The 144179-nt window shown below is 43.3% G+C and overlaps 3 protein-coding genes across 13 annotated transcripts in view; 1 reads left to right on the forward strand and 2 right to left on the reverse strand.

Moving 5' to 3' along the window:
- Positions 1-46663: 46663 nt before the first annotated feature.
- LOC121271224 (trichohyalin-like) lies at positions 46664-63217 on the reverse strand. Of its 10 annotated transcripts, XM_041177037.1 has the most exons (8): positions 63021-63215; positions 62109-62209; positions 61920-61998; positions 60081-60203; positions 56372-56435; positions 54903-54965; positions 54007-54069; positions 46664-48696 (listed from the first exon to the last, which is right to left on the reverse strand). In XM_041177037.1, the coding sequence occupies exons 5-8, from the start codon at positions 56409-56411 to the stop codon at positions 47963-47965; spliced, it is 900 nt and encodes a 299-aa protein (XP_041032971.1). In that variant the 5' UTR covers positions 56412-56435; positions 60081-60203; positions 61920-61998; positions 62109-62209; positions 63021-63215; the 3' UTR covers positions 46664-47962. The 10 variants fall into 10 exon arrangements, with proteins under 10 accessions (XP_041032971.1, XP_041032974.1, XP_041032973.1 ...); XM_041177040.1 differs by lacking the exon at positions 60081-60203; XM_041177039.1 differs by lacking the exons at positions 61920-61998; positions 62109-62209.
- Positions 63218-63586: 369 nt separating this feature from the next.
- LOC121271286 (protein Hook homolog 3-like) lies at positions 63587-117342 on the forward strand. Of its 2 annotated transcripts, XM_041177161.1 has the most exons (23): positions 63587-63780; positions 66868-66953; positions 69315-69384; positions 76387-76437; positions 78629-78761; positions 81608-81675; positions 85900-85962; positions 86568-86645; positions 92900-93063; positions 95327-95467; positions 96578-96779; positions 97292-97402; positions 98383-98470; positions 99654-99720; positions 102353-102493; positions 105614-105701; positions 106784-106789; positions 109146-109180; positions 110440-110522; positions 111412-111515; positions 111879-111983; positions 114187-114258; positions 115858-117342. In XM_041177161.1, the coding sequence occupies exons 1-23, from the start codon at positions 63736-63738 to the stop codon at positions 115996-115998; spliced, it is 2142 nt and encodes a 713-aa protein (XP_041033095.1). In that variant the 5' UTR covers positions 63587-63735; the 3' UTR covers positions 115999-117342. The 2 variants fall into 2 exon arrangements, with proteins under 2 accessions (XP_041033095.1, XP_041033096.1); XM_041177162.1 differs by lacking the exon at positions 106784-106789.
- Positions 117343-125338: 7996 nt separating this feature from the next.
- The window catches only part of best2 (bestrophin 2), a 22245-nt gene continuing 3404 nt past the window's right edge, over positions 125339-144179 (reverse strand). Inside the window, exons 4-10 of the mRNA XM_041176929.1 lie at positions 142420-142653; positions 140274-140428; positions 135678-135755; positions 132083-132235; positions 129293-129373; positions 128412-128566; positions 125339-126323 (exon numbers count right to left, since the gene is read on the reverse strand). Coding sequence (XP_041032863.1) covers positions 125339-126323; positions 128412-128566; positions 129293-129373; positions 132083-132235; positions 135678-135755; positions 140274-140428; positions 142420-142653 — 1841 coding nt within the window. The remainder of the gene's footprint in view (positions 126324-128411; positions 128567-129292; positions 129374-132082; positions 132236-135677; positions 135756-140273; positions 140429-142419; positions 142654-144179) is intronic.

The following is a 144179-nucleotide window of genomic DNA, read 5'->3' on the forward strand; positions in this document are numbered from 1 at the left end:
TCATAGCTCTCTATATTTTTTTGTTTTTCTTGTATTTATCCAATAAGCCTCTGAAAGTGACTATTCAAATAGTGCATTCCACATCATTACAACTCACTGCATTCAAAAAAAAATCCATCCCCACCTCAGCTCTGTTTCTTTTGCCAATTGCCTTCAATCATCTGCTCCGGAATACAGACTTTTCTGCCAGTAGAAATAGTTTCTCCTTATTTACTTGGGATGAAAGATCAGGGACCCAAATGGTTAATTCTGTTTTCTATTCCCACAGATGCTGCCCAACATGCTGAGTGTTTCCAGCAGTTTTATTGTCACCTATTTTTCAACTCTTCATAACACTACATCTCTCTGGAACTCCTTCCACCAGCTCTCACCTTGGTCTGGAAAGGCAAAATGACATTTGCCCTCACACTGAAGCAGCTTTCGTCCAGCCCTGTACTACCTAAGGCCAAGGAGGCGAAACAGATGTTGGCGTCTTTGTAGTTAGCTCTCAGGCGACACTTGAAGTTAAAACAAGTTGGGTCAGTGCCAGCTTCCAGTGGGAAACTGTAGCAAGGATGCATGTGCTGTTAAGTGTTTGTAAACAGAGGAGGATGCAGCATCTGAATGACATAACCAGCAGCCCTCAGTTCAGAATGCTGGATTGGCATTAGTTACAGGCAAACACAGGTTGGCAAAGAGTAATTCGTTCCAAGTGCCAAGTTAAGCCACCCACCAATAAAATTAGCTAATATTGTAAGTTTGGCTAATTTACCACAGTCATAACTTAACCTATGTCGCAGGCATCTGTACGTCTAGGGAGACAATGGACTGCGCCCAGGTTGTATGTCACTTCTGCATTGAACATCACCTGTCGTGGCTGTAGAGGCCTATTCATGAGTGGCAGTACCTTCCGCAGCTGGCACAGATGAATAGGGTTGGCCCGAGGTCAACTAATGCTTTTTCCTTCTGCCAGGGACAGTTTTTCTGGTTATTTTTTTTCCCCTCTGCTTTTTCCAAGCCCTTCCTGACTGCTTGTCTCCAAGCGCTCTGGTCAGCAGCGAGGACTCCCCATGCATCAACTCCAATCCTAGTCAACTTGAAGTCTCACTTGCATACATCCTTATATCGCGGGCGTGGGCAACCTGTTGGTCTCCTGCCAATAGCAAGCTCGCCATAGAGCATGTCTTTGGGAATTCGGCCATCATCTGTTTGGCTCACATGGCCCAGAAAAACATCACAACTACTGGAACAGACTCGACTTCAAGGAAAACTAAAAAGCCAAATGGTGGCACTTCTCTCATCTTTAGAGTCAGTTCTTCGTTATTGATCTTGTCATGAATGCTTTAAGCAAAGAAAATGGTTCATCTTCAAGGACTAAGAACATTCTGGAAGAATTTGTGTTTTTTGGAAGGACACTGTCCCTTAAGAACATAAGAACTAGGAGCAGCAGTAGGCAATTCAGCCCCTCGAGCCTGCCCCACCATTTATTACGATCATGACTGATCTCATTTTGGCCTCAACTCCAATTTCCCGCCCTCTCCCCATAACCTTTCAACCCATTACTAATTAAAAATCTGTCTATCTCCTCCTTAAATTTATTCAGCGTCTCGGCATCCACTGCACTCTGAGGTAGTGAATTCCACAGATTCACGACCCTTTGAGAAAAGTAACTCCTCCACATCTCTGATTTAAATCTACCACCCCTTAGCCTAAAACTATGGCCTCTCGTTCTAGAATGCCCCACATCTACTTTGTCTATCCCCTTTAGCATCTTATATACCTCAATTGATCTCCTCTCATCCTTCTAAACTCTAGCGAGTATAGGCCTAAACTGCTCAATCTCTCCTCATAAGACAAGCCCCACATCTCTGGAATCAATCTAGTGAACCTCCTCTGAACCACCTCCAATTCAACTACATCCTTCCTCAAGTAAGAGGACCAAAACTGCGCACAGTACTCCAGGTGCGGTCTCACCAATGCCTTGCACAGTTGCAACAACACTTCACTACTTTTATACTCTATTCCTTTAGCAATAAATGCCAAAATTCCATTTGCCTTCTTTATTACCTGGCGTACTAGCTTTCAGCGATTCATGCACGAGGACACCCAGATCCTTCCGCACTGAAGCATTCTGAAGTTTCTCTCCCATTTAAATAATAAGTCGCCTATTTATTTCTTCCGACCAAAATAGATAACCGCACACACTTATCCATGTTAAACTCCATCTGCCACATTTTGGCCCATTCACCTAATGCAAGGGTTAATGCAAGGACTCTGGTTGCTGCTGTTCCTGGAAAAGGCAGTAATTTACAAGAAAAGGTAATTAAGCAGTCTTAAAGAAGCTGGAAACCTCTTGACCCCGGTGGATTGTTCACAAAAGAGTCACTGGTGGTTTGTGCCTTTCAAAGAAAAGAAACACGATTGGAAAATTGTGTTTAAAAGCAGATTTTGGCTTTCCTTTGGAGGAGAAAAAAGTCAACTCCAGACCCAGTCCCAAAGCAGAGGGTGAATGGAAGTTGCTCCGAAATCATTCCACATTCTGAAACTGACTGACTGCAAGTTTTCCTCGAGTCCACCTGAAAAGTAGTGCAAGAGTCGCCGATTGTTTCGCAGGCCAGTGCTGAGGGACCAACTATCTAACCCAGACACCATTTCAAGGACCCCATCACCTATCCCTTTCCCTTGAACCATTGACTTTTAACCTTTTGGCCGAAATCCTCTTTCAATTTTTTTGGATGTGTGTGTGTGTGTGTGTGTGTGTTAGGGTATTTAGAAAGAATATTTATTATACTTTCATATTTCATACTGTACATTAATAAGCGTTGCGGTTCTACTTGACAAGTCTAGGTTTATAATAAGCTAATAATTTTGTTGTTTATTGAAGAAACCTGGGCACTGAGTGGTCATCCTGAGATTCATATGTAAAGCACATATTTAGCCACATTGCTAGCTGGAAGAATCATTTAACCATGGGCAGGATTTTTCATATGGTGGGCAGGCTCGGTGGGGGCGGGCACAGAGCCAAATCGCTGCCCGCGATTGGCTCCGCGCCACCATTTTATGTGGGCAGGCCAGTTAAGGCCCGCTTAGCATAATACGCGGCCGGTAGCGCTAGCGCTACCTGTGCAGGTGGGTGGTAGGAGGGACAGTTGGGGCCAGCATGCGTGAAAGAGTGCTTCAATCTCCCTGAGGCATGGAGCTGCCTCGGGGAGATTGAACTGATAATAAAATTATTAAATAAAAGGTGTAAAAATTTATTTAAACATTTCACATGGCTTGGGACATTAGGTTGGACGGGCAGCATTTAGAATAAATTTAATTAGATTCTTAATGGCCTTAGTAGACCGTTTACATATCGGCGGGCGCGCAGCCAACTCCGATACGCGCCCGCCGAATGAAACATCGCTACTGAGCACAATGATGTCGAGACGCACGCCCAACGTCATCACGCGTCGGTTTACGTGTTGGCGTGTCGGGTCCTGCCCCAGAGGCTGACTGGAAAATTCTGCGCTATCTGTTATGACCTGTGGGATAGTGGAATTAGAAACAGACAGTGCACCCCTCCCATCTCGGTCATAACAATCTTCACTGAATTAACATCCTGACATCTCCAAACCTCCTTTCCCAGGGTGTCAAGTGTGGATCTCCTCACTTCCCTCAGACCTTCCCACCTTACAATCTGAGGCCCACTGCCTATCATGTCATTGAATCATAGAAAAAGCGAGCACAGGAGGAGGCCATTCGGCCCATCGTGGTTCTTTAACAGAGCTATCCAACTAGTCCCACACTCCTACTCTTTCTCCAAGGCCGTGCAAACTTTTCCTCTTCAACTATTTATCCAATTCCCCTTTTGAAAGTTACTACTGAATCTGCTTCCACAGCCCATTCAGGCAATGCATTCCAGGTCATGACAACTTGCTCTGTGAAAAAATCTTTCCCCATGATGCTTCTGGTTCTTTTGCCAATCACCTTAACATTTTTGAATTCTCACATCCGGCCTCTACCTTAAAGAAACTTGGTGGAAAACTAGCGTTAAGGGCCTTGGAGTTTGACAATATTAAAAAGAAAATGAAAACAAAAACAGAATTACCTGGAAAAACTCAGCAGGTCTGGCAGCATCGGCGGAGAAGAAAAAAAAAAGAAAATGGTTGCCCCAGAAGATGCTGAGCAAAGGCAGGATACATCCTCACTAAAAGACATTGGAAACTGGAGTACGAGTCAATGCAAGACATTCCTTGCATTGAATTTCATAGTAGTTATAGCACTGAGGCAGACCACTCCACTGAACGCGTCTATGACAGGGTTTATCTCCACTCAAGCCACCTCCCACCCCTCTGCATCTCACCCTATCAACATATCCTTCTATTCCTTAAATAATTGCAAAGAGCCAAATGGCCTGTTTCTGTACTATAAAATTCCATGTAATTCCAAGCAAATGTTAAAAACATAAAATTATAAATTTTAATTTCCTTGCTTTTCCTTTGTCTTTTTATTTCTCTTTTCAGGCCTGATTTGACATTGAATTCATCTACTCTAATTTACACTCCTTCTCAATCCTTCCTCCATTTATTTTGCAATTCTTAAACCTCATTGGTTAAGGAAATACACTGATCGTCCAATTGTTCCTCAAAGTCCCAGATGCCCTTGCTGAGCTATCATCAGCTTGCATTTCCAACGTTTTCTTAAAGAATAAATGCACACGAATTTGAACTAACGCAGCACTCCATCAGATTCCCTGCCCTGGCCATGGCTCAGTTAATAGTACTTTTGCCTCTGAGTCAGAAAATTGTGGGTCCAGGTCCTACTCCAGCACTTGGGCACAAAACTCCAGGCTGACATTTCAATGCAGTACTGAAGAGTGCTGCTCGGAGGTGCTGTCTTTCACATGAGAGGTTAAACCAAAGCCCCATCTGCTCTCTCTCAGGCGAGCATAAAAGATCTCTTGAAACTACTACTTATCCCTGGTGTGCGGGCCAATACCATTCCCACAATTGATGTCACTGAAGATTATCTGGTCACTGCTGTTTATGGGACGTAGCTGCATCTTCTACATTACGGCACTGACTACACTTCAACAGTACTTTGTTGGCTGTAAAGTGCTTTGGGATGTCCTGAGGCTTTGAAAGGTACTATATAAATGCAAATCCTTCTTTTCTCCTTTTAAATGTGGCCCTTAGTGTTTGCATGCACACACACAGGGAAATAGGGTTGCCAACTGTGATTAAATGTATTCCTGGAGGCTTCATCACATGACTTGCCCTCACACTCCAGCCAATAGTTGGTCAACACATCCATCCTTGTGATGCACAGCCTCCTAATGCCAATTAGAAAGCAAAAAGACTCATTACCCAATTGGATGATGCTTGGCTGTCAGCTAAACAGCCCATTTTCTTCCCCATTTTCAATATCTGGTAAAGAGAAGTGTTCAAATAGAATTTTTTTAAAAATCATTTTTAATGTCCCTATGATTTTTCCCAGGGTTACAAACAGCAGTGTCCCGGAGATTCATTTTTAATACCTGGAGATGTCAGACCAATTCTAGAGGGTTGGCAACACTATGGACAAATCTGGTGGCTATCATCACCACTGGTGTGTTTGTGAGGGTCCTGTTTCCTCCTTCTCGTAAATGGTTCCGGGCTTCGGTGCCACTTAACCAAATTATTGGCAAAACGTATTTAGTGCTGCACCCCTGAGGGTCTAATTAACAAGTACAGATTGCTTCGATGTTTGTGGTGAGCTTTAAGGCTCACCTAATGGTGCGTGGTACACTGAATGCAAAGTCATTAGGGATGGGGCCCATTCCCCTCCATGAGCCAGACAGATCAAACCACAAACACATTCCGTTGTCTGGGTTTAGTGAAGAAAAACAAGATAAAGCACAATAGTACACTTCAGAGATAAGGTTCATTTTCTGTGCCTCGAGTTATATAAACACTTAGTAATGTGGGTGAGGCCCAGACACCAGCTGGGTTGGATCAGGATTAGACACAGTTCAAGGCGAGTTGACAACAATCTGCCTCTCCAGATTGTGAACCGGCAGGTGCACAATCCACAATGGTTTTTATTAAGTTTGTATTCATTCTGAGGTAACCAAGTAGGCCTATTTCTCTCTGTTTCATGACAACAAGTTTATACATCGAAGAGCAGGGATTTCCCCTTGTCTCCTGTGCAATGTCTCTCTCCTTCAACCAAAAACAACTTGTATTTATATTATTTGTTTTGAATGTGGTTAAAAGTCCCAAGGCATTCCACAGGAGCGTTATCAAAAAAAAATTTTGACAATGAGCCACATGAGGAGATACATTAGGGCAGATGATCAAAAGTGTGGTCAAAGACCGAGGTTTTAAAGAGTGACATAAAGGAGGAAAGAGAGGTGAAGTTGAGGAAGAAAATTCCAAAGCTAAGGGCCTCAGGCAGCTGAAGGTACAGCAGCCAATGGTGGAGCGATAAAATTAGAGAGGTGCAAGAGGCCAGAATGGGAGGGGCACAGAGACTTCTGAAGGTTGTAGGCCAGGAACACTTGAAAACTGAATGGACTAGAAATTGGTTATGGCCAAGAATAACCAATCCGCCCCAAATGGGAGGCCTGAAGCTCCCCCTAAATTAGGCCATGTTTCCATCATTCTGGTGCTTGTCATTTGTCAAGTTCCCTGAGGAAACTCACCCATTTCAACAGGAATAACTTCAGGCCGCTTGCTTCACCAGCAGCAGCACTTGGGCAAGTCTCAAAGAGGAGTGTAGGGAGCACTCTGTAAAAGACTGGAGCAGGAAAAGCCTCTTGAGCCTGCTCACCATTCAACAAGATCATGGCTAACCTTCTTCAGTTCCACTTCCCCACCCCAATCCCTGTATCCTTTGATTCCCTTAGTGACTAAAAGCCTATCAATCTCAATCTTGAGTATACTGACTAACCATCCACAATAGAGAATTCCAAAGATTCACAACTCCGTGAGCGAAGAAAATTTTCCTCATCAGAATTTTAAATGGTCCACCCCTTATCCTGGGATGGTGAATCCTATCTCCAGGCACCACAGCCAGAGGAAAATAGCGTTGCAATGTCTAATCCGTTAAGCCCTCTATGAATTCTATACATTAGAATGAGTTCACCTTTCACTCTGCTGAACCCCAGAGAATATAGATCCGTTCTATTCAATCTCTCCTCATATGACAGTCCTCTCAGCCCAGGAATCACTCTTGTGAATTTTATTGCACCTCTTTAAGGCAAGTTGTCCTTCATTTGCTAAGGAGACCAAAACTGCCCACAGTTCCCCAGGTGGCATAGTGGCATTGTCACCAGACTAGTATTCCAGAGAATCAGGTAATGTTCTGGAGACTTGTGCTCAAATCCCACCATAGCTAATAATACCAAAAATCAATCTGGAACTAAAAGTCAGATGCTGTAAGAACCTGTCTGGTTCACTAATGTTCTTTACAGAAGACAATGTGGTTGACTCCTAAGTTTTAAAAAAATTCATTTATGGGATGTGGGCATTGCTGGCAAGGCCAGCATTTATTGCTCTAATTGCGCATCCCTTGAGAAGGTGGTAATGAGCTGCCTTCTTGAACCACTGCAGTCCATGTGGTGTAGGTACACACACACACAGTGCTGTTAGGAAAGGAATTCCAGGATTTTGACCCAGTGACAGTGAAGGAACAGTGATATATTCCCAAGTCAGGATGGTGAGCGGCATGAAGAGGAACTTCCAGGTGGTGGTGTTGTCATCTATCTGCTGCCCTTGTCCTTATAGTAGCTGTGGGTTTGGAAGGTGCAGCCTAAGGAGCCTTGGTGAGTTTCTGCAGTGCATCTTGTACATGGTACACACTGCTGCCACGGCTCGTCAGTGGTGGAGGGAGTGAATGTTTGTGGAAGGGGTGCCAATCAAGCAGGCTGCTTTGTCCTGGATGGTATCAAGCTTCTTAAGTGTTGTTGGAGCTGCACTCATTCAGGCAAGTGGAGAATATTCCATCACACTCCTGACTTGTGCCTTGTAGATGATGGACAGCCTTTGAGGAGTCAGGAGGTGAGTTACTCGCTGCAGGATTCCTAGCCTCTGACCTGCTCTTGTAGCCACAGTATTTATGTGGCTAGTCCAGTTAAGTTGCCTCTGAACAAGGGCAATAAATACTGTCCTAGCCATCAATGCCCACATCCCATTAACTAATTTTTAAAAAAATGTCCAGATGAAAACAGCTTCCTCATCAGTTCCTGTTCCCTCAACTCAGATGGCCAGCATTCTTGGGGAGGACAAAGACATTCTAAAGCTCTCCTTGAAGCATGAAAACATTGACATTAGTGACTGGGAGGAGCTTGTCAAAGGCTACAACTTGTCCATAATGCTTTGAGTCACAATGCCTTAAAGATGAGGCAAGAGCGGCAGAAGAGAAGGAAAGAAAAGGATGTAAATCCTGCACTCTGGATCTCACTATCTCATTGGATGTCCTGCTGCATGTGCCCAAAGATCTGAGAGTCAAGAATCGGCCTGTTCAGCCACATGAATACCCATGGCAGAAGCTCATGACCCTCGAATCGAGGGACAGCGACGATGACCAACAGGGGTGTGAATGCAGGAACCAATGTATCCTAGATACGCATGCTCTTCCTGAACATTTAAAAACATCGCACTTACTTGTTTTGGTGATGGCTGCTGCTTAGGCCTCAGTAAGCTCTCAAGATATCTGCAAGGGACAGACTTGAAGCCTTCTCTACTGAACACTGGTCAATTTAACAGAGAGGGCTACATCAGTCATTAAGGGGCCTAATGCTCATATTAGGCAGTCTAAAAATGCCCAACCCAAAAAGGATTGAGGCACATTTGGGCACGGGGGCAATTCCCCCATAAACTGGTATTTCCTGCGCCCATTTTCGATCTAAAATAAGAGGAATGACGACCTATATCTCCCCCAATAACTAGTTATTCATTCAACTACTGTTTGGGATAGAAGGGTCTTGGTCAGTGCAAGTGGATTGATCCTTCAGCCTACTTAATAGCAGCATGCTTCAAAATAATTCATAGTCCCAATGTGGTACGAATCAAAAGGTCCCAAGTGCAGTCCTGGCTTGTGCTGATCTAGCCAATCTCCGCTAGGAGCAGTTGGCCATTTTGGTTCAATGACTCTGGGTGGAGTGCTTATCAGCCAGAGCTCCTATTCCCGATTACTATCAAGTGTCACTTGTCAAGTGCCGGAAAGAGCTTGCTGCATGGCAAGCGAGAACAGGCTCCATTGATATGTCCTCTATAGTCACATAACATGCTAGGCCCCATTGTATTGATGACTGGCGATGTGAGAGATGACTTAATGTCCATCCCCGCAGCCATACACCAGCAGCGGTTACCAGCTTTAAGAAAAGGCGAGAGAACTGGTTGAGAAAATAAAAAGAGTACAATATTCATAGGGACTGATTTCAATGCTAATGTCACAAACCCACCTCATAATAGAATCAAGATAAAAAGCAAAATACTGCGGATGCTGGAAATCTAGAACAAAAACAAAACTACCTGGAAAAACTCAGCGGGTCTGACAGCATCTGCGGAGAGGGATACAGTTGACGTTTCGAGTCTGTATGACCCTTCATCAGAACTAAGACATAGAGAAATGAGATGAAATATAAGCTGGTAGAGGGGGGGTGGGACAGATAGAGCTCGATAGGGGGCCAGTGATAGGTGGAGGCCAAGAAGAGACTGCCAAAGATGTCATAGACAAAAGGACAAAGGGGTGTTGACGGTGGTGATATTATCTAAAGGATGTGCTAATGGGGACATTAAGGGAAGCAAGCTATGGCCCTAGTACGGGTGGGGTGGGGTGGGGCGGGGTTGGGGGGGGTGGTGCGAAGGGATCTAAATGGGCTAAAAGGTGGAGATGAAACAATAGATCGAAATAAATTTTAAAATAGGAGGGAAAAGAAAAAAATATAGTTTTAAAAATTTATAAATTATTGGAAAAAGGGGGATCGGAAAGGGGGTGGGGATGGAGGAGAGAGTTCATGATCTGAAATTGTTGAACTCAATATTAAGTCCAGAAGACTGTAAAGTCATAATAGAATCATCTCTGCCACATGTAAACCTTCCTATTCCTAGAAATGTAACGGCCCCTATCAATACAGATAGTATTAGCGCAATATTGACAGCTTACAGATTATCCCCTATTCCTAGAAAAATAAGAATAGCATTGGTGTAATATTGATGGATTGCATGTTTTTACTGTTATGGTACACCTGGCTATTAGGAATCTACACAGTAGTTAAGTGACCTACTCCTGTTCCTATTAAACTGGCTTTGGGTTCTCTCTGGTATCAGCATGTGGAGCCCTTTGGCTGACTGTCAACACTTCATCACTTGTAAAGGGGCCTGGTTAACTCAGATGGCTCGATGGCCAGTGTGCGTTTAGAATAACGCCAACAGCAGGGATTCAATTCCTGTTTGCTGGGGTAGACTTGGGACCTGCTTCCTTACCTACCCAATGCTTGATCTGGAGTGATGCCCCTCAAGCTATATAACCAATTGGCTCCAATGGAGAGAGATATCTATGGTCCCTTGTGGCTAATGACCCACCCAGCTAAAGGACTCAGGCAAATAGACAAATTTCAGTCAGAGGGAAAAGGATCCTAACTCCAGCCACTTATTTCATTTTAAGCAGCAGATGGTGCAGGCAGTGATGAGATACATAGCAACTGATGACCTATTAGCATATTGTGCAATTGTGTCAACACATACCATGTGCAATATCCAATAGGTCACCAGGAACAAGAGTTAAGTTAGAACGGCTGCCTTTTGCCAAGCTCACATTTCACAGGAAGCAGAATAGGGGTGAGGGCAAGAAGGCAGGGGTCGTGATTCAAGCTTAAACTGTTGCTGATAAGAACTCACCGAAAGGCTTTAACAAATCTTTGTACAGTTCACAAAAAATGGAGAAATGAGTGGGGACACAATAGGCTTTTATTTCATGTGAAATTCTAACTCCTGAAATGGATTTTCTGGATGGCAAAGTACAGGTTTTTTTTTTAAATCTAAATTTTTCCAATGTGGTGTTTTAATCAGCCATTAAAATGCGTTAAACGCACAGGTTAACTCTGGTTTTATTTATTCATTCACAAGGCGTGGGTGCAGCTGGAAAGCCCGGCATTTATCATCCATCCGTAATTGCCTTTGAGAAGGTGTTGACAACGGAGTGGTTTGGTAAGCCTTGTCAGAGGGCAGTTAAGAGCCAACCAGGTTGCTGTGGGTCTGAAGTCACACATAGACCCAACTGTGTAAGAGTGACAGATTTCCTCTCCTAAAGATCAATAGGGGACATAATGCCTGGCTAAAAACAGCACTCAGGCCATTGTACTAGAAATTGGTCAGGCATTTGCATCTAAACATATTTTAAAATTAATTCATGGGATGTGGGCTTCGCTGGCTGGGTCAGCATTTATTGTCCATCTCTAGTTGCCCTTGAGAAGGTGGTGGTGAGCTGCCTTCTTGAACCGCTGCAGTTCATGTGGTGCAGGTCCACCCAGAGAGCTGTTAGGGAGGAAGTTCCAGGATTTTGACCCAGCGACAGTGAAGGAACGTCAATATGGTGAATGGCTGGAGGGGGAACTTCCAGGTGGTGGTGTTCCCATCTATCTGTTGCCCTTATCCTTCTAGATGGTAGTATCGTGGGTTTGGAAGGTGTAGTCTGAGGAGCCTTGGTGAATTCCTGTGGTGCATCTTGTAGATGGTACACACACTGCTGCTACTGAGAGTCAGTGGTGGAGGAAGTGAATGTTTGTGGATGTTGTGCCAATCAAGCGGGCTGCTTTGTCATGGATGGTGTCCAGCTTCTTGAGTGTTGTGGGAGCTGCATTCATCCAGGCAAATGGGGAGTATTCCATCACACTCCTGACTTGTGCCTTGCAAGATGGTGGACAGGTTTTGGGGAGTCATCGCACTAGCCTCTGACCTGCTCTTGTAGCCACAGTATTTATATGGCATAACATAAGAACATAATATAAGAGCATAAGAAACTGGAACCAGCACTAGGCCATTTAGTCCCTCGAGTCTGCTCCATCATTTATAAGCAAGGGGCTTTATAAGCCTTGATAAGCAGGGGGTGAAAGGCTAATCGGGGGTAGGTGGGCACGTGGAGTTGATCAGCCACGATCTTCTTGAATGGTGGAGCTCAAGGGGCTGAGTGGCCTACTCCTGCTCCTCATTCGTATGTATTTTCATATTTAATATAATCATGGTTGATGTTCTGCCTCAAGTCTACTTTCCTACTTGCTCACCATATCCCTTGATTCCCTGAGAGACTAAAAATCTCAGCCTTAAATGCGTTCAATGATGGAGAATCCACAGGCCACTAGATAGAGAATTCCAAAGATTCACAACCATCTGAGTGAAATAATTTCTCATCTCAGTCCTAAGCAATGGGCCCTCATCCAAAGACTTGGTTCCCTGGTTCTAGATTCCCCAGCCAGGAGAAACACCTGTCTGTTTTCACCTTCTCAAGCTCCTTAAGAATCTTGCACATTTCAGTGAGATCACTTTGCATTCTTCAAAATTCCAGAGAGTAATTCAATAGACTCAGCCCCTCCTCATAGGACAATCCTTTCAGCCCAGGAAGGAATCCAGTGAACCTTCACTGTGCCATCTCCAAGGCAAGTATATCCTTCCTTGGATATAGAGACCAGGAGAGCGTACAGTATTCGGGTCTCACCAAAGCACTGTACAGTTGTAGCAAAACTTCAACTTTTATGCACCAAACCCCTTACAATAAAGGCCTTGTACTAGAAAACTTTGCGGATGAAAAGATCTACCGCATAACGATGAGTTTACCTTCTGGAAACGTAGCTGTTGAGTGAGGAGATGTGTGTTCTTGGCTGTGAATCCCCTTGCAGTTGTGATGTCGACTGACACTTGGCTGCCCAGGCGTGGGCATGATAAGTGGCTGCTCAGTGAGGCACTCAAGAACCAGACAAGGTGGCAACTCCAGACTGAGGAGATCATAGCACTTTCTCATAGGAGAGGGAGCCAAATGAAGAGGGAGTGAGTCACCCTGGGTGAGTCACCCTCACAAAACTGCAGGAAATGGCCACATAGTAGTATTGGAACAACCTCTGAATGGGACATCCTGGGGAAGGGAAAATGTAGCAAGGAAAGCTAATGTGAGAGGGACAGGGAATTAGAAAAATTAAAGAAACAAATTAAACAAGTTTGGTGCAGTCAATAACCGCTGGGTCAAAATCCTGGAACTCCCTCCCTAACAGCACTGTGGGTGTACCTACACCACATGGACTGCAGTGATTCAAGAAGACAGCTCACCACCACCTTCTAAAGGGCAATTCAGGATGGGCAACAAACGCTGGCCCAGCCAGAAACACCCACATCCCAAAAACGAATAAAGAATAATGTTTTTTACAAAATGGGTGTGAACGGCATGACACACAACTCCACCAACACAACATACAAACCCCGTACATTCTGCCCAGCTTACAGCAGGCAAACCCTGCACAGAGACCAACTCACTGCAGGCAAACCCTGCACAGAGACCAACTCACTGCAGGCAAACCCTGCACAGAGACCAACTCACTGCAGGCAAACCCTGCACAGAGACCAACTCACTGCAGGCAAACCCTGCACAGAGACCAACTCACTGCAGGCAAACCCTGCACAGAGACCAACTCACTGCAGGCAACCACTGTACACTCACCAACTCATTGCAGGCAACCCCTGTACACTCACCAACTCACAGCAGGCAACCCCTGTACACTCACCAACTCACAGCAGGCAACCCCTGTACACTCACCAACTCACAGCAGGCAACCCCTGTACACTAAGCCAACACAACACGCAAACCCAAATTACAGTAAGTGAGCCCTGTACACAGCCCAACATAGCAAGTAAACTCTGTACGCTCACCCAATTTACAGTTAAAAACCTTTTATGTGTACACAGCTCAATCCTCATTCAGCAAACTTTTAAAAAAAAAACTCCTTTCACAACTCTGTCCAAAGTTATCCTTCACAAGACTGAAATATTACAAAATCCTTACAATAGTAGAGAATGGAGCCAAATTTTCACTATCAAGTCAGTAGCTCGAGTCAGGAAAATTCTTGACTCGGCAGACCTGCCTCAGTTTAAAGAGCCCATTAAATCCGATTTTTGATCTGGGGAGGTGGGGGTGGCATAGAGTTGTGCCCGCTGACACCAGAAGCAAATTGTGTGTGGCCACGGGAGGTGTGCGAATGCTGAGGCGAGCTGGTTAGAAGACCCACCTTGGTTCTCTGGGAGATCCCAGTTGTTTTAGAAGCTGTTAGGCTGCCTAGCTCACTCAACCTCTCATCCCGCCACCCACTCCCCCCCCACCCCCCCATGCCACCTCCATAGCTACCCACCTAGTATCCACCATGGGCAGAACTCAGGAGCCATGTGGAGATGAAGAAAAGTTAACTTCTAACATTCTAATACAGCTCTCATGCCCATACACTTGATAGTGAAAAGAACTCTCATTCATGAATCCCATTCAAGGTTTTTAAATCTTCTCAAGTAATAAATCCATTGTAAAAACAAATACACTTCCATTCAGTAGCTACATCAGAGACAGAAAATCCTTTAATAGCCTCTTTAAACTGTTAATCAAACCATGAACTCAGAACCCCTAAGATAATTGTAGCTTTTGAAACTCAGCCAAGCAGTTATAATTTTTTACAATTTTACTCATTCATGGGACGCGGGCATTGCTGGCTAGGCCAGCATTTATTGCCCAGCCTTAATTGCCTTTGAGGACATGGCGGTGAGCTGCCTTCCTGAACCGTTGCAGTCCATGTGGTGTCCATAATAGCACAGTACTTCAGAAATGTCAACAAAGAACTCTATTGAAACTGTGGAACTGGTGGTCATTTTTTTCAAACTACACCAGATGCCCTGACAATCAAAGCATTCCAGCAGACAGTGTTTTTAACACTCACTTTCAGCTTAAGCCTGTGTTTTTTTTTTAATTTTAAAGAGCAGGGGATTTAAAAAACTTCAGATCATGGCATTTAAATAGACCTTACCCTTCCTTCAAGAGAGTTTATGGCTACTCCATAAATTTATGAATCCCACATTGCAGGTAAAGGCCCTTGCAACAGCCAAAATGTCGTTTGTTTTAACTCACTACTAATTTCAAATGGTTCGGCTGAGTTTGGGTTGCCCACCTGTGTCCTGTCCCCTTTCCCCTGCTGGCAAAAATTGGATCTGCCAGAAATGGAGACAGGACTTCTGCATCCGGGTCCTACCCGCCATTTTTAAACATCTGTAGAGAGTTACCGCCTCTGTAAAAATCTAGCCCTAGATCTCAGTGGTGACTCAGTGATAATGCTCTTGGCCTCCAAGTCAGAAGGCCTTGGCTTCAAACCGCACTACACAAATTTGAGCACATACCTTCGGCTGACACTTGCTGCATTGTCAGAGGTACTGTCTTCAGGTGGATGTAAAAGATCCCAAGGCAATATTTTGAAGCAGGAGCTAGGGGGTTTCCCTCATGTCCTTGCCAACATTTAGCCCTGAACCAACACCGCCAAGAGATTTTAAACTTACTGTTATACAAGGGAGCTTTGCTGTGTGAAAATTGGTTCCCACGTTTTCCTATTTCCATTTCCTTATAGTAGTGACTGTATTTGAAAAACTAATTGTATGTGAAATGCCTTGTGACAACCCAAAGCCATGAAAGGTGCTATATAAATGCAAGTGATATTCACTACATGATGCATACATTTGTTAGCTTCTCTGCAGGAGGAGAGGGGTAATTTCTGATACTGCCTCAAGCATAGAGTAGTTCAGGAAATAAGTACTATCTACCTCCCTCTCCCCCTAATCAACAGGACACTCTGCAATCATGGTGCTCAATGTTAGGTTAACTGCCAGCAGCTTCTGAAGGTCCAGTTGTGGCTGCAATCTGACATAAGGCTGACAGTCCAGCAACCTGGTTTAAGCATGAGAACTCTGCATCTAACACTAGTCCAAGGCGCTTAGCTTGGGGGAATTAATTTATTTTAAGGAATAGGGAAAAAGTAATTCAGCCCAAGAAGGATATCCCTTTTTGAGAGACCGTAACCCTCCATTTCCCTCACTTAGATCCCTTGTACTTCCGATTTTAATACCCTATCCGACTTATTTCACACCAAACCACCCCTCGCTGCATGCATCCATGTGACCTTTCTGACCGGTAATGTGTCCATCGCATTACCTGCCGGGATCAGCTCCGCTAATTCTGGTCGCAATCTTGGAAATTCGAGAAAGGGACACCTCAGGACCGAATTTGCAAAAGCAAAAAAAAAAACAACACAGCGACTTACTTAAATTTCCCTCATATCTTAAATTCCTGACACTCAGGCTAGGCCTTATGCCTTGTGTTAAAACAGATTGTTAGCTACTGTGCAGGACTGGCTGGCCATTTTTCATAGTCACGGGCTTAAAAAAATAGTTCAGTGCTGACATTGTTCTGGTGTTTTGAGGAGTGCAGAAGATATAGAACTCGGTTGGTTGAACCTTGAACACTTAGGTCAAAAGCTCTGTCTGTCAGCAGGTTCGGTCAATTTTACCTTTGGCTTCAACTTAGTCGATTTGCACCCTATTTCCAGGATTGGTATAGGCTGACTCCCCTGTGCAGGGAGGGAGTGCTGCATTGTTTGCAGGTGCAGACTGTGGGCAACATTTAGATTGGCACTACTTGAGGAAAAAGGAGAGTTAGTTCTTCCAGTGTGTTGGTTAACGTTGCCTACTATATAAAAATAAACAGATTTCTCTGGTTACTTGGCTCACTGTTGGCAGCTTGCTGTGTACAAAATGGATAGCAGGGCTGCCCACGTAACAGTTAATGCAGTTCAAAATGGAGTGCATGGGACATTTCAGAGACAGTTGGTAAGGCAAACTGCGGTCATTTTGCAATGGTTTGCACATAGGGTAGAGTGTCAATAGATGGAGGGGTGGCAGAATTGAGAGGCATTGGCATTGTGATATTGTCACTGGACTGGTAATCCAGAGACCCAGGCTAATCCTCCAGGGACCGGGGCTCAAATCCCGACATGGCAGATGGTGACCTTCAAATTTGAATTCAATAAAAATCTGGAATTAAAAGTCCATGAAACCATTGTCGTAAAAACCCATCTGGTTCACTAATGCCCTTTAGGGAAGGAAATCTGCCGTCCTTACCTGGTCTGGCTGACATGCAACTTCAGACCCACAGCAATGTGGTTGACTCTTATATACCCTCTGAACAAGGACAATTAGGTAGGGATGGGCAATAAATGCTGGCCTATCCAGCAACACCTACATCCCATGAACAATTTTTAAAAAATTGGCCCCAGTCATGTTTAGCCTGATTTCTGATCCACGCTCTCATCGAATGAGGCTCCATACTGAGAGCAGGGCTTCAGAAAAGTACCACGCATGAAATATGAATCTTTTCCACTTTTGAACATTACTCATTTAAGTAGTAGGAATTTAAGTAGTAGGAATGAGAGAGAGGCTAGATAGTTTACTGCTGGTCATGCCTGTGTCTGCATACATACAGGAGTAACCAGACTGGTAACTGAACTGAAATCAACCAGACTTGCCAAGTATATGACTTTTGTGAGCCGCTTCCAAATATTGTAGTTACCTCTGCAGAGTGGATGCACAAATCCTGCGTATAATGTTCTGATGTTAAAGTCAATGCAAGCTGTTAATAGAGCACCAGGATTCATTTCTCTCTCTCATTTTTCCAATTAAACACAAGGGTTCCTAGAGATACAGGAGCAAAAAACTCCCAATTTCCTCTCCTGAAGATAAGAACATAAGAAATAGGAGGAGTAGACCTTACAACCCAAATATATATTCAACAATGGAGTATAGAGTGCCTCTGGGTATAGAGAATTCTAAAGATTCACAACCGTCTGAGAGAAGAAGTTTCTCCTCATCTCAGTCCTAAATGATCGGCCTCTTATCCTGAGTGTGTGCCCCCATTTTTAGATTCCCCAGTCAGGAGAAACAATCTGTGTCTACCCTGTCAAGTCCCTTCAGAATCTTGTACGTTTCAATGAGATCACCTCTCATTCTTCTAAATTCCAGAGAATATAGGCCCAATTTGCTCAGCCTCTCATAATAGGGCAATCCTCTCATCCCGGGGACCAATTTAGTGAACCTTTGCTGTACCACCTCCAATACAATGCTTTCTTAAATATGGCGCCCAAAACTGCACACCGCATTCCAGATGTGGTCTCACCAAAACCCTGTACAATTGCAGCAAGGCTTCCTTATTCTTGTATTCCAATTCCCTTGCAATAAAAGGCCAATGTGCTCTTTGCCTTCCTAATTGCTTGCTGCATCTGCATAATAACTTGTTGTGTTCCTTGTACGAGTATTCCCAAGTCTCTCTGAACATCATCATTTACATGATTCACGCCTTTTAAAAAGTATTCTTAGTACCAAAGCAAAAAACCTCACATTTCCCTTACACTTGATGGCGAGAGTGGGGTGGGAACAGAGAGGGCTAATGCTGGAGTACAGTTCTCCTCCAAGCTCACTCAAGTGGCTGCTTGCTATTTTTGAATTTGATGGTGAGGGTAGTGGCCTGTTTAACCTCGGGTTCCATCACAGTGAGCACAAGTCATGCCCTCACTGACATCCACATGGAAGCACCTACCAGAAGGACTCCCCCCTGCATCCCACCACCGCCCCCCACCCCCCAAAACAATCCCATTCGTGGTGAAGAGCTGCAGCCTCTGGCTGATTTCCTCCCTCTCGCCCTGGGGTCCCACAGCTTAGTGCCCTGATCGAGTGCGAGGCTGCAGACTGAAGTGGGGCGTTACCTCACAAAAGTTGGGGGGAGGTTTGGGGGAGTGTTCCCTTATAAATAGCAAATGAGAAATTTGAATCAGTGTCACTTAAAGAGCTGCGAATGGGTTGATCTATTACAGCTCAGCCCTCACTCAGGCCGGACTGCTCACTGTTCGAACCAGCTCGTCCCAATTTATAGTTTGCTAGTTTTAGCTATGAGCTAAATAACCTCAACTTGGACAGAGTCTGATCCAAACCCACTCTGTTCAGCTTCACTCAGTGCTACTGGTGGGAGCGAGCCAAGGGTTGGTACAATTCCAACTTACTTCGCTTTTTCCTCTTGGGTTTTTTTTCATAAATGTAAAATACAACATTAGGTCATTTCAGACCTTTTCCTGGCCCAAATTTAGGCATGGTCCAATCCAGCGCGGCAAATTAACACCAGCTGGGATTTCTGAAATTGATGATCTCACTTGGGGAGTGGAAGCCAGCCCAAAAGAAAATGTAGCAAAAGATTTATAAAGGGATAATCACAGCTGCGGAGGAACCACAAATATGTTAGCAATTAGCTGCTTTGGCAGTAAAAAGTTACTCAAATCTTGTCTGAACCAGAGATCGCATTGTAGATACACATATTATCTGCCCCTTGCACTGTCTATAAGAGGCTGTGCCATCCATCTGCAGCTTAACCATGCCACCTACAGGCAAACTTATTTTCCTGACTCCCCCCCACCCCCCCAGTTGAATACACCAGGGTTTTCAAAACTGAGAATAAGATTTGCATGATCACCAGACCCTTTACACCCAGTGAAGCACTTCTGAAGTGTAGTCACTATTGTAATGTAGGAAATGCGGCAGCCAATTTGTGCACAGCAAGCTCCCACAAACAGCAATGCGATAATGAGGTCATCTGCTTTTAAATTGATGTAGATTGAGGGGTAAATATTGGCCACGACACTGGGGATAATTCCCCTGCTCTTCTTCAAAACAGTGCCTATGGGGTTTTTTACATCCACCCAAGAGGGCACACAGGGCTTTGGTTTAAGGCCTCAGACAGCAGCTATGACAGGGCAGCACTCCCTAAATAATGCACTAGAGTGTCAACCTAGATTTTTTTGCTCAACTCCCTGCAGTGGGATTTGAACACACAACCAACTGAACCACAGCTGACATTACTAAGTTCATTGAGTTATGGCCCCAAAAGTCACATTTGGATCCATGTTCCACAGTTTGGATCCTTCACAATGCTTCCACTTTTTTTTAAACTCAGGCTGACTTGGCCATAATTATTCTGAGTGCTTTTACCACAAATCCTAATTCAGGCACTAAGCAACACCAGAGGATCGTACAAAACTCTCAGTACAGGAGGCTATTTGGTCCATCTTGCCTATGTTGGCTCTTTAGAAGAGTGGGCTATGTTTAGTCCCACTTCCCTGATTTTTGTCCTGAACTCTGCAAAGTTTCTTATCCTCCAGTACCAGCCCAACTCCCTTTTAAAATTATTTATGAAATCAGCTTCCACACCTTTTCACACAGAACATTCCAGATCCCGACTACTTGGTGAAAAAAAAAATTCTCTTCATCTCCGCCCTGGATCTTTTTTCCAATGATTTTTAAATCCATGGCCTCTGCTGATAGATCGATTTGCCAGGGGGACTAGCTGTACTCTTTCTACTTTTATCTAAATCCCTCAATATTGGCAACTTCTATTGCTTTACTTGTTAACCTTCTCTCCTCCAAAGAGGACAGCACCAACTTCTCCAAATCTTTAGATTTCGGTCTAAAATTGATGGGGAGCAATTGTTTAAATTTCATACCGAGAAGCTCCATGGTGCTGTCTGCAAAATCAAAATAGGAAAACTTGGGATGATCCCGATTGCAGCCTCTGATAAGTCGGACATTTGGCCACTTCATCATATCACGAGATAGAAGATGATTTGAATGTTTTTACAGCAGAGAATTTAGAGACCAGCTGTAAAGGCATATGATGAATATTATGCAAGAGGGGGAGTTGGAGATTACACAAGGGAAGCAAAAATAAGGAGGGAATAATGTGGTGGACAGGGACTAGGTGGTGCTGTGGGTTAGCATGCCACAGTTTCATTTCTATGATTTGTTTTCCTCTTAATGAACTGCAAGAAAATTCACAACGTGCCTTATGTCTGAAAGGCTCTTAATTAAAATAAATTTAGGTTAGTCTCAATCCAGACTGGGACAGGCACACATAGAACTGCCTCTAGTTCAGCAATAATCGCCACGGAGTTCAACCAAGATCATGCATTTATATAGCCCCTTTAACATAGGCAGATTGCCAAGGATGCTTCAAAGAGCCATAGCCAACAAAAATAACTTGCACTTATATAGCACCTTTAATGTAGTAAAACATCCCAAGGCACTTTGCAGGGGCGTTATTGGACAAAATTTGATACTGAGCCACATAAGGAGATATTAGGACAGGTGACCAAAACCTTGATCAAAGAAATAGATTTAAAGCAGAGTCTTAAAGGAGCAGAGAGAGGCAGCAAGGCTTAGAAAGGGAATTCCAGAGCTGAAGGCCCAGACTGCTGAATGCACAGCCACCAACGTTGGAGCGATTAAACATGGCAATGTACAAGTCACTAGAATTGCAGGAATGCAGAGACCTTGGAGTTTTGTACGGCAGGAGGAGATTAGAGAGGGAAGAAGCTTTATCAGAAATAAACGGGTGGCAAACAAAATAAAAAGTTAGGGTGGCTGATCAAAGAATTGGGTTTTAAAGAAAGTCTTGAGGAGAAGAGGAAGACGGAGGGGCTTAGACATGGAATTCCAGAGTGATCCTTAAATATTCCACCTGGTTGTGATTTCCACATTCTCACCATCCTCTGGTAAAGATGTTTTTCTTGAATTCCTTAGTGGTAACAATCTTTATATTTATGTCTCTTAGTTTTGGGCTTCTCATAAGTAGGGAAAATTCCTCTCTCCATCCATCTAATCCAGCACCTTCATCATTTTATAGGATTCTGTATAGGTCATCATCAGACTCTTCAATCATTACACTGGCCAATTTTCTCCCTTCTTAAAGAAAAAGTGTTGTCTCTGGTTTGTTTAGAATTCTTCAGCTGTCGAAAACCCTCATATCTGGGCAGATACCTCAATTGCAGGTGGCCATCCACATGAGCCAAGAGATTGACCTCCCACCACCATCCCAAAAATATGATCTAAATCTTGGTGTGCGGGGGTCAATTTCAAAGTTTGCAGATGATACAAAACTTGGAAGCATTGTAAACTGTGAGGAGGACAGTATAGAACTTCAAAATGACATAGACAAGTTGGTGGGGTGGACAGATAGGTGGTGGATGACGTTCAATGCAGGGAAGTGTGAGATGATGAATTTTGGTAGGAAGAACATGGAGAGACAATATAAAATAAGGGGTACAATTCTTCAGGGGGTGCAGGGGCAGAGGGACCTGGGTGTATATGTACATAGATCATTGAAGGTGGCAGGACAGGTGGAGAGAGCAGTTAATAAAGCATACAGTATCCTGGGCTTTATTAATAGGGGATTAGAGTACAAGAGCAGGAAGATTATGCTGAGCTTATATAAGACATTCATTAGACCTCAGCTGGAGCATTGTGTACAGTTCTGGGCGCCACACTATAGGAAGGATGTGAACACATTGGAGAGAGTGCAGAAGAGGTTTACAAGAATGGTTCCAGGGATGAGAAACTTCAGTTATGAAGATAGATTGAAGAGACTGGGACTGTTCTCCTTGGAGAGAAGGTGGCCAAGAGAGATTTGATAGAGGTGTGCAAAATCATGAGGGGCTGGACAGAGTAGATAGGGAGAAACTGTTCCCAGTCGTAAAAGGATTGAGAACGAGAGGGTACAGATTTAAAAGTGATTGCAAAAGCAAATGTGATGTGAGAAAAAACTTTTTTAACTCAGCGAGTGGTTCGAGTCCAGAATGCACTGCCTGGAAGTGTGGTAGAGGCAGGTTCAATCTAGGCGTTCACAGTGGCATTAGATGATTATTTGTAAAGAAGCAATGTGCAAAAGGTAGGAGAATGTCACTAAGTCAAAATGCTCATTCGTAGAGCTGGTGCAGACATGATGGGCTGAATGGCCTCCTTCTGCACGATAACATTGTGAGATTCTGTGACACTGGATCTCCACCAGGGGACCCTGACTAGGTCAGAGGTGCTGAGACCAAACACTAGCGAACCTGTCTCACCACAAAGTTGCCATCCCAATTGGGATTCACAAACGCATTACAGTCCAGCAATCAAAGCTGAGGACCTTTCAAGTCTGAAGACCGCTGAGCCACAAAGGTTCTTCGTTAAAGTTGATGTTAATTAATAATTGCAATCAAAAGTTGCTGAGAGCACGAGACTACTTTTTAAAACTTTAGCAATGCGGCTGCATTAGTATTCTCAGCTTTACCACACATCGAAGATAAACAAGCACAATTCAGCATTACAACGAACTGGGTCAAAGCATGTAAAACCTATTTATATCGCCATCACTGTGGTGAGAAAGGGGTTTTCAGCTCCGCCAAACAGGAATTTTGTTGTGCCGTTTTTAAATTCCAAGAAAAGTTGAGGCAGCTTCAGTAGAATTTGATAAAAATCTGAGTATTGTTCGTTGGAAAAGCAGGGGGACAGGATGCTTGTGGAAGGGATAGGAAGTGAGAGGCTACCAGAAAAAGCAACTGTTTCAGCCCAACACAAGCACAGTCATCTATGTCCCCGAGATATCTAATCTCTCACATGGAGATTGCTCAGCAATCTAATCAGAAAAGCAAAAAAAAAAAATAGGGCTTTACTGCTGCCACATCTCTCATAGAACTGTATTCACTAAACCAGGCAGTTCCAGCAGCAAGCTCTCTTCAAGTGATGGGATCAGGCACTCTCTTGGACATTGGTTGATCTCGCTCATCATTGTTGTGCATGGTGACCTACAGGAAATGCTGGTTTGTAAGCAGAGAAGCATGAAAATGCCTTATGTATTATTCTGCTGCTCAGGTGGTGCAGTGTGCAAGTAGACTGCTCCTTTAAGGCCACGAGGTCAATTCCTCCGATCTAGCACATATCAACCAGAGACAGTCCTCTGGAGACGTTTCTCTGTAGATTGCCAACTACCTGTAAATTCTTGGTTCCTCCCTCACCTAATTTTGACATGTTTCAAAGTACACAATTTTTTTTTAAGGCTCAAGTTGAAGAAGTTAGGGTTGGCAAATTTTTGTCGCACATTGTCAGCCTCAGGCACCAACAGATCAGACAGAACAGACCAGCTGCTTAATACGGCCCCCTTTACAATACGCTTCAGCACAAGCCACAGCAGAATAGGCCCACCTTCCCATGCCAGCCATTTTTGTGGCCTTTCCAAGCTATGTGGTCAACTTAATGCCAAATCTGGGGCAATTTTGTACCTATGGGTCTCAGCCCACGGGGGTAAAAACTTCAGGAGCATCTGGTGGCACCTTCATGCCTCTGTGTTGCTCGAGTGGGCAGATAAGCTAGAGACCCGATTCCGTGCATGTCAATGTAGCTGCGCCTGAACTGTCTCAGCTGCGGAGGAATGGTTACTTTATACAAGGTTTCCCTAATGCATGGCCGCTTCCTCCTCCCCACCATATGTGCTTGTGCACTACCATCAGACCGGGCTGCCTTGCCCCCACCACCCCCCACCCCCCACTCCCAACTCGCCTCAACCACAGTGCAGCCCTTGCCCCGGCACTGCACTGTCAGCCAGCTGGGGAAAAGCGACTTGCCTGTGCCCTCGCCTGAATGCGCGGTGCCTCAACCTCGAAGTCCAACAGGTGACCCTCGCAAGCGGTGCGCAACGATAGAGTGCACTCACCTCCGAGTTCCCCGCAAAGTTCAGCTCACCCAGGTTCGCACCTTTTAAATACTGTAGTGAAACCCGTCAGCGTGCAATCACACCGACGCGCCCAGGTGATCCAGCGTGGAGGGGGAGGATTCTGGCGAGCAGGGCTTATAATGGTACTCAGATGTATTAAAACGACGTGCCTGATGTCCGGTGGTGGGAAACACAGCCCACCGTTGATGGGCGGGGCGGACAATCGTAAACTGGCTTCACGGTGGCATGAAACGGATTTTTGGCCTTCCCACCACACTGTCTGCTCATGTCCACTCGACATCAGAAAATTCCAGCTGATGTTTTGAGTTTTGCAACCACAGGCCGGTTGGGTATGGTCTTGTACATTGCCTGTTGCAAACGTCTAAAATAAATATTCCTTTTTGACATTTGAAGATATAAAGGTGGATCAGGTAGGTGGCAGGGATTTGATCTTGGAGATCTCAGGGTATCATTCTGGTTTCCAAGGGTCAAATCTCAAATCAGTGTGGTCAAACTCTTTGTAGTTTGGGTGGGGCAGGAGTAGGCAGAGCAGCTCATTGTGCCTCCAGTGGTTCATGGATGGGATGTTCTATTTGTTCATGGGATGTGGGCATCACGGGCAAGGCCACAGCATTTGTGCCCACCCCTAATTGCCCTCCAGGTACACCCACAGCACTGCTGGGGAGCAAGTTCCGGGATTTTGACCCAGTGACAGTGAAGGAGCAGTGATACAGTTCCAAGTCAAGATGGTGCGTGACTTGGAGGGGCACTTGCAGTGAGGTGGGGGTGCAGGTGAGCTGGGGGGCGGGGGGGGGGGGGGGTGGGCACTGCAAATCAGTCTGATGGTAGTGCCTGCTGCCCTGTCTTTCTCGGTGGTAGAGGTCACGGGTTTGAAACTGCAGATACTGTTCACTGGTAGTGGAGGAAGTGATTTTTTTTATTACTTACTTTAGTTTCTCCCATGCAAAAAATCCAGATTAATCATATTGACTCTTACTCCAATTCACTCTTTCAAAAGGACTGAACTCATTAAACTTTCCTTAGTTCTCCTATAATCTATAGACTTATATAATCCAATTATGGAATCAACTAACCACCATTTTCTTCCACCTCATTTCAGCCTTGTTTGTATTGCAGTATTTGGTATACATTATGGAATGAGGAGATATTAGTTCCAGTTAAATAGTGGAAAGAGAAAAGTGTTTGTCATCACAAACTCCATCCCCTACTCCAGCCCCCTTCCTGTGTCTGAGGCTGAACTAGACTGTTCACAACCTCTGCATTCTACTTCACAATGAACATAGCTTTTGACTCCATATCCTCACAAAACCACCTACTTCCACCTCTACAACATTGCCCATATCGACCCCTGCCTCATCTCACTTTCTGCTGAAACCCTCATCTGTACCCTTTGTTACCTCTAGGCTTGTCTATTCCAACACTATGCTGATTGCACTCTTATCTTCAACCTCTGTAGACACAGCAAAAACCCTTCTTCCCAAGTCCTAACTTGCACCAATTCCTGTTCACCCATCACTTCTGTTGTTTGCTGACTTGGATCGACACACCCCCCCGCCAAGTCTGGCAAAATGCCTCAATCTTAAAATTCCCACCATTGTTTCAACTCCATCCCAGGGCCAAACAACTAGGCAGATGCCTAAAGTGGCAAAATTTAGGGGGCAACAAAAAAACTGAATAAACTATTCACAAAACTACATAAGTAAACACACACGTTTCAGCTGTGGAAATGAAAGGTTTGGATCTACTGACGTACATCCACGTATACCGACATACATATATATTTCCATGTGTTTACATTGCAGTCTTTCCCAAAATTTCATATTAAATTCCTCATTGTTTATATTCCTCATTGCACAGGACTATTCCAAAACCACAAACCAGTAAATAATGTCGAAGAACATAATTTGCTCTAGCCCACTCTATTGCAATAATTATTGATTGTGGAAATTGTGCATAAAATCATCTAGTAACTGTGGCAGGAACACAAGATATGACATTGTTCTCCACATTACACATTATAATGTGCATTTCTTCTAATGCATATCCTGCGAAAAGTGTAGCACAGTGAGAATTTACAATAGTATTCTCCCTTTCTAATGTAAATCTAATTATAAATGCAGGTCTTTATTCATACTAAGGCACTATATTCAGTTTCAAAAGTTAATTGGGGTGGGTGGGTGGGGGGGGGGGTGCGGGGGGATGCGAGGCTGAAGGCTCGCCAAGGGTGCCTAATACTCCTGCACCGGCCCCTATGTCTCCTTATTCCTAGTGTTACAACGGTCCGAGACCTCTGCATTCCTTCAGTTCAGACCTCTTGACCATCCTTAATTTCCTTCACCAACTACCATTAGCAGCCATGCTTCCATCTGCCTAGCCCGCAAACTTGGATTTCCTTCTTAAACCTCTCAGCCTCTTCAGCTCTCTCTCTCCTCTTTTAAGGCGTTCCTTAAACCTACCTCACAAGAGTGTGATTAAACAAGATTTGACACCGGGCCATACAAGTAGGTTTCAGGATAGAGCTACAAAGGATTGTTTAAAATGGTAGGTTTTAAGGAGCGTCATAAAGGAGGAGTAGAGTTGCCAACCCTCCAGTATTGGCCAAGAATCTCCAGGAACTGAAGGTCAATCTCCAGGACATTGCTGTGTGCAACCCTGGCAAAATATCATAGGGACATTAAAAAAGGATTTTTTAAAATTCATTTTCTTCGAGCATTTCTCTTTACCAAATATAAAATTATTGAAAATGGGGGAAAAAAAAGGCTGTTTGGCTGACAGTCAAGCAACATCCAACTGGGTAATGTGTCTTTTTGCTTTCCAATTGGCACAGGAAGGCAGTTCGTCACCAGGATGGACCTGTTGGCTGACTAATGGCTGGAGCCTTGGCGGAGGGGGTAAGTCATGTGATGAAACCTGCGGGAATACATTCAAGCACAGTTGGCAACCCTAGGACAGAGACAGGGAAGTTTGGCAAGGGCATTCCAGAACCTAAGAGCCCAAAGCAGCTAAAGGCATGGCCATTAATGGTGTGGCAAAGAAAATGAGTGCACAGGGTCAGAATCGGAGGAGCACGGAGATCTGAGGATAGTAGGGCTGGGAAGAGATTACGGAGGGCAGAGGCCATGGAAGGATTTGAAAACAAGGCTGAGAACTTTCAACGTCGAGGCATTGTCAGGCTTGCTGCTTACATGCTTCATTGTAAACTTATCATATTTCGATTGAAAATTAATGAAAAATATATTGCAAGAACGTGTTCAAGAAACAATTACTTTGAACGACAATCGGAGGACGGCTGTTCCGTAAAAAACTATTGAAAACAGTGCCATCCTGTGGCTAAAGCTTAAGCAGGTCATGCAGCTTACATCTGCAGGTAAAGCAAGCAAAAATGTACTTCACATAAGCTTTCAGGGACACATTCATAAAACAGACAAACAAGAGAGCCAATTAAAAATGAAGTTTGAACTTATTTTGTTTTAAGGCTGAGTAATGCAGGTGCACCCAGTGTCTAGCAGGGTTAAATACAGAGTACACAGTTCCCTCTATTCTTCTTCAACCAAGTACCTCAGGCGCAACCTCAAAAGGAAGACAGTGACATATTGGGTGGAAATTCTTTGGACTGTAGCACAAATTGAGTGGTATTGAAATTGTCACCTATTACGTGGCCTACTCAATAGGTAGTTTCATTGACTGCAAAAGAGCTGAGTTTCAAATGGGCTGTGTACAGGTCTCAGTTTAATCCCACCGAAATTTCTACCCCATACGTTTTCTACACCAGCCATCCTGTAGCCTCCCTCAGTCAGATTGCCAAATTAGCACCTTCTGTCTGCTGTATGTTCCTCCATCTTAAGGGTGGATTGTTGACATCACATGCCAAGTTAAAGCTACAGGTTAACGGGTACCAATTGCAAAAGTACTTGGGGACAGGTGAATGGGGAACAGTCCAAACGCCAAATCATTATCTAATGACCATTGGTGCAGACTGTGCTTGTGAAGATACCAGTGAGAGTGACCTTGGGTCCAACTACGAAGCTCCCAATGAACTGCTCATCAACATGGCTCATGCTTAGCAAAGGTAGCAGAGGCCAGCCAATTCCACTCCACCCATATCCCAGCTAGAGTCAGTCATTGAAAGAGAAAGAAAATCTGACAGTGGGATGGATGAACAAATTAGAGGGGGAAAATCTGTATTGTGGCTCTTGCATAATCTAACTGGTGGCAGCACAGGGAAGACTAGCTCATCTGAAATGAGGAGTGGGTTTTTAACATTCCAAAAAAAAAGTCTGGGGTGCTGAGTCAGATCAAATGAGAGAAAGGGTGAGAGCAAGAGGAAACTTACTTTTAACTGCAGTTTTCTATGATGGACCAAAGCATTTTACTACCAATGAAGTACTTTTATGAAGTGTAGCACCTTTGTAACATAAGAAACAAGGCAGATTGTAACATGTAGCAAACTGCACATAGCAAGATTGCATAAACAGCGATGAATCAAATGAATAAAAGCAAAATACTGAGGATGCTGGAAGTCTGAAATAAAAATAGAAAATGCTAGAAATACTCAGCAGGTCTGGAAGCATCTGTCAAGAGAGAAACAGAGTTAATGTTTTCAGTCAAATATGACTCCTCGGAAATGAAGTTCTGAAGCAGAACGAAACAAATAATCTGTTTTGGGGGTTGGTTAAGGGACAAAACACTGGTTAGGACAACAGGAGAATTTCCCTGCTCTTCTTCGAATACTGCCATGGGGTCTTTTACGCTACCCGAGGGGGAATCAGTTTAACATCTGACCTGAAAGTTCCTCAGGACTGCATTGGAGTTCTGTTGAAGGGTCATGAGGACTCGAAACGTCAACTCTTTTCTTCTCTGCCGATGCTGCCAGACCCACTGAGTTTTTCCAGGTAATTCTGTTTTTGTTTTGGATTTCCAGCATCCGCAGTTTTTTTGTTTTTATCTCTGCATTGGAGTGTCAGACTAGGTTATACACTCAGGTCCCTGGAGGGGGTTTGAACCCACAATCTGTTGATTCATTTGCGAGAGAATGAGAATGGCTCACTTTCTGATACTTTATCCAAACGGCCATTCTTCACCTGTCAGCCTAGCTGGCATCAGCCAGAGATTAGATGTGCACTTAGAGAACAAGCCATTGTCTAATGACCATGGACGGGAAGCTTTGTCAGCACTGGGCTTGGCTATGATGCACCTCACAGTTCAATAGCTGGGGACCTATTGTTATATTCCCCCCAAAAAATAATTTGTTTTTTCCTTTCCTCTCTGGCTAATAATATTGCCACTTTCAGTCTTAACAAGGATCATATTAGCTTACATTAGATGGGTTTGTATGGTAGATTGTTTTCAACAACCAGTATGTGTGCGCCTTTACTATTCACCACCTTAGACATTCAGTCCCTCTATCATCGACACATAGTAGCAGCATATACCATTTACAAGATGAACTGCAGTAACTTACCAAAGCTCCTTTGACAGCACCTTCCAAACCCACGACTTCTACCACCTAGAAGGACAAGGGCAGCAGATGTATGGGAACACCACCACCTTCAAGTTCCCTTCCAAGCTACACACCATCCTGACTTGAAACTCTATTGCCATTCCTTCACCGTCACTGGGTCAAAATTCTGGAACTCCCTTATCGGCCCTGTAGGTGTACCTACACCTGCAGCGGCTCAAGGAGGTAGCTCACCATCACCTTCAAGGGCAATTACAGATGGCCAGTAAATGCTGGCCTAGCCAGCAACATCCACATCATGTGAATGAATTAATAAATTTTTAAAAGCCATATAATATGTCCCAAGGCACATAGATGAGTTATGAAACAAAACTTGACATCAAGCCACAGATTTTAAGTAGCTTCTTAAATTTCTACTTCCTTCTGCTCTTTTAAGAGGCAACTTCCAAAGCTTAGGGCCCAGGCAGCTGAAGGTACACCACCAATGGTGAAGCAATGCAACTGCCCCAAATTGTAGGAGGGCAGAGATTTCAGTGGGTTGTAGGGCTGGAGGAGGTTGAGATAGGGAGGGGGTAAGGCCATGGAGGGATTTGAAAACAAGAACGAGAATTTTAAAACTGAAGTGTTTCTTAACCGAAAGTCAGCGAACACAGGGGTGATGGATGAGCAGGACTTGGTGGGAAACGAAGAGCAGAGTTTTGAATAACCTCCAGCTTACTGAGGACAGAAAATGGAGATCAGCAAGGAATGCATCAGAACAGTTAAGTCCAGAAGTATCAAAAGCTTGGTTGAGGGTTTCAGCAGCAGACTAACTGAGGCAGGATCATTAAGGTTATGTTACGGATGTGCAAACATGTAGTCATAGCGATGGAGGAGGTATGGTCAGAAGCTCATCTCAGAGTCAAATTGCACCAGGATTGCAAACAGTCTGACAGTTGATAGGGAAAGGGATGGAGTGTCTGTCTGGGGAATAGAAGTTGTGGCAGGAATCAAAGACAATGGCTTCTGTCTGCCCAATATTTAGTTGAAGTATATTTCCACTCATCCAGTACTGCAAAGATTTCGAGACAGTCTAGGGGTTGAGAGAGGTGAAGAGGTAGAAATGGGTATCGTCGATACTTTAATTTCCTTTCCTCCCACACCCATAACCACCTACTTAAAGTTAGATGCTTCCTTAGATATGCAGAGAACCCCAGACATTAACATCTGCCAATAAAAGGAACACCCTCTTTTATCATTGAGCAACAGGTGATGTGGAAAGACAAGCTACACAAAAGGATACAAGTAATGCATACAAGAATGCATTCATTGGATGGTGAGCCCAACCAGAATTACAGATGTGAAAGGTCATTCAACCCATTTTAGTTCATTTAATCAGAAAATCCTGCATTTCTCTCCCATCCCACTCCTGTACCTAATTCTTGCTTATAGGATTCTAGCATCATTGCCTCCATTATCCAATTGCAGCTGTTGATCACACTTTATGTGAAGATCTTCTTGATAAGCCTTAAACTTACCTTTTAGTAGCTTGAGTTTGTCCATCCCTTGTCCTGCTTTAGTTCAATTTAGTCTCATAATTGGGATTTACTTTTTCATAACTGCCTGGTTTGTGGGAAACCTCTCGACTGCATACTTTCCAGCCTGAAAAGCCGAGGTTTCGCCAGTCTCGCCTCAGAACTCAACAGGGATCCAAATTGTTTCACGTTACTTCGCGTACATACAAGCTGGCTGTGGTCAACTTCCATTTCAAATTTAAAATGCTCAATGGGATTTGATTTGTTCTATTGTGTAGCTTGTTACAGACATCCAGAACAATGATCCAAATCTCCAACAGTTATCAGTGAATCTGTCAGCAAATTATACCCCTACAATCATGCTTGGAAGCAGCAGAGCTGAAATGGCATAAAGTATTAAAATTACAAGTACTTACACAGCATAAGAACAGGCAAAGCAGTCCAACTGGACCAACTGGTCCATGCTAGTGTATTTGCTCCACAGAAGCCTTCTCACATCCCTTCTTCTCTAATTCCCATTATCCTATCTTCTACGTGCATTCCAGTGCTGTTACTAGGGTTTAACTAAAACATAATGAAGGTGCGTGAAATTTTTCACCCACTGCGCACTGAGCTGAGACACAGCAATAACATTATTGCCTAGTGTCACAGCACGGGGATGAACATTCGGCCAATCGAGTTTGCATTGGTGTTTTTTTTTTCCCCCCCAAATCATCCCATTGCCCAATATCATAATGGCCCTCAATTTCAAACTTTAACACCAAGGCCTTTAAAATTGCAAAGTATGACCCTTTGCACATGTCCATGGTAGTTTTACTGAGAATTGGAAATGCTTAGCGAGGAGGCAGCATAGTAAGATAAAGCATGAGACAAGCACGGGAATGAAAATTACAAAGGCGCCAATATCCCTATCATTTAATCTCTCGAGTTTATGTCAGAAACAGTAAATCTTCCATTCACTCTTGCAAGTCATGGGTGCTGCCAGTAACCCAGAGATGAAAGTTGGTCAACAGAGCAGTTTGGATGAGTCAAATTCAAAGAAATTATGAGGGAAATCAAGCTCATTTCACTCAGGTCAAGAACAATTAAGAAAAACAAAAACAACTTTCATCTATAAAGCCCCTTTTTGAAAGAAATAAGAATCTCAAAGAAAATCAACACATGGCCATCAAGCCAAAGGAGAAGATTTTAGGTGGAATGGCCAAAAAAGCTCAGTCAAATTGGTGAGTTTTTAAGGGGGTCATCAAAGGAGGGAGAGGGAGATGGTGAGGTGGAAAGGGCTTCCAGGTCAATGAGCTCTGTCAGATACAAAATAAAAAATTCATTTCAGTCTTCCTAATGTTTAGCTACAGGAAACTGTGACTCCCCCAAGGCTGGAGATCATGACAAGCAGGGCAATAACACAAAGGTAGTCGTCAAGATGTGGTGAAGCGGTTGAGGAGACTATTAGTGGACACGTGGAAGCTTATAACATACCTGGGAAGTGTGATGGAAGATGGGACATGACAGCACCGGGCAATGCACATCAGAACCCTGCGGAAGTCCTGACACGCAGACCAACGTGGGCATTGTTGCTGACCGGAAGATCTAGGCCAACATGTTGTTATCCCGTGAAACACGTTGGGACATTTTATTACATTAAAGGCACTATAGATGTGCAAGCTGGTGTTTGACATGTTACAGGCGTTTGAGTAGGAAGGTCATGGGCCAGACCTGACCTGAGAACGTTTGGTGTAGACATTGGGTGCAGAGAATGAAACAAAAATGTAGCATTTCCTGATACTGAGGTCCCTTATCTTCCTAACCACATAGTTCACACCATGGGCTCTTGAAAGTTCTTCAGAACTGTGATTGTTATCTAAGAAGAAAAAAAATGCACTGACTTTGTCAAAGTGGTTTTATATTAACATAAAAGCAGTGAGAAAATTCATTATTTTCACAACATTTCTACTTGGCAACAAGTTATTATCTCTCACTAAGCACCCTGTTGCCTAGAAAATCAGTAACCCCCCCCCCACACCCCCACCACCACCCCAAGCTGAAACACATTTCATCAGTGTGAACTGCAGGTAGAACATAGAAGTAAGACCTGGCACTAGCTTAACTAAAATAGTTTGTTGACATCAGGAAGGAGAGATAAGATGTCTGAGAAATAGAAAGCAAAAGGTTTGGAAAAAAAAGATATCCACTTCATCCTGTTGCAATATCAACAGTATTGCAACATTACCTGATGTTCATGTATTCAGCAGCCTAGAGATAGATATTGCACATGAACTAAGCATGCACATGAACAAAGCATGATCAAGTCATGCTGAGCCTGCCAAACAAGGACAATTTAATAGAGCTATATAGAGAGTTTGTTTTCAAAGGTTCGATCAAAATGAATACTGCCTTATTACATGTCCTATATAATTAATAAATCTTCAAGTGCTTAACATTAATGTTTTAAGAAACAACGATGAGAGATACTATATCTAAATTATAAACAATTGAATCCTCCAACACAAACAAAAATGCTGTGGGATGCTGAAAATCCGAAATAAAAAACAGGAAATATTCAGCAGGTCAGGCTGTGTCCATGGAGAGAGAAACAGAGTTAACGTTTCAGGAAAAGGTCACGGATCTGAAACGTTATCTCCATTTCTCTCTCCACAAATGCTGCCAGGCGTGTTGAATGTTTCCAGTATTTTCTGTTTTTAATTTGAGCTCCTCTCTTGCTCTACACTGAAAGCTTGTTTGGTTAAAAGGGCAAGTTAGAGGCAGCTGCATTCACAATATTCAATTCCATAAAGAACTGGTTTGACATTGATGAATCTAGCTCCGGACCCTTACTGCAAGGTGAGTGTGGGTAAATTTGAAGTAAACCCCAGAAGTCAATAACTGTAAGACATCCAGCTTCGGATTTCTAAATTTAAACAGTTTTGTTTAAATTCAAAGGTAATTTTACTAATTTTTTTTTAAAAAGATGATACTCATTCTTTTCATTTTTCTTAAATATCATCCTGATTGAGGTAATCACTGGGCCTAGTTTAGATTACCTGTCATCATAAGTGTACGAGCGAGCTCCTAGGAAGGCATTCCGATTGGCCTGGCTGAAACCGGGTACCAATTCCAATGTGAATGCAAGCATTACTCCGGTTTATTCCAGATAAACAATCAATTCTATGATGTGAATGCATGTGTATGTGTAAGCAATGAGGTTGAGTCTTAGATGCCCTCCAAAATGGCCTAGCAAGCCATTCAGTTGTATCCAACCACAACAGAAAGTTGGATAAGGAATGAAACCAGATGGACTGGCATCGACCTAGATAGCGGAGACGACAATGGCAAACTCAGCCCTTTCAACGCTGCAAAGTCCTCCTTACTAACATCTGGGGGGGTTTGTGCCAAAATTGGGAGAACTGTCTCACAGGCTAGTCATGCAACAACCTGACAGGGTCATAATCACAGAATCATACCTTCTCCTTTGACAGCATCTTCCAAACCCACGACTGCTACCATTTCGAAGGATAAGGGCAGCAGGCACATGGAAACACCACCACCTGGAAGTTCCCCTTCAAGCCACACACCATCCTGGCTTGGAATGATATCGGCCTTTGCTTCACTGTCGCTGGGTCAAAATCCTGGAACTCCCCTCCCCCCCCCCCCACAACAGCGCTGTGGGTGTACCTGCACCACATGGACTCAGGCTGTTCAAGAAGGCAGCTCACCACCACCTTCTCAAGGGCAATTAGGGATGGGCAATAAATGCTGGCCTAGCCAGTGGTATTGACATCCCATGAATGATTTTTTTTAAAAATCATTCTGCTCTAAAAAAAAATTAAATTTTTTTTTGGATAATTTCCACCTCAGGTAAAACACTTGGTTTAAGCACAAAATATTTGGCTTTACTGCTGGCATGTATTAATATATAAATGATCCTTCCCCCTGCAACCAACATGAAAGAAAATAAATCAGATTATGCCTCATGAAGCATTTTAACTTGATTCAGTTCATAAATGAAACCATTAAACAGGCCAGTGCACATATTACAGCAAAGAGGCCATTCCCGTATAAACCAGCAAAAAAATTGGCAGAATTTAAACTGTTGGCATCACTGAAGGCAACAAAATACATTAAATGGCCACAGTGCTTTCAAGTTGGCCCATTCTTGGCAATTTTCTGTTGAGGGGGTCCAGGGGGATCCAATTTAACCCTTTTAATGTCTGAACAGTGCAGCTTCCGTTATTTCCAAATCAAAACTGGCTGAGTTCCACTGCTTTGCAGATTTTTATTACAATGTAGCACAAATTTGGGCCCCACTATAAGCCCCTCGCCGCCTTTGCCCACTCCATTTAAATGCAGGGACAGAGGCTATTGTGATATCCAGTCAGTGCCCACAGTTGCCAACCAAACCACCTGCATTAAGAAATCTGGATTTGGGAGACTTTTGGGATCCAGGCTCAGGATTCTGCTGAATGGTGACAAGTAACAATATTTTGTCAGCGAAGGCATGTCCAATTTATAACTTTAAACATGAACTTCACTCAATCCGGAACTTTTATTAGAAAATGGACACTGACAAGACGGTTAAGATGGCTGCCAGCATCAGGAGACTTTTGCAATTTCTGCACAAAGGTTTAATTCATGTCTGAAAATGCCTCTGGAAAGTTCCCAAATGCAAATGAGTTTCTCGGTCACAAAGGGACCATCCTTACCAGCTCAATGGAAAGAATCTAACAAACAATGGCTGCCATAAGTTGCAGAGCTGTGAAAATAGAATATCAAATGAGGTCTTCCAGTAAGCTAATTGTGGCTGGTATGTTGATAGATTATCAATCACCCTGGTTCCAACCCATTATGTGGACAATGGAGGGCACTGAAACTTGCCATCAGGTGACCGAAACTGGCTACAGATAACAAATCTATTATTGCAAGAACCAGAGAACATCACCTGCAAAGGACATCAGCAGCAGCCAAAGATTCATGTAGTTTTAAAAACTTGGAGACCATTGCAAATTAAAAGTCTCTCTAGCCTGTTGTTTTTTCAAAGCCCACCAGAACAGACACTTGACCTCCTGATAACAAAACTACCAGTGGCTCACTTTGTGACCTTCTGAATCCATCTCCTCAACACAATCCTGATACATGACTCCAGCTATTGAACCCATCTAAAACTACCCTTTTGGAGTGAAAACGCCACCCTCAATGAGACCATAATGAAAGCTCTTCCTACCAGCCAAACACATGAACAATGAACTATTCTTTTGTTTACAACTTGCAAAAGCGCACTATGCTCTGGAACATGTGCTCATGTGAGTGATGTAGGTTCAAGACTTTAGGGGTGAATGTGCAAATAATCCTCTTTATTTAAACCCAAAGCTTTCTGCTGTTATTTAAATTGACCGCACACACTCAAGGGGCTAAGAAATACACGTCTTCCTTTACAAAAACACACTGATTATGGACAGTAAGGGAAAAAGTACAAACATTTCAGTTCACTCCCAATCCTGACCATTACGCTTGGTACTAGGACTTAGGAGCAGAGTAAGCCATTTGGCTCTTCAAGTCTGCTCCGCCATTTGATAAGATCATGGCTGATTTCACTGTGGTGTCAACTCTACTTTCCTGCCTGCCCCTCATAGCCCTAGACTCCCTTGTCTGTCAAAAATAAATCTAACTCAGCATTGAATAAACTCAAGAGATTTCATCAAGATCAAATGCAATTGCATTTTAACTGAAATGAAGCACAATGTCTATGAACGCCATGTAACATTTAGTTTATTCATAAAACATTAGGAAATCACTTTCAATTTGTCTTGATTTTACAGCCAGTATTTGAAACACAAGCATACATTTAAAAAAAAATTCCCTCTTTTCTCAAGTCAATGCCCAAGAATTACTGATTGGTTATGTGACCTGCTCCCAAATTCTTCCAATTATGCTCCCAACCCAGGCATCCAGAAGGTTGAGTGAATCAGGGCCATCTACTCTTCCATCACCTCTTTCAGGGATATTTCAGAATACACACATCCCAACAAGAAAGAAAAATTCCAAGGGGAGAACCCGCCATCCATGGTTTTATAAAAAAAGGTTAAAGATAGCATCAAACTTAAAGAAAAGCATACAATTGCGCAAAGATGAGTGGCAAGTCAGAAGGTTGGACAGAATATAAAAAACAGCAAAGAGCGACCAAAAGATTGAAAAAGGAAAATTTGAGTAGGAGAGAAAGCTTTCTAGAAATATAGGCAGCTGGTAAGAGTTTCTAAAGTTATTTTAGAAAGAAAAAAGTTAACAAAGTGAACATTGCTCCTATCAAAAACAAGTCTGGGGAATTAATAAGGGAAGATGATTAGAAGATGACAGATGAATTGAATGCGTATTTTGCGTCAGTCTTGACGATAGAGAATACAAGTAACATCCCAGAAATAGCTGCAAATCAGGAAACGGAACGGGGGGGGGGGGGGGGGGGGGGGGTGGTGGTGGTGTGGGGAGGAAGGACCTCAGGGAAGTGGAACCGATCAAATTGTTGAAGCTGCAGGTTGACAAGTCCCCAGGTCCTGATGGACGTTATCCTAGGTTCTTAAAAGAAGGGCTAGTGAGATGGTTGATGCGTTTGTGTTAATTTTCCAAAGTTCCCTAGATTCAGGAAGGCTCCATTAGATTGGAAAATAGCGATTGTAACTTCTTTATTGAGAAAAGGATGGAGACAGAAAACAGGAAATTACAGGCCAGTTAGCTGACATCCGTCGTAGGGAACACATTAGAAGCCATTATTAAAGATGTTAGAGCAGGGCAACTGGGGACTCAGTTCGAATCCCACCACGGCAGATGGTGAAATTTAAATTCAATAAAAATCTGGAATTAAAAGTCTGTTGACAACCACAAAACCATTGCCAACTGTTGTAAAAACCCATCTGGTTCACTAATGTCCTTTAGGGAAGGAAATCTGCCTTCCTTACTGGTCTGGCCTACATGTGACTCCAGACCCACAGCAATGTGGTTGACTCTTAAATGCCCTCTGAACAAGAGCAATTAGGAATGAACAATAAATGCTGGCCTAGCCAGTGATGCCCACATCCCATGAACAATTTTTTTTTTTTTAAAAATTCAAGTTAATCAAGCAGAATCAACATAGCTTTGTGAAAGGGGAATTATGTTCAAGCAATTTATTGGAGTTCTTCAAAGTGGTAACATGTGCTGTGGCATTTTATAAGGCACCACATCAAAGGTTATTGCAGAAAATCAAAGCTCATGGTGTAGGGGTAACATATTGGCATGGATAAAAGATTGGCTAGCTAACAGGAAGCAAAGAGTAGCCATAAATAGGTTTTTTTTCCTGGTTGGCAAGATATAATTAGTGATGTGCTACAGGGATCTGTGCTGGGGCCTCAACTTTTTACAATTTACATAAATGACTTGGATGAAGGGACTGAAGGTATGGTTGCTAAATTTGCTGATGACACAAAGATAAGAAAGAAAGTAAGTTGTGAGGAGGACATAAAGAGACTACAAAAGGATATAAATAGGTTAAGTGAGTGGGAAAAGATCTGGCAAATGTAGTATAATGCGGGAAATGTCCATTTTGACAGGAAGAATAAAAAAAGCATATTATCCAAATGGTGAGAGATTGCAAAGCACTGAGATGCAGAGGGATCAGGGTGTCTGAGTGCATAAATTGCAGGTATTTAGTATGCAGGTACTGCAAGTAATTAGTAAAGCTAAGAGAATGCCATTGTTTATTGTGAGGGGAATTGAATGCAAAAGTAGGGAAGTTATGCTTCATTTAGACAAGGCATTGGTGAGACCACATATGGAGTGCTGTGTAAAGTATTGTTCTCCTTATTTAAAGGAGGATGTAAATGCTTTGGAAGCAGTTCAGAGAAGGCTTACCAGACTAATGCCTGGAATGGGAGGGTTGTCTTATGAAGAAAGGTCTTTAAATATATTTAAGGCAGAGGTAGATAGATTCTTGATAAGCAAAGGGGTATTATTGGGGGTAAGCAGGAATGTGAAGTCGAGGTTATAATCAAATCAGCCATGATCGTATTGAATGGCAGAGCAGGCTCAAGGGGCCAAGTGGCCTACTCTTGCACCTAGTGTGTATGTTCATATGTACTGTGAACCTCCTGTGAGGGGAACAGCTACAATTCCATCATGGGCCCTTTCAACCTCAGTACATTCCGACACCCAAATTACACAAATATTTAAAATGACAATAAATGGCACTGCAGAACACAAAGTGGTCAGATTCCTTGTTTTAAGTGCTATATGTTTCATACCCCATGTTACAAGCTGTAACTGTGTACAATTTTGAGCAGTATAACCTGTTAGGTACAGAGAAACAAAGAGTAATGTTGGTGCCAAATGGCCAATTCATTCGCACCAGAATGTTTAACAGTTAAACATCATTTCATATTAATACAGTCAAAAATAAGAGAATGAAACAACTGTCTTCATTTATGCATTAAGTATTTTAATATCTGAGTTAAATAGAACTTTACCATATCCAGAGTTAATCTACATTTGTAATATGTTTGTTTTACCACACTGCTGGTATTTGCAGCCCTGTTTTCAGTAGGGAAACAGCAAGACCCTGGAAAGGAGGCGATTTCTGCATGCTCATCTGAAGCCAGAACCAGCCCAGTGCCGTACAAACACGGAAGGCCTAGCTGTTGAATGCCTTCTTGTTGCAGCAGGGTTAGAGATTCACTCCACTTGTACGCGGCGACAAAGTATTTCTGCCCTCCCCCTGGTACAGGCTTTCCTCTTCAAGAAACCCTCAGCAACCAAAGCCAATGCCACACATTACAACCAACCAGACACACCTCAGTTCAGACTAGCACAGGCCTTGAAATTGGTTGTACAGCACAATGATGTCAAATCCATCTATGAAATTTCCATAGCAATGAGACCAGAGACACTACAGCAGAACTGCTTCCCATGGAATGCCTGTCCCAGTAAGTTCCACAGTGGGACTGGGAGAGGACGAGAAACTAAAATCTACTTTACCCTACAAACTGAGCCGAAACAGCGTACAACAGCAGTTTATGGGGCCTATGTAAAAAGAATCCCTACAAACTACTGCAATTCAACACTGAAACTACAGCAAAGTCTCCCAATCAAAGCAAGATTATTTCTCCAGCAAAGTAGTGAGTGGATGATAGTTACAGATAAATTAGATGAATAAAATCACTTACAGAAGCCTCTAGGTCTGACTGATGGGAGAATTATCCATTCTGCCTGGAATCGAAGTGTCACCACATGCAACCTTGGTGTCTTACTAGGAGTGTAAATGATGGCCAAAAAAAAAAAGCTCTTCAACCATCAAGTGCACTTCAAAACAAAGCACCTTAGTTTAGGCCAGTGTCAGGGAGAATTAATTGTTCTCTGGGAGTTGTGAACTGTCACCAGATTCATCTGTTCTGCTTCTAGCCGGGTGATAGCATCAACTAGAAAAAGGAAAAGAGGGAAAAGCAGAACTGAGAGTCTGACATAACGACAATCCACACAAACCAGAGCAGCAACCCAAAAGCGTCTCAGAAATGGCTTTTTGTCATGGGTTGGAAGGAAGTTGAAGGAAAGTGAAATAAAGGATTTTTTTTTTTACAAATTCTCACAAAGCTCCCTTCAGCAGAAGCTAATTTCCGTAAAGTATGATTTGCCATCCCCAAACCTTTTTCTGTTGCTGATTAATGCTGACTTTTTCCACTAGCAGAAATCTGGAGGCAAAGGACAGATCAGCGGTGTGGATAGTAAACATGTTCTCAAAGCATATCACAAATCATAAAATCAAGATTCATTTGGGATTTTTTTTTGGGTTCAGGTCAAACTTGAGTTTCCATTTCCATGGGAGGGTGTAAAATAAAGTATGTTTCAATTTACAGGCTCTTGCAGCTTTTTGAATGAGTCTGTAGAAGCTGAGTCAAGTAGAGATGAAAATAAAACCAGGTCCACCCGAAAAATAAAATTTTAGAAGACTATTGACAGCTGAAGGTTCATTGTTTGGGAGGGAGGAAAGGGGAAGAGGCAGGAAGGTACACTTTCAATACAGCTGCTTGAGCTAGTTGGTAAATAAGCATCCTAGTGAGATCCAATGGCTTCATGCCAACATTTTTTCCATAAATAAAAGTATAAGCTTACAAAAGCTAGCACAAGGACATTCAGCAAAGCTCAATATCAAGTCACTATTTCAATGAAATAAAATATGAAAACAGCAAGAGGAGCTAGAAGGCAGCAATATTTGAGAATCAGACAGACAATCCAAGTAAAATAAAGGGCCCCTTTTAAAAAAATTCATTCATGGAATGTGGCCATCGCTGGCTATGCCAGCATTTTTTGCCCATCCCCAATTATCCATGAGGCAGTGGTGGTGAGCCACCTTCTTGAACTGCTGCAGTCCATGTGATGTAGGTACACCCACAGTGCTGTTAGGGAGTTCCAGGATTTTGACCCAGCGACAGTGAAGGAATAGCGATATACTTCCAAGTCAGGATGGTGTGAGACTTGGAGGGGAACTTCCAGGTGATGCTGTTCTCATGTGTCTGCTGCCTTGTCCTTCTAGATGGTAGAGGTTGTAGTTTTGGAAGGTGCTAAGGAGAACTGGCGAGTTCCTACAGTGCATCTTGTAGACAGTACACATTGCTACCACTGTGTTAGTGGTGGAGGGAATGACTTTTTGTGGATGGGGTGCCAATCTAGCAGGCTGCTTTGTCCTGGAAGGTGTCAAGCTTCCAGAGTGTTATTGGAGCTGCACTCAACCAGGCAAGTGGAGAGTATTCCATTACACTCCTGGCTTGTAGACAGTGGACAGGCTTTGGGGAGTCAGAAGGCGAGTTACTTGCCACAGCATTCCTTACCTCTGACCTGCTCTTGTGGCCACAGTATTTATATGGCTGGTCCAGTTCAGTTTCTGGGTCCACTTGTCCCTGCCTTACCCACTGTGGGCAGGGGCCCAACAAGTTAACAGTCACTAATAAACTTCACTATCAGCAGCAAATAATGCAGGTAATGAATGGAACAATGAGATCGTTTTTTCTGTTGCACGATGGTAAGGACTGTGGAGTGGTGCATGGCATTACTGTATATCTGCTGGCATTTATTTCAAATGGAGCCCAGATTTAAAAACTGCTTTATGATAAATTGAAATGAGGAGCCAACAATGCAATGCCCTACTTGGCCCCACACGAAGACAAAGATTTATGGCACATAAGGAGGGCATTTGGCCTATCATGTTCATACTGATCGAGAAAGAGCTTTCAGGTCTACTCCCACCTTTTAACTCTTTGTCCCTACAAGTTTCCTTGAAGAAACTTTAATCATCTCTTGTAAATGTTGGAAAACATATAGAAACAGCTCAAAAGTAGTTCTTTATTTTTCCAGTCCACTAGGCCTCTTGGAGTTACCAACAAACAAGCAAGAAGTTTTAGTCTTGCCCATAAGCAAAACCGCCTGCCCTGCTTCCATCATCATAAAGATTTTTGTTTCGTGAAGGGTTAAATAAGGTAGCTGTTAAATATTTTCTGAATTAGATTCTCAGTGATTGCAACAACAGTCTTTGGCAAGAACTGCCAAAAGGTTGTGTTCAAAGAATGTAATCTTGAATAATAGGCTTGGACAATTCCATCTCATTCTCTGCAGTACCGATCTTTCCATCTTTAATGCCCATCAGTCTACGTTACAAGCTCAAGTTTTGGTACGAGGCTTTAACCCACAGCCTCAGTGCTATAAAATTCAGTGCTATAAAGTAATTTGTTGCCATTCTCCATGCCTCCTGCTGCTTTTTAAACTCTCTCAGACATTAATCTCTGTCCAGTTGGTTGAACAATCCTTAGTTATCAACTTGTTAATACAGAACCCAATTCCCCTGAGATAATCTTCTTTGAATAACATTCAAAATATTCAGGAAGGATTTGAAGAGGCTATTGGAACTGAAGGACCTGCTCACTTTTCTGTTAACAGTTGGTGGCGTTGTGAGTGCTATAACCTGCATAAAGTTTAACCTAGCAGTTTGTATGAGATTCTGGCAATTTGACTGGGCACAAACTGCAGCTGAAGCCTAACCAATAATTTATTAAAGTTTAACATAATTTCTTTGTTTTTGTACTCTATAAAAGCCCAGGATCTTGTATGCTTTAACAGTTATCAATTCAATTTATTTTTTCGATGCCTTTTTGACCAAAACGAGTGACACCGGGTTCTCCCAGTGCCATCAATAGAAAAACAGCTCCAACTCTGTTCAGGAAATACGACTAATCAAATAATTTAGACACAGGTCTAGTTTGAACAAAACAAAAGGAAGTCATTCTAAAATCAGGATATTGTCAGTGTGTAACAGATGGCTTTATTTCCTGTGGTGCCCATCGTTGCAGAAGGCCCCAGTGTACCCTGTGCTCCCTCTTGGGTAAGGATATGAAAGTAGACCATAGATATTCCAATCACAGAGGAAGTTAGTGGGTAGAGTCACCCAGCAGTGATGTCTGTGAGAAAGTATATGTTTACACAGGCATTAACAGGACAGGGTCAGACTGTTAACAGTCCCACTGATCAGATAGCCTGCCAACACTTTCCTCCAGGTTCATGCATGAGCAATGGCAACCTGGGCTGTTGTCATCCATCACCTTTAGGAGAAGACGGGTAAAAATAAGAGTCAAACCTGTTAACAGCTTGTTGAACCTGTGCAAACTATATAGGTAAGGGTTGACCGATACAAGGCAGATTGTTATTTATGCTTAACCTTCAGAAAATACTCTTGGATTAAACATCAACACTGTAATGCTTGTGCACCATTACATAACATGGCTCAAACAATGCTGTTGAACAAGTATTCATGCTTCTAATATTACACTAATTTATAATATTCTACACTGCAGGACTCTCTCGTGACATTGCTCAGCAAGTTGGAGAAAAGTTCTTAGGGCCTTGGAGAAGGTGCAGAGGAGATTTGCTTGAATGGTACCAATTATCTGGAGAGGCTTGGAACAGAGATGGCAAAGGCAAGATTTACTAGAGGTGTTCAAAAATTAAAGGGTTTTGATAGGAGTAAATATGGAGAAATGTTTTCCATTGGTACAGGGGTCTATAATCAGTGCACAGATTTAAGGTAATTGACAAAAAGTACAAGAGGGCAGATGAGAAGACATTTAGACAGTGAGTTACGATTTGAATGCAATGCCTGAAGATGTGGTGGAAGAACATTCAATAGTAAGTTTCAAAAATAAAATTGAAAATGGAAACATTTGAAGGCCTAAAGAGCGAGAGCATGTGGGAATGAAACTCACTGGATAGCTCTGGAAAAAGAAGAATGTGCAAGGGTATAGGGAGAAGGCAGGCTAATGGCACCAAGGTGCACTGCTCATTCAGAGAGCCAGTGCAGACATAACAGGTTGAATGGCATCCTTCTGTACTGTAACAATTTTGTAACACCCAAATAAATCAGAATAAAACTTCAGTCAACTCAAATGTATATATGAGTGCAAACAGAAGGCTTTCTCACACCAGATTTTGTTACATGGTACAATACATGACTTCAGGATCAAGTCAATAATAGGCTTCCGAATATACAGCTTTTCAAACAAAACTCGAGCTATTATGCTCGAGTTTAGCGAGTTAGTGATAGCTGCACAGACCAGGGATCTTTCCTCATCTTACAAATTGTCACTATTTCACCTGTCATTTGATTCCATTGCCTCAATGATGCCATTTATATACATAAAAAAAACTCAGCTGTGCTCAATCCTAATGCAAAACAAAGTACACACACAGCCATTTTACAGAAATAACTGGCCCAATCTCAATGAACGAGCTGATGCACAGAATGATTGAGCTTAATACAAGCCTAGAATGGATGGTTCCTTAAAACACATTGAATTTCAGAGTCAGTGTTGAAACAACAACACCACCACCACTCTCCACCGCCATCAAGGAAAGCTATCCACAAAGGTTTAGTGATCTCTGTGGCAGGGATTTCCCCTTTCCCAAAGACAGTCTGAATCTGGGACCAAGTCACTGGCTCTCCAAGTGTACAGCAATAGTGAAGTCATTGACAGGATAAGCAGCCAATCACACCGATGTATTCTCACAGACAGCAAATCAGGAAGGAAAATGCACCGAATTTTTTCACTCAAAATTAAAATTTTTTTAGAGTGAAATAAATGATTTTGGCATATACATGGGATTAAGATAGAGACTGAAGTATCAAACTTTAAAAAAAATTAAAATGTGAATCATTGAAAGGAGAAACCCAACATTCACAAATACAAAATCAGGCTGTTTGATAATGATTAGGTTAGTATACCACTAAAAGTCCCAGTTACACCTCAAATTAAATTCAACAAGGTGCAACTTTTTCAAGTGTTTTTACAGAGATGAATAGTGTAAAAGGGTGAGTTATTGTCAATTCAGTGATTACTACTTGTTTGCATTCCAGGGCGAGTTCAACAGCAGATCCTAAGAATAAGTGTAGAATCACTGACAGCAACTTCTGGATTTCCACATCTAACTGCACATGTGCAAATTCCAGAAGTTGCTGTCAATTTCAGAGGCACAATGATGACGAACGCTGACAATTTCACTATCGTAAAATCCAAGCCATTATTTAGAATTTTTCCTCTTCCAGTTTTTTTTTTTAAATAGAGACATTATATATAATATATACTGGCACTTATAGTCCTTCGAGATACAGAACACCACCTAACCCATCTTTCCTATTCCCCTTTAATAGGAATAATGCCAGTTTGGGCTCTCAAATACTCCCTTCCTTGCACATTGTTCTTTCAAATGAGACGTTATGCCGAAACCCTGCGAGTCTATTAGGGTGGATCCCAAAGCAACAAAACACTAGAGTTCTCCTGCTATCCTAGCCGATATTTCTCCTTCAGCCAACCACACCAAAACAGTTTACCTAGTTTGTTTATTTATGTGTGGTTTAAGGGACCTTGGTGTCTGCAAATTGGCTCCCACATACACCTACATAATTACAGTGATTACACTTCAAAAGTCATCCATTAATTGTAAAGTGCCTCTGGGGCAACCTCAAGACATGATAAGACATTATATAAATCAAAGTTCTTTCTTTTAGTATGTTAATTCAAATGTAATTTTTCAACAGAATTTATAGAATGTGCAAGCATTTTATTACAAACAGCATTGCAACGTGGATCCACGATGAACTTCAAAACACCATGATTAGTGATTTTCATCAAAATTAGAATTAAAACTCTACTTTCATTTGCTTACCAAAGAACAAGAACAAATACAGCACAGGATTCCACCTCAAAGATGCCCGCTGAAATCAGTGTCCCCCCACCAATCTTCACACAAGAAATTCAAAATTCACATTTGGGGAGAAGGTTCAGCATTCATCACCAGAGTTTGGGGGCAAATGGCAATCGTGAACTGATTAAAAGACATTGTAGATACAGTGATATTTTCAGTAAAAACGTTTCTCCACAATGACGCACCACAATAACACGTACGCCACAAACTTTGCGTCAAAAGAAACTGATCTTTTTTTTAAAACAACAGCTAGCAACAAGCATATCAGAGCTTTCACTGCTGACCATCCCAAGGACACAGCTAGCTTTAATCACAACCTTCACATCCCTCCCATACCCTTGAAAGGAGTCACTGGCGACTGTAAGAAAAGGGCTGGCCATTTATTCAATGTCGTCACTGATTTTTGGAGCAGTGCTTCTGATCCTTAATCAGTTTATTTCGTTTCCTTCACTTACAAATTGCATGTCTGTTAACGGCACCGTCTAAAGAGGAACCCCCAAAACGCTTGGTTATAGGACTTAGAAGCAGGAGCAAACCACTCTGCCCTTTGAATCTGCTCCGCCTTTGATAAGATTATGGCCATTTGACTGTGGTCTCAACTCCACTTCCCTGTCAGACGCTCATAACCCTGGACTCCCTTGTCTATCAAAAATCTTATTAACTCAGCCTCGAATAAACTCAAGATATTTCTTTAAGAATGAATGCAATTGCATTTTAACAGAAATGAACCACAACGTCTATGAAGGACACGATCATCTGTAACACACAATATGAAACATTTTCTCCATTTCTCTTTCTTTTTATAAAAAGGAATCATTCAGTCGCAACTGGCCAAGGAAACAACAATGTTGCTCCTATATCAGAATGACAGCTTGTGCAGTAACCACCATGTTGCCATCCTTGATGACCATATATTTTAAGTTTAGTGAATCACTGACCACCATGAATTAAAATGATTTTATCCACCACCTGCATGACTTGATACATTCTATGGCATAATATTGTTTCCTAGTAACCAGCATTGTTCAATAAGCTAAAACAGGAGAGTATAATTGGTCAAAAGCTTCAATTTTAAGGGATGCTAGAGGAACCATGGCACTGAAGCATTACAGTTTGCAAAATTCTCGCATCTTTCTCTTCATTTTCTTTGCTCCATTTCTTGCTGGAAACAGCACCTGGGTGCCTCTCTATTCTGCAACCTCTCGTCCTTCCCCTCTTGTGTTCCTTCCATGAGACCCCTGTCAAAAAGCAAATGACATCGCTTGTCTCTGTCCTCTTGCATTTCCTGCTGGGTAAACTGTCTCATTGCTTCCCAAATTCTACATAACATGTCTTCCTTTTCACCCTCATTCTTCTGCTGCCGCCGGTTCTTGATTCCTTCCCAATTTTTACGCAACCGTTTTTGTCGCTGCTCCTCGGTTTCCTGTTCACGGCGCCTCTTAATTCCATCCCAGTTTCTACGCAACCTTTGCTCTCGCTCTTCCTCGGTTTCTTCCTGCCGGCGGACTTTGGTCGATTCCCAGTTTTTCCGCAGTCTCTCTTCTCTCTGCTCCTGAGATTCCTGCTGCCGCCGATTTTTAATGGATTCCCTGTTTTTGCGCAATCGCTCATCTCGCTGTGCTTCGGTTTCCCTTTCACGGAACCGTTTCATGGCCTCACGGTTCTTGCGCAGTCTGTCATCTCGCTGCTCCTCCGATTCCATCTGTCGGCGGACTCTCATAGCTTCTCTGTTTTTGCGCAGTCTATCTTCCCTCTGCTCCGCTGTCTCTTCTTCCCGGTGCTTTTTCATGGCTTCCCTGTTCTTCCTCAGTTTCTCTTCTTTCTTCGAGTCTACGGCCTGTTTCTCAGCTAACAGCTCTCCAATCACTGGATCTTTAAAAGACAGACAGACACAGCTAAGAGCTTTTAAAACTGTGACAGTACCTAGATTTGAGACCAACATTGATATTCTATGGTAATGTTTTCAAATTGTGGCATAATGCTGTTCTTTGTTGGTTTAAATACAAATTATCTGACAACAGTGCTTTTAAAAAGTGAATTTAAAGAGAGATTAATACCACCCACATTATCAAGACTGGTCTGCAATGGAAAGGTGGAGATGCAACATGCAGGTGAACAGGGTTGCTAAACAGGTCATAAATTAGCAGAATATGGGGACATAGCCACAATTTCCCCTTCTGTTATTTTTGCCTGTGGCATCAATGTTGGAACATGACAGGGAGAGGCTAGTCATTTGCTCAAAAGAGAATATGGAAAAATACGGACACATGCACGCATGGAAGGGAGGTAGCTACTGGAATGAACCTCCTAGTGGTCTGTCAAGAGTAGCATTAGCAGACACAGAATACAAACTTGTCCTCACAATTAAGAGATCTTTGTAGAGACAATGGATTATGCAGGAAACATTTAAACAGAACAAAAATGGCAAGAGAAAGTTGAAATGAAGAATTTCTTTCCACATTCTATTACTATTCATCTAAAGACACTTGTCTGAACATCAGGGTATCAGGCTGGAAAGGGTTACTGAGCCCAATGTTACAGGGAAGCTGAATTATCAGGCTTTTAAAAAAATTAATTCATGGGATGTGGGCATCAATGGCTAGGCCAGCATTTATTGCCCATCCCTAATTGGCCTTGAGGTGGTGGTGGTGAGCTGCCCTCTTGAACCACTGTGGTGTAGGTACACCCACAGTGCTGTTAGGTGTACAGTTGAAACAACTATCTCTGAACTCAGCTCTGAAGAAGAGTCATATGGACTCGAAACGTTAACTCTGTTTCTCTCTCCACAGATGCTGTTGGACCCACTGGGTTTTCCAGCATTTTGTATGTTTATTTCAGATGTCCAGCATCCGCAGTATTTGCTTTATGTACTGACGTCAATTCAGCCTCCTCTCTCAGCTGGAGTCAGTAATTCTTGCGAACCAGTCCTCTCCACTCAGGAGAAAACAAAAAGGATTTTGAAAGCTAATCTTAAAGCTTTTCAAATGGCTTATTTTATCATGGAAAAAAAAAGAGACAACATGTTGGGAAACTATTACAACTTCAAGGTTATTTCTACATTACTTTAATGAAATTACCAGACTTTAAGTGTGAAAGAGGAAAACAAATAGGAAAAAACTGAAATAAAAATTGTAAATGTCAGTAACGTACAAAAAAATTGAACAGCATGTGAGAAAAGGAAGCACAACATTTAGAACCAAAGCAAAAAAAGGTATTTTTTGTCTAAAGCACCTGTGCCAGCTCTCAAACAGCTAGCCAGTTAATCCAATTTCACTTCGCTTTCTCCAAACCCTTTTAAAATTTTCTTTTTAAATAGTTATCTACTTCCCTTTTAGGAGCTATCATGTCTCCACTACTGTTTCTAGTTGGGAATTCTGTGGTTATCACTATGGCAAAACTATTTTCTTGAACGCTCCCTTCATTCTATTGGTGATAATTTTAACTTGATGCTCTCTCATTACCACCTCAACCACTAGTGGGAATAACTCCTTCCTGTTTACCTTAATTAAACCTCTCAATGTTTCACATCACTATTAATCTCCTTTTAATCTTTTTGTTCTGATGAATTGAAAGGTCTATGTTTGAAACATTAACTTTTAATGTTACTTTCAGATGCGGCTCAAACTGCCAGGCATTTTTAGCAATTTTTTTTTGCTGCTACAGTTTCTTTGATATTATGCTTGAGCTCATGCAGTTTAATTTGCTTTTTTCTGGTCCAGCATAGACAGAAAATAACTGAATAGTTTAAACATCACAGTGGAATATGCAGCACAGAATGATGCAACACAGGGTGTTAGACCCACACTACTGCTGTAGCGAGCTCCTATTCTGTTGGACCACTGAGATTAGAGGGGGAAAAGTGAAGTAAGTCAACACCAGCACATTCTCAAGACACCACCTGAAGCCTGTTAGAAATCACATTAGCATGAGTTTAGCAAAGGATAAAGCACAGAGCTCCTTGCCCAAACTTCAATTGTAAATTAACCTAACATTTTATTCGAGAAGGATCTACTGCCCGTCACTACCTTCATACTCGACTTTCTAACACCGTCCAATGTTTGTGGCCAAAGCCGCTTCAGCCAATTTGTTCCACAAAACAGAGGCCACTCCAGAGCCACTAAAAAAAAACTGTCAGGTTGAAACCTTTATCTCCTCCGTCAGAGCAGATTCCAGATTCAGATAGCAGCACTTACACTGATTCAGCAAGATGTCATTTCCTCCCCTCTCCCTTCATATAGGCAGGCTACATACAAAGAAATACAATGGGTTTTAGAAAGGAGTGGGAGGCACAAAAATATGTGCTGATAATTATTAAAGCAATGCAAAGCAAGCAGGGCTGGAAATTTCCAGTTAATGGTGAGCTGACTTACATTCCAGCTTCAAGTTGAAAAGCAACGTTTGTAGTAACTTATGTTTATTCTCAACTTCAATCCCTTGATTCTTTCTCTATTTTTCTGATGAATCTGAACGTTTGAGGCTCGTTCTAGTTCTTTACAATACAACTGGCACACCTGCACAAAATAGGTGCAATTTATATTCCTTTTCAGGATTAAATTCATCTACTTAAGACTTCAGTTGAAGGTTTCCTCCAATATCCTAAGGAAGTAATGGGACTGCCAGGCTTTTAATAACTGAAAGGACCTGTGTTAGACCCTCAGCCAGTGTTCAGTTAGCAGATCTCAGCTGGGGTGCTACAGTTGGCCAGAGTGTCCACAGTTAAGAGGGAAAAGTGGGAGAGGGACCAGAAGAAAGTAACTATTTTTTAATGAATTAGCCAGGGTTTTCACTCCTGATTATTATTCATGACTTGTGGGTATTTGGTGAAAACGAGGCTCAGACTCAGCTGTTACATGCCTTTGGTCAAACAGCCTGCCAACATTCATTGTTATCACGAAGAATAGCCAGGTGGGCGAAGTGATGGAAAGTAAATGGTACTCAGCCACAAGCAAGAGATGACACTTTCAAGAGTAGAATGGGAAGAAAATGAAAATAAATTAAACATTTTCAGCTGGTGAAAGCTTCGGCAAGTTTACAAACACACAAAATCTTAGCTGCCGAGCATCTTTTCTTTCTTTCTTTTTTTTTTTAAAAAGAAGGGCGCTTTGGAATGGTGGGAAGCAAATTTGATACTGCGTCAGCTCATAATTTTTCCTGGGCCAGCAAGAGAGGTGAAAAGTTAAAGTGAGGGAGGGAACAGCCAAAATGAAACACACAAATCCAAAGTTTTGTTTCAGTCGTTCATTCATTATGCTAAACCAAAACTGGAAAAGTGCTGAGAACTTCAAACAGGCAAGTCCAATCTTGGGTTGAGAGCATAAACCAATCATAACGAAAGTACTAATATTCTCTTTTACAGCACTGATCTGTACATCAAAGAGAGGCTGCATGGCTGCCTAATGTCAATGTCTCAATCAGTGTAAGCAATTCAACACACACTGGCAATTGCATGATCAGCAGTATACACTGCAGAGTGCTAATGTACTTATCACATATAGTGATCCTCTGGGATACTGGTCAGATCTATCATAGCAACTGTACTAGTGTTAATTGAGCCAAGAGGCCAAACTCTGTTGCATATTAGTGGCAGTCCTTAGCATGCTATAAATAATTCTGGAGTGAAACCATACTAAAGTGCTATTCGTTCAAAGGTGCTGTTAATTAAAAAATTACAATTCTGCCAATTAACAATAAATAATTTGAGTTCTTGGGATATAGAGTAAATAGTTTACTGATCAAAATTAAGGAAACTTAACTAAAAATATTAGTAAGCTAGTAGATCTTCTGTGAATTCCATACAGTGAGTAAGACAGAATGCTGTTTTATGGCAAATTGGTATGGTCAACAATCTGGACAGGGAAAATGTTACAGGAGGCAGATTCAGTAGTAACTTTTAAGAACAACTGGACCATATATTGGATGTTATAGGCTGCACTCCCTAATAGTTATTTTTAGTGTTACTTTGTTTGCACTTCAGTCCCAGTGTCCTGATCCACGGGTGCCCGGTGTGGAAGAGGGCCAGGAGGGAGGAGGACCTCGTGAGCCTGCTCCTGGGCCTGGCCAAGTTGCCATCAATAGGTCCAGGCAGCGGGCAATCGAGGGTGTCGTCCAATCGGCTGTCTGCCCTTCTTCCGTGGCTACGTTCGCAACCAGGTGTCCCTGGAGAGGGAGCACACTGTCCACTGGCACCATTGAGGCCTTCCATGCTAGGTGGGCACCACAGGGACTGGGGTGCTTCATAGACCCCTTTAATCACATTTTGGTTTAATGTTTGTAAGTTTCCTTTGAATTTTGTCTTTTGTTTTGCAGTTTCCCTTTTAAGGGGCTGCCTTTTACTTTGTCCCTGATTTTGTTAATTTAGTTTAGTTGTTTTGTAACAGAAGAGTTACAACGCTGGCATCTACCCAGTAATGTGGAAAACTGCCCAGGTATGTCCTGTACACAAAAAGCAGCACAAATCCAACTTGGCCAATTACTGCCCTATCAGTCTATCCTGAACTCTTCTCTCTCTCACCCCGCCCACCCCCCCAAAAACAACAGCACTATGGGTGTACCTACACCAATGGAATGCAACTCACCATTAGGGCTATTAGGGATGGGAAATAAATGCTGGCTTAGCCAGCAATACCCATATCCCATGAATGAATAAAAAAAAATCTCCAGGACACTGCTGTGTGCAATCCTGGAGAGAAAAAAAAATCATCTGGATATTAAAAAAAAACTTTTTTTGTCACTTTTTTTGAGCTCTTCTCTTTACCAGGTATAAAAATATTAAAAACGGGAAAAAAGACCATTTGGCTGACAGTCAAGCATCATCCAATTGGGTAATGAGTCTTTTTGTTTTCCAATTGACGTAGGAAGGCAGTGCGTCACAAGGATGGATGTGTTGGCTGAATAAGGGCTGACACGTGGGGGGAATATCATGTGATGAAACCTCCAGCAATACATCTAATCACAGTTGGCAGCCCTACTTATAAGGGTTACAGCACCACCTCTGGAACGAGTAAGAACAGGGATTATTACCACTTTAAAAAAAACAAAGAGGCCAGAATAGTAAGCTGATAGTATTATTCACTAACTTCAACATACCAAGTCTCGAAATCATAAACTGAAAAAAACTCAGATTCTTAAAATTATTATACATAGCTTTGTAATTTAAATACTATTGAATATCGAACAACTTACCATGCAGAAGTGGAAGACCTTTCAAAGACAGCTCAGTCATAGTTCTCCTGAGGTGATCCCAATCTACAAAGATGCAAAACAAAATCACAACTTTTTTTTGAATATAATTGTCAAATTTCTAAAACAAAAAAAAATGTTTGCAGTTTTTGGAGAAGCAGCAGAGCCATAAAAAAGAACTTTACTGCAAGGCACCCTGAAGGATTCTCACTATTGATTGAACTGTGGTTCTGATGATGTCTTTTGGCTTTCTGTACAAGTACTGATCATATCAGAGGAGAAGCCTTAAAGCAGTTGCCAAGGCCAACTGCAAAGGATTAGTAGAGAGTTTGGAAGATTCAGCACTCACTCTGTATATTAATTTTGCACCTTCATGCTGTAAATCTTTTCAAAGCAGCAGTTCTGATGATGCCATTAGCACTTCTGTTGTCACCAGCAATCACTACTTAAATAAAGGCATTTTAGGAACAAGTGAGAGGCGTGGAGACCCAGAACGTCAAAAGGTTTCTAATTCTTTGCAATCACCAATTTGTAAAATGGTTCCTGATGGCAAATTTTCTATTTTTTAAAAAAAAATTGCAAACTTACAATAATTCATCTGAATATATAGAATTCTGGTTCCCATCTGTTTGTTCTGCTGAAACCCAAATCTTACTGAACTTCGCCTGGACTTTCTGCAAAAAAACCTTGGCACCTTTATTTTCTTCTATAAATATTGCCCCTGGCCCTAACTTCCCCAGCTCTTGCTGGGTATGGTTCTATGGTTGCTAGTAGTTCTCCAATACTCCACCCAAACGGCTATTAAAATTCTTCATTGTGAGCCTAGACAGTCAGCAAGCCGCTTGACCACGGGAAGCATCACAGTTGAACCCAATTATGTCCTGTCTGGTTTTCTGTACCTTGGGTGAAGCACTGAAGAGCAACAGGCACTTGTGGAGCCATACCCCAGCATAAGTCATCACCTACAGGAAAGGCAGGGAGAAAATTGAGGGGACAAAGTTTAAAATCACAACATGTACCATTTTGCATCGCCTCCCACAAGCTTTCAATTTCTACTGCTCCCAAACTTCAGGCCCTGTATCTTCTTCCTTGTACCAACCGCTTACCCAGATTTATTATGCGCATTGCTCAGCAACAATGCGACAGAAGAAATTGGAAGGTTGCATAAAATGTAGTACCTCTATAACAAAGCCTAAAGATTTTATTAGTTACAGAAAAACACCAGTTATATATAGTACAAAGAATGAATAACTTAAGTAGCAAAAACCAGTGATTTCTATCTCTGAAACTCATGTGCTAGGATATTAGAATTCCACGAGCGGATTGTAGTTCACTACCAACCTCTAGTCTCTATAAATTTATTTGAGGTGGCTTTCGAGTTTTTTAACACTTTTCCTCCATTAGTACGATTCTATGACTGTGCAGTTTCCTGATTTAATCCAATTAGCTAGCTTTCAAAGCACTGGAACATAATTACCAGGAAGTCCCCTTCCCCCTCCTAGATATTCTTCCCTACTTTCCTCTCCAGAAGCCAGCACAGACATAATGGCCCAAATGGCCTCCTCCTATGCTGCATCCATTCTATGAATATTGCTAGAGTGAGATTTCAAAGGTAACATCTTTCTTTGAACACTTAAACAGCCATTTATCATGTATGAAATTTCACAGTGAGTGTCAGCGGGCTATTTGATTGCAGAGGGCATCACAGTCAACCTGATTCTTGCCTCACTCAATCTCCAAACACACAGCCACACTCTAGCAGGCATCACCTTATAACAATACAGAGCGGGAAAGACCTAGCTGGCTTTCCCACTTCCTAACTCGAATTGCCAGGAACAATCGCAGCATCTCAGTCTATTCCAGCAAAGAACCTGAATAGGGGATCTTCCTGCCCTGCATGGCAAATGGATGATTTCTTTAGTCAATTGGAGGAGCACTGAGTAAAATTCCTTGAATATGAAATGGCACAAAGTCACCTTTTTAAAAAAAATGTGTATAAAAATTTGGATCAGCAACTAAGTTCTTGTACCTTTTGCTCCTCAGATATTCTGATGGTACATGCTCTTCTTATTTTCAAAAAATAAGTTGTCATTTATTGGTTTAATGTAAGCAAAATGTGCACTGTGAACCCCGTATCTCAAGAATTCTCCGTTTGTTCACTGGTAAAAACATTCTTTCACAACAGCATAATTTCCTTTGGAGTGCTAGCATGGTCTTTTGGAACTTTATGCATTTGCAGGTGATCTCCTTAACATTTGCAGAGAAAAATCACAGGTCTACACATTGCACCAAAATGTAACCAATTATTTCTACCTCTTCACTTATTTGAAACACCGACTACAGTTGTTAGAGATTTTTAAAATCTTACCACAAAGAAAAGGATGCCCATTCGAAGACAGTTCATTCATAATTCTTCAGGGATAATCCTGTCTCTACAAAGAAAAGCCCTTAAATATTACCTCTTACAACATAAGTGTCTCCACACTAAAATAAAGTATTTTAAATTGCAACAAAAACATTATACATGAATACTTTACGTCAGTCTTCACAATGGAAAAGGACAACATAGGTATAGGCATCAGGGTGGAGGACTGTGAAATATTAGAGGAAATTAACAGAGAGAGGAGATACTAGCGGGTTTAGCAGCCTTGAAAGTGGACAAATCCGCAGGCCCGGATGAGATGTATCTCAGGCTGTTAAGGGAGGCAAGGGAAGAGATATCAGCGGCCCTGGCAATAATTTTCAAAGCTTCTCTGACCACAGGTTAGGTGCCAGAGGACTGGAAGACATTATCCCATTATTAAAAAAAGGGAGGAAGGGATAGACCAGGAAATTATAGGCCAGTCAGTCTAACCTCGGTGGCACTGAAGTTACTAGAAAGAATTCTGAGGCACAGAACAAATCTGCACTTGGAGAGAAATGGATTAATCAGGGATAGTCAGCATGGATTCGTTAAGAGAAGGTCGTGTTTGACACATTTGATCAAATTTTTTGAAGAGTGTCGAAGAGGGTAACGCGTTTGATGTGGTCTGCATGGGCTTTAGCAAGGCTTTTGTTAAGGTCCCTCATGGCAGACTGGTCAAGAAAGCAAGAGCCCATGGGATCCAAGGCAAAGTGGTACATTGGGTCCAAAATTGACTGAAAGGCAGGAAGCAGAGAGTGATGCCAGATGGATGTTTCTGTGACTAGAAGTCTGTTTCCAGTGGGGTTCTTCAGGGATTGGTGCTGGGGCCCTTGCTGTTTCTGGTGTACGTAAATGACTTGGACTTAAATATAGGGACATGATCAAGAAGTTCACGGATGACACGAAAATTGGTAGGGTGATAAATAGTAAGGACAGCCGTAAACTGCAGGAGGATAGCAATGGTCAGGTGGGCAGAGCAGTGGCAAATGGAATTCAACACAGAAAAGTGTGAGCTAATGCGCTTGGGGAGGGCTAACAAGGCAAGGGATTACACTATGAACGGTATGGCCCTGGAAAGTGCTGAAGATCAGAGGGACCTTGGTGTGCATATCCATTGAACCCTGAAGGTAGGAGGACAGGTAGATAAGATGGTTAAGGCAGCATATGGGATACTTGTATTCTGTGCCTCGGCTAATAAAGGCAAGAGCAGGGAGGTTATGCTGGAACTGTATAAAATGCCGATTAGGCTACAACTGTAGTACTGCATGCAGTTCTGGTCACCACATTATAGGAAGGATGTGATTGCACTGGAGAGGGTGCAGAGGAGATTTACCAGGATGCTGCCTGTGCTGGAGGGTCTGAGCTATGAGGAAAGATTGGATAGGCTGGGGCTGTTTTCCTTGGAGCAGCAAAGGTTGAGCGGGGACCTAATAGAAGTGCATAAGATTATGAGGGACATAGAGAGCGTGGATAGAAAGACACTTTTTCCATTAGCAGAGGGGGTCAATAACCAGGGGGCATAGATTTAAGGTAAGAGGCAGAAGGCTAAGAGGTGAGTTGAGGAGAAATGTTTTCAACCAGAGGCTGGTGGGAGTCCGGAACTCACTCCTGAAAGGGTGATTGAGTCAAAAACTCTTGTAACATTTAAGAAATATTTAGATATTCGCTTGCGTTGCCATAGCCTCCAGGTATATGGGCCAAGCACTGGAAAATGGGATTAGTGTAGTCAGATCTTTGTCGACTGGCATGGACACGATGGGCTGAATAGCCTCCTTCTGTGCTGTAAACATCTATGAGTCCTATCTATATAGGTCTGCAAGAGAGGGAAATCTTGCTCAGGTCAATGCCTTCGAATGATGTACTGGAGCAAATGTTGTCCTCTAAACAGTCTAACAGTGACTACACTTCAAAGGTCCAACGCTGGTAAAGCTTTTTGGGGTGTTGTGGAGGGTATCATATGAATGCAATTTTTTCTCCAAAACAACAACTACATCAAGAACTTGGATATGTAGAGTGCTTTTAACAGTAAAACTTTCCAGATGCTTCACAGGAGCATTATCAACCAAAATTTGCCACCAAGCCACATAAGGAGATCTTGAGGTCAATGATCAAAATCTTGGTCAGAGGTAGGTTTTTAAAGGAGCTTCTTAAAGGAGAGAAGAGAAAAAGAGAGCGAGAGCGGAGAGCTTTGGGGATGGAATTCAGAGCTCAAGGGCTTGGCAGCTGAAGGTATGGCTGCCAATGCTGGAGTAATTAAAAATCAGAGATGCTCAAGTGGTCAGGGCTGGTGGAGAGCGGAGATCTGAGAAAGTTGTAAGAGGTTACAAAGATATGGAGGGGCATGGCAATGGAAATATTTGAAAAAGAATGAGAATTTCAAGATTAACGCGACACTTAACCGGAAGTTAATGTCGGTCAGTGAGCTCTGGGGTGATGGGTGAAGGGGACTTGGTGAGGGTTAGGATATCGGCTGCAGAGTTTTGGATGAGCTCAAGTTTATGGATGGTAGAACATGGGAAGCCAGCCAGAGCAGTGGAACAGTTATGCCTCGTGGTCATGCCTAGTGGTAACAAGGATATGGATGAGTGTTCAGCAGCAGTCAGGCAATGTTATGGAGGTGGAAAGCGGCAAATGCTATGATGGAGTGGACACATGGTCAGAAGGATCATCTCAGGATCAAATATAGCACCAAGGTTGCGAAGAGTCTGGTTCAGCCTCAGACAGTTACCTGAGAGAGGGTTGGAGTTTGAAGCATGACCGAAGCATGTGGCTTCGGTCTTCCCAAAATTGAGCTGGAGGAAATCTTTGCTCATCCAATACAAGGAACAATTTAGAGATAGTGGGGGTGTCAGGAGAGATGGTTGTGAGGTTGAGTTGGGTGTTATCATAAATGTGGAAACTGATGCTGTGCTGTCAGATGATGTCGCCAAGAGGCGACATGTAGAGGAGAAGCCATGACAAATAGATAAAAGTTATGATGCAGTGTATTACTCAACTACTACGGTGCAGATCTCTCACTTAAAGACCACAAGTCAAATTATTATTGAAGTAAACACGTCACAGAGTTTGGATGTCACAGAGTTGAATAATCATTTGACAAGGCAGCTTATTGGGGAGCGGTTGTGAATTCAGGGCTCCAGGTCAGAAGCATTAAGTAATTGGGTTTACTTTTAAGGCTTGGGACTGGGGCAACATGTGATATTTGTCATGGGGGTCAGCAAAGCATACGCACGTGTACCGTTTTTGTTATATTACTTCTGGGTCGCCCAGCGGAAGTTATTCATCGCAAGTCAGAATCCACGTCAGACTTCTGACTAACTGTACTAAAATTTCAAAACCGTAGCAGGTTAACATGCGCCGAGGTTTGCAAGAACCCTGTACATAAAAAGGACAATCATTTTATTCCATCAAGAATGTTTGCGAAGGGTTAGCTTTAGGACATCATCAGTTTCTAGTTTTGTGACCAGCATTAGACTAATGCATGTGAATGACGATTTGTTCAATGTTGTGGTAAGTCTGCATTGAAAATAATAACAAGCAACACACAGGGCCTCAAAGAAAAGGATTCTGTTCTACCATGCCCTATATTTAGTTTTGAATATTTGTTAAAATTACCAGGTGTTCCCTTTATAATGCTGTAGCTTACAGACTAGGTTATAGGTTTCCTTCCTACCTTTACCAAGTTGCTTCATCTCGTTTGGGTCAGCAACATTATCACAGTGCCCGTCAGTTATTTGGGTGGGGTTGGGGGAAGAGCCGATCAGAGTTCCTGCTCCTGATCAATGTGCAACAACCCCTGTTGAAAAGTACACATGTGGGTTCCAAGTTGGGACAAAATTGTGCTCAGCTGTGATGCCAATGCAGTCGAATAGTCTAACACTCACTGTCTAGGCTCACACGGCAACTTTAGCGAGGTGTCAAAGCATGATTAGTGCCCGTACCTTCCATGAGTCAGCAAGAGAGGAAAAGGATCCCAGAGAGAGTTGGTGTCTGCTTCAGCATCAGTATTAGTATTAGTTACAGCATGGTCTCACAATTTACAATACACTACCACATCATAAGTGATAGATTACATTTCTTAATGGTTTTTCACATCAAGAGAGGAATTTCTTACACTCAAGCATTAAGAAGGAAGACCATTTAAAAAGTGTTGGCTGTGAATAAGGGCCATAATTCTGAGTTGGATAAAACTCCTTCAATTTTCACCATTTGAAATCAATTATCCCTACATCTGACACCATTTCTTGGCTATTTCTGAGAAGTCAGCCAATACTGTACAACAATTTCTATAAGGAAACTCATGCAACTCTCAGACACATTATCTCTGCTACCGAGAAGGATATGAGCAGCAGGATCACTGAAACATCCAAATTCTTATCCAAGTCCATGGAATGATGATGCACAATGTATTTTTTTCCCCATTATGCTTACATGGCATGCAGGCATCACTGACAAGGCCAGCATTTGTTGTCCATTCCTAATTGCCCTTGATCTGAGTGACAGGGCAGTTAAGAGTCAACCACATTGCTGTGGGTCCAAAGTCACATGGAGGCCAGGCTTGTTAAGGATTAGTGAACCAGATGAGTTTTTACAACAATCGATGTTAGTTTTCATGGTCAACATCACTGAGGCTAGCTTTCAATTCCAACTGCCAAGGTGGAATTTGAACCCAGAGCATCAGTCTGGGCCTCTGGATTACTAGCCCAGTGACAGTACCACTGCAACACTGTCTCCTCCCAAGGTTCGTGGTTCCTTCATCAATATTAAGTCAAAATTCTGGAAGTCCCCACAAACCATCATCACGGGGATTGCAGTTCAAAGATTTACTTTAATACCATTTTTCTAACATGTGGAATAACTGACAAAGGAGAGAAATATCACTACATCTTCGACTTAGAAACGACCAAGGCCCAGCTAGATTCTTGATCTGTGCTAAATCAGGAGCACCAAGGACTAAAACCGGGACACCAATGGGAGCTCTCACATTGGAGGTGAGGGTGGTGAATAAGCAATGGTCCTCACAGTTAATCACTAGTTAGTGTATGCTGTACAAGGGTAGAATCAGACTCAATTCAGATTCTCCCTCCAATCAAATAACCGGCCGACACACACAGCCAGCTCAACGGGTGGCACTCTTGCCCCCCCGAGTCAGAAGGTTGTGCCTTCAAGGCTCACTCCAAAGACCTGAGCACAGACTGACACTTCAATCCAGTACAGAGGGAGTGCTGCACTGTCAGAAGTGTCAGCTTTCCGATGAAGCACTAAACTGAAGCCTCATCTGCCCTCTCAGGGATGTAAAAGATGCCCGGCAATATCTTGAAGAAAACACAGATTATCATAACACGGTTTGCAGGAACTTGCAGTGTGAGAAGCTGCTGCGTTTCCTATATTACAACAGTGACTACACTTCAAAAGGTACGTTATTGGCTGTGAAGCACTTTGGGACACTCAGAAGTTGTAAAAGGTACTACAGAAATTTAAGTTTTTCTTTGTTTCCACTGTCAAGGCTCACCATATAAGAGGACAGCTTGACTTAGGCACTAGGAGGTAGATGGCATCCTGTGGAAGAACTGTATCTCAGAAATTTGCAACTTTAGGAGGAGAGGTGGAGACAAAAATGGAAATAAACAACATTTCTCATGGTAAGATTTGGGGTTACTGTCCGACTATTTAATTAAAATAAAACAACGGACCGAATTACCTCCTTTTGTCCTCTTGTTATTCTATGATTAAGCCACTCACGATTTTTTGTATCAATTTTCTGACAAGTTACAACGCTTGCTTCCAGATAAAAGATTGCAGCTAAAATCATCGATGGATGGGAGTAGAGATTCAAAATAAAAACCACAGGAGCATTTCAGATTTTACAAAAAAATTCCCTTGTCAATAAGTCACTTTACAAAACAAAGAAAACATTATTATGGGGGAAAAGATCACAAGATACACATGGCAAAGGAAGACCGTTCAGGAAGGCCCTCAAATCACCCATCATGGCATGCAGCCATTTCTTAAAATGATTATAAAGTTATCACCACCACTACCCTACCTGAATCACTGCGTGAAGACGACATCAGCCCTCTGCTTGCATTTGCCTACTATTAACCCCTGGTCTTACTATCACGGTTGTTTTATGCAGAGAGATAAAGCAAAACATTTGGAATTGGACAAAGATATGACGTATAATAATGTAAGCACACATTCACCAATCTCAGGGATGCAAGGAAATTAGGATTTCAATTTGCATTGTAAAAATTGGGGGCGAGCTGGCAAGTGATTTCTGACTGAAATATTTAGAAAGTTGATGGGGGGGGGCGAGGGGGGGGGTGGAAGAGAGGAAGCACAAAGGGGCAACAGAACAGTCATGTTACCCTTCCTCAGATCGCAATAGTGCACTTTGGACAAAAGAAATATAGAAAATTGCTTTTTTTAAGTGCAAAATGGAAAAGCAGACCCTGCAATTTAAAAAAAAAGGCCATTTGTTTTAAAGCAGCATAGAGGCACATCTGTCAAGCAATAATACTTTTCTCGCTCTAAATGGCTTGAAATAAAACTATCAGCAGTGTTTTTTGGGAGGGAATAATAATCAGGAGAGAGGTTTCTGGAAGCATCTTACCTGTACAGCTCTAGGTTAAACTAGTTCCAGCTCAGCATCCCTCCCCCCTCCTCCCCCTCTTCATCCCCCTCAAACATGAGGTGAGGTTTTTATTTTTTATTAAATTATTACAAGTTACTCCAGGTCGAGAACCGTCAAGGCCGCTGCTACTTCACCTCACAAGCAGATATTCAGAACAGGCGAGCGGAGCGGACGACTAAATGCGGAGGGCCTACGCAGGCGCATTAGGAAGGGGGGGGGGGGGGGGGGTGTTGCTGGCGAGTTGGCGCAAGCGCATTGGGGTGCGGCTGGTGAGTTAACGCAAGCGTATTGGTTGGGGAGGGGGGGGGCGGTTGCCCCCCTCTTCCTCCTGGCCGGTTCACGCAGGCGCATTAGGTGGGGGGGGGGGGGGGGGGGGGGGGGGGGGTTTCTGGCTGGCTGACTGACGCAGACGCATTAATGGGGAGGTTGGGTGTTGGTGAGTTGACGCAGGCGCATTAGCGCGCTTGCTGGTGGGTGGACGTAGGCGCGTTGGCGTTGGCGTGGGGGTGGGGGTGTGGGGGATGGGGGGGGTGGTTTTGGGTAGGTTGGCGGTTGGTACGGAAGCCGATGGGGACGGATTGATTGCGCGAAGGCAAAACGAAGCCAAGCGTGAGGGATAGGAGAAGAGAGAGCTCAGACGGAACAGAAGGTGGTGGCGTCGTCGTTGAAGTGCTGCTCACCACAAGAGAAAAGAATGAGTTTGGACAAAGCCGAGCTCTGCGACAGCCTCTTACTCTGGGTGAGATTTATAACCGGTTCCTTTGCCCTCCCCCCTCCCCCCTCCCCCCCCCCTCAAGCTGCCCAGTTTTTACTCTTTTTAAAGAGGCAACTCACTGGAGCAACTCCTAAGCTCCAACTAATGCTTCAAGTGGGAGCCCCCTCTTCCCCCCCCCCCCCTCCCCCCACCCCCAGAAAATAAAGAGAGGCGTTTAGGGGAAGTAAGTTAACGTTTTTCAGGTACAGAACTGGAAGGTATCACAGATGGAGCAGGTTGAAGGGTATATAAGCTGCAAAGAAATTTGAGTGAAAACCCAAGAGCTGGCTGCATGGCATAAAGCCTAGCAAAGGAGGGATGATGAGAGAGGGAATGGAAGACACATCCACAAGGCCAGAATGAAGAAAAACAAAGACTTGCATTTATCTAGCGCCTCTCAAGCCTCTGGCTATTCCCCCACAGCGCTTTACAGCCAAATGAAGCACTTCTTTGAAGTGTGTGGTCACTGTTACAGAGTTTATTTTTTGCACAGCGAGCTCTGGCAAACAGCAATGTGATCATGATCCAGATAATCCTGGACTTTTTTTTTAAAGTGATGTTGACCGACGGATAAATATTGGCCAGGACTCCGGGGATAACTTTCATAGTGGTGCCGTGGAATCTTTTACAGTGGGATCCACCTGGTGGGCCTCAGTTTAACGTGTCATCTAGAAGAAGACACCTCTCTTGACAGTGTAGCGCTCCCTCGGTGCTGCACTGAGCATCAACCTTGATTTTTTTTTCTCTGTGGATGGTTAAAGCAAGTTAGCTAGAAAGCTTCATGGGCTCATTTGCTCTGTCTCCATATAGGCTGCCAGACCCGCTGAGTTTTTCCAGTTTTATTTCAGATCTGCAGCATCAGCTGTATTTTGCTTTAATCCTTAATGGGCTCCTTTACCTCTGGGGGCATGCTGTCTCTGTTACAGGCCCACCAACTCTTACACCTACCTGGATTATACTTCTCCCCACTCGGTTTCCTGTAGAGCTTTGGAAATATCCTAGTTTTCCCTTAGTTGAGGACTCTCCATCTATCAAGACCCTCGACTGAGTCTGTTCTTCCACACTCAGGATCATGATGGAGTCCATCAGCCCTCACTTACCAGCCTCCCGCATTGTGTTGCTGGTGAGTTGGCAAGTTCTTCTGTCAACTCTCCCGCCTCTAACATGACCCTGCTACCAAATATGTCTTCCTTTCTCTATTAATTACTTTACAGTTTATTACTTTTTTGCTCTTTTGTTCATGTGGTCTTAGGAACATAGGAGCAGGAATAGGTCATTCACTAAGATCGTGGTTGATTTGGTTGTGGTCTCAACTCCACTCTGTCGTCTTCTCCTTCCCTTCACTCCCCTCAGTCCACCCCTATCTTTTTTTCCCATTGCTCTCATCCTTTTCCTGGGCTTCCACCTGTAATATATTCCAGTTCTGACATAAACTAATTATACCTAGGACAGTAACATTGCCTCTATTCCACAGATCTGCACTTTTTTGTTTGATAATTAACATCTGCGACATGTTCAGTTTGCTCAGTAGTTCTGAATATATTTTTTCAAAAAAAAGTTGTTTCATAATGAATTTGTTTCTTTAATGAATATAAAGTATTTGCTTGAAAAAGTAGATTAATAAAAAGTATGGTTAGCATGCAGGATAGAGGGATTAGTACAGGTTTTGATGTGTCAAACTTGCATCTTCCTGGCTGTGATGTTCTCTGATTGTTTCACAAGTAGTTTGCTTGATGTATCAGGCATTTGATTATGTTTAAAGAGAACAATTTAAATATTTCATGATCCAAGTGTGAGACTTTGAAAGCATTTCAACAATGCAGATTAAATTTTCCCCAAAGAATTTACAATTTATGAATAGTTTTTAAGTTTAAATAAATTCTGGAGTTGAACATTCCAGATGATGAGGCCTCAGATGGGAAACTGGAGACCAGTGACGTGACTAAAGCTACTCAGGAGTTGCAGGCGTTCTTGAGCATAATCTGGGCTGACATTTCAGGGTGCTACTGCTACAGTGCTGCATCACAATTGCAAACCTTCAGCTGAAATGTTAAACCAAGGCTTTGCCTGTTCTGATTTAATTGTACACCAAAGATGTCATTATACTATGTGAGTAAACGGAGCGAGTTCTGCCAACTTTTTAGCCAGCGTTCCTTCCTCAATCAGCGACGGCCAAAGGAAAAACAAATTATTGTTTGTCTTATCACTGTTCGTGGGAAACTGCACTGCAGAATGTTGTTCCTACATGGAAAACGCTGATAAAGAATTTTAAACTAGTATGAGTTTAATGTGACCATGTTGAGTAGTTGAGGCAAACAGCATGGATGCAAGTAAGGGGAAGTTAGATAAGCACATGAGGGAGAAAGGAATAGATGGGTGTTTTAGGGTGAGATAAAGTAAGATGGGAGGAGCATCAACACAGGCGTGGACCTGTTGAGCTGAATGACTTGTTTTCCAGCATCCCCCTTCAACCAATAGCTCTTGAATGATTAAACCATCAAATTTGGGGTTAACACTGAACTATTGTCTTTTTTACAAAAAAAAATCACCAAATGACAGTCATAAATGAACACAGTTATATCCACACTGAACATTTAAAATGACTGTTCGGTAAAGTTCTATCTTCTGTTGTTCATTTCCTTAACTTTGGTCTGTGGATACTCAATATTTGTGCTGGCAACTTTTAATTTGAATCCCGTCTTCCATTTTCTTCACTACATAGTCTGCAGCGGAAGTCTGTTGATGAGGCCACTGCTATTTTTTAAATTGCACTGGGAGAATGCTCAAATTCAATGAGCATTGCACAATTGTTGACATCCTGACCAAACCAGAAAACAGGTAAATAGAACCTTTAAATAACGCCCTGTTGAAAGGACGGCATTTGCAACCGTCATTGCTGCACTTGAATGTCAGCTTCCAATTTATACTCAAGTGCTGGAGTACAGTTTGAACCCAAGGCCCTCTACCAGAATCTGCAGTGTTAAGAGAATCTGTAATTCAAAAATTTAGCCTTTCAGTACTTCCGACTGTTGTCTTTTATTTGCTATAACATTTGCATCTCTCACCTCTTAGCTCCAGACGTTTCATGTGCCATCGCCCTGTACTACCAAACAACAGCTGACCAGTGGAGTTGCAATTGCTCAGGTCCTTAATCATATGTAAGTTGTAAAAGATGATTTGGTTGTATTTCAAAGTCAACATTTGGAAGTGAGAGTTGCTGATGTGAAATGTTCTTGAATCCTCGACTATCAACATTCTGGGGTTACCATTGACCAGAAACTGAACAGGACCAGCGATATAAATACTGTGACCACAAGAGCAGATCAGAGTCTGGGAATTCTACAGGGAGTAAATCACCTCCTGACTCCTCGAAACCTGTACACCATCTACAAGGCACAAGTCAGGAGTGTAATGGAATACTCTCCACTTGCCTGGATGAGTGCAACTTCAATAACACTCAAGAAGCTTGACACCATCCAGGACAAAGCAGCCCACTTGATTGGCACCACATCCACAAACATTCACTTCCTCTACCACCGACGCACAGTGGCAGCAGTGTGTACCATCTACAAGATGCACTGCAGCAACTCACCAAGGCTCCTTCAACAGCACTTTCCAAACCTGCAACCTCTGCCACTAGAAAGACAAAACAACAGCTGCATGAGAACATCACTACCTGGAAGTTGCCCTCCAAGCCACGTACTATCCAGACTTGGAAATATATTGTCATTCCTTCAATGTAGCTTAGTCAAAATCCTGGAACTCCCTTCCTAACAGTGCTATGGGTGTACCTACACCACAGGGACTGCAGCGGTTCAAGAAGGCAGCTCACCACCACCAACTTAGGGGCAATTAGGAATGTGCAATAAATGCTGGTCTAGCCAGAAACTGCCATGAAAGAATTTTCAAAAATAGATTAATACTAAATGGGTTACATGGTTGTAAGTTAGGTTTGGATAATGCTAAAAATGGTTTTATTAGCAGCACCTGAGCAAAGGGGTTACATATTTTATTTATTCTGAAACCGTTAAATCTCTCATACCCTTGCACGTATGCAATAAAGTTTATGTGGTGTTCAGGTAATGTAGGGTTAGTGGGTGATTTTTTTTATACATGGGATGTGGGCTTCACTGGCTGGGCTGGCATCCCTAATTGCCCTTGAGAAGGGTGGTGGTGAGCTGCCTTCTTGTACCGCTGCAGCCCGTGTGGTGTAGGTACACCCACAGTGCTGTTAAGAAAGGAGTTCCAGGATTTTGACCCAGGAACTCCCTCCCTTAAAACACTGTGGGTGTGACTACACCACATCGACTGCAGCGGTTCAAGAAGGCAGCTTATCATCACCACTTCAAGGGCAACTAATGATGGGCAATAAATGCTGGTCCAGCCAGGAAAGCCCACGTCCCCTGAACGAATAAAAAATAAGAAATAAATAATTGTAATAGGGTGCACTGCTGTAATTGTACCCTTATACTTCATTATACTTTCATTATAAATTCCTAATTCTACATTTTTAATGCAAGTATCCTATGTAAACTTGTTGCACTACAGTACTTTCACTGTCAGGCAAGTGTAATTACATAGTCACTATTAAATGTGCTCACAGGATCTTATAATGGCAAATGTTGACAGGAAATGTGCACATAAGGTTTTTACTATATTAATTTGTTTCTGGAGGCAGTACTATAATAGAAATGGAATCCACGTCATGACTTCCGAGATGTAGTACCACCTCATGAAATTGTTTCTATCCTGTCTCTGGAGGGCAGACTGCTGCCAGTGGGAAAGGCCAATTTATGCCTTCGTGGGGCATGGGCATTACTGGCTGGACCAGCACTTTTATTGCCCATCCCTAATTGTCCTTGAGAGGTGCCAGCACAAAGAGATTTTAAATCTGTTTTCTATGTGGAAATGACAACCTTGTACTGAAAGAAGAAGATTGGTATTCCTTTGCATTGCAATAAGTGGATCAATGTTTTTCAATGCACTGTTTAAAAGTTTTCTTTTATTTTTTCATTGCCTTTGAGGAGGTTGGGATGAGCTGTCATCTTGACTACGACTCAGAGGGCAGTTAAGAGTCAACCACGTTGCTGGGGGTCTGGAGTTACATGTAGGCCAGACTGTGTAAGGGTTTTCCTTCCTTGAAGGACATTGGTGAACCAGATAGGTTTTTTAATAACAATTGGTAGTTTCAAGATCACCATCACCATAGGCTTTTATTCCAGGTTTTTTTTCCTTAATTGAATTTTAAGTTGCCCAGACACTGTAGAAGGATTTGAATTCATGGCTCTGAAGCACTGGTCCAGGCCTCTAGATTGCTAACTGAGTAACGTTACCACTATGCTATTGTTCCCACGTGTGGAATATACAGAGTTGAGCCTTTACTAGTATCTGAAACACAACTTTGTTCTCCATTTTGCAGTTTTATGTCATCTGTTGCTTGGGATTTTGTTGAATGATTCACATAGTTTTCTGTATTGTTTCTTGTAATTGTTTTCAGTTATTCTCTGCTTTTTTTTCAGTGATCCTTCCTGGTTTAATGAGGCCTGGTTAGGGCGTATTAAGGAGGATATCAGTGACTGGAGGCTGAAGGTATAATAGAATGTGATTATTTTTATTCCTTTCATAAAGGTCAACTCAAACAAGCATATGTTTTGTAGGCAGGCTAGTGCTAAAATGTGCTTAGTCTGTTCACTGGAACCTGAATGGTACAGAATAACCAAAATATTCTGTACAGTATGGAAATGATTTTTCAGCCAGAACACCTTTGGAGCAAAATTCTGGTACATTGTCTTGATGTAGAGAGCAGAGTTGATCCCTGCCCTCTGCTGAAATTGAGGCACTAGGTCACAAAAACTCTTCAAGCAAAAGAAACATTTGCCTGTGATTCCCACTGTAGGGGCGGAATTTTCTGTGCCCACTGGCTTCGGGCGCGCTCGGTGGCGTTGGTGGATAATATGGTGAGAAGGCCAGAAATCGGCTTTGCAACCTTGTGAAACCAGTTTGCGATCGTCAACTCAGCCCACTGATGGCAGGCCACGATCCCCGCCGTCAGGCGTTGAGAACCTCATTGTAATACACCTGTATATCATTACAAGGCCAACCAGCTGGAATTGTTCCTGTCCTCCGCTAGATTGTCCGTCCAAGTCAGCTTGATTGCACGCCAGTGCAGAACACACCTTGACGAGTGTGTCATGGAAAAGTCGGGACTTACCGCCAGGGCCTTGCTCACATCGCGGACATCCAAGGAGTAGAAGATGCTGGAGACCGACAGCAAAAGCACACTGAAGGAGCATCCACGGCATGCTGGGTGGATTCTCATAGACATGGCTCTGCTGTGAAGCAGCCCACGAAAGTTGGAAAGTCACCACTAAGGGTGTGTTCACAACAGATGATGGTCGAGGGGCTGGAGAGGAAGGTCCAGCTGTGTTTCGGAGAGGAAGATGTACTGCGAGCGTGGGAGAGGAAGGTCTACGATCGACTGGGAGAGGAAGAGGTGTCAAGATGGGGTGAGTTAGGGTGGGGAAATGAAGGTGTCAGGATGTGGCAAGGTTGGGAGGAGGGGAGGTGCAATGAAGGCGACAGGATAGGGTGAGGTTGGGAGGGAGTACGGGGAAGAAGAAGTAATGGGAGAAGACGGCAACTGTGGAGGTAGATGTAATGGGGGGTGCGGAGGTGTAAGGGAAGGAGTTCAGAGGGGAGGGAGTCCAGGGGGAGGAACGAGTGCGAAGAGGGGAGGGAGTCTGAGGGAGGAGTGTGGAGAGGGGAGTGAGTCCAAGGGTAAGAAGGAGTAAAGAGAGGGGAGGGAGTAAGGCTGGAGGAAGAAGTAAGGGTGGATAAAGGAATCGGGAAGGGGGAAGGACTAAGGGTGGCGGAAGAAGCAAGGATGCCTGAAAGAGTCAGGAAAGGGGAAGGTCTAAGTAAGTAGGAGTGGAGTCCGGTGGTGGGGAGGCCAAGGGTGTGGGAGGGGTTGCAAAGTGGGGGAAGGGGTCCGAAAGGGTGAGGTGTCCAGGTGAACGTGCAAGGGAGGGCTCTGATGAGTCCATGACTGCCCCTTGGGGAGCGTACTGAGGGTGGGCATGGAACGAGGAAATGGAGAGAATGAATGGGGACAGAGTGAGACAGTAGGGTGGGAGGGTGAGGGTTTGATGGTAGTGGTAGAAGGGATGGCGAGGGTGGTTGGTGAGGACTGGGAGGCAGACACAGATCCTAAGGGTGGGAAGGATGTAGTCGGGGTGTTGAATCTGGATGGGAGTGGGAACTTCGGGAAGGAAGGGGACGTGCTTGTTCACCTGGACATCCCCAAAGGAAAAGGGCTGTGGCTGGTAGGTCATGGAGAGGAAGTGGAAGGTGATGCTGGAGGGGTCAACAGTGATGGGGAAAGGAAATTGGTGACTGGGGGAGCGCATGAGAAACAGAATCAAGACCATGCTGTCTAAATTGAAAGTGAAAGGTAAGATCAAGTGCTGCATGGGAGTGTGATCATTGGGTAGGCAGAGATGCAGGTCAACTCAGATGGACCACTGAAAGCGAACCCCAGCAGGCAGCATTGAAAATACTCAGGACATTGAGGTAATTATGATATGTGAAAGTTCCACGTGCGTGGGAGAGTGCTAGCACAAGCCTCCGAAAGGCCCTGCCATGCAAACACTTCTCCCTCCAGAGTCACTATTTGGCCAGCTACTCCCTCTGAGGAAACAGAGGTCAAGGTTGAGGGGCTCACAGGCAAAGGGGACTTGGAGGAAACGGACAGCCGCTGAAATTCCCAAGTGGATGACCCAGGGGTGTCCAGTTGCTGCTGCTCCTCCCTTCAGGTGCCCAGGGGGCCCGGCCTAACTTCTTGAGGGGAAGGAGCACCTGGAGAGACATCAAGGTGCCCCATTTCCATCTTGTGTTGCCACTACAGGAACTCACGCATGGCTCCTGCAATGGAGTGCAGGTCTGCATGCTCTCGGCGTTCTGCTGGACCAGGGTCTCCATGGTGTGCCATCCTCCCCATGGAGACCTCCATACACACGCGAATGGGGCACCACTTCATCAGAGAGCAGATGGACGCACTACTCCAACTCACTTGCCACTCTGGTGAGAACTTCAGGCAGCTCTGCGTGATGTTCCCATGCCTTCTGCTGACTCTCCAGGATGAGTTGGAAGGCTGAATACAGAGGCTCACCATCTGACTCGGATGCCTCTTCCCCGGCAGTCCTCCAAATGCCGGGGAGCTCAGCTGAACCTGCCTCCTCTGACCGTGGACATGTGTCCGTACGGTGATCACCAAATTATGAACCTGAGCCTGCTCTAGATCTATGTCCCACCGAGGTGTGTGTGTCTCTACACTGGTGTAGGATATGAGTAAGCGCTGTGACGGGTTTTCCAGGGTACTTATTTCCAGCTCTTCAGTGGAGGAGTTGTCTTGGCTGAAAATGAGGGACTGGCTGGCTGAGGTTGTCAATCGCTTGGCAAAACTTCCCATGAACCAAAGTAGAGATAATTAGTGCATGTCAGCAGAGTCAAAAGCAGGAGAGAGAGCACTGTCAGTTGCATTGAGAGAGGGGTGATGTGGTGCAGGATCCTTACGAGGGTGTTCACAGCTGACTTCACCATCACCACAGTCCATGTCCTCACCAGTCAGAGCGTTGGCACACTCCTCAAAGTGAGTGAGGGGCCGAATGTGGGCTACTCCACGGTGTGGGACCTCTCCTTGCTGATGTGAGTAGGCTTCTCCTGCGTGGAAACAGATGGAAAGAGTGTGAGCAGGACACATGGTACTGCATGGAATGTTTGTGTGGTGGACAGAGCCATGGACAGGATGAGGGCACGAACTCGAGAGGATATGAGCCTGATGGCGATGTGAGGGTGTGAGTGAGAGTTAGTGGTGTTGTCCGTTGAGGTGCGAGATCCCTCTGGATGTGTGATGTGTTTGTGAGTTGAGAGTGATGAGAAGAGTGACTTATCCTGGCAGAACGGATGAAGCCATTCATCCTGTAGTGTCACTGGGTAGCTGTCCTATTTTGCAGGGCATTGACGCTGACCACCACTGTCGCTACATCCCACGCTGGATTGGTGATGCAGCTGCCCATCCTGTGGCCAGAATGGGGATAGAGAACATCACGGCGAGCAGTCTTTTTGCCTTTCGGGGCCATGTCTTCCGTGCAGCAGTCCTGGACTGGAAGTACAGAGGTGTGCGCGGGACTGCACTTTAAATGTGGCGCCTGGCTTGATGAAGCGGCGTGGTGATGGTGTTGCGGGCAAATGAGACCCCACCCGCCATCGAAACGGCACACTTCCTGAGAATAAATAATGAATGCGGCAGGTTAGCAATGATACAGTATGAGAGGCCGCCATTGTGGCTGGTTGGTAAAATGTCGTTTTACCCACCTGCCGACGCACTTCTGGGATGATTCCGCCCTAGGTCATTATCCAAACTCATCTGCTGGAAAGTGCTCACATCACAGAGGGCCCAACTTGGCTGTGATGCCCATTCAAAATCCAATAGCTTATGTCTTGGAAGGCAGCTATTTGGAAAGTGCACTGGAGGTCTTTGAACATCAGTGGAACCTCAGTTTAGAATAGTAACGGAGGGAACAGAAAAAGACTCCTGTTGTCCTACCTGAATTTCTACACCCTCTTGCCAGTACTGACTTGGCAGTCTGTAACTTATCCTATAGGGTGTCAAAGGAGTTGTTTTTTTTATTATTGTATTGTGTATGTGCTCACCTACTGTGAAGCTTGTTTGGATCATGTTTTCTCTCTCAGCTTGGAGCTTGAAGCACTTTAGATCCCAGCTGCCTGCACAGTGCTATAGCTGTGCAGCAGGTCAATTCTCAAGGAAATACAGTTCAAAATGAAGCTACGCAATCTGGTGGACTCTGATCTGTATTTGCAATTTATAACGTTGCTGGAAGATAAAAGCGAGCTGGGAACAAAGGATTGATTAATGGTTTGTTCTGTACATCTACCGAGAGCTGAGTGAGAGATGACATTGTATACTCTGAGCGCAAGCTGTATGAGTCCATCACTTAGCATTGATGCTGGCTTTGCATGTAGTGAGGCCTTGCCACTTTTAAAAAGAAGCTGTTATCTTTCCCTATTGGTTCACTAGATAAACGCACTGGCTGATAATGAAAGATTCTGGCTGTAGCCTCAGGTGAGTTAGCTGTTCTCAATTAAAAGAGCAAGCAATATTTACTTACAGTTCCTGGTAGAGAAAGGAAAAATTTGCCCTGGGCCCCCACACCTAATCACTCTTCATTGACTTTTATTGGAAGTTTGCATGTGGGGTGACACAGTGAAGGTAGGTTCAGAACATAAGAACTTGGAGCAGAAGTAGGTCTTTCGGCTTAAGGCTGATCTTCTATTTTAAGTCCCACCTTCCTGCATTATCACTTGATTCCCTTAGTGTGCAAATAACAAGGGTAATGCTCTCTTTTTGAACAGGTTGCGACAAAGTGCAGCACTTTGAAATAAACACTCATTATAACTTGGTCAAGGTTTTCATTCACAGCCCCTAAGAGTCCAACAATCTATTCAACAATTGTTTGCAAATATAATTTTATTTTTGCTTCTTTTCTCTCTCTCTCTCTCGAGAACTTTATCACACAAGTGACTATTTTCTAATTACAAACAGTGCAATTCATCTGACTCATGTTCCATACCGACCTTCAGTTTCTGTAAATCTAGTTAATCATTGTTTCCTCTTTCTATTTGTTTCTGATGGCCTGTGCCCCACACAGCCAAATGGTCTGCTAGTATTCACTGTCTAGGCCCAAGGATGAAGAATAGGCAACATTCAGGAGGTCCAATCATGTTTGTCAGCCCATATCCTAGCAGGAGCCTAAAGCTTCAGGGACAAAAGGGAAGGAACTTTATCCTTGCCAAATGGCTACTATAAATCATGGCATATAAGCCAACCAGGTGTTTCAAAGAACCCCATTTTTTCGCCCCCTACAATCATGTTTTTGAATATACTTGGAGTACGAGTTGACCCCTATTTTCAGCCACACCATGCTATACTCTGATCCATAGTCAACCTCAATTTTTCACTTATAATTTTTACAATATACTCAATGTATAAGTCAGCCCCCATTTTTGGAGGGATTTTTCGAGACTGACATCTACAGTACGTTAAATGGACAACTGCAAGTATTCAGTAAAATTTAATTTTGAGGAGCTGAATCAGTGCAAGTATTTCCTACAGTGTTTTGAAGTGTAATTTTTGGATTGTGCTTGCTAAAGCCAGCCCTATGGCTGTCGTTTCAATCCATTATTGGATCTAAAACCAAACTACCAGAGCAGTGTTAAATATTACAAGTAGTAATCTGCAGAATGTCCTTTACGTATGTGTTTATGGTTATTGTCATTGAGACTAATCCTGTTCATTATCAGCAGGCGCAAGTATGAATGACCTTAAAGCTACTGTTGAAATATAATGCAAACTTTGAATCTTGTTTAGAAAAATATATCAATAACCAGCAAACCAAACCAAAACTTTGTATAATATCTGAGGTAACCGCTTCCTCCATTAATGATGTTAAGAAGAGAAAAGAAAAATCAGTGTTCATCGTGCTGTGGACTCAAAGAACTTTCTCACCAATGGTGGATATGTTGCAATCTCTAAATCCCTTAATTGTGCTAATTGCTTAAAATCACACTATTGCTGGTGCTTTTAAACAAATTTTAAAACATGGAAAAGTGCAACGTGAAATTAATTTTCCATAATCTTGTTGGAACGTAATTGCTGTGCTGGAACTGTAGGGTCGTAACTTCCGAGCTCCCCAGTGTCGTATTGAGGTGTTGGGGGTACCCCAAACATGTGTTGGAGAATCTTTCAGAAGTTCATAGGTAAGGTTTGCACAGCAATTGCCCAGAAGTGAAACCCTCCCCTGGGCAATTGTCCTGCACTAGGAGCCATACGAAAATGTGATTTAAATCGCAAAACCCTTCTAGCTTCTGGGTAACTATTGTACAGACCCAGACTGACTGCACCCCCACAGGGACATATAACCATCCCGGGGCCATACCCGACTCTCAACCCCACCCAGGCCAGGCCTAAACCGACAGAACCTGAGGCCCACTTACCCCTTCCACCCCCGTTCCTGAGACCTGAACCCAACCCACTCCCCGATCTCTGCTACCCCTTGCCCTCCAACCCTCCGGCACCTACCCCGCTCTCCAACACATCCCCGAAGCCCCAGACAACTCCCCAGCTCCCATCCTCCCCCATCCCCTTATCCTAGACACTTACCTTCTCCTTGGCCTGTCGAGGACCTTTAAATTTCAGTTGACCTGTAAACTTACCTAGTTTACAGCAGCTAGTGCCTTAAAAAAGGGGGCAGGACCTCCTTCCCTTCAACTCTGCTGCACTTCGATGCTAGACCCCAGAGACGCACTGCTCTGCCTGGATCTCGCCCGGCCTGAGTCAGAATCCTGGGCAAGACAAGATGTGAAAAAAATATCTGGCGAGAAACTGGGCATAGAGTGGCAACTGATTGCCACTGTGAGGAAGTTCAGGTGCATTGTGTTTTCTTGAGTTTGCAATTTGTGACGTTTTCCCTTCCTTTGTGCTTGTTCTGACTGTTCAAATCTCTTGTAACACAGGTAAGCAACCTGAAGAAAATCCTTCAGAGCATGTTGGAATATTATCATGATGTAAGTATCCCTAAATCTGTGGTACTTTGGCATTATATTCAGAGTATGTCAGCAATCTGAAATTTGCAATGTTGCCGTGCATGGCAAGAAACCATAGTTGTGCGTCTTCGATACATTACAAGTGGTACAATACCAAATATATTTCGGGATCTTTAAAACTCGGTAAAGTTATGATACAACAGCCTTATGCTATTTTCATTCTGGAAGACCTGGGTCAAGAAATGAATGGTGTAATGTTCTGCTGTGTGCGTGTTATCTATTAAGAAATAATTTCTATTTATTGTGCACCTAGCATGTCTTCAGTATGTGCCAAAGTGCATCAGTGCCCATTAATTACTATTTGAAATATATTTATTGTTTTATAGGCAAAAGAATACAAATTACATTTATTGTAAAATTTGGTGTTTAATCATAACTCCTCAGACCTGGACGTATGAGTTTCATTTTGGCTTTTGTGGTAGTATTTTTTCATCTTCATTATAATTGCTTTGATCACTGATGCTTATACAGCAGATTACAAAACAGTGTCTTTCTGTGTGTGAAAGTTGGTATACTTCACTTTTCATAATCTTGATAGCTGCATTGTCATTGACTAAGAGCATTGCTTGTAGTTTTTTAGCCAAAAAGAAGTTTAGACAGAGTAGTTTTGATGTCACGTTACTCTGGAGCCATTCATGAAAATCATTTTAGAGCAATGATTGCAATTGAGTCAGCTGCACCCATGTTCAATACTGCTGCCTGTATTAGTAAATTTATTAATCACACTCCTCAGTCTAATGATGCCAAGTCCATATAATGCCTATTGTTCCAACTACAGGCAGATTTTTTTTTAATTCATGAAATTGCTGCATTATGATAATGGAGTATAAGTTGGGCAATACAAAGGGCCACAAGTTTAGTCGTCCCCTTTGCTCTCTTTCTTCTACCCTTTGGCGCCACCGTGAGAAGACAAAAGCAAAAAACTGCGGATGCTGGAAATCCAAAAAATTCTGTTGAGTTCTGTTGAAGGGTCATTCGGACTCAAAACGTTAACTATGTTCCTCTCTGCAGATGCTGCCAGACCTGCTGAGTTTTTCCAGGTATTTTTGTTTTTGACCGTGAGAAGACAGTCAGCCAAGGAGCACTGTGAGTGAGCCATCACCTTGGTTCATTGGCACTACTCACCCTCTCCAAGTCATAAGCTAGTGAGAGTTGAGCCCACAATAGCACACAATGTCAGCCATCTGTCAGTTCTGTTGGATGTGCAAGGTGGTAAACTGTGAGAGGCCTGTCATCTCAGATGAATCTAAAAAGTTTCATGGCAACTATTCAAAGAGCAATGAGTTCTCTTGGATCTTCTGACTAAAACGTCTCCCTCAACCAGCATCATCAAAAACAGATTGTCTGATGATTTATACATTATAGAACACTGAAGGGGCATCCTAAAGATGGGAGTAGATCCCATATAAATGTCCCTCCTTCCTGCTAATAGCAAACTGAAGAGTTGTATAGAGCTCTACTTACAGCCTATTCAATAAATATGGTGATGTTCCAGTACATACAGACCAGAGATTCACAGTCGGCTTTATATTGGGTTGGCTAACTTCACATAGGGCTCCAACTGGAGCACTACATTGGACTCTATTGCCTCCAGGCTAAGAAAGGAAAAAGCATCCAGGGCTTCCTGGTTTTCTGTCCAGTGACCACTGGAAAATGTACATATAGCCTTTTGGTTACAATATTAAACAACTTACCAATTCTTACTACAAAGTCTTAAAAAAAACGACTTGCGCAAAGTTGAATTCGAGCCTTGTGTGGAATTGCACCCCTCAGTTCCTTCGGGAAAGAAAAGAAAAATGAGGAAAATGAGAAAGAAAATTGGAATAGACTGGCCTGCGTGCTGTGCATTGGCAGGGTAGATAAGGTGAGAAAAATGGTCAAAAAAGGCAGCAGTAAACCTTCAAAACTAAAGACTTGAAGCATCAGTTTTCCCATATCCTATAACACTGGATCCAGCAATCCCCATTAGTTATGGACATTAATACTGTATATTGCAGCTTTGAAAATACACCTTCAAAACAAAGACATTATACCTACTTGTAGAAGTGTTTTCCAACTATTACATTTTTGATTTTGACAGAGTCTGTTGCCCTGTGGAATTATTAATGAGTGTTTCAAGTTAACATTTTTTCAAAAATATATTTTTCTTCAGGTTCTAGGTCACCAGATTTCTGAGTACAATCTGCCAGAGGTTAATCTAATAGGAGAACATTCGGATGCAGTAGAGCTCGGCCGAATGCTACAGCTTGTACTTGGCTGCGCCGTCAGTTGTGAGAAGAAACAAGGTAAACATGCCAACCGTTATAGTGGGCCATGTAATATCTCCTAACTTTACGCTGGGCAATTACCACAGCTTTCTGTATTGAGGAATGGGATGCTGCAGTCGATTATTGAATGTTATCCTTTCAGCTCTGCCACCTGGTTTCAAATACATCCCAGACTTGTACGATGAAAATCTGTTCAGCCAATCTTGGTCATAAGAGTTGTTTTTTTTCATTCATGGAATATGGGCATCACTGGCAATGGCAGTATTTGTTGTCCATCCCTAATAACCCTTGAACTGAGTGGCTTTCTAGGCCATTTCAGAGGGCAGTTAAGAGTCAACCACAAGAGTCAGACCCACATGTAGGCCAGACTGGATGAGGATAGCAAATGTCGTTCCCAAAAGGACATTAGTGAATCACAGAATTTTAACAGCACAGAAGGAGGCCATTCAGCCCACCTTGTCTGCACTAGCTCTCCAAACGAGCATTATTGCCCTGCTTTTCCCTGTGCCCCTGCACATTGTTTCTATTCAAATAATCATTTAATGCCCTCTTGAATGCCTCAATTGAACTTGCCTCCACCACACTTCCAGGTAGTGCATTCCAGACCCAAACCACTGGCTGTGTGAAAAAGTTTTTTCTCATATCACACTTGCTTCTTTTGCAAATCACTTTAAGTCTGTGCCTTCTCATTCTTGATCCTTTTACGAGCAGGAACAACTTCTCCCTTTCTACTCTGCCCAGCCCCCTCATGATTTTGAACATCTCTATCAAATCTCCTCTTAGCCTTCTTCTCTCCAAGGAGAACTGTCCCAACCTCTCCAGCCTATTCTCATAGCTGAAATTTCTCATCCCTGGAACCATTCTTGTAAACCTCTTCTGCACTCTCTCCAATGTGTTCACATTCTTCCTATTGTGTGGCACCCAGAACTGTACATAATACCCCAGCTGAGGTCTAACAAGTGTCTTATACAAATTCAACATAACCTCCCTGCTCTTGTACTCTATACCTCTATTAATAAAGCCCTAGATAATATATGCTTTATTAACTACTCTCTCCCCCTGCCTGCCACCTTCAATGACCTGTGGACATATACACCCAGGCCTTTCTGCTCCTGCACCCCTTTCAAAATTTCACCCCTTATTTTATATTGTCTGTCCATGTTCTTCCTACCAAAATGCATCACCTCACAGTTCTCCACATTGAACTTCACCTGCCACCTATCTGCCCACTCCACCAACATCTGCAAACTTTGAAATTATCCCCTACACATCAAGATCTAGATCATTAATATAAGGAGAAGTAAGAGTCTAATACCAAGCTCTGGAGAATTCCACTACAAACTTCCTCCAGCCCAAAAAATATCCATTGACCATTACTCCCTGCTTCCTATTTTTCAGCTAATTTTGTATCCATGTTGCTCCTGTCCCTTTTATTCCATGAGCAATAACTTTTCTCACAAGCCTATTGTGTGGCACTGTATCAAATACCTTTTGAAAAGCCATGTACACCACATCAACAGCATGGACCTTTTCTGTTACCGCTTTAAAAAAAACTCCAGCAAGTTAGTTAAACACGATTTCCCCTTTAGAAAGCCATGCTGGCTCTTCCTTATCAACCCATATTTTTCCATGTGACTACTAATTCTATCCCAAATAATTGTTTCTAGAATCTTGTCCGCCATTGAAGTTAAATTGACTGGTCTGTAAATTGCTGGGCTTATCCTTACAACCCTTTTTGAACAACGGTGTAATGTTTGCAATTCTCCAGTTCTCTGGCACCACAGTCTAGGGAAGACTGAAAGATTATGGCCAGTGCTCCTGCAATTTCTACTCTCACTCCTTTCAATATCCTTGGGTGAATCTCATCCAGTCCCGGTGCCTTGTCAACTTTAAGTACCGACGGTCTATTCAACACTCCCTCCTTATTAATTTTGAGCCATTCTAGCGACAGAGTTTCCTCGTCTGAAGAAACTAGTCAAGGACAAGGGACCGGAGAAAATTTTTTATTTCTTCATTCTCGGTTTTGTTGGCAAGGCCAACGTTTGTTGTCTATGAACTCAGTGCACTGGGCAGTTAAGAGTCAATTACTTTGGTGTGGGCATGGAGTCACATGTAGACCAGATCGGGTAAGGGTGGCGGATTTCCTCCCTTGAAGGGCATTAGTGAATCACAATGGGTTCCTATACTAGAAAATATTTCTTCATTGAACAGCAACCGTTTGCTGAAGACTTTAAAAAAAATACAAAAATGTCATTAATAGAACTTAAAAATTGATGCTTCTAAGGAATTTGAGACTTAATTTTGGGAGGTGGGGGAATGGATGATAGAGACCGCAGACCTAACTGTTCCAGGATGTTGCACTTGCCTTTTTTTAAATGTTAAAGCAAAGCTAAATGGTTGTTACTAACATTTTTTTTGTTAAAATTATATATAAATTGTTCATTCTTGCCTTCTTCCCTGAAGGTCTGTGGTTCTTTCCAGGTCATGGATCTCTCTATCTGCCATTAAGCCAGTTGTTTTTCATTCGTAAAATCCCTTTTTTTTTCCCTGCCTCTAACCCGGCCCACAAATGGAATGCTGTGCTGGCATGTGGCATTCCGTTAAACAACCCACAACCCAGCTGCTCAATGGCAAACTGCAGCAGAGTTCAAATGGCAGTCAAGGCTAGAATTAGAAATCTGCCCTTGAGAAGAGGGACTTTTATGTTCTAAAACAGCACTTCCTAGCTCGAGTTTCTTCTGAAAGTTCTCTACGTAACTGAGATTCTGGTCCCTGAGACTACTTCAGAATAATTTATTCAATGTTTTTTTTTAACCACGATGAATATGGTACTGTTTGACAACTGAAGCACTTTTCCCTTTCAGAGTACATCCAGCATATCATGACGCTGGAGGAGTCTGTTCAACATGTTGTCATGACGGCCATCCAGGAGGTAAGCAGACCACAGCTGAATGTAGCTTGCGATGTATAAAAGCAAAGCACTTCTTTACCCTGTTTGACATTTGGCTGATCAGTTTACAGTAAAAATGTAAAAGCAGAGAGAATATAGTAGATATATGATGCTGTTTGGCTTCACAGTCAATCTCATTAATAGAACAATGGGCGTGTAAGGCTTCGAGACACCAGCATGTCTCACCTTGGAGCAATGGGACACGGATGTTTGTTTTACGACCCTCATCTCCCTCCCCCCATTGCCTCACAGTCAGGTCTGTTGAGCTTCTTATCTGAGCCTTAACCTCTACTACAGCTTGAAATTTCAGTCCAAACCCATATGATTATCCAGACTAAAACCAATAACTGATTTAAATCAAAATCCGCTGTTACGACAATACTAATTTGAAAATAAAAACAGAAATACCTGGAAAACCTGCAGGTTTGGCAGCATCGGTGGAGAAGAGCAAAGTTGACGTTTCGAGTCCTCATGACCCTTCAACAGAACTATTTTTACTTAGTTCTTTTGAAGGGTCATGAGGACTCGAAACGTCAACTTTGCTCTTCTCCGCCGATGCTGCCAGACCTGCTGAGTTTTTCCAGGTATTTCTGTTTTTGTTTTGGATTTCCAGCATCCGCAGTTTTTTGTTTTTATCACTAATTTGAAAATGTTCAAACATTTTATGGAATTAACATTGGAGAAAGCGAAAGCTGCTGCTTCTATTATCTAGAAAAAGGATTTCGTTCTTTAGCAAGATTTCATGCTTCTAATTAATATTTTTTGGTTAACAAAAACAGAATTACCTGGAAAAACTCAGCAGGTCTGGCAGCATCGGCGGAGAAGAAAAGAGTTGACGTTTCGAGTCCTCATGACCCTTCGACAGAACTTGCGTTCGAGTCCAAGAAAGAGTTGAAATATAAGCTGGTTTAAGGTGTGTGTGTGGGGGGGCGGAGAGATAGAGAGACAAAGAGGTGGAGCGGGGGGGCGGGGGTGTGGTTGTAGGGACAAACAAGCAGTGATAGAAGCAGCTCATCAAAAGATGTCAACGACAATAGTACAATAGAACACATAGGTGTTAAAATTAAAGTTGGTGATATTATCTAAACGAATGTGCTAATTAAGAATGGATGGTAGGGCACTCAAGGTATAGCTCTAGTGGGTTTTTTTTTTTATTTATATAATGGAAATAGGTGGGAAAAGGAAAATCTTTATAATTTATTGGGAAAAAAAAAGGGAAGGGGGAAACAGAAAGGGGGTGGGGATGGGGGAGGGAGCTTACGACCTAAAGTTGTTGAATTCAATATTCAGTCCGGAAGGCTGTAAAGTCCCTAGTCGGAAGATGAAGTGTTGTCCCTCCAGTTTGCGTTGGGCTTCACTGGAACAATGCAGCAAGCCAAGGACAGACATGTGGGCAAGAGAGCAGGGTGGAGTGTTGAAATGGCAAGCGACAGGGAGGTTTGGGTCATTCTTGCGGACAGACCGCAGGTGTTCTGCAAAGCGGTCGCCCAGTTTACGTTTGGTCTCTCCAATGTAGAGGAGACCACATTGGGAGCAACGAATGCTGTAGACTAAGTTGGGGGAAATGCAAGTGAAATGCTGCTTCACTTGAAAGGAGTGTTTGGGTCCTTGGACGGTGAGGAGAGAGGAAGTGAAGGGGCAGGTGTTGCATCTTTTGCGTGGGCATGGGGTGGTGCCATAGGAGGGGGTTGAGGAGTAGGGGGTGATGGAGGAGTGGACCAGGGTGTCCCGGAGGGAGCGATCCCTACGGAATGCCGATAAGGGGGGTGAAGGGAAGATGTGTTTGGTGGTGGCATCATGCTGGAGTTGGCGGAAATGGCGGAAGATGATCCTTTGAATGCGGAGGCTGGTGGGGTGATAAGTGAGGACAAGGGGGACCCTATCATGTTTCTGGGAGGGAGGAGAAGGCGTGAGGGCGGATGCGCGGGAGATGGGCCGGATACGGTTGAGGACGCCTTCTCCTCCCTCCCAGAAACATGATAGGGTCCCCCTTGTCCTCACTTATCACCCCACCAGCCTCCGCATTCAAAGGATCATCCTCCGCCATTTCCGCCAACTCCAGCATGATGCCACCACCAAACACATCTTCCCTTCACCCCCCTTATCGGCATTCCGTAGGGATCGCTCCCTCCGGGACACCCTGGTCCACTCCTCCATCACCCCCTACTCCTCAACCCCCTCCTATGGCACCACCCCATGCCCACGCAAAAGATGCAACACCTGCCCCTTCACTTCCTCTCTCCTCACCGTCCAAGGACCCAAACACTCCTTTCAAGTGAAGCAGCATTTCACTTGCATTTCCCCCAACTTAGTCTACAGCATTCGTTGCTCCCAATGTGGTCTCCTCTACATTGGAGAGACCAAACGTAAACTGGGCGACCGCTTTGCAGAACACCTGCGGTCTGTCCGCAAGAATGACCCAAACCTCCCTGTCGCTTGCCATTTCAACACTCCACCCTGCTCTCTTGCCCACATGTCTGTCCTTGGCTTGCTGCATTGTTCCAGTGAAGCCCAACGCAAACTGGAGGGACAACACCTCATCTTCCGACTAGGGACTTTACAGCCTTCCGGACTGAATATTGAATTCAACAACTTTAGGTCGTAAGCTCCCTCCCCCATCCCCACCCCCTTTCTGTTTCCCCCTTCCCTTTTTTTTTCCCAATAAATTATAAAGATTTTCCTTTTCCCACCTATTTCCATTATATAAATAAAAAAAAAAACCCACTAGAGCTATACCATGAGTGCCCTACCATCCATTCTTAATTAGCACATTCGTTTAGATAATATCACCAACTTTAATTTTAACACCTATGTGTTCTATTGTACTATTGTCGTTGACATCTTTTGATGAGCTGCTTCTATCACTGCTTGTTTGTCCCTACAACCACACCCCCGCCCCCCCCGCTCCACCTCTTTGTCTCTCTATCTCTCCGCCCCCCCACACACACACCTTAAACCAGCTTATATTTCAACTCTTTCTTGGACTCGAACGCAAGTTCTGTCGAAGGGTCATGAGGACTCGAAACGTCAACTCTTTTCTTCTCCGCCGATGCTGCCAGACCTGCTGAGTTTTTCCAGGTAATTCTGTTTTTGTTTTGGATTTTCAGCATCCGCAGTTTTTTTGTTTTTATAATATTTTTTGGTTTCCTGTCTTGTGTTTTTAATGAATTGGCATGCAAAATTACTTGCAAAATGCAAAAATGATGAATAGTTCAATTATAATTTCAAGAATTTAGATACATTTAGCTTCAAAGATTCATTTTAATTTTAAGGCCTTTTTAAAATTTTTATATTGAGATGAATGTTTAAACCCTTATTTTTAGATATAAAAAATTTGTAGAAAGAAATAAATAAGTATAGCGCTAGGATGAGGTAGTGGGGGAACTAGAAATAGATATGAAAGAAAGAATTGGCATTTAAAAAGCACTTTATTGTGTTCTTGGGACATCCCATATGTTTTTTACAACCAACATTTTTTTTAGTGAGGTCACAGCTGCTTTGCAGGAAAATGCAAAAGCCAAATATGTACAGCAGGGTATCACAAATAATATTCTGTTTCTTTTTTGGGTTGATTGAAGGGTGACTCGTGGTCAGGATACAGAAGAACTCCCTGCACCCCTGCGATTAGTGCCACCAGGTTTCTTATGTCCACCCTGAACAGGCAAATGGAGTTCTTGTTTTAGTGCCTGGCTCCAAAGGAAAGCCTATCCAACAGTGTAGCACTACATTAGAGTGTCAACCATTTTATGTGTTCAAGTCCTGGAGTTGGGGCTCAAATCCACAAATGTTTAGACTTTGAGGCGAGAGCCAAGTTGACACTATAATTTTTGCCCTATATTTAGAAATCCTGCATTTAATAGAAGCTCAGTGATGAATAGAAGATGTTTATATTTCTTATAAGATTCTAATAATCTTCCGATACATCAGGTCTTTTTAATACCCATTCTCCTGTTTCACTGTGGTGCCCTTCTGTTGGTCAGTTGATTGTATACTCATGAAACTGAAAATTGGGTATTTTCTAAAGGCAAAATAATTAAATTAAAAATATCTAACTCTATCTTTTGAAGCTCTACTGCTGATTTTAAACGTCTTGATCAGTTCCCAGTGTATATCTCTCTTGTTATCATCTACTTTAGATTTCCTGCTGGTGTACATTGGCATTCATCACTTCACTATTAGTGATCATAATTTTTATTTTTGCTCCAGCTTTTGACCAAAGACCCTTGCGAATCAGTGCACAGTGACAGCTATAGTGATGTGGATTGCCAGGTAACCTATTTTTGAATTTAGCTGTTGTTAAATCCAATTATAAGTTGGTAGTGTTATGTATGGAGGCCTTGTGGCGCAGTGGGTAGTGTCCCTACCTCTGAACCATAAGCCCCAGGTTCGAGTCCCACTCCAGGACTTGATGGCCTCGGAAGGTGCGTTCTTAACGTGGCCAAACAGGTTGACTATCAACCTGTAAATCCTTCTGGTGTGCATAGGGCAGGTACTAAGAGTGAGAGCGTCTTCTGGTCAGCCATTGATGTGGATTGGTGCCCCTCAAGTTCTAGCCTCTGGCAACAGGCTAGTGACCTGTTCCAGAAAAAGTGAGCTATGAAAGCAGACCTAAGCATGTGCTTCATCTGGCTCATATGTCTGTAGGCATGGGAAGAGATTCAAAAAAAAAAGTGTTATGTATATCAAAAAATAAATATTGGTTGACATTTACAGCGGAGGTCAGTAAACTGTTAAATTACTTCACAGATTGTGTCAATAGTTAATTTAGACCCTGATGTTGCTGTCGGGTTCACTACAAAGCTACTCTCATGTACCCAAGAATTGATAAAGTAATATGTTGAGATTATCGAATTAAAGCATACTTTTCTTTCCAGTTGAAGAGATTCAATTTATGTGACGAGGTGGAATCAAAGGACGAACTCTCTCAACGTTGTCATGAACTGGATCTCCAGGTGTGTGCTTAAAAATGAGTTGGATTATTAAGGTGTCTGTGGCTCAGTAGAACTCAAGATATTTTGAAAGGGACCAATAACTTATATTGACAGTTGCACGTACAAGTTAACCCTGCATCGTTTAACTTTATGACTAAGCTTTTTTTTTCTCAACTGCCCAATCCACTGTCCCTCCCTACCCTATCACTGACAGCCTCATACAGAGGTAGATTCCACTTTAACCCTTTCTCCTAAACACACTGGACATTCTACTATATTAAAAGCGCTATATAAATGCATGTTCTTTGGGAGTAAGAGATAAGGTACTCTCCTAAATGTTATTCCGCCTTTAACAAAACATTTCATCTCAAATACAATGCCTCAGAAGTTTATTTTTCCTAAACAAAATCGAGATACTAATACCTATTTTTTGTTGCTGCCCCAACCCCTGCTTATCATATCTTTCCAGGGCTGCAGAGATCTGACTTTGCATTTGATTTCAGCCTGCCCAATGTTGTAAAGCACTGTGCAGCACTTTCGAACCTTTGCAAGTAAACTAACTTTGGTATTTTTAACTATACCCTTACAGAGAGTACTAACTCATTAAAATTAAACCAGATCTTAAAAGTGCTCAGCGGTTAGATGGCCTTCCTTGGAAACCTCTCTGCACTTTATAGACTTATACACTTTCACAATGTTTATGCTGCAAGCCATATGCATGTAAGCCCAATTGCATAACACTCTCTTGGCTGTGAGAACTAGATTCAAAGTTGAGCTAGGTACTGTCTGGGTTGGAACAGATTCTGTAGCTAACGGTCTCAGCTCAACAACAGCCAGTACCATCACATCAAGTTATTTATCCTCTATCTCACAAAATAAAAGATGAGTTTGTGTCCAATGGACACATGGTATTGCCCCTGTTACTTGCACTGCCCACTCCCTAAAAGATGCAAAGTGACATTGGCAGAGACCTGCAAATAGGTTTGCAGGTCTTGTTCCCAAACAGTAAGTAATTGAAAGGGCGCTGTTTAAATGGAGGATTGTCCGGAAGGTGAATTGAACATATTGGTGTATAATTCACTCCCTAAATAGTGACATGAGTTTGTGTGGTGTACTCCAAACAGCTGCAACTCTGACTATTATTTATTTGACCGTTATTTGAGACTAAGGTTTATGTATATCATTTGAATGAAAGAGCAACTTTTAAAAAATGTTTTACTAGATCACGAATGAAGCATGGCACCGATAAATTTGTAGAACTGTGTGTAATGTTTGTGAGAGACTTTATTCAAATTGTGGTTGAATGATTTATTTAACCTGTGTAAATCAATTACTTATTTAACCTGTGCAACCATGCTTACGCTGCTACTGACATTGCCTTCCTTCAGCTAGCAAAATAATATGATTGGCATTTTCTCTGGCAATTGTGAACTGATTTTCTGATTGACAAATCTAATTAATGTAACTAGGGAAAGGTGCTTATGCAGAAATGGCTTACTTTGTTAATTGGCAAGCTGGGAAAGCATGCCAAGTGGAAGGTATGGCCCCTTTGCAAAAGCACTGTTGTTACTGGACTTCTAATAATATTAGAACTAAACTCTGCCTGCTGTGATGGTGCTGTTCCAAGGTTTGACCTTTTAGTGAACTATTTAAAAGAAGGGTCATTTTTAGCTGTCTTGGTTCTGAAGCTAACATGGCCATTCTACTGCTAATAAGTGAATTTAAAATTTGTGCTCCAATGATAATCTTGTCACCAAATGGCCTTTGTCTTTGAATGTAGGGAAGATAGTTAAAATCACCAAAAGAATGGCTTTCATAGGTGAAATACTGAGCAGTAGCCTTGGGAAAAGAAGCATGAAAAAAGGCATTGGGGTGAAGAGAGTAAAGTAGAAGCCTAAATCTGTGTTAATTTACATGTAGACTTGCAATAATAAAACAAGGTAACTTGTGTTTATTCGCCTGTAACACCCCATGTGCCTAGCTCTCTATTCTATTTGTATCAATTATTTTATTGGATAATGAAAAGATTGGCACAGGACAGAGACATGGAAAAGACTGTGAGCCAAAGATAAAAGCAGAATACTGCAGATGTTGGAAATTTGAAATAAGAGCAGAAAATGCTGGAAAAATTCAGCAGGTCTGACAGCATCTGTGGAGAGAGAAACAGAGTTAACGTTTCAAATCTGTATGACTCTTCTTCAGAGCTAAAGAGAAGTAGAAATGTGATGAAATTTATACTGTTTAAGTGGGATGGGGCAGGTGAAGCTGAATAGAAGGTCAGCGATAGGTGGGGGCTAAGGAGAGATTGACAAAGATGTCATGGACACAAGACAAAGGGAGTGTTAATGGTAGTGGTAAAGGCTAAAGAAGGTGCTGATAGTGGCATAAAGATAAGAAAGCAGAATGTGTGAATAGCAGAACAAGGGTCAGTACTCTGTGAAAAACGTGAAACAAATAACAGACGAACCTTTTGGGTGTGGGGTGGGGACAGTGAGGAGGGAGGAGGTAAAGGGGTGGGTGTTGCACCTTCTGCGATTGCATGGGAAGGTGCTGTGGGAAGGGGATGAGGTGTTGGGGGTGATGGAGGAGTGCACCAGGGTGTCCTCCCTCTTCACTGTCCAAGGGCCCAAACATTCCTTTAAGGTGAAGCAGTGCTTCACTTGCACCTCCTTCAATTTGATCTACTGCATTTACTGCTCCCAATGTGGTTTCCTCTACATCAGGGATACCAAACGCAGACTGGGCGACCGCCTTGCAGAGCACCTTCAGTCTGTCCACAAACATGACCCAGACCTTTGTCGCTTGCCGTTTCAACACACCATCCTGCTCTCTTGCCCACATATCCATCCTTGGCCTGCTGCAATGTCCCAGTGAAGCCCAATGCAAAATGGAGAAACAGCACCTCATCTTCAGTTAGGCACTTCCAGACTTAACATTGAATTCAACAACTTCAGTCCATGAACTCTCTCCTCAATCTTCAGCCCTTTTTTAATCTCTTTTTTATTCTTTTATTTACTTACTTTTGTTTTTATTCATTCATTGTTTTATCCCTTTTGTATCCTTTTTCCCCAACCATCACCCTCTCCCCCACCCCCAAAAGGGCCACCTGCTACTTATTCCATGTTCTTCTTTCACAGAGCGCTGACCCTTGTTCTGCTATTCACACATTCTGCTTTCTTACCTTTTTGCCACTATCAGCACCTTCTTTAGCCCTTACCACTGCCATTAACACCTCCTTTGCCCTGTGTCCATGACAACTATGTCAATCTCTCCTTCGCCCCCACCCATCGCTGACCTTCTATCCAGCTTCACCTGCTCCACCCCCCCCTTAAACAGTATAAATTTCATCACATTTCTACTTCTTTTTAGCTCTGCAGAAGAGTCATACAGACACTAAACGTTAACTCTGTTTCACTCTCCACAAATGCTGTCAGACCTCCTGAGTTTTTCCAGCATTTTCTGTTTTTATATGAGCCAACAAATTTGACAAAAGACAAGAACTGGTTTTGCAACATTGGAAAAATGACGTTTGTTTAATTCAAGGTTGCAGAGATCAGGCAGCAAGTTAGAATCCCACAAGGGTCAGGGTTATTTTTTTCTTCAATCAATACTGCATCACATGACAAAATATATGCGACGACTTTCAAGATTTCAACTGTTTAGTCGAGTTATGCAGCCCCTGTTCTCCCTAAAAAGATAAGAGATTCTCACCCTAAAGCTGTGATGATGATGCTCCTTAAAAGCAAAAGAAACCAGTGTTTATTTTTTAAATGCGCTTGATTGCTGAAATATTGGTATTGTAACACATGCTTTTTTTGTGCAATATCTGTTTGGCTGTACGTGGCAGAACCTTGGGGGCAAAGTACAGAACTCACCAGGCTGAGTATACACCTGGACAAAGCGTATAAATACACCATGTGAACTGCAGCGGTTCAAGCAGGCGACTCGCCATCACCTTATCGAGGGTGATAAGAGATGGATAATAAATGCAGGCCCAGCCAATGAAGCCCACGTTGAACAAACATTTTTTTTTTTAAAATGGGCCAATCCTGAAGGTGTCCAATCCTGACCTTGGACCATCTAAATGAAAGGTTGATATTTCTAGAAAGAGATAATCAATCTGTAACCATACCACCTTAGCTGCTCCTGTATGCGGGGAATGTGACACCTTTTTAAGGTGAGAGGAGTCTGCCTGTAAGGTATATTTCAGAATTGCCCTGAACCACTCGCTGGATAAAATATTCCTCGAGAGATTTATTTGGATTTTGACTATTTGTGATTATATCACAAATATGATGTACCATTCCATGCAAACTTACTTTAACTATTCAGTTCAGTAATTTGTCTAATACATTTGCTTCATAAGGGCTAAAGAATAAATGGCAAAAAAAATCTCACTAAGGGAGCCAGGTTAAGGTAAGGTTTTGAAGATAGTAGACTCCTTTTTAAAAATATAGTTTTAACAATGGCATTTTAAACTGCTGTGCAAGTATATTAACCTACTTGGACTCAAAGTTCTGCATGAGCACACGTCATATTAACAGTGTAATCTAAATGCTACCATTAGCATGGCTTTTGTAATAGTGGCGTAAATTTTCTTTTTCCAATGACATGTTATCTGCAAAATATGTGATATTATGGATTCAATTCGTTGCAATGCTATTTTATACTCTGGAGGGTATTACAGGTGAGCCTGATCCTTTCACACATGAACGCTTTTATGCTTGGTTCACTTCGAGACTGAGAACTTCAGTTTCTTTTATTTTCCCCCATCTCACCTCTCCCTCCTCAAGCTTCGGGGTATTGAGGCAATTGTACCACCCTTACTGCTTTCTCCAATAGAAATGGAGTTAATGTAACATAGACAGAACATTGAGCTGGTCCTTTTGGCTTTGCCCAACAGTTAGGGGCAGATGGTGGTGTAGTGGTAATGCCACTGGACTAGTAGCCAGGCTAATGCTCTGGGGACACAGATTCAAGTACCACCTCAGCAGTGGTGGAATTTATATTCAATTAATTGAAAGATAATCTCAGTATTGGTGACCACAAAACTATCATTGATTGTTGTAAAAAACCCATCTTGTTCACTTATGTCCTTTATGGAAGGGAGTCTGCCATCCGACATGTGACTCCAGATCCACAGCAATGTGGCTGACTCTTAACTGCTCTCTGAAATGGCTCTCAAACCACTTATTTCAAGGGCAATTAGGAATGGACAACAAATGCTGGCCTTGCCAGCCGCATTGCATAGAAGAATAAATCATTAAACTGTGTGTGTGCCTGTCTGTTGGCCATTGATCAAGAGAGCATGACTTAATAATGATTCTCGGGCAAAGCTTGGGGAAGGCAGAGGAAGACTGGAAGAGAAAAATCACATCCTACAAAAAAGGTGGTGGACCTGATTCAGAGCAGTGTTGTTAGCTGCTGCAGAGAAATCCATTGCCCAGCTCATCTGCCTTCCTGGCTAAAAAGGAACCAAGCGATTGGCAGGGAGTCAAAGTTCACTTATGCTAGTAGTTTGTAATAAAATGGCTGCGCACAATTACTTGATTTAATTGCTGCTTCTTTAGTTTGCATGAAGTTCTGTTAATATTTATAAACCATAAAATACCATCACAGCACTATCCTGATGTTTCTGTTCCCTGTTATGTGCTGTGTATGCTATTGTTTGTGGTTGCTTTGTTTATTTAGAGCATTGGACAGCCGACATTTCAACTTGGGCCTCACCAAACATGCCAAGTGAGACTTTCAGATAGAAAGAGGTGAACAAAGAAAGGGGAGGTAGTCTGCTCTGCAACTACATTGCGTGTGTCTGTGGAGACATCTGACAGCTGTGTTGTGCTATTCTGCTTGAAGATGAGCTTCAGGACAGGAAAGAAGATGTTAATACTATGCTGAGAAACCAGTTTGAATCTTTACTATAATGCTGTCCCGACATGTGATCTAAATCCCATTGCAAATGTAGCTCCAATTTAGGAGCACCACAATCTGTGTAAATGGGTATACATGTTGGATTAGTGCATTCACTGCATTCATCAGTGCATAAAGCCAGGGATATTTTTAATGCCTCATGTTCACTTCATTCTGAAAAACCTTAGTGGGAAGAAAGTATTTTTATTCCTCGTCTAGGAGACAATCACTATATGATGGGTTTTAACGAAAGGGCTTAAACCATTGCAGGTGAACTCAGCAACCAACCCCCTCTGGTTGGCAAGGATTTCCAAACATTCTTCTCTCCATCCAAGGCGTTGACTCTAGTAGGTTTACCCCAACAGGTTGCAACTCTTATGGATGAAAAGAGCAGTTTGATGGCTGAGAACAAAGTGTTGCATGAAAGGATGAACCGCTCTGACTCCTTCGAGGAATCAACTACCGTCACCAACAAAAAACTCCTTTTACTGCAAAGCCAGCTGGAGCAGTTACAGGAAGAGAACTTCAGGTAGCTTTCTATTCTTCTAAATTATTGAAGACAGTTTTAAAAAAAAAAAAATCAATAAATCTGGCCTTTGAGAATACTTGGACAAATTGCATTTCAAATGCAGCACCAGAATGTTATTTGAATATCACCGAAAACAGAGAAATGTTGCCAAAGCTTTTCACCTTGCACTTATCAGGACAAACACAAGAATGCCAAATTTTCAAACGATCACAACAATTTATACCACAGGAGAAAAAGTTGCTGATTGGTTAGCAAGTCGACTCTGATTGGCCAAGGTATTGTCATGGAGAAGGCAGTGAGGAACTGTAAGCTCCCCAAGCTTCCTGGTAATTCAAAAAAGGTGCAAGGCTTGACTATATTTCTTTTAGCTGCATATGAATGTATGTTGCATCTGGCAAGTGTATATGAGCCACACTACAAGCTTTGCTGATTATCTCCTGCCAAAGCAAGATGGCTGCCAATACTTAAATGCGTATGCACACTGGTCCACACGCGTGCAGAAATCCAGTGATGTCATGCCTGTTGGGCCGGCAGGACAATGTAATGGGGATCCAGAGTCAACATCAATTTCAGAGAATTTAGTCCCCTGCACGGATGCAAATTCCCTCCCCTTGGCTGGGAAAATGACCCTAACTTGCCTAAACTAATAACCCTTTGGTAACCATCTCTCCACTTCAAGATTGATAAAACCTCATTAAAAATGCACGTATTAAAACAGGGCCCGGAGACTTCCCGACTGCATCTCAAAAAAGACCTCTAAAATGAAACCAAATGCAGGTTTCACCTCTCTTAACACAAATAAAAAAAAAAGTACAAATTAAACTTAAAGCTATATCTTGTTCCTAACACCCACAAATACAAATGTAACTTACTTAAAACTATATCTAATTCCTAACACTAATTTTATACAAGAAGTTTTGCACTGGCTGGAATTAAAACTCAAAGCCGGTCAAAGAAATCCAGGCTTCCTGGTTTCCCAACCATTAGCCCAGTCCATGCTGATAAACCCCACCCAGAGTTAAACACTAAAACTACACATGCATGGCGTTGGTAACAAATGCAAACTATCTTAAATTGGTTATTAGTATTATTAGCGCAGTCAGGATTGTTCCGCAAGTGCTGCCAAATCCCAGAACACTCAACAAACTTGACATCGCCCAGGACAAAACAGCCCACTTGATTGGCACCACATCCACAAACCTTCACTCCCTCTACCACTGATGCACAGTGGCAGTAGTGTGTACCATCTACAAGATACAGGAATTCACTAAGGCTCCTTAGGCAGCACCTTCCAAATCCACGACCACTACCATCTAGAATGACGAGGGCAGCAGACACATAGGAACACCACCACCTGGAAGTTCCCCTCCAAGTCACTCATCATCCTGACTTGGAAATATGTCACGGTTCCTTCAGTCGCTGGGTCAGAATCCTAGACTCCCTACCTAACAGCACTGTGGGTGTAACTGTACTGCACAGACTGCAGTGGTTCAAGAAGGCAGCTCACCACTACCTTCTCAAGGACAACTAGGGGTGGGCAATCAATGCTGGCCCAGCCAGCGAAGCCTCCATCCTGTTAATGAATAATAAAAAAAATTGCATCTAACAGTTTTGCAAGTGTGGGCTGGCTGAGTAAAGCCTGTTTGATTCGATCAACCAATGGTTGGGACATGCGGCCCACGTTCATGGTATCGCACCAGCACTGAAATTCATTCATGACATTGCTTAATTGTGTGGGAGGCAGAATGCCTTTTTGGACTGACGGCAGCATCCTGTTAGTGGAAAATCCACTCGCGTAGCCACTGCATAGTAGCTGTGTAAAATGTTTTGCTTAACCTGTGCTTCAAATTTTTGAGATACTTTGCCTTTCTAAGGTAATTTGAGGGAGCCTGGCACTTCCTAAGGCCCAAAGGTGGCAGCCTTTGGCCCTTTTGCTAAGTTATTTAGCACTGGACGGCATCCCCTACAGCCAAAATGAGCAAGAGTTGTTCTTTTAAAAGCCTGCCTTCAACTGAAAACTGATAACTCCAAATACACTAAGAAAAGGCCAAAGATGTTTAAAAAAAAACATTGCGATTGAAACTTAATGGTACAGGTCCGCTCCTTTCACCTTCCATTTTCAGCTGTTCTCATTGGCTCATTACAGAGCCGCAAGCTTGTTGTTTGGGAAATTCTGGGTGCAAAGAGACAGCCAACGTTCTGGCCTAATGCCCCACTTTCTTCTTTCATAAGAAAAGTGAAATCCTTCCTGTTTTTTCGCCAGGTTGGAGGGGATCAAGGATGATTTCCGCATCCGGTGTGAGGAAATGGAAAAGGAGATGTACGATTTGCAGCGCAGGAATGATGAGCTCACCAGCCTGGCTGAGGAGTCCCAGTCTCTCAAAGACGAAATGGACATTTTGAGGTAAGGGTACAGCCTCTGGTCGTTAATTTACAAACATAAAATCAAAATATAAGATTTTGTTACCATGCAATTAAGTGTGTTGATGTTATAGCACAAGTAACAAAGAACTGAATCTCAACCAGCATTAACAGGGATACCCAGCTGAGGGGCCTTCCACTCACCTCAACCGTTTCACAGATGATGTCTGAATGGTAGAGGGTTGCTGTTGGTTTGTCAGCAGTCTTGTTGATCTTAAACAAAAACAGAATTACCTGGAAAAACTCAGCGGGTCTGGCAGCATCGGCGGAGAAGAAAAGAGTTGACGTTTCAAGTCCTCATGACCCTTCGACAGAACTTGAGTTCGAGTCTTGTTGATCTTTGTTAGTCTAAAGTCTTCGTCTCCTCCTCAGCTCAGTTGGCCATCACAATCCTTCACCATTGGTTGCTCTTTCATTGTGACCTTCAGTACTTGGGGTAGACCAACTGTTCCTGCTGTGATGGGTTTTTAGAAAACACTTACACTCACCCCTGTCGCAGCATCACTGTTAAATACTCAAAACCCAAGTTTCCCAAGTTAGCAAGTAGAAACTTCCACAGTTAAGTTAGCAAGTAACATATAAAACCTCTTGTGACATTGGGAAGTTTCAAGCAGCACACAAGGCATTTTGAAATAACCACTTTCTCTCTTCATGCCAACCAATTTATCAGTTTTGAATTCCTTCTGGTTTATTTTTTCCATCTTGAACTCTATGTACCACTCCTGTGAGGAACAAAACGATAAGTAGTTAACCTCATCCTCCTGCCTTTCCAACTGAATACTAGGAGATGCATGGCAGTGTAGCCCTCGGGGCTTTTGTTCTATGTCACCTATGTAGAGCTGCTTAACCCACAAATGTCTAACCCTACTAAAGATGTTAGGGAGCACAGTAAAGACAACATGAAGTAATTGGAAGGTTAATGATGATCATTAATAATACATGAAGATGTATGTCATCATGCAACTGCTGCAGTAAGCATATACTTTCTCTTTCCTTGTCAATATACTCTACAGTGCACAAGATGTTGTAACAGGTGTTTTCTTTTAAGTGCTAAAGGACTCAGAACTAATGAAAGTTTTGCTGATGTTGACAGGCATTCTTCAGACAAAGTCAGTAGGCTGGAGGCTACCGTGGAGGCTTACAAGAGGAAGCTTGAGGATTTGGGGGACCTGCGTAGACAAGTCAAGCTCCTGGAGGAGAGGAACACTGTGTATATGCAAAAGACCTTTGACCTGGAGGAGGAGTTGAAAAAAGCAAACTCAGTACGCAGTCAGCTGGAGGCTTACAAGAGACAGGTAATGTGAAACATGCTGTTATCTCATTTAATCTGGGCTCACCACCCCTTCTCATTTCTAACCTGCTCCAGTGCCACAACCTTCTCCCCCAACTCTCCCATTAACACTTCATTCATCTGACAGTTGGCATTTCCTTTTTGCACATTAATCACCTCGTGGTTATTTGACTAGACAGTCTAATTAATATTACATTATATGTTGGCCCAGGCTTTACTGTTTCAAGTACAAACCCATTTCCATCTGTTTCAGATGAAGTTACATTGTTTCATAGTTTGCCGTTGTGAGATTTGAACTCCTGATCATGGGGTTACAAACCCAGTACCATAACCACTTGGCTATTTAGGCCAAGCGTTGGCCCAGGCTTACTGTGGACTGGTTGTGACTATCTAAAGTAATTTCACAAAGGATCTGTTGAACTTGTTGGACACTAGTTCAAACTAGTTTTCCTGTCAATCTGAGGCGCACATTCTGACCATTTTTTTTAATTTCCCCCTTTGTTTATAAATATGAAGGTTCATGAGCTTCACAACAAGCAGACAGAAGAGTCAATGAAAACAGAAAAGTGGCAGTTTGAGTTCAAGCACCTACAGGAGAAACATGACGCACTGCTGAAGGAGAAAGAGGTAAGCGCAGGATACCAAGATAAACTCAGAAATGCATAGCATTTCAGTCAGCGTGAGAAAGAGGAAGACTGGCATTTTGAGTGATCAGATCAGGTTCTTGGGAAACAAAAACAGAAAATCATAGAATGATTACAGCACAGAAGGAGACCATTCGGCCCATTATGTCAGTGCTGGCTCAATACTCATCAGGTCAAGCAGTATCTGCAGAGAGAGAGAGAGGAACAGAGTTAACATTTCAGGATGATTTTGACCCCTCTCCACAGATGCTGCCTGACCTGCTGAGTATTTCCAGCAGCTGCAGCATTTTGCTTTTGTGTTGGTATCTGGGGAAGATGTGTTTTTGTGAAAATGGGGCAGGGAGGACACTGTACAGGACTTTGAGCTGATCATATAATAAATTAATGTGATTATCCTTGATGTACCAAGCAATGACTAATATGGTAACTTCTTCCACTATCAGATGGGTAAGAACACTAGTTCAGAGTGGGCTGGAAGTGAGACAGGAAGAATATGTTTTCCTGATCTCTATTTCAGTTCCAGGGTTTCTTTTTATGCTGCTGGCTAATCTGCCTGTTTGAATTTGGAATGACTGCAGCTCAGAGAGGTCTGCTCTCATTGTCCATTTTTAGGTTTCACCATCCGATTAAGGTGAGGACTGGGCACAAGTTGGTAGAACCACTTTATAATAGGAGGACTCAGCCAGATGCACTGTCCGAAATAGCAGCAGGGGATTTTATCAGTAGTCTTGCAACTCCTGGAGCTCTTTGCAAAGCAAAGAAAGTCGCTGTTAGCCAAACTGCCTTCTTGCCAAATCATTAACACTGGGAGCAGCTGCAGCCATGGAATGAAAGATGATGTAGGAATTACCTGCTGTAATGCCATGCAGCGTTCCACATTTTAAAATGTTAAACTACACATTTAATTGTAAACCACAAAACACCAGCTGATTTCATGTAATTAAGTGGTTTTGATTTTTTCAGCGGCTAATAGTAGAACGAGATGCCCTCAGGGAGACCAATGAAGAGCTGAGGTGTGCGCAAATGCAGCAGAAGTTCCTGAACAAAGCAGGTAAACCTATGTGGTAGCCTAGAGGTTGTGTTACTGGGCTACTAATCCAGAGGCCTGCACTAATGATCTTGAGAGATGAGTTCAAATCCCATTATGGCTGCTGGAGAATTTAAATTCAATTAAATTAATCTGGAATTAAAAAGGTAGCGTCACTAATGGTGAAGGCATAACTAATGGATCGTCATCAGAACCTATCTAGTTCACTTGTGTCCTTTAGGGGAGGAAGTCTGTTGTCATTTCCTGGTCTGGCCTATGCCGGGCTCCATACCCACAGCAATGTGGGAGGCTCTTAATTGTCCTCTAAGATGGCCTAGCAACTAGTCAGTTGTACTCAAGAAGGAGGCTTACCACCTTCTCATGAAAATCAGGGATTGGCAATAAAATGCTGACCTTGTCAGCAATGGCCACATACTGTGAATGAATGTTTTTTAAAAAAAACTCCCCTCCGGCTCCCTCCTTCATTGTGCTGATGAGATGGAATTCTGTTTGGCATTTGGAGCACACTTGTGATTTTCTGTAGAATCGGGGAATTATATGATTTTACTGGATTAGGAGCACAGTCTGGTTAAAGAAGAAACCAGCGACATTGACTAAGAATAGAAAATTGGGTGCAAAACCGGAAAGGTAACAGTGCTACCGTTAAAACAGGAAGCTTGGAAATCTGTCCCCTTTCTTTATTGCTGTCTCCCACTGTCCAACATAAATTTCCTGTAAAAAAAAATAAATGATATACTTTCAAAAGGAAACATTTATACTAACTGGAAAAATAGTTATAACCCCACCTTGCATTTTACAGTAATTATTGTTATCCTGCTGGTATCAATGACTAGGTTGCATTCCATTTCCTGTATTGTTTCCCAAATGCTTTGTCTATTTATTCCTTTTGTTTCTAAAATTATCCATTCAGTTCATGATACTATTTCTGCTTTGCAGTTTTCTGTAGTCTTTCTAACCTTCATCATTTCTCAAACCAAAGACTTAATGAAAATACCAGTCATGTATGTATTACTCTTGCTTCAGGAAGCTATAATCTACAGGCCTATTTGAGTCACCAAGAGCTGTGTACTGCAGCGCTACAGTAACCTGCATTTTAATGTCGCTGATGGTGCTACACTGTACAAATGTGGGTAAATTAATCTCACAATACTGGCATATAACTTTTTGGTCTGTGTTTTGTGCTCAGATACAGCACTTGATGAAGATTTATCAGTGGGAAACCTTGCAGCAGAGATGGTTCCTGCGGATCTCCAGTAAGTCCATTTGACTGTAGCGGGGAGACAGTAGCACAATGGTAATGTCACGGGACTAGTACAGGGGTTCAAATCCTGCATGGCAACTGTTGGAATTTAAATTCAATTAATAATTCTGGAATATAAAACTAGTCTCAGTGCCATGATAGCAATGGTACATAGTATGTTGTGAAAACCCATCCAATTCACAAATGCCCTTTAGGGAAGGAAATCTGCCCTCTTTACCTGGTCTGGTCTACATATGTCTCCAGACCCATGCCAAAGTAGTTGACTCTTAACTGCCCAGTGCACTGAGTTCATAGGCAATTAAGGATAGGCAACAAATGTTGGCCTTGCCAGCAACACCCAGAATAAAGAAATAAAAAATGTCCTTCTTCAACTCCTCTGGTCCCTTGGCCTTGCCCAGTTTCTTTCAACAGTGTTCACATTTGCAGTAGTTTATGTTCAGTAGTTACCACCTTTGTCAATGTGCAGATTCCATCAGTTGATGGATCTCCCTTCTGAATGTTGCAGTGCACCTCATACCAATCCCGCTAGGCAGCGTATGTGCATGGCAGCACAGCAGCCCAAAAAGCAATGCGCAAGCATTGATAAAGCTGGAACCGCAGAACAAAGAAGTTTTACAAAACATTGCCTCATGCTGCAGAGATTGTCTCTGCATGTGCTCATCTCAAACAAAAGTGAAACAAATGTCCAGAATATTCCGCTCAGCTTGTTTGCATTTGGTAACGTTGATGCTCAGGTGATCTATGCTCATCCCATAGGTCCCAGATTTGGTTTCTGCTCTCTGCTGGGTTAAGTGGGTTACTGCAGGGGATCGTAATAAGTCTACAGCTTAATACAAATATCTTGAGACAGACACTTGTCATCCAAACTAGCATGAGGTATGGACACATTGCTCTGAGGTACTGAACAGGAGCAGTATCTGCAGAAGTGTATGCCATGAGAAATCGATGCCTTTAATGTGGGCAGAGAACACAACTGAGTTTTCAATTGAATTGTACCACATACAAGATGCACTGCAACAACTCACCAAGGCTCCTTCAATAGCACCTTGCAAGCCCGCAATCTCTACCATCTAGAAGGGCAGCAGATGGATAGGAACACCGCCACCTGCAAGTTCCTCTCCAAGCCACACACCATCTTGACTTGGATCTAACGCCATTCCTTCACTGTCGCTGGGTCAAAAACCTGGAACTCCCTGCCTAACAGCACTGTGGGTGTTCCTACACCACATGGACTGCAACAGTTCAAGAAGGCAACGCAATACCACCTTCTCAAGCACAATTAAGGATGGGCATTAAATGCTGCCAAGCTAGCAATGCCCACATCCCATGAACGAATATTTTTAAAAAAGTAAAAATTAATGTCATGCAATGATTTTTCACTTGAATGCAAAAATAATTTTTAACCATCTGAAGTTGAAGAAATACAAATCTATTTGCATGATTTAACACAAAATAGTGAGACAGTGGTGTAGTGGTAATGTAGTAGTAATCCAGAGACCCAGGCTAAAGTCTAGGGACATGGGTTCAAACACCACCATGGCAGCTGGTTGAATTTGAATTCAGTTAATAAATCTGGAATATAACACTACTCTCAATAATGGTGACAATGATTGTCGATTGTCGTAAAAACCCATCTGGTTCACTGGTGTCCTTCAGGGAAGGAAATCTGCTGTCCTTACCTGCTCTGGCCTACATGTGACTCCAGACTCACAACAACGTGGTTGACTCTTAACTGCCCTCTGAAATGGCCTAAGAAGCCACTAAGCTCAAGGGCAATTAGGGGTGGGCAACAAATGCTGGCCTTGCCAGTGACACCCACATCCTATGAAAGGATAAAGAAATATATTTTGTGTGAAAATTAGAAATTCAGTTTCTATTTCTACCATTAGAGAATATTAGTAAGCTGCATAAGTGATTCAGCAATTAATATTGGCTACTGCAAGGGTGTATATTGCTGCTGGTTTCAAAACCTGTCAAAGTTTGGATGATACTCTGCAAGTGTGTCTTAGCTTTCCCTTCCTCCCCCTCTCTCTGATTGCCCGTCCCCCAGATGTCATACCTTACAAGTGTTAACACATCAAAAATATTTTGGGGGATCTGTGGTGCAGATGGAGGTGAGAGGGGCTTCTTCCCCTTGGCCTGGCTGGTGTTTACAGCTCGACTGTTTTTGCTGAAACAAATTTATTTCTTTGCAGTTGTGGGGGTTCTGTGTGCAGGATGGCTGCCATGTTCATCTCAGTGACAGTGAATATGCTAGACATTAGCCTGGAGTGTTGAATTGTTCAGCACTTTAGATGATGGGAGGCCATGATAAGATGCTGTACAAATGCAGTTCCTTTACTGTGCAACTGGATCAGAAATTTGATAGCAATAGCAAGGAAGCAGGATTAATTGGATAGATCTTTCAAAGAGCGGACATAGATGGGCTGAATGACCACCTCCTTCACTGTGTGAGGACATCTTGATATCATGAAGGGTGCTGTTTAAATGCATGGTGCCTTCTTTCTGAAGAGCTCAAACTGCTGCTATCTTAAGTTCCTAAAAGAAGTACCATAAAAAGCACAGTACATAGTAGCGTAGTACTTAGCTTGGTGACACTGAATTATAGCTTGTAATGCTTTCAGGGAGAAGATCATTCAGCTGCAACGTGAGAACAAGATGCTGCGTGTACAACAAGAGGAGACGTACAACAACCAGTTAACAGAGTTCCAAAGTGTGCTGGATGATGCCAACAGGAACAAACACAAACTGGAGAATGAAAACAGGTTAGCAGCGAGTTGGAAATGTGTTCCTGTCTGAAGGGTTGGGCAGAGGGGTTACATCTGGTAAGACAGTACCAGTATCTGTCCCTGTTCATGTGTTTTTGCTAGAGTTATCCAAACATGTTTGAATCGTGTTGCTGCGTGTTGTAGAGAATTAAACCCTGTGTTATGACATGGGCTGATGATGTGTCCCAGGTGGATCAAATCTATGGGGAAACTTGATCCAGCTATCACAGTGGTTTTGCAATATGTATTTATTTCGCGGTGTATGCCCTGAATTCAGAAGGAAGACGTGTACCAAGACTTCAGGGATTTTTTAAAAACTAAAATGAAAATGTTTATTGACAGAAGAGATTTCAAGCACATACATAGGTCTACAAATAACTACACCAATAACTCCTAAAATCCCTAATTAACCTGGCTCCCAGATACATCCCCTTTAAGGCAAAAAGATATTTTACATTTTAAACAGATCCAGAAAATTAACACAATACCTTGGACAGTGGAATTCAAAATGGCTTTCTCCAGCTCCAGCTTCTATAGACAGCAGGCTTAATGCACAAATACTGGAGGCTTCACACCTTCTGTTAGATCTTACAATGCCTTCCCATAACACGTAGCCTCATTCTCTTCTATATATGTTTTACCTGTTTAATATGTAAATTCCATTGTTTCCACATGCCTTTGGAACTTTCACCTTTCTCATAATACAAATCTTTTTCATGTTGCTACTATTCTCACTAACCTCTCTGAAATTCAAATCCCACTTCAACTATCTAAAAATGCAAATTCTCTTTACACCTTACATGCTAAGACCCTGACCATGTTTACTCAATAGCATATTAAAGACACTTTTACACACCTTACTTATTTTGATAACTTCAATTTGCAGCCTGCTTGGCTACAAAATGTAATTAAATCTCACACACAGACAGAAAAACACAACCCCCATAACACTACTTTACAATAAACCAGAAAAATGTTATGAAAATTATTATACTCTCATGACACCTGTGAACACAGGATTTCCTGTTACAGAAGTGGATCTGAGCATGTTTGCTCAGTACCTGTAGAGAATCATTCCATAGCATGAAGAGATCTTTACAGATTCTGTGAACCTCACTGGAGCTGTGTGTGTTTGTGTGTGTGTGTTTATGATTTTATATATGCACACACACACACACACACCACAGAGACACACACACCAAATGGAAAGTCAATGTGATCTAGGCTTTACAAGTGACAACTGATTTTACCACATGGCAAGTTCCTTATTACAGACTGCAGCTTAACATCGCCTTGTCAAGAGCAATTAGAGATGGGCAATAAATGCTGGCCTAGCCCACATCTCATGAACGAATAATAAAAAAAAATCAAGTGCCTTTTTTTTTTTAGAGGGGCATGTGGAAGAACAGGATGGTGAATCATTTGACATTGTTCTCTTATAGCTCCTGGCGCTGAGATATGGTGTTACAACTTATCTTCCCAGTCTCAGAGGCTCAATAATCCAAATTAGGTGCCAAAATATGATCCGTCATCCCTACTTGTGCAGTCTCAAAAGCTCAGACAGCTCAGTTCTCTTATTTCTCTTTTGCTGCTTTGTCCTGATTAAATTTAGTGGGACTGGGGGTTTAGAATGGGCTGTCACTGCATTGATGGATAAATCCTAAATCAGATCAGCAAGATTTGTTGGTGTCACCATTTGAGACATGTCATTGATGTAATGCCTGTGAGGCCCCCGACATGCAGTCAGTGCAGACAGAAGTCTGAGACACTCCTGGTCCACAGCTAACCGAAGCTTTTTTATTTATAGTTCAGGGTTATAACAGTTGTCAAACTGTTCTCAAACACACAACAAAAGTTAAAATGTGGCTAAAAGGCTAAATTATGAGGACAGGTTGCATAGACTACAGTTAGCATTGCTGAATCCCCCACCATCCACATCTGGGCTTAACATTGACTATAAGCTTAACTGGACCAGCCACATAAATGCTGTGGCTACAAGAGCAGATCAGAGGCTGGGAATTCTGCAGTGAGTAACTCACCCCCTAACTCCCCAAAGCCTGTCTACCTTCTACAAGACGCAAGTCAGGAGTTGATGGAATACTCTCCACTTGCCTGGATGAGTGCAGCTCCAACAACAGTCAAGAAGCTCAACACCATCCAGGACAAAGAAGTTCGCTTGGTTGGCACCCCATCCATCACCATAAAATTCACTTCCTCTACCTCTGGCGCATAATGACAGCAGTGCATACCATCTATAAGATGCACTGCAGCAACTCGCTGAGGCTCCTTCAACAGCATTTTGCAAACCCAGAACCTCAGCCTCCTGTAAGGACAAGGGCTTCAGATGCATAGGATCAACACCACCTGCAAGTTCCCCTCCAAGTTACACAACATCTGATTTGGAAATATATTGCCATTCTGTCACTGTTGCTGGGTCAAAACCCTGGAACTCCCTCCCTAACAGCACTCTGGGTGTACCTACACCACATGGACTGCAGCAGTTCAAGAAGGTAGCTCAGCACCAACTTCTCAAAGGCAACTAGGGATGAGCAACAAATGCTGGCCTTGCCAGCGATGTCCACATCCCAGGAACAAATAAAGAAAAAGTAATGAGTACAGAAGATTAAGGGATGATCTATTTATGTTTAGGAATAGGGTAGATAAGAAACAATTCCTCTGGTCAGGAATTAAGAACAAGGCGCATAGTAAAGTTAGATCTAGGCCATTCAGTGGCAATATCTGAAGCACTTCTTTGCACAAAGGTTAGTCAAAATCTGGAACTCTGTCCTCCAAAAAAGCTGTTGAGGCTTTAACTGAAAATTTAAAATCTAAAATTGATTAGTTTTTGTTAGGTGAGGATGTTGAGGGATAGGAAACCAAGACAGATAAATGAAGCTGAAACACTAATCATCTAGCAGACAGACAGAACAAGTTTAACATATTTAATGCTCTTGTTTCTCTGTTCTGAAGTAAAGCTCTTCCCTGCAGGTCACTGTGACTTTTTTGTTATTAGCCCTGTAATCTTTCTTCAAAGCAGGAGCTGCCAAAACCACATGAACATTTTGGGAAGCTTAATGTTAACAAATGCATTTTAACCCTGATAACCAATGTCTCTAGGTTGAATCGGCAGCAGATCACTGAGCTGCGCTCACAAGTAGACCAACTCCAAAGGGCTCTACAGGAGCAGGGAAGCAAGGCTGAAGATGTAAGTACAAGTGCTGGATAATTGATTGGCCTGGCCTTCTGGAAAGAGCGAAGTGGAACAGGCAGCCTTTAATGAAGAAAGTAAAATATATTCAGTGTTTTGAAATACTGGTGGGAAAACAAGCCAAGTCAAGTGACGTCTTAAATTCCTTAAAGTCATTTCCCTCCCTTCCTCAGCATATGTCTGTCTTGCTGTTGCTTGCACCATCCTCCCCGCTCACAACCACTCCTGCCCTTGTGTTTGTGTCACATCCAAAGTGAAATTTAGCTTGATCTAATTCTCAAGGGCCCAAATCCATAGCACCAATTTTGCCAGTGGAGCTACATGTGATTTGAAATGCAGCAAAGATGATGAAAGCAGTCAGATTTTCCCTTCTGTGATTGATTGTAGCTGAAGAATGCTGTTGGAGTAGTTTGCTGGTGATGTTTGTATAAACGTAAGCAAGGATGTTGCATGCTATATTGTTATCCTCCCCCATCCTACAGACATTTAAAGAAAGGTAATTGTAACAAACAGCAACAAATATTAATGTAGCACCTTTAACCTAATGTAATGTCCCGAGATGCTTCACAGCATTAAGCAAAATTTGACACTGATTGACATTAGGTGGTATTAGGGCAGATGATCAAAATCTTGGTCAAAATGGTAGGTCTTAAAGGAGGAAGGAGAGGTGGAGATGTTTAAGGAGGCAATTCCATAGCTTAGGGCCCAGACAGCTCGGTCCCCAATAGTGGAGCAATTAAAAACAGGAATGCTCAGTAGATCAGAATTATCTTGGAGAGTTGTGTTAGGGGTCAGAGATAGGGAGGGATGAATTTGAAAAGAAGCTGAATCGTTCATGCAATCAAGGTTAGAGAGAATTTTGTGATTGAAAACCATACATATAACTTGTGTACAGATAATTTTTTGTTGTTCTTGCCCTCACTGGGCATCTATACAAAATATTTCAAAAGCTACATGTTCGTTAATGAGGAGAGGTTGATGTGTACAATGTGGCACTGACTAATGTGGAATAACTTTTGGTTTATAAATGTCTAATGTATTTCTTTCTTTTCCCTTTTGTGTGTTCTCATCTGCAATAGGCCATTGTAAGTATATCAGCATTAGAAACTCATCCAGAATTAGTGTACAGCAAAAGCACAAATCAATGGAAAAATTGCACGGATTGGTTGCCCTGGTGCACTACTTAAACACTTTACATATTTTTACGTTCTGCTGTTAAATCACCATTTAATTTTGAAATCTTCCAAGGGTCAGTTTTCACATTTAAAGTGCTTATTTTTCTTGATTTATGGTTTGGATATAGTTTTAACCCTTTGAAGACTGCCTTTTTTTCTCTACCAAGATGAGTGCAATGCCTTGATTACTTTGTTGTTGAAGATGGCCTGATAATGGATCATTAAACAGATATTCCTTGAGCTCCTATGTGAATTCACGGATTGGTTAAAGTGAGAAATGTGCTTCTAGTACCTTATTTCCCATCTTGTGTGCTATTTTTCTGACTCCTGGCCTATCCCTTACCAGGACCTTAAAACAATGAATGCCTCACCTTCCCAAGTCTTGTCTTTTTCCTACAACCTACAGGCTTTTAAAACCCCAAGCTTGATGTTAACGGGACCGGTGGACCACAACGTCTTTTCCAGCCCTTCGTTCCTATGTCCCTATTGTTGGTAACTGGGTAAAAGCTCATGCCACAACATTAAGCAATTTTGTACTCAGCATTATCAGTTGCTATAGAACTATCAATTCCAAGAATGTTTTACACACATCCATTTGAAAATTCGTAGAGAATAATTTTGGAAGTGCAAGTGTGTGATACCTGAGCCTTTTCAAAGGGTTAAACACTAGATAGAATTCACTGCTGGTTATTATGGAAGTAAAATGGTCGCCTAACTCTTTCACTGGCCCTTCATTTTAAGTAAGAACTTGATCAAATGTTTGGAATGCTAACTTGCTGAATTGTTGTGGACATAATGCAGTATTTTGACCATGACATTCACTTCATCACTGCATGAATGGAGCTGAGATTTCCTCTACTTGTGTGGATAAGTCAAATCAGTTGAGGTCAATAGCCCCTACTGAAAACTTGAATTTGTGTATTACCTATCTCAACATCACTACTGTCTAGAAGGACGTGGGCAGCAGATACATGGGAACACCACCACCTGCAAGTTTCCCTCCAAGCCACTCACCGCCTGACTTGAAATATATCGCCGTTCCTTCACTGTCACTGGGTCAAAATCCTGGAATTCCCTCCCTAACAGCACTGTGGGTGTATCTACACCACATGGACTGCAGCAGTTCAAGAAGGCAACTCACCACCACCTTCTCAAGTGTGATTAGGGATGGGCAATAAGTGCTGTCCTAGCCAGCGATGCCCACATCTCATAAATGAATTTCAAAAAATCAGGACATCCCAAAGTAATTTGCAGCCAATTTGAAGTTTCGCCACTGTTGTAATGTAGGAAACACGGAAGCCATCTTTTCATTGAGCATAGTCTTCAATCTGTATAACGTAGTTTCGGCCCTTTTGAGCCTGCTCCATTTCAGTGGAGTATATCCTTGGCAGACTTACAGCATTGACTTTCTGCGTGCCTGCATGCCTTTGTGTGTGTGTGTGCATGTGCGCACTGTTTGGTGCTCATCAGAAAACAGTGTTCAGTCACAAAATGTAGATATCTTCACCAACAAATACCTGAATAATAAGCTATGCAAGGGTGCAATCGAGATGTGATATAAAGTTAACCATTGATAACATAAACTTGGTTTATATTTGCCTCAGAGATTGACTTGTATCTAGAGAAAAACAATGTGTCCTTCACCAGTAGAACTAGAGATTTTAAGCACTGGATGTCATCAACACTTGGAAGAAATAGAAGAGAAGAAATAGTGGGAGATTAAACTTACGTTGTAAATCTTGTAGAACATAGAAGAAAGACGAGGCTGACGAAAATAAGAAGCTGAAAGGTTTTGAGGCCTAGGAAGGAACTAGAGTAGAATGAAAAGAGCTTTGTTTTCAACACAGTGGGGGCTGTTGATGTGAAGAAGTGTTGAGTAACATTTTTATCCACCCCTTATTGAATTATGTCTACTTCAGAAGCGGCAAGCCAGCTGTAATTGCAATCTGATTGATCCACAATGGCATTTGAGTGAGACCTGCTGGATTCAGATTTAAATCATTGTTAAAAAGGATGTAAGGACACTGTAAACTTGACGGTCGAGTGAAAGAGTTGTGACTTGGGACAGGGAGTCTCTTTAGATTATCTGCTATGTTTGTGTCCTTGTGCTTAATCATGCTTTTCCACCCCCCATCCTCCCTGTGTGTAATTAATTTATGCAAAAGTGAGAATTATTTCAGTGGACCTTTGATGAAAAGAACAGTTGTGTATTTCTGTTGCGGTCTATACTCAACTGTGTCTTCCTCTCCCCCTCTTCTCCTTGCAGTCTAATCTGCTGAAACGGAAGCTGGATGAACACTTGTAAGTAGAAAAAATCTCCTTCATGGGTTTGGTCTTGCAAATGAAATTTGAAAGCCATAGTTTCTCCTGAGATATCAACAGCATAGTTCTCCAGTTATAACCATAAAACTTTTGGCCTTTAATTCTACACGCGCGTTACCTTGATATCCTCCGGATGTTTCCCTGCCACTTAGGAACTGTTTTGTGAATCTTGATAGTTTTATAGCAGCATGATGGAGGCGCCATAGCTGAGCTTTCTTAGTATTTGGAAAATAGGTAGAGAAGACTTCATTGTCTTTGCATCAACATAAGTCTTGATTTGCATTTGTCTAAATGGAGTTTAACATCCAAAAACGCCTCTAACAATGGCGCTTAGCCTGGGTATAATTTAGAACTCATCCATTCTCTTTTGCAGAGTGAAGTAGTTGCAGAATAGGCCCAATAATTGTAAAGAGATTATATTGTCTAGACTGATAATTTTCTCTGCTAAAGTCCTTGCCAATATTTAACATAATCTTGAGAGACTTTATTCTGCTTCTTCAGTGATTCTTGGCAATGCTTCACATTGCCATCATCTTGAGCCGGCACCCCTGATTAATAGTGTGAGAGTGTTAACAGTTTAAGGGAAATGATAATTTATCTATCCTTCAAGAGGGCACACAGCTCTGGAGCCACAGACAATAAAATAGTAGGATGAAGGTGCACAAAGTGGGACTGAAATGCTTGGTGCCTCCACTGCTACTCTTTGTCTTGTGTTGTTTTCTCATTGTTTCCATTATAGATCTTTTTTCAAAAAAAATGATTTAATCTTGCAGGAGATGAGGTAATTTGATTCTGGCCCAGTTCCTGTTCACTTGATATAAACAGTACTCAACTAATACCAGGGTAGAGGACAAAGAACACTTGGGAGAGGACAGCTAAGGTCTGACCTCCATTTCAAACTAGCTGCTCTGTGGCTTAGTTCATCAGCTTGAGTCAATTACCTCTACCTGGCTCAATATGCAGAAGCCTCCTGAAATCCAACTTGTGGTGAAAGCATTTGCCCCTCCTGCACTTATCCCTATGAAGAATGTTGTGCTGTATTTGGCAACTGTTTTCCAGCTTCAGTGAAATAATTGACATTCAGCAAGTTCATGGTGAAAGTTCAGTTTATATTGGTAACTACCTTGTTAAAATTACCTCTTCAATATGCAACCTGTTGATTTCCCTCATCTTTTTGGAATGTGTCTGACTCGTTGAGAAAGGTGCTGCAACTATTGAGTCCTTTTGTGTTGTTACAGAGAGAAGCTTCATGAAGCTCACAATGAGCTACAGAAAAAGAGAGAGTACATTGATGACCTAGAGCCTACCGTTGACAGCCACAGTAAGTATCGGAAGCCGGAAGACTTTTGGTAAGAAATACAAATTACTTGCAATTATGAAGCTCCTCGGCACATTAAAACATCTTGGCGCACTTCACACACTAAACCTTTGCAATATGTTGACTTGTCTGGTCAAATGCAGCAGCCATTCTGTACTAACAATGATCCACGTGCACTGATGAGATGAGTGAGCAAGTAATCTGTTTGGTTTGGAGATATTAATTAGGGAAGCAATGTTTGCCAGGATTTTCTGTTTCTCATCAAATTGTGCAATGGAATCCAATGGGGCTTCAACTTAACGTTTTGTTCACCTCTGCGAGTCCATCGCTCTGCCAATATTGGATTGAATGCACTTGTTGTAGCTCCGTTGCTAGATTAGAAATTAAATAGGCAATCAGCAGCTCAAGTCATGAATTTTGTCAGTCGTTGAAATGAGTACTGGCACCAGGTAATTAGCTAAAGTCCACAAGGGACCATAGCCAGAGAGAGACAATGAGTTATATTTGGCTTGAAGAACACCATGTACAAGCGTTGAAGCAAGGTGAGGAAGTAAGCCTCCATGAACTACCGCAACCGGTACGGGTATTGATCCCATGCCTTTGTTATCATTCTTAATCACACTCTAGCCGTCTATCCAACTGAGCTAACTGACCCAATGCAGCTCAGCGGATAACTTTGGGGGAGGGAGAGAAAAGATGCAGAAGCAAGGGTACACACAGTTTACCCACACTCCTTGAAATATGAAGCATGATCTGCCACCAAATTGCAGAAATGTTTGGAAAGTCAGGAATCGCTTTTAAAGGAAGCAAATTGTTCACAGTGAAATGCATCTTTAGACTGTAAACATAACTCTCTTAATGTGCAATTCATTTTTGTTTTTTAAATGTGTAGCAGCCCGAAAGATTGATGAGCTGCAAGAAGTTTTGAAGAAGAAAGATGAAGACATGAAAGCCATGGAGGAAAGATACAAGAAGTATCTGGAGAAGGCACGGACGGTAAGTCCTTTGGTCACTGCAGGGCATCATCATGTGATTCGTAAGAGTAGTAAGGAATTATTTTTCAGATCAAAACCAGAATTAAATTAAATTTTTAAAAAACCCTAGCAGATACTAAGAATTCTTCATACCTCAATGTTAAACTGCATATAGTCTGATTAAGAGGCATTGAGATTGAGTTTGAAATAATGTTGGAATCTGCTCCATTTCTAAACTTTTTCGAATTAACTTGGGCAGATTCAGATTACCCAAGGTGAGAGAGACATTTAATTTCCAGAAATAAAATTAACTGAGCATTTCCCAGTGTAGAGTTGTTTGACCAGCTCACCCAGAATGGTTTTTCTTTCTTTTCCTTTTCCCCAGGTGATTCAAACGCTCGACCCAAAACAAACTCCAACAACTGCTCCTGAAGTTCAAGCCCTAAAAAACCAACTGCACGAGAAAGAGGTTAAGATTCAACTGTTAGAGGTGAGGCTTTTGATTGGCCGGGTTTGAAGAGCCGATTTTAAGAAGAGCCGCCTAATTAGTGTGTTTTTTAAAGTTCGTTTATGGGATGTGGGCATCACTTGCTAGGCAACATAGACATATTTATTTAACGCCCATCCCTAATTGCCCTTGGGAAAGTAGGGGTGAGCTGCCTTTTTGAACTGCTGCGGTCCCTTTGGGTACACCTACAGTGCTGTTAGGGAGGGAGTTCCAGGATTTTGACCCCATCCTTTCCCCATACCCCTGCAGACTTTTCCTTTTCAAGTATTTATTCAATTCCCTTCAAGTTGCTATTAAATATGCTTTAATGTAGCATACATGTAGCGCATCTAGATAATTATAACGCCCTGCGATTTTTTTCTTAAAAGTATCCTCTGGTGATCGACTCTTTTGCCAGTGGAATCAGTTTCCCCCAGTTACGTGATGCCTGGACAAGAGGAGAACAGTTTACTCAATCTTTGAAATGCCAAATTTCCCTTGTGTCTGATAGCAATCCTAGCAAAATCTCGTGTATTTTATGTTCGTTTTTGAGTACTACTATCTAACTGTTTTACTGGGTCAGCCCTATATATGATATTACACATGTTCCCTGGAGTGACACTAAGCTGAGAGGCTATGCAGGGAGTGCAAGATGCCTTTGTATTCAGAATAGCAGTAATTGCTTGGCTTGATTGTTTATACATTCATTTAATTTTCCTATTGATTGGTAGCTAATTGCAGAGGGTGGAATGTTCACACCGGAGGAGAGACTACAAAAAATATACTTTGCTTTGTTTAAAATTCTGTTCCAACAAAACTAACTAAATATTTTGCCATCTTTTTCTTTCCATTTTTTCCAGAAACCTTTAGAAATTTTAAGCAGGTTTCCCCTGCAGTACCTTTTATGTTGGTTATGACTTTATAGATGGTATGCAGGAGAATTTGAGGTGATAGCACTCTTATATATCTGAGATTTGTTTCCCTTTACAATTCTGAGTTTGAACTGAAAAATAATTTCTTTTTGCTCTACTGTGCATTATAAGTTGATAACCTGCAGTGGTGAGGACATAGTTATTAGTGTCATGTCAATTACTTTATTAAGGTTTGTTAATGTCAATTACATTGTTACGGTTAAGTGAAACAGGTGATGAGTATTAATTGTCTTTGAGCACATATAAATTAGGAAACATCTGGGACACTTGGTTGGTTTGGGAGGAGAGCTGTGAGACTGAACAAGTCAATAAACTCTCTCAAAAAAGAAAAGCTCTGTGTCTTGGTTTCAGCTTCACCTACTGGCTTGGATCCTGTTAACAATAGTCTCCATTTTTGGTGTTGCAGCTCCTCTGTTAGAGGTTACCAGTGTGGTTTTCATTCTTTTCCTTATTGCTCCTCAGTTCTTCTTCTGTAGCTGCCTGCTGACTCCTTGTGGCACAGATCCACAGTTGTGCAACCATAGTCAACAGATTTCAGCGGGTAATTATCAAACAAGAAGCCTGGCAGAAAATTATTTCTCCATCTTACCCCGTGGCTTTGAAGTTCATATTGTATGCCCACCTATACCCCAGCCCTACTTAAATGAGATAAACTAACTAGGCCCAAATCAGGGAGCCAGGATTTTCCGGCTCCGTTGTGGTGGGACCCACTGCAGGAGGTTCAGTCGCCCAGCAAAAAGTCCATTGACTTTCGGCGGGACCAGACAATCCCGACGGTGGATGGGGCCGTAAAATCCCGCCCAGGGGTCTAACTTGGAACCTTCCTTGTCCATCTGACAGCTGCTCGCTCTCTTAATCAGCTGTCTCGTTCAGGGGAGCCTTGATTTCCATTAGAAAGCCTTTTGCTAGGAATAGAGATTAATGTTTGATTCCTTAGCCATATAAGGTACCACTTTACACGAGTTGCTGGTTCAATGTAAAATGTCTTAAAACCAAGCAAGTACAGTTTTATTAAGTGAACACATAAGGGGGCCTCAAATTACATTGTTAGTGCTTGCCTCCCCTTCTTAGTGCTACATGGAATGCCCCATATTGGTAGTTGGTTGTGCCTGAATCGTAATGTGCCTGTAATAGCTGCATGAGGACATGGAGCCAATGTTTGACAATGTTTATGTTCCCAGGAAAAGCTCCAGGCACTGTTCTTTCCATAAGCTTGCTGGCTCTTTTTTAAATGTCCCACCGAATTTTTCACATTACTTTCTGTTCCTTGTTAGAATGATTTTGAAAAAAACAAGTCCCAAAGAGACCAAGAAGAGAAATTGATCATCAGTGCCTGGTACAACATGGTAAGTCTATAAATTTGCTAAAATTGATGCCTGTTTTATTTTTCTTCTCCTTAAAGTCTGTAAACTCATGGAAGGTCATTGTTTAGAAAAACTTTTTTTTTTTTACATATCATTCATTCATTTATATAGCTCTTTACCACTCCAGTTGAATTTGGAGAGTATCCAGGCAGATCTATAAGTGCCGAGAAGAAACTAGAGAGATGGGAGTAAATAAATAAAACATTATTTCTAACACTTTGAGTAAAAGATGTACCAAGCAGGGCAGATCAGATAAAATAAAATCCTTACCCACAGGTTTTATAGCCGGCAGAAAGCTAAGACTCCTGTCAACATTAAGATTCAAACGCTGGTTTCCAGACCAGACTCTCCTACCGGATCTACTAGGCATTGTAGCCTTACACCTTACCCATATATGCCACTAGATGGCAGTGATGGTACATTTTCTGAGATTGAATTTGTCAACCAGAGTTAATCTTAAACTTCAATACCTGGGCTGAGATATTACTTTTAAAAGTAATATATTATCTCAACTGTTGAGTTTAGGCAAAGTTTTTATTTGGTGAAGAAATGAAAGTAGAATTTCAAGAGCTGGTAATACTGCAAATAAGAAAAAAGTGAATTTATCTAGGTTTGGATTTAGCTAGGGCTTTTCCATGTCCTCAGGATGCCCCATAGTACTTCACAGCTACCTAAATATTTTTGAAGTGTCTTGAGTAGAAGGTACAATATGAGAACAAGCCATTCGGCCCAACCTGTCCATTTTGGTGTGTTGCCTCCAAACAAGCGGTAGGGTATGTGCCCACCTTGTTTCCATATCAACAGAATCAACTTGTACTTGTATTGCACCCTTAACATAGTAAAACGTGCCATGGCACAGGAGATTTATCAAACAAAATTTGACGTCAAGCCACATATTAGGGCAGATGGCCCAATGGTTTGGTCAAAGAGGTGAGTTTTAAAGAGTGTCTAAAAGGAGAAAATAGAGTGGAACAGGCTTAGGGAGGGGATTCCAGAGCTTAGGGCCCAGGCAACTGAAGATGCAGACTCCAAGGTTAGAGCAATTGAAATCAAGAATACTCAAGTGGCCAGAGCTGGAGGAGTATGGAGATTTCAGAGGATTGTAGCTCTCAGAGCATTGTAGGGCTGGAGGAGATTACAAAGGTAGGGAGGGGGGGTGAGGCCATGAAGGGATTTGAAAACGATGTTTAAATTAAGGCATTGCTTAATCAGGAACCAGAACACTGAGAGAACCATCCTACTTTGAATAGTTGCCATGATATCTTTTTTGTCCACCTGAGGACTTTGGTTTAACATCTCATCTGAAAGACGGTACCTCTGACTGTGCAGCACTCCCTCAACTGAAATATCAACCTAGAGGATGCCCTCAAGTTTCTAGAGTGGGGCTTGAACGGATAATATCCTCGTTTAGAGGCAGGAGTGCTACCGCTGAGCCAAGGCTGAAGCTTAAAAATGGATTGATTAGCCCAGAGGGGTGTGGGTGTTGTCTGAAGTAATCAGATTTTGGTATCTTTCAATACTTGCTGACTTACCCATCTTGGAATATTGGGTTTGCCTCATTTCTGCTTCACTCTCCCACAGGGCATGGCTCTTCACCAAAAGGTAACGGAAGAAAGGTCTCGGGGCCATGGTCAAGCCCAGTCATTCCTGGCTCAACAGAGACAAGCTACTAATGCGCGTCGGGTACATCCAAACCGGCTGCACCAGTCTGTGACGCGATAAGCTGCCAATCCAGCACACGAACATCAAGAGCAATTACAGTACCTCAATGCAACTACAGCACAAAAAATACACAACCGCTATTCTCTCCAAAAGGTTACGGAGTTAATCTCTTTTTTTCTTTTTTCCCTCCCATGAGGTTTAGGTTATCCTGCAGGAGAATTTTCTATGTTGGCATCTTCCATTCCTAATCACTTTGAAAACTAGTTTCAAGATTTTGGTTTGACAACAAAACCCATTTTTTTTATTATAAAACTATGCCAAATGTCAATGTTCCCCTTGGGGAGAACTAGTAAGGGACACGAGGCTGACTACACTAGAGAGTCGGATTAAATCCTGGGCTGTCCGTGACCCAGGGTGTGATGAATGATTTGCTCCCTAAGCTGTGTTCATTTATCTCCCTCGTGTGGCCATTCTCAGTTACTCCTTCTGGTCGGTGTTCTCTCTCCATTTCATTTACTGCCACCACTCCCTCTTCGCCCCTGCCACCATCAGCACTCACTGTTTAAACAGATTTTTTTTGTCCTAAATTAAGGCATATCAAGGTTGACCATGGAGGTGCTGTTTGTGAATGGGGGTTGGCCCGTGTGGGCCTTCCTCTGTAATAACACTAATACTAATGGTACAATAATTTCTTACGCTGTTGCTGTTTTTTTTTAAGAGCCGTCCTTCAGATCAGAGTGTTTAATACTTTGGGACTAGCGTCTGAGTCCCATTTAGTTACCTTACAGAAGCAGTTGTAGGTCTAACTGACAATGCTAGGCTGCTCTATTTTGGAACATTACCGGCATGGTTTATACTCAAGGTACTTGCACTTTACTATTAACTGGTAGCTAATTGATTCTGGTTATATTAAATGAGGGCATGCAGGCTCAAAAGCTTGCATTGAATTGGGACGGGTGGTTTTGCCCAATGAAGGCCGTGGGACATGGTTCCCTCCTGAATGATGTAGTGTTTTCTGTATCTCTTTTATTGCTGAGGAAGTTAAACTCTTTTAGGTTTGATTCTCTCCTCTCTCTCTCTCTCTCTCTGGATGATTTAAGTGAGCTGAATTTTACTAGGTTTTGTGGCTGATTAAATTTTATGACTTTCCTGCTGGTGTGAAGTTCTCCAGCACTCTGGGAGTCAGGCTGTGAAATGATCAGAAATCATTAGATGAACTGATTCTTTTTTAAGAAAATACTTAGTTTATATTTAAATCGAATTGAATGTGCAGCTGTACTCAACACAGCGCCTAGATTATGGAGCCTAGATTCTATAAGTTGTCCTACATTTTGTTAATTTAAATAAAGTTTGTCTCCTTTATGTGTATATATACACATATATATATACGTATATATATATATATATATGCTGACTGCTTGTGTCTTTTTAACACTTCTTTAATATGACTTTGGAATAGACAAACCAACTCTCATCTGTAATGAAGTTTATGACACAGGAGAAATCTCAGCAGCCTTAAGTAAATCAATATCTGTTGCACTTCCTAAAAAGCCCAGAGCAATTTCATGTGAACGCCATTGCACTTTCGGTCTGATGAGTCACATTACTAAGATCCTTCTTCAAATACTGATGAATAATCCAGGAGCAAGTTAAAGCCAGAAATTTCAGCTCTTCCATATGAAGATAGAGGAACAAGAAATGCTATCTTTATGGTAAGCATCTTATCAGAAAGAACTATAGAGATGGAAGAAGATTATTCATATGTCTTAAAGCATTTGATAAGGTGAAACATGAAGAACTGATAAGCATGTTACCTTGATGACAAAGATCTTAGAGTGATAAGAAATCCTTATTGGGAACAAACTGCGGCCGGAAAAGTTGAGAATCTAAATGATTTTGTGAGGGTTAAAAGAGGGGTCAGATAGGGGTGTGTTTTCTCCCCAGATTTATTCGATCTGTATGGTGAAAATAGAGAGATTGCAGACCTTCCTGGATTGTTAATTGTAGGTTACAGCTTTAATAATATAAAATTCACCAATGACATCGTTTCTTATTGCTGACTCTGAAGAGAAACTGCAAAAGATTTTTCACTGAGTGAAAGTGAGAAATAAGGGCTGAGCATAAATTGTGAAAAAAAAATATCCAGTAGTGTTCAGAAAGAAAGTCATGGCAGAATGTAAGACCACAGTGAAGAATGAAAAGATCACACAGGTAGAAAGATTTTGTTACCTAGACAACTATATTAACATTGGACAGAGAGTGCAACCAAGAAATAAGAGGACGGATTGAAATGGCCAAAGATGCATTTCAAAAAATGAAAACAATTATGTTCAACTCATAATTAGCCATGAACTCTGAATTTTGAAATTAGGAAGGAAGTGTTAGATGATCAGTGAAGCAATGCAGAGAAGAATTGAGGCTGCAGCATTGTGGTTTTTGCGGCAGATGAAGAAGACACCTTGGACATGTCACACCACCTATGAAGAGGTGCTAGTAAAATCTAAGACCAAGAGAACTTTGCTGACCAAGATCAGGAAGAGACAGTTGGGATCTCTTGGGCACGTAATAAGAAATCATGATTTAGAAAGTATGATGCTGATGGGGAAGATCGATGGTAAAAGAGATCAAGGTAGACAAAGAATGATATCTTTAAAGAGCCTCGAAAACTGGATGGATGTACCACCAACGAAGATGATACACGCCTCCAGAGTAAGATTAACATTGAGGTCCATGGTCGCCAATGCCCTGTTAGGGCATGTTACTTGAATCTTTTTAATAAGAATGCGGTGTAGTGATTATTGCACTGTGTGATCCAAGGTGCTGAAGCCTCTACCCCAGAGAGCTGCGGATTGAGTATATTCATGAATGCAATTGATAGATTTTTGAATATTAAAGGAAATGAAGCATATCAGTATAGTGCAAGAAGCTGGAGTTGATGTAGATGATCAGACATGATCTTATAATAGTGGAGCAGGTTTGAAGGGCCAAGTGCCACCTTCTGCTTCTATTTCTTACATTAATGCATTTTTTTATTTTAAATCCAGTTCTTGGCACTGGCAAGGCCCCATCTATGGGCCTGAAAGGCTTACTGGCCTCCTTAAGTACATGTTAATGCATCAGATGCAGATGAGACAAGGTAGGGGGAAGGCAATTTGTCTGAAGGACCACAATGAATGAATTGAGATCTTGAATGAAAGCCACCCTTCATGGTCATTCTTTATCTCCTGGTGGCAGTGAATTCAGTTTGACGGTTTGCCATGGTAGGATCTGAACTCCTGATCTCTGGGTTGCTAGCCCAGCACTATAACCACTGTGCTGACATAACTTGTTCTTCCCCACCCCACCCATACCCCATTTCCAGGAAGCAGATGTATAGAACTGATAGCGCAACTGATGCTGTTAATTATCACTCATCAACAAGGAGCTGTATAAATCAGGATTGGACGTTATAGGAATGAGTTCAGCTGAGATTAAGTTCAGCGGTGGGATGTTGGGAACATTTAGCAGGCCTACACAAATAAATTTTCAGAAGTTTGTTTAATTTACTTTTGGGCACCAAAAAGTACTTCCTCACCAGATTAATTGGGTAGGAACAGTGTACATGATTTGTGAAAACAGTAGGCTTCATGAGGTCGCCTGTAATTGGTCTTTGCCTCCACGTTTTTACTTTTCTGATGAAAGGTCACTCAACCGGAAACGTTAACTCTTATTCTCTCCACAGATGCTGAGTATTTCCAGTATTTTTTGATTGTTATTTCTGATTCCCAGCATCTGCAGTATTTTGCTTTTGATCTTATCTTTCTAACATTTTATAATGTACAATGTAACTGGTGTGCACATTGTCCGGTCATTATTATGGAGGGTGAAGAGACTTTTTTTTCAGCAGTGTCATTAGGGTTTCTTGTAACTCTTTCGAGTACAAACACATTTCCATACATTCCTTTATGTGGAAGTATGGATAATGGCAGGATTAATTGCAGGATGATGAGCAATTGTGGTTCTTTAAACACTAGGAACTTATTTATTTTTTCATTCATGATATGTGGGCATTGCTGGCTAGGCCAGCATTTATTACCTATCCCCAATTGCCCTTGAGAAGGTGGTGGTGAGCTGCCTTCTTGAATTGCTGCAGTCCCTGTGGTGTAAGTACACCTGCAGTGCTGTTAGGGAGGGAGTTACAGGATTTTGACCCAGCGACAGTGAAGGAACAGCAATGTATTGCCAAGTCAGGGTGGTGAATGCCTTGGAGGGGAACTTCATGATGATGGTCTTCCCATCTGTCTGCTGCCCATGTCCTTCTACATGTAGTGGTCGTAAGCTTGGAAGGTGCTGTCTAAGGAGCCATGGTGAGTTCCTGCCGTGCATCTTTTGGATGATACACACTGCTGCCACTTTTTGTCAGTGGTGGAGGGAGTGAATGTTTGTGGAAGGGGTGCCAATCAAGCGGCTGCTTTGTCCTGGATGGTGTCAAGCTTCTTGAGTGTTGTTGGAGCATCACTCATCCAGGCAAGTGGAGAGTATTCCATCACACTCCTAACTTGTATCTTATAGATGGTGGACAGGCTTTGGAGAGTCAGGAGGTGAGTTACTTGCCACAGGATTCCCAGCCTCTGACCTGCTCTTGTAGCCACAGTATTTATATGGCACATGACTGTTCACTATTTTGATGCCTAGATAGTGTCACAAACTTAGAGAATTTCATGTAGTTAAGCAACTTGAATAACCAGCATAAGCTATTGCACATACAATTGTATTTGACAAAAAGAACCATGAAAAATTTCTATTTGTCATCTTTTTAAGCACAGATCCTAATTAATCAAAGCACCATTTAACTATGGTCCTTCTCCACCAAGAAGGCAACTCAACCTTGGTACATTCGATTAATCATTTCTCCCTGCACCCATAGGAAACACTAACTCCAAAAGCACATTCCATCTCTTAATTTATGTTTAACCCAATTGTCCTATCTTTCTTTGATAATTTAGCAGATTAATGCAATCAACCCGAGTTATTGACAGTAAAGAACAACACAGTCCACAGTTCTTTTTGGCTTAACATTAGATAAAATTAGAATATTGTTAAAATTGAGAGTGAGCTAACCACTCCACACTCTAAACAAGCTCAATCCTATTGCTTTGACTGGAAGAACTGAACTTTCTTCCACTTGGAATTTTCAAACCATTTTGGAAAAAAACTTGTCTTTCAGTATCAGACAAGTTAATTGGGCTGTAATTAATCCATTTAATCCTTGCCTCTTCCAAAGCTAAAATATTTTCTACCCAATTGGAATTGATTAACGGACAATTGACAAATGGTCACAACAAACTGATTTGTGCTACTCTGGGTCTGTGGTTAATTGATTGTGAGTGATTTACAATGTCCCCATCCCAAATTCTCCATCAACAACTTGCATTTATATAATACCTTTCACTTAGCCAATTGTCCCAAGGTGCAAAGTTGGAATCAGATTTAAAAAACAGCCACCCGGGCTGAAGATGATGTTGGGAGGAGTGGCCAAAAGCTTGGTCCAAGAGGTGGGTTTTAAGGATTGTCTTAAATTAGGAGAGGTTTTAGAGAATTCCAGAGAAACGACATATATTAATACGCAGGGCCCTGTTCGAAGACAGAACATATACACACATTGCACCTGTTTCAGCTAAACAAAATAAGTGACAGCCATTCGTTGGTTCATTCCTCAGGGCAATGCCTTGACCAATCAGAGTCAAGCTGCCTGGTTTAAATTTCAAACAATGCCTGAATGTTAACAGTCAGTCGCCAGTCATCAACCAGTTCGTTCTCCATGGCAACGCCTCTACCAATCAGAGTCCACTTGCCAACCAATTGGCACTCTCCTATAGTGTAAATCGTTGTTCCCTTTACATTTGGTATCCTTGCAAATTGTCCTGATGAGTGCAAGACAAGAAGCTTCATCAAAAAAAAATTATTTTTTCAGCAATACTTGAATCCCAGGGTGTAGTGTCCACATGACTTAAAGCACACGGTTGGCAGTGGTAGATGGAAGGGGGTCAAGATGTGAGAATCAGAGGAACTGAGATTTTGGGTGAGGGAGCTCTTAAAGAAATGGGAAGGGGTAGAGCCATGAAGAGATTTAAATATTTTGATCCATTAAAATCCATCAGTCCAATGAAAAGTTTGGCCCTTTTTAGGCAATGAATGAGCCAAGCATCCTGAAGGGAAAATAGGATCCTGAGGCACCTGCAGTCACTGCGGGGCAGGAGAGACCTATTTTATAATCATTTAACACTATATATCCATTCCCAGATCTAATTAAGCCATCAAATCTGGAATCAAATTGTTCAACGACAGCCAAGCAACATAATCTACCTTTTATTGTAATTTCAAGAACATCACTGATAAGTTAAGCACAAGCAGTAAGTGATAGAACTTACACATTCCAATGTCACTACATTCCAGTGATTTAGTGTTTAATCACATTAAAAATCCATCCCTGTCATTTATACATGCAAAAGCTTTCACTTCACCAGAACCACATTTGTTAACAGCTTTAAAAGGGTACATTGAATAGAAAATTGAATGTCTTTTATAAAGCCCATCTGAGGTACAAATCTATTGTACAAATGTTAAGTTCCAAATTTACCTTTTTCCTATTTTGAAGGGTGAGCTTTGATGTGTTGAATGTTCTTTCTGATGCTGGGTTTTACATAAATTTCCAGTTTCCAAACTGGACCGGGTCAAGGCCAATGGTTCTTTCTGTCTACCACGTGTAAAAATATAGATGCTAGGATAATACTTTTTAGAAAAGAGTTAAGAGCGGATCAGACTAGGAAGACAATATCCATGAATTCCAACTGGGGTTGGAGGCTAAGAATATTGTAACATGCAGTTGGCAGTAGCTCATTCATTTGCTCTCCAAAATAAACATCAACAGTTCAGTTATAGGGTATTCTTATTTCCCAGGGCCAGGTGCAAGGGAAAAGATGAGAGAATGAGCAACAAACTCCTTATCCCGTCCTCTCCAAACTCTAAATCCATTTATGTGTTATCTTCCTTCATCACCTCAACTGTCACCAGAGTCAGGCTAATTTTGCCACTCCATTTTATTGGGGGGTGGGGGGGGTGGTGATTGCAGTTGAGTGGAAACACAGGTTGGGCTCTAAAGCCTTGGAATTATTTCTTAAAGCTGTAATCCTGGGATCCCACAGTTCATCCTTATTGCGACTGGTTTTTCAACCAGTTTATGCAGGAAACTGAACCTCTGCAGTCCTTGTGCTGTAGCTACACACGCAGAGCTCTTAGGTGGGGAGCTCCATGACTTTGACCCAATGATGATGAAGGAACGGCGACATGTTTCCAAGTCAGGGTGGTATGTGACTTGAAGATGGTGATGCTCCTATGCACCTGTTGTCCTTGTTCTTCTAGGTGGGTAGGATTTGCGGGTTTTATCAACGTTATTATGAAAGTTCATGTTAAAACTACTGTGTTGTTTATTCTTTTATATTCCTTCTCAGCACAGTTCATGGCCTCAGTGTAACATCCAGAGCAGTGAACAGACTGTGGAAAATTTCTAACAGAACCTTTTGACTACCGAAGAAAAATTGTTTGAGCTGGGTGAGATGACAAAGAAAAAGCATAAGATTATCAGGTGGTAGTTTAAGCATTTCTTGTAAAGGAACAGATCTTGCTTAGAAAAATGCAGAAAAAAATCAACTACACTGACCATTGTCCAGCAAAATTCACACTAAAGGTGACAACCAGTTTTCCGGTTCATTGTAACCCGGCCAGTCATTGCTCCTTACCAACCTTGTACTTGTTGCAATATAATTGTTCAAGCATTCAGCGATCAGTTGTAGTGGAGTTAACCCAGCTGTGATACGGTAGTAAGGTGGCCCTTTTATTTTTAAGGAGGGGAAATGGAAGAAAATGCACTCTTGTATCTACTGACCCACAATATTCAAGATGCACTTGCATGCCAAAAGGATCAGAAGAGGATACTTTAAAATTTTACAACCAGAGGTGATCATTTAGGACTGAGGTGAAGAGAAATTTCTTCACTCAAAGGATTGTGAATCTTTGGAATTCTCTACCCCAGAGGGTTGTGGATGCTCATTGTCAAATATGTTTAAGGCTGGGATAGACAGACTTTTGGTCTCTTGGGGAATCAAGGGATATGGTGAATGAGTGGGAAAGTGGAGTTGAAGCCCAGCCATGATTGTATTGAATAGTGGAGCGGGCTTGACAGGCCATCTGGTCTTATCCTGCTCCCATTTCTTGTGTTCAACTGGTTTATGCTCCACATGAGCCTCCTCCCAACCCTCTTTATCTAACTTTATCAGTGTAACCTATCCTTTTAAGCCTTCTGCTTATCTAGATTCTCCTAAAAGACATGAATATGCATGTGATCATGCCTAATGCGCTGGGCCATGTGGGGCAAGGTTGGTCCCATGGTTTATGTCCACTATTCCCATGCAGTGGAACTAAGTGAGGTGTGAGTAGCAGTGTGAAATCTTTCCTCATCCTCTAACAAATTAGATGAGCTGTGGCCAGAACATTCCAGAGTCCGTTTTTCCCCCCAAAACAAATGCAGCTCATCAACGAGCAAGACCCTTTCCAAAAAGTATGTAAATTGTCATTCTTTTGTGCAATTGTTGGTGTAATTAGCCTTCTCCAGTGAGTTCTAATGGCTCAGTTGGATTTTTCACGAATCCAACAGGACTTCCAACTCCGAGTTCAGTGACTTCAGCGTGGTCATTGAGAAAAATACACCTAGGGCACAGGTGTTTCAACAGGCTTCAGTCAACGAAGGAATGTCAATCAAAATCCAAGCTACAATCACCGCTTTTCGCTGTCTATTTCCTTCTTGGACATGTTCATCATTCGGGTGGGTCTTGGGTCCTTAAGTCGGTGTTAAATGCCTCAGCCTATCTGTGGGTCAGTGCGGCACCTTAATGCAGCTACGTAGACCGATATTGGAAGAGTGAAGCCGTCACACACACGCACAAGTGGGATTGGACACCGAGGAAACAGGTCAACAATAGTTGGCGGGTGTTCAGCACGGGCAAAGCAGACAGCGATACCCACCACCTCCCCTCCCCTCCGCTCGGGCCAACTGCGGAGAGGAAGCATCGGGCAGGTGGGAGCCGAATATTACAAATCTGCCTTTTCTTCCCAAGGGTGGAAATGGGTTTTTTCTAAAAGCCACGAGAATTTTTAACCTTTTAAAGTTTTACAGAGAGGGAGAAGAAAAATAAGGTGGACGAGGTAACCCGTTCTGCCCTTCTGAGTCCGTCCGGCGTGTGTGAGAGACCCTAAGGGGGTGAGTTTTGACTCTGCTCCTGCAGAAGGTGCTGATGTGGACCGCGGGGTTGCCGAGTCGGCTGTTTCTCCTCCTGTTTTGTATTTAATGGGGCGCGGGCGGGATTCAGTCCAAACCTTGCTCGCTCCTTTCTCCTTGGCAGCCGGGAGTGGGGGGGTTTGAATGGGGGGGCTCCCTGCCGTTGACACGCAGCGGCTCCGGGCTGTGCAAGGGGGAGCTCCCGTCCTCGGACCCCCCCGCCGATCCGCACAGGGGGCGCTTGGCGGCCGCCGCCGCCGCCGCCACCACCAGCTGGGCCGGGGCGAGGGGCAGCCGCAGAGGGTGGCCGTGCGCCCCTGGGCGAGGGCAGGTCTCCACGAAGCCGGCGTCCGCCGGGAGCCCGGGGTAGGGGTAGGAGGGGGTGGGGGTGGGGGGGAGGAGGAGGAGGAGGGGCGAGCCGGGGCGCCTGGCCGAGAAAGCGACCGGCGGGGTCGTCTCCCCCGCCGGGCGGCCGCGACCGGGGGGGGACTGGCCTCCGCAGCCGCGCTCTTGGTGACCGCCGACGTGCGGGTCGCACGGCAGTATCGGACGCGGAGCGCCCTCCCCGGCGGCGGGCGAGCTGGGCCCGTCCGCTTCCCAGGCGGCGGCGGCACTGCCGCCGGCCCGGCTGGGGGTGTCCGGCGGCCCGTCCCGGCCGAAAGCTTGGAGGGCCGGCGCGGACCCCGCCGACGGCGTCCCCGCCTTCTCCTCGCCGCCCAGGTTGAGGCCGCTCTCTCCGGCCTCGCTCCCCCTCCCGTCCGGCTGGGCGTCCTCCGAGAGGAAGTGGATCTTGGTCAGGGGCTTGTGGTCGGTGTAGGTGCCGCAGGAGCAGACGGTGGACTGGGTGTCCTGGCACAGGCAGCTGTACATGGAGGCGTCGGAGGACACGCTGTTCCTGCGCTTCAGCAGGTGGAAAGGTCGGGCGGTGCGGGCAATGTTGCTGCGGAAACTCGCTGGCGACGGGCCGGTGGGCAGGAGGCGGCTGAACAGCGGCACATGGTGCCGATTGCCCTGTTCCATGTTCTCCTCGATCTCTTCCATCGGCTGAAAGTGCATGTCGTCTTTCGAAATCCTAGCGTTTAAAAGAGAACCAAAATTGAGTGTCCAAGTGGGAAAAGCTCACTGCTCCTCCCCGTAACAATTCAGCACCAACCCTTTGCTACTGTTTTGTTTGCGCTTCAGTCCCACCCTCCTGATCTACGGACACCCGGTGCGGAGAAAGGGTGGGGGGGCGGTGCGGGAAGGAGGAGGACCTCCTGGTGAACCTGCTCCTGGGCCGGTCCGATTTGCCCATTAACAGGTCCAGGCAGCGGGCGATTGAGGGAGGTGGTCCGAACCGTCTGTCTGCCCCTCTTCCGTGGGCTACGTTCGCGGCCCGGTGTCCCTGGAGAGGGAGCACGCGGTGTCTGCCGGCACCGTCGAGGCCTTATATACCCGGTGGGCACCGCTGGGGTGCTTTATCGACCCCTTTAATCACATTTTGATTTGATGTTTGTAAGTTTCCATTAAACTTTGTCTTTGGTTTTTTTTAAGGCTGACCTAACTTAGGGGCTGTGTTTATTTTACTCTTGATTTTGCTGCTTTTGTTTATTTGGTTGTCCCAGAAAGAGTTTAACCACCCCCCTCCCCCACCCCCCCCCACCCCCCCCACCCCCACCGCCGGCCGAAGCATAGCGCCTCACCCTAGGCATATGTGGCAATGGATGGGTACAGAGCAAGATCCCACTAGCTGTTTTTGGTTGACGGGCAGAATGCTGGCTGCAGATACTCTAGTCTGAACAGACCAGTCCCCAACTAAGCAGGCCCTTGGTTTTGGCACTCGGTAGCACACTCAATTCGCACCAAATCATTTGAAAGGGAAATTCGAAGCAAGTCCCCTCATGGCTTGGAGCTTCACAGCTGACAGACGGCCAATGTTAAAACACCAGACACACCATGGTCTGCTTGAAGGGTTACCGTTTGTAGAGGTAACAAGGTGTTTTACCTTCAGGGAATTGAACCAAAAAGAGCAACAACTCACCATCTTTCTGCATATCCCAAACTGTATCCCCAAAAAACAGAGATTGCAAAGGGCAGTGTGATATTGCTCAGTAGATAACCCTCGCTTGACCAGCGCAGGTCCTTGTTAGTGACAGGGACTGTCACTGTGATCCAAAATGGCTTGCATTTATATAGCTCCTTTCACACCACTGGATTTCCCAAAGCATTTTACAGCCAATGAAGTACTTTCAAAGTGTAGGGTATCGCTGTCATGTAGCAGCCACTTTATGCACAGCAAGCTCCCACAAACAACAGTGTGACGATGGCCTGATAATCCATTGCTTTAGTGATGTTGATTGAGGGATCAAATATCAGCCAGGACACCTGGGATAACTCCCCTGCTCCTCTTCATAATAGCACCCTGGAACCTTTCACATCCACCAGAGAGGGCAGTTTAGCATCCCATCTGAAAGTTGGTATCTCTAACAGTGCAGCACTCCTTCAGTCGCGCACAGTAATGTCAGCCTAGATTTTGGTGCTCACGTCTCTGGAGTGGGACTTGAACCTGCAATCTTCTGACTCAGAGGCAAGGGTGCTATGAACTAAGATACAAACACACACACACACACACACACACAGACACGCATGATCAAGTCACTGAGGCCCATTTTCCACATTTCGCTCTCCCACGTTTTGCATTCCAATGTCAAGAAGCAGCATAGGCCAAATGCAAAGTCAAAGCTCCCCTTCATGTGACTTCTTTTTACCTCAGTCACCTTGAGGGCAGAAGATATAAGCTCACAGCCTCAGATATTAAAACTGGTGCTCATAAGGGGACAAGCCACAATGTGGACACATTTTAAAGACAGGTCAACTTCAGAAGATAAGAGAAGGACGTTGTTCAACACGAGAAAAGGCAACACAAATTGGATGCTGCATTTCCAACGCAACAGCAACTACACTTTATTGATGGTAAGCACTTTGGGATGCTCCGAGGTCATGAAAGGCGCTATTTAAATGGAAGCCTTGCATTATTATCCAGAAAGACTTATGCACTTTTATTTTTTTGCTTTCATCCACATTGAATGGCTCGATAAGCTTGAAAAATTAGCTTGGCCCTTCCTCCCCTGTACCAGCACCGTACCCAGTCATGCAATATCATCAAGTTGTAACAACTCACGTCATGTCGAATGTGGAGCCCTGGAAGGATGGTTTCTGCAGCACAAACACAGTGGCAGCAGTGTATGGGGGACGAGGGTTGGACTCATTCCAGTATCGATCCTTTTCCATGAGGGGCAAATCCTGATACATGTCATCGACCGCCATCATTGACACCTGAATGCAACAGTCACAACTACAGTCAATGCAACCCTGCAAAAAAGGGACAGCCAACTCAACAAGAGTAACTCAGTCGAGGAATGTTTAGGAGAGACTTTGGGGAGGGCGGGGATGGGGGGTGGAGAGAGGAGATACAGTCAAAAACGATCTTGCTTCCCCCGCCACCTCCCCCCCACCCCAGCCCTCTAGGTTTCTTGCCTCCTCTCCTGACTGTGTGAACTCATGCTGGTGTATGGCTCCATGGGTACCTGCAACTTTTCAGTATCTTACAAAGGCGGTCACTCATCATGTACAAGGTAAGACAGAATGTCAACAGGCTAGTTGACTGAGAGAATCGGAAGCAGAGCCTTATCCTGTTGTCCACATGCGCACACTTTCCATCTGGATGGCATCTGGGACTTGGAATCCTGTCTCTTCTTAAACTTTCCTGGCACAGGCACACAAAAGCAATTGTAACCTCCCCGTTCCATCTAAATCAGAGTTTAGCATAGATCGGGGGTCAACTTGGAAACTCTCAACAAATCTGTGTGGCTCGCTACCAGACTAGGCAGTGCATCCATCTACTGTTTATCTTCTTAAATAGGATCAAACGAACGGTAATAGAGCAAGTTGAGTGCTTGTGCTCTGGTGTCTTGTAGAGGCACTTTGGAAGTAAAGGCAGTTGAGGCACCATCAACACTGTCACTGTGCCGCTCCTGGTCCTTTGTGTGCAGCAGTCATTACCTGAAAGTTTCGATCGATCAAACGATTTGTTTCAAAATCATCATCATCTTCTCCAAAGGGGTTTATTAGTTGTTCTGCTACCTGTAATCAGACACAACAACTTCAGTCATACAATTGGTTCTTGGCCCACAGCTTCCAGCGTTCATTGAACCAAACCCAAGAAGTGAAATGAACGCCTTTGAACAGAGGAACCCAGATGAAGGAGCAAGATTCCTAAATGCCGAGGGATCAAAGTCAAAACAAGTGGAAGAGGGGGCCAGGTATGCCGTAGATTAATGATTAGCTGACACAGACTATAGCAGGGAAGAAAGTTAGCTGCCGAGATACAGGAAGTGTTCTACAACTCCTTAAGTCTCCCCATCAATAACAATAGCTGGAGATGGAGGTGCTTGTTCAGAGGAAGGGCTGCTGGAGGATCGTGGCCTTGCTGATGTTGGGTGAGAGACTCTTGTATGTGGAACTGAAGAGATTGGGGGTGATCTGAATGTCACTTGCATTGTGGGCCACAACAGCACAGCCGTAGGCATATTGTAAATCATGGATATGCTGGAGGGTCACCCCACTCTTGGCTCTCAGCCTGTTGAGGTTAAAAAGCTTCCCATTGAGTCAAAATTCAATCACGACCCCATGTGGGACCTGGGCACAGATGGGCTCTATGACCAGGCTGAGGTAGATTGTGAAGAGAGTTGGTGCAAATCACACATCAAGAAGAGGTTTAAGGGTAATCGGAAGGCCCTCATGGAAAAAGGGGGACAAATTGAGCTCGGTGGGATGAACTTGCCAAAAAAAGTATCACGTGGTGATGCCTCATCAACAAACCACAACACCATCAAAAACTGACCATGTAAACTCTGCTGCGGGGAGAGCTCTTGCTCCCTCAGGGCAACTCTTATCCTCTCTGCCCAAAGACCTGTAGCTCCAGGATTGGCCAGCTGAGTTACCTGAGGGCACATACATCATGAAGCCTGGCAGACGTCACCCTCGTTTCGAGGGACTGACAACCACGACGATAGCAGGAAAGATAGGCTTGAGTTCCATTGTTTTGAGAAGAATATTTTTGGATTAGGGAACAGTCTGAGAAGTAACAGGATGAAGAGGTAGGATAGCACATTGGCAGCTTAAGAGAGTTGAGGAAAGTTCAAAGGAACATTGGCTAGAGAGAGAGAAGAAAAGAATCCCTATAAAATAGCTTTTTTCTTGTACCCCATTCACAAACGTGCCTCCCCAAGTATCAAACATATATTAAACAAGATCTGAATCAAATTCATCACCAACCTAAGTGAATTAAAAGGTTGTACAGCACAAGTTAATTGTGAGCAGTAAAACAAATCACCTTTGTCCATTTTGGCATTTGCTGGACTAAGTGAGATTAAAAGTAAATATTACACAGTACCCATTAAGGACAATTATTTCAATGTCCTATTTTAGTGCTGCTGTGATCACCAAACCATAAGGACATAAAAAATAAGAGCAGGTAGACAATATGGCGCCTCGAGCCTGCTCCGCCATCGATCCCAGTATGATCATGGCTGACCTTCTGCCTCAACTCCACTCCCCATATCCCTTGATTCCCTGAGAAACCAAAAATCTGTCTACTCCAGCCTATAATGTACTCAGCAATGGATTATCCATAACAAACATCCTGGGGGGTTACCATTGATCAGAAACTGAACTGGCCTAGCCATATAAATACTGTGGCTACGAGAGCAGGTCAGAGGCTAGGAACCCTGCGGCATGTAACTCACCTCCTGACCCCCCCAAAGCCTGTCCACCATCTACAAGGCACAAGTCAGGAGTGTGATGGAATACTCCCCACTTGCCTGGATGAGTGCAGCTCCAACAACACCTAAGTTTGACATCAACCTGGACAAAGCAGCCCACTTGATTGGCGTCCCATGCAGCACCTCAACCATTCACTCCCTCCACCAGCGACACACAGTGGCAGCAGTGTGTACAATTTACAAGATTCACTGAACTAGCCTAGGCTCCTTCGACAGCACCATCCAAACTCGTGACCTCTACCATCTAGAAGGACAAGGGCAGCCAACGCATGGGAACACCAACACCTGTAAGTTCCTCCCCCAGCCACACATCATTCTGACTTGGAACTATATTACAGTTCTTTTACTGTCACTGGATCAAAATACTGGAACTCCCTCCCTAACAGCACTGTGAGTGAACTTACACTATGTGGACTGCAGCAGTTTAAGAAGGCAGCTCACCGCCACCTTCTCAAGGGTAATTAGGGATGGGCAACAAATGCTGGCCTAGCCAGTGATGCCCACATCTCATGAATGGATTCAACAAAAAGCCTTTAGGGTAGAAAATGCCAAAGATTGCCAACCCTCAGAGTTAAAACATTTCTCCTCATCTCAGTCCTGAGACTGTGCCCCCTTGTTCTATATTCCCCTGCCAGTTTCTCCTGTCAAGCCCTGTTAGGATCTTGTATGTTTCAATGAGATCACCTCTCATTCTTTTAAACTCCAGACTCCAGCCATAGCCAAATGGTTACCACTACATAAATGACCAGGATGCATAAAGAGTATAGTAACCAGACTTCAGAGCTGAATGGCATCTTAAGTACATCAATGTGATGCTTGAACTCACAGCTGCCTAACTCCAAGAACAGGACTTTATCAAGCAAGTAAACAATCTCCCAAGTGACAGTGGCAGTAAACCAGTGAGTGTACAAGAAGCTACAGGACCAAGAGGTTTGGAACAGTTGGACTCTTGTTAAATAAGGATGCACTCAAGCATAATTACAGTATGTTTTTACAGTGTTGACCTTACCTTCAGCCAGCCAGCGTAGAAGAAGAACTGCAGTAGGGTGAACACAGGGACATACAGGTCAATGTCATGCCCTGCGTAGCCTTGGGCAGGGTCAAGAAACTGTCGTCCAATCAGGCAGGTCATAAAGAAACTGTACACTGCAATGGTGACGACCTGCGGAGAGAGAAGTGGGGAGGGGGGGGTGAAACATATAATTAATACACCTTCTAAGGAAAGTCTCCCAGAGTTTTCAACATCATCTTGCTGCCCTTTAATTGCAGGCCATCTGAGGAGAAGGTGACCTGAGGCCAGATCACCATCGATGCTGCTCCAAAACTGATTTGGCTGAGGCATTATCCAGGGCATTTCTCTCTCCAGCTGAAGGTAAGACCACCTTTCCCTCCTTAAAGGGAAGCGCAAAGCCTGTGCTCAGTACCTCGTACCTGTACAAACAAGGACCTGGGAGGAAGTAGAATCAACATACATGCAAAACCCTATCCCACCATTCTTTTTTTTTTCCCCTGTCATGGATGTAGACATCACTGGCAAGACCAGCATTTGTCGCTCATCCCTAATTGCCCTTGAGCTGAATGGCTTGCCATTTCAGAGGGCAGATAACAGTCAACCATCATACAGAGGCCTGACTAGGTAGGGATGGCAGATTTCCTTCCCTTAGATGGGTTTTTACAACAATCGATGTTAGTTGTCATGGTCACCATTACTGAGAGCACCTCTTATTTTATATTCCAGGTTTATTTATGAATTTAAATTCCAGTCGCTGCCATGATGGGATTTGAACCCACGTCCCCCAGGGCATTAGCCTAGATAGTTGGATTATTAGCCAGTGACTATATTAACGCTCACAGAGAAATATACGAGTACAAGCCACAGTGTACTGTTGTCTCCTTTGCTCCTACAGATGTTGCCCCTTTGCAGTTCCACAAGGTACCAGTACCATATTGTTCCTCACTCCAATAGCTATTCTTTATTGCACAAACCTTGCTACCAAGTCTTGATGGACCAGTCAACCAGGGGAAAGCTGAGCCTTATTCCGCAGCACCTCCCCCCCCGCCGGACCCCAACAAACATGTAGTTCAAGTGGAGGACACTCGATAATGATCAGGAGCAGCAGCCCTAGCTATCTCAGCCCAAAGCTCTGCAATTCCCTCCCTAAACCTCTCTAAGACACTCCATAAAAGCTATGGGTGGGATTTTCCAGCCCCGCTGCTGGAATGCATCGTTGCAGACGGGATGGGAAAATTTGGAGAGCCGTTGGCTTTTAACAGCTCTCCAAATTTTCCTGTTCCCCCCCCCCCACCCCCACTCCCTCCCGCGACAATGCCCGCCTGGGACCAGGGACGGAGCCAGAAGATCCTGGCCTACACCCCTTTGACCAAGCTTTTGGTCATCTGTCCAAATACCTGTCACATGGCTTGGTGCCAGATTTTGTTTGTTCAGGCTCCTGTGGAGCACCCTTGGGATGTTTTGCTGCTTTAAGAGGAGATATATAAATGCAAGTTGTTGTTGTCGGCATTCTCCTACCTAACACACCTAGCAAAGTTAAGACACAATGCCCTCCTTCCTCATATCCCTCCCGGCCAAAATTCCCTTCATCCTCCCCTCTGCCCTTCCCCATCAACCTCAAACGAGGCAAGCCCAACTCAAGAGAACAGGCGTTGATTCTGGGATAATAAAAGGCAGATGCCGGAAATCCGAAATAAAAGCAGGAAACTCAGCAGACCTGGCAGCATCTAGTGGAGAGGGGGGGAAAACGGAGCGAATGATTTGAGTCCGGTGTGATTCTTCCTTGGAACCGATTCTGGGTTCTTGGATGATCTGAGCCGCAGGAGGAGCCCGAAGTTGGTTAGTTTTTTTAAAAAAAAACATACTGCGGCAGGATTGCCAGGGTAACATGCTGGGAGAGCGGGTCTGTGAGTCAGGGAACTGTGATGCGAGGGAGGTGGAGCCACACTGCTGGTGCAACAGTGGATGAGTTTTTCTGCGGTAAATTTAGTTCCCACACACGTAATTAGTAGTGCAAACTGGTTCCCAGAGGAAGCAGCCAGAATTGTACTGCTTACAATTATAAAATTTCCCCTATAATCAGGAGGGGAGACAGTTCCAGTCCATTCATAGGCTGGATTGAACCACCAAGGTTCAGAAGCGGGTTAGAAAGACTCATTGCAGTATTGGCGCCATGCATTTGGAAGGAAGGTACTGCCAGTTTGGAATACACCAGGGACGTGAGGAAAGGAACACTGAGATCCAGCTGTTGGAAGGTTTGAAGAGGCGGTTGTGTTTTTTTTTAAATGCTGATCGTGAATTAAAGAGAGAGAGAGAGAGAACGAACGAGAGAAAAAAGAGAAAGAGCCAGAGAGAAAAAAACCAAGAAAGGAAGCATGAGGGAAAAGCATAAACGCATCCCAGTGCCAGCCGTAATTCAATGGGTGGCACTCACGCCTCCCAGTCAAAAGGTTCTGGCTTCAAGCCCTGCTTCATATTTCGAGTGCAAAATTCAAGGCTGCAGTGGAGTACCGAGGGAGCGCTGCACTGTCAGAGGTGCCGCCTTTCAGATGACACTTTGAACTGAGGCCCCTCTATGCCTGCTTGGGTGAGTGTTAAAATAATCCCATGGCACTTCTTCGAAGAGTGGATGGGAGAGGATGGCATAAGACAAGATGAGCGTGACTGTCCGGTGACTGCAGATCTCCTGGTAGGGGTAGCTACAAGCAGCAACGTTCTGACAAAGAGCGGGGGACTTATCCCTGGTATCCTGACCAATATTTATCCCTCAGTTAACATCACAAAAGCAGGTTATCTGGTTATTATCACATTGCTGTTTCTGGGAGCTTGCTGTGTGCAAATTGGCTGCTGTGTTTCCTCCATTACAACAGTGACTGCGCTTCAAAAAGTACATCCTCAGCTGTAAAACACCTTGAGACATCCGGTAGTTGCAACAAGTGCTATGTAAACGAAAGTCTTTTTGATGAATGAATGAATGTTGCTCGCTCACCGTTAAAGAGAATTTTGGCCGGGAGGGATATGAGGAAGGAGGGCGTTGTGTTTTAACATTATTCACCAGTGGTTCTGACTTATGTTCAGACTGCAGGTGTGAGCGTCCCAGAAGAGATTTCTTTTACCATTTTTCCCCTCAAGCCCAACTCCTCACCAGGTATAATTCACAGTGGAGATGCCATGTTTGTGGATGACGGACGAGGACAGGTTTGGGTGCCAACCACCCAGCAATATCATACCCAAGTAGCTATTATTTGTGTGCGACCAGCAGGGGGAGCCTCCACACACTATTCACCCAAAGGGAGCATCGTACCCAAAGCTAAGCCCGTCCTGATCCTTCATCCGCACACAGCTGCATTTCCAATCTGAGCCACTAGATGGGGATCAGGACCCACGTCCCACTCACCAACCAGACACCAAGCCTCCTCTGCCACCCAGGCTAAGATTAACAAAGGCAGCGGAATTAAAGGCAGGAAAGTCCGCCACCCTCCTGGTTTAGGAGGATCTGCTACTTGCTGCCAAGCCACTCATGGTATTGGCGGAGGAAAAGCCCATCACCAAGTCTGCAACAGTCAAAGCGTTTAACACCATCGAAATTTACCTGTGTGTACACCAGTGGGATACTGATCCAGTCATAGTGAAAGAGAAGACTGCACTTGGCTCTGAAAGTATTCAGTTCCTGAATGAGGAAAAAAAAATAAACAGGGAACAAAAAAGTGCAACATTAAAAGAGACCGCAATAACATTTCTCTGAGCAGAATAAGTGCGTAACACAGGAAAAGGACGACGAGTGAAGCACAGATATATATGGGAGAAGTAAATACACCACCAGTGAAGGCAACAGTGTGTCGTTAAGATCACATCAGCAATATTTTTTATATATTAAAAGCCGTTTGGCGTCATTATTATGATGTTTCACATCAATCTTCGGTTACCCGTGGACCTCCCGTGGCATTGCTCGTGGGCAGCCTGGAGTGCAGTGAACGCTCAGCTCCAGTTAATCTGGCCTGACGCTCGTCACAACAAAGCCCCCTGGGGTATAAATCCAGCGGAGCCCGCTTGGCATTCAACAACAACAACAATTTGCATTTATATAGCGCCTTCAACCATAGTGGACACTTCAAGTGTTTCGCAAAAGGACCCACCAGACGGAAGATCTGACATTCAGCCGCAGATTGGCGAGAATGATGGGGCAATTAGGGATGGACAACAAACGATGGCCTTGCCAGTGATGCCACATCCCATGAAGGAATAAAGTTACGAACCCCTCACCCAAGGGGGCTTAGGAAATTCCTATCCACTCTATCCAGAACCCTGATAATTATATACACCTCCATCAGGACTCCCCTCAGCCTCCTCTGTTCCAAAAAAAAACCCCCCCAAGCTTGTCCAATCTTTCCTCAGAACTCAAATTCTGCAGTCTAGGCAACGTCCTTATATAAATCTCCCTGTACCATCTCTAGTGCAGGCACATCTTTCCAGTTTTGTAGTGACAAGGACTGTACGCAGTTTTCCAGCTGTAGCCTAACTAGTGTTTTGTACAGTTTCAGCATCACCTCCCTGCTCTCATAGTCAATGCCTCGTATCTTCCCACATGCCTTCTTGACTGCCTTATCCATCTTCAGGGATCTGTGGATATGAACTTCAAGGTGCCTCTGTTCCTCCACACTTCTCAGAATCCTACCATCTGTTGTGTATTCCTTTGCCTTGTTAGCGTTCCCCAAATGCATTACCTCACACTTCGAAAACCCTCCATGATCTCGACACTTTTTATAGAAAATAGAAGATTCACTTTGCAGGAAATAATTGCTACTTTTGTAATGTTACCACACTGTTGGTTCAGTGAAACTCTCCAATTAGAGAGACACAAACACAATTTCTCCCTCCCTCTCCAACCACTATTTTGCCTCCTCCTCTCGAGCGGCTGGTACTCAACGCCTGCTGCCCTCAGCACCTTCCACACGGGGCCGTTCTCTTATTTGACCAGAGGGACGCCATACCCAGTTCAGTCGCATCTCCATATCTCGCCCCCTGCCCACTCACACCCCCACCACCTTCTTCCATTAGGTGGGACTTCCAGTATCATAGAATGGTTCCAGTATCACAGAAGGTCACTTGGCCCATTAGGTCTATGCCAGCTCTCTGCAAGACTGATTTAGTTAATCCACCATAGTCTTGCACATTTAAAGTCAGGGTCACTGGGTATCCACCAGGAGCTGGAACATGGACTGAACTTTCTTTCCATTGAGTCTCACTGTAGTGCTCCAGTGCCACTGACTTAGCACAGAATATAAATTCAGCCCAGTCTCTCTTGCTAAGTTACCCAATGTTTTAACTGCTATGCTCCAGAAAGCCAGGTGGTCATGGATACAACTGGAGCCAATCTTTACGCCCCGCGGTACCCACTGGCCGCGGAAGACCTCATGCGTACCGGTGGACACTGGGTGCTCATTTTCCAGGGACAACCAGTTGCAAACGTAGCCAGGGAAGAGGGCCGGGCAGTCAGGTGTATATTCCTATATACTCTTCTGGGTACCAAATGAAGAAAATTAACTGACTAATTAAAGAACCACCCATTAAAAGGGCACTGTTAAAAACAAGACTTCAATGGAAACTCAGTGAATTAAACTGAAATGTCATTGTGGGTGACGATGATGGGCTGCAGCTCCTGTGGCGCCCACTGGCCGGGGAAGGCCCCAAGCTCACCCACTGGTGGACACTTTGTGCTCACTCCCCAGGGACACCCGGAACGTAGCCGCGGAAGAGGGGCAGGCAGCTGGGCTGGACGATCCCCTCAATTGCCCGCCGTCTGGACCTGTTAATGGCCACTTTGGCCAGGCCCAGGAGGAGGTCCTCCACCTTGCCCACTGGCACCCCTGCCATCACCTTCCACACCGGGTGGCCAGAGATCAGGAGCGAGACCGGGGTTTGCTGCCCCACCACCAGGGAACCCCATCAGCAGGGAACCCCGCCGATAGCGGTTGCCCCGCAGGCGCTGGATTGGCTGGAGGTCGAGCTTTCGCCACTCACCCGGGAGGAAGTCCTGCTTCAGAGAGCCCCTGGCCAATCTGATTGGCCGGCAGCTCTGTAGCCCCAGCAGCAGCTGGCCAATCTGATTGGCCGGCAGCTCTGTAGCCCCAGCAGCAGCTGGCCAATCTGATTGGCCGGCAGCTCTGTAGCCCCAGCAGCAGATGGCCAATCTGATTGGCCGGCAGCTCTGTAGCCCCAGCAGCAGCTGGCCAATCTGATTGGCCGGCAGCTCTGTAGCCCCAGCAGCAGATGGCCAATCTGATTGGCCGGCAGCTCTGTAGCCCCAGCAGCAGATGGCCAATCTGATTGGCCGGCAGCTCTGTAGCCCCAGCAGCAGATGGCCAATCTGATTGGCCGGCAGCTCTGTAGCCCCAGCAGCAGATGGCCAATCTGATTGGCCGGCAGCTCTGTAGCCCCAGCAGCAGCTGGCCAATCTGATTGGCCGGCAGCTCTGTAGCCCCAGCAGCAGCTGGGCAATCTGATTGGCCGGCAGCTCTGTAGCCCCAGCAGCAGTTGGCCAATCTGATTGGCCCCAGCAGCAGCCATGGCCAGGCCTGAGGCTACGAACAGGTCCCCAGATGCAAATTCTCAAGAGTCCAGGACCAGGTAAGTGCGGGTGGTCTCGCGGCCGGGGAGGGGAGCTGAGGTCTGGGGAGGTGGGAGGGAGGGGTGAGGTCTTGATGGAGAGGTGGGGAAACGGGGTTGGGGGAGGAGTGGGGCACCTGTGGGGATGGGGGGCAGCCCCTATTGGGGGGTGGGGGTTGGGGTCAGGCACCTGATGTTGAGAGGAGACCATTGAGGAAGACCCACCCTTCCCATTCCTGACAGAGGCCCGATCAGGGCAACCTTCCCAGTTACCCCCTTCCCCTGAACTCCTCCCGCTAGCCTTAGAATTGAGGCTGGGTGAGAAACGGCCCCTAAGTGGCCATTAATTGCCCACTTGAGGGTCTCCATCTGGGCAAGGGAAGGCAAGATTGTCTAGGCCTCATACGCAACCCCCCCCCCCACCCCACTGAATTGCGGACATGCTAGAGCAGGCAGGAGAGTGGTGGGAAGGGCATCCGGGGACCTTTACAGGCACCCCCACCACCTGCAAACTGAATGGCAAAACGGGGGGGTGAAATCCTGCCCAAGAGATCATTCAAGATACATGACGTATACATGATGCACCCGGGAACAGTAAACTTTTTACCATTCCTCCTTATAATGCGGACTCACTGTCATTTGTAACCTCAACCAGTCAAAAGGGTAACGTAGAGGTTAAAGATATCGGGCAAGTGACCAAATGGACCTGGATGTCCCTGTCCACGAGTCACTGAAAGTTAACATGCAGGTGCAACAAGCAGTCAGGATGGCAAATGGTATCGCAAGAGGAGTAAAGATGTCTTGCTGCACTTGTATGGGGCCTTGGTAAGACTGCAGCTGGAGCAGTGTGTAGAGTTTTAATCCCCTTATCTAAGGAAGGATATACTTGCCATAGAGGGAGCGCAGCGGTGGTTCACCAGGCTGATTTTTGGGATGGCAGGATTGTCCTCCAAGAAGAGCTTGAGGAGACTGGGCCTGTATTCTCTAGAGTTTAGAAGAATGAGAGGTGATCTCATTGAGACATAGGAAGTTCTTACAGGGCTCAACAGGGCAGGTGCAGGTAGGATGTTTCCCCTGACTTGGGGGTGGGGTGTGGGATCGAGGGGTTGGGTTATACTAGAACCAGGGGACACAATCTCAGAATAAGGGACAGGCCATTTAGGACTGAGATGAGGAGGAATGTCTTCACTCAGAGTGTGGTAAATCTTTGGAATTCTCTACCCCAGAGGGCTGTGGAGGCTCAGTCATTGAGTATGTTCAAGACAGATATCAATAGATTTCTAGATAGTAAACCCATCAGGGGATATGGGGAGACTGTAGGGAAACAGCACGTAGGTAGCAGATCAGCCATGATCTAATTGAACGCGGAGAAGGCTCGAAGGGCTGAATGGTCTATTCCCCTTTTTATTTCCTGCGTTCCTAAGCCTACATGGATAGAATGATACAGCAGAGAAGGAGACCATTCGGCCCATCTCTGCTGACCAAGCTAGATGCCAAAAGAGGGGAACAGAAGATGGGAACAAACAAGACAGCCCTCACCCCCACCTCGGTCGAGAATCAGCAACGTTCAAAAGACCAATACCTCCATTAACAGCTTGAGTGCATTGTCATCCCTTATTCGTCCTTCTTTCCGACCATTTGCAGCCAGGTTTGTGAACCATACACATGGAATCCAGTACTTATTATAGGGAGAGTGAAGACTTTCATATTTCTTTCGTTCATCTCTGGTCATAAACCCTGCAATGGAAACAGGTGGTTCCTTTACATCTAACAATTCAAGTGCCATTAGCTCGAATACTTTGGGCATCCCCCTGCCATTATTATTAGCCTTTTTCCAAGGCCTCATCTGTCAGTTTTGAATGGACATTGAAACACCTCAAGGTGCAACTTGATAGTGAGCAATGAATTCTGCCCTTCTGACAACAACAACCTATACCTGTATAGTGCCTCGAATGTAATTAAAATGTCCCAAGGTGCTCCACAGGAGCAAACTTTGACACCGAGCCTTATAAGGAGATATTATAGGACAGGTGGCCAAAATCTTGGTCAAAGTGGTAGGCTTTAAAGAGTGTCTTAAAGAAGAAGAGAGAGGTGGAAAGGAGGAAAGGTTATAGGGAGGGGATTCCAGAACTCAGGGCCTAGACAACTGAAGGCACAACCACCAAAAATGGAGCGATTAAAATCGGGGATGCACAAGAGGCCAGAATTAAAGGAGTGCAGAGATCCTGGAGGGTTGGTGGAGATGACAGAGATGGGGAGGGGCGAGGCCAGGGAGGGATTTGAAAACAAGGATGAGAATTTTAAAATTTAAGACACTGCTTGACTGGGAGCTAATGTGGGCCAGCGAGCACAGGGGTGACAGGGGGATGGGACTTGGTGCGTGTAAAGACAAGGGCAGCAGAGTTTTAGATGACTTCAAGTCTACGGAGAGTAGAATGTGGGAGAGCAGCCAGATGTGCATGGGAATGGTCGAATATAGAGGTAACAGAGGCATTAATAACCACGCAACACTACTAAACAGTTTAACTGGTTGCATACATGTTTGCATGCAAGACGGCTACCATGTTTACCTCAATAAGAAGGCAGCTGCCAACCATCTTCTTTTGGAGTATATGTCAATATTTGTTGCCCTTTTTCCTCATGAGACCGGTACAGAAGGACAATTTTTGGGGCATTGGATGAAATTGGATTCTGCAGGCATTGTGCCTGCCTGATGTTTCAATACTAAATTGAAGAAAGGGGGCTTTAGGAACAACCAGCTGGCAGCCAAGCAAGTACAGTGCCACGTCTCAAAGTGATTTGTGCCAAGTGAAGTGCTTTGCAATGGAGAGCCCAAGGCGATATATAAATGCAGTCACTTTCTTAGTCTAGAATGGTCCCTTCCTGATAGGGCAAGACTGCAGAGGTAAGTCATTACTTTAACCTTGCTGTGATTTTCAATTGAAGCATGTTACTGGAGAGCAAAACAATTTTGTGCTTCTGATGTTCCCTGGATCTGGTACAAATCATCAAGCCGCAGGGTAGATAAAGAGACTGTCTGCTTTTGAATTGATATGGGAGAGTGGTGAGCATGAGGATAGGCATGTCACATAACCACTAGCAGAGTGACCGGTAATTTGGCAATAACCTTGAACCTTATCTGGAAGACTATATATCCATAGGTACACCCATATCCAAGATACTTTCTCAGATATTCAGATTATTCAGACAGCAGCCACCCTTCACACTACTTTCATTGGCTCATATTTTTCCAAGTTAGTCCTGATGATAGATTCCAATAACTTAAGAACTGGTACAGCATAGAAGGAGGACATTCGGCCCATTGTATCCGTGACGGCTCTTTGAAAGAACTAGCCAATTAGTCCACCTCCCCTGCTCTTCCTCCATGACCTTGTAAATGCTTCCCCTTCAAATATTTATCCAATTCCCTTTTGCAAGTTACTATTGAATCTGCTTGCACCACCCATTCAGGCAGCACATTCCAGATCACAACAACCCTGCATAAGATTTTATCTTTTCTTCAGGCCACCTCTGGTTCATTTACCAATTACCTTCAAACTGACAAGTCTATAGTTAGCAGATTTCTCTCTCTCTCTCTCTCTCTCTCTGTGTCCCTCTCACCCTCTCTCTCCATCCCTTCCTTCTTAAATAATGAGAGTGACGTTTGCACCTTGCTAGTCCAACCCCGAATTCCAGAGAGCTTTGAGATGCTCCAATAATTGTCTCACCTGCCTCCACCACATGATCCATTGTTGGGAAACGTTTGATGACCGCTGTACTGACCGAGCGGAGGATAAGGAGGGCGGAGAGGCTGGCGTATCTCATCATCGTGCGCCGAAGCATGCGCCCCCGTTCATCTGTACCGTGAACGTTGCCAGAGATGACACACATGAGCCGGTCAGGGAGTGGGATGCTCGTGTATTGGCTCCACCAACGGTTCACGACGAGGGTGACATAAAACCCTGAGAACAGGAAAGCGGACGGGGAAAGTTATGAAACAATACGGCTCAAGCGACGAGAAATAACTGGGTCGTGGTTTGGGACAAAGCACACAACTGCTCTTTCAAAGAGCCAACGATGGCACAATGGGCCGAATGGCCTCCTTCTCTACTGCAGCTTTCTATGATTCTAACTTGCGGCAATGGGTAGGAACCAATTACAAAGCCAGACTTAATAAGATTGGAAGGACACTTACACATCAATGTGTTGATGAATTATTGCTCCCAAAAGCCCAGCAATTGCCATTGAATTCAGGACATGAGAGACTCAGGTGAGACCTCATCCAAGTGTAGAAATTCACAAGATCTTCATTCTTTCATGGAATGTCACTAAGGGCGTGTGTGTGTTTCACTTGGGTGCCAGCATTTGTCACCCAACCCTAATTGCCTTTGAACTGATTGGCTTGCTAGGCCATTTCAGAGGACAGTTAGGAGTCACCCACCATTACTGTGGGTCTGGAGTCACATGTAGGCCAGACCAGGTAAGGATGGCAGATTTCCTTCCCTAAAGGGCATTAGTGAACCAGATGGGTTGTTTCTTTTACAGCAATGAATGATAGTCGTGGTCACATCACTGACCAGCTTTCATTTCCAGATTTATTAACTGAACTTAAATTCCACCAGCTGCCTTGGTGGGATTTGAACCCATGTCCCCAGAGCATTAGCCTGGGGCCTCTGGATTACTAGTCCTGTGACATTGCCACCAACTCCCTGTCTGGGATAGTGGATTGCGCCATAGCGACTTACCCCAAACATCAAGGACTGGATAATCCTGCGGCCTGGTCTATTGGTGCCTTGGGTTCAAATGCAGCTCAGGCTGACAGAAATCAAAAGATTTTCTCTCTCCCATCAGCTGTCAAGAGTCTAAGTAATGTGATCTGGACAGTATTTTTAGTGGAAGAAAAATTTGCATTTATATAGTGGCTTAAAATTACTTTAAAGTACAGCACTTGTTATATAGGCTAAAACAACAGCCATCCTGTGCACCAGGCCCCACAAACAGTAATGAGATGGATGATCTGTTCTACCTCCTTTTGTTGATTTTTTTAAAAAATTTCATTCATGGGATGTGGGGCATCACTGGCTAGGCCAGCATTTATTGCGCTTGCTCAGAGGGGCAGTTAAGAATCAACCATATTGCTGTGGGTCTGGAGTCACATGTAGGCAAGACCAGGTAAGGATAGTAGATTTTCTTCCCTCACAGATATTAGTGAACCTGTTGTTTTTTTTTTTAAAACCCACAACAGTTTCATGGTCATCATTATTTTTATTGAATTCAAATTCCACCATCTACCATAGTGGGATTCAAACCCAGGCCCTCAGAGAATTAGCCTGGGTCTCTGGTCCAGTGATAATACCACCACACCATCATCTCCACTATCAGTGCTGCTTGAAGGGGCCAGGACATCCCGGAAACAATTCAGCAGTCTTGGACCACAGGAGGGTTTTTGCAGCAAAATAATACCTCAATGGTCTAGCAGTGGGCAACT

Source organism: Carcharodon carcharias, chromosome 30 (genome assembly GCF_017639515.1).
Source record: "Carcharodon carcharias isolate sCarCar2 chromosome 30, sCarCar2.pri, whole genome shotgun sequence".
In the NCBI taxonomy this organism is placed as follows: Eukaryota; Metazoa; Chordata; class Chondrichthyes; order Lamniformes; family Lamnidae; genus Carcharodon; species Carcharodon carcharias.

Coding starts and splice junctions, on each gene's coding strand:
- LOC121271224 (XM_041177036.1), bottom strand. CDS start 56,411: ATGAATGAACTGTCTTCGAATGGGCATCCTTTTCTTTGTG. Junction 54,966..56,371: donor TGGGCATCCTTTTCTTTGTG/GTAAGATTTTAA, acceptor CCTTTCCTGTAG/GTGATGACTTATGCTGGGGT. Junction 48,697..54,006: donor AGGTCTTCCACTTCTGCATG/GTAAGTTGTTCG, acceptor TGTCTTTTAAAG/ATCCAGTGATTGGAGAGCTG.
- LOC121271286 (XM_041177161.1), top strand. CDS start 63,736: ATGAGTTTGGACAAAGCCGAGCTCTGCGACAGCCTCTTACTCTGG. Junction 96,780..97,291: donor TGGAGGCTTACAAGAGACAG/GTAATGTGAAAC, acceptor ATAAATATGAAG/GTTCATGAGCTTCACAACAA. Junction 111,984..114,186: donor TTAAGATTCAACTGTTAGAG/GTGAGGCTTTTG, acceptor GTTCCTTGTTAG/AATGATTTTGAAAAAAACAA.